The sequence below is a fragment of the Brachypodium distachyon genome, chromosome 2 (genome assembly GCF_000005505.3).
Source record: "Brachypodium distachyon strain Bd21 chromosome 2, Brachypodium_distachyon_v3.0, whole genome shotgun sequence".
Taxonomy (NCBI): domain Eukaryota; kingdom Viridiplantae; phylum Streptophyta; class Magnoliopsida; order Poales; family Poaceae; genus Brachypodium; species Brachypodium distachyon.
Window position 1 is genome coordinate 24,850,968 of NC_016132.3, and position 142,445 is coordinate 24,993,412.

Consider the following 142,445-nt stretch of genomic DNA (forward strand, 5'->3'; position numbering starts at 1 on the left):
GTGCCGCCCTGAGCCCCTGACGTGGTGGCGCGCTCTTTGCTTCTCCCTCCCGTGCTTGCGCGTGATGTTGCGCCCCGGCGGTAGGTCGAAGACGGGAGACTGGAGGATCGACGTAGGAGACCAAACGAAGTCGAATAGACGTAATCCTGGAAATCAGGTACGCTCGGCGGCCTGGACAATCGATTAGTTACGCGATCGGATCGAGACGAGGGAGGGACAGAGTTGATGTTGAGGCTTGGGCTGAGACCAGTGGGCTTGTGGGCCAGAAATTAGATGTGGCGGCGGCCGCACCATGCCGTATCGGTGTGATCCGCCCCTTTTTGCATCCCGTCACATATTGTATTTAGCCTGACGGGCCTTATACTATTATCAGCGCCGAGCCACCGCAGATGCCTGACGGGTCAAACTAGTCAATATACGGTATTGATTTCTTAGCTCCTGCGATCCATTGCAACCAAGTCGCCAAAGGCTCGTCAAGGATAAGGCAAAGGATGAAAACATTACTCGTTTAACATACAGAATAATCAATCTTTTGATATCCTACATTGTGTGAGGTCAGCTGAGATAGACAACCGTATTCTATGTGGAGAAATTTTCTTTCACGTTTTAATGCTGATAAACAAGATCGACCAACTTGAACTATAACTTGATAGTTTTCATCCTTTTTTATTTGATATTCTTTGATTGTGTTTATGCATATTAAAGAGTAGTATGAACTACCGAAATTTTTAGTTTTTACTTTCTAGTTTTTTTAGCTTTAATCGGATATTCAGAATTTATAAAAAGAAAAATTACTTTCTCTTTTATTTTTATTTTTTTGAAAAGGAGGTTGAACTCCCCCACCTCTGCATCAAAATGATGCACATAACCACATTTTATTAATTTATTAGCAAGCCTGACAAAAAAAATACATCGATCAAACAAACTAAACCACCAAACTATGCCTACAAGCGTGATAAAGGGGGTGACCATACCAGGCCGTATTCCCTGACCGCATATCACCGCCTAGCATCCAAAACCGGAGGCCACACTGGGCGCAACAGGTCCAACGAATTCTCAGCGTGTGTCCTCCTCTCACGCTTTAGAATCTGCTGCCACCGTCTTCCGCTAACCCATCTTCAGGATAGCAATCGAAGTATTACAACTTGCAAGGCCTGGCATCCATGACGCAAGCCATAGCCACCGACCAGCCGGCAATAGCCCACCGACCCCCTCACCCGCAGATCTAGCATTCCCTCGACGGCGCCCTCAAGGGAGCAACGATGCCATTAGCTCCGCAGCCACTCAGTCCGAGGACTTTGGGTTTTCACCCAGGAACTTGGTTCGGGGGTGGTGAGAAAGTACCTCGACAATGCCTCAGGGAAAGGGAAAGACGTCTACGAACATCATCGTCGTCGTGACCGGACAAGCCGGCCAATGGTTTCCCCCCATACCAACACCATGTCTCCGGAGCTGCTGATACAACGACCGTAGATGCGAGAGTAGCCATCACCACCAAGGTGCCATGGGGAGGCCGTCACTTGGGGAGGACAACGTGAGGGGGCCTCATGGCTTCTAGTGCCTCACGGATCCGCGCGGACTGCCTCCGGATCCTCATGGACACAGGGCCTGGTCATGCCGCCATGGCCGCGGTCGCCTCACAGACCTCGTCACCGTCGCCAGGGGCCGCCACGGGCGAGACCGCTGCCTAGGGATGGCCGACCGTGCCGCCGATGCAGTAAACGCTGAAGCCGAACGAGTAGGAGCTGCCGCCGCCGTCGCCGTGCGGGCTTTGCTCGGCGGCTCGTGTCGACGGCGGCAAGGGAGGGTGGAGTTGCGGCGCTCTAGGGTTTCAGGGGGTTGGGGTGATTTTTTTTTTACCCGAGCTAGCCCCTTTCCTTTTATTTCCACTTGTCTAGGCCGCAGCCTACCTTTTCTCTCTTCCTTGGCGAAAAATACAGGTCCATCCAGCATTACTCTCTTCCAGCCGCCCTGGCCCGCTTATCATTCTCTATCTACTTTTCTTCATGGGCCGCATCTCTTTGCCATCTCCTATTCTCCTGGCCGATCACGTCCCCCCCCCCCCACCCCCCCCCCACCCCCCCCCCCCCCCAGCCCAGCCCAGCCTGAGCACCCTTTGTGATGCACACGAGTTTTAGAAGGAATTCCTATGTCATCTAAATATGCTACTTCCTCCGACGGAAATTACTTGTCACCGATTTAATACATAATTTATGTGACAAGTAATTCCGGCCAGAGAGTAATTAAATTTTGCAGAGTGTCAAAACCCTAGCAAATCTTTGTGGGCGGGCGGGACATGGCTGGTGAGAGTTAGAAAACCAAAACAAGGCATATTCTGTTCCATCACTGCACCATACAGGGTCCCCATGCCATCGCTTTCGTTTGTTCGTGCAAAAAGAAATCATGGTCACCACTTATCCACCCCTGATGCTTCACGGCCATCCGCCATTCGTTTGTGTATAAAAGAGAAACAACGCGACGAGCCAGTGCAAAGCATGCTGCTTCGCGCGCCCCGACAAATGCTAATACAACACGACCTCACGACCTCTTGGGCACTTGGCCGCATTGCTTGACAGGGTAGCACTGACAGCGACGCCCGGGAATCGTCATTATCCGTTCCGGCCGTGAGGTAAAACCTCGTGTTTTTGGTGACTTGGTGAGTACGTAGCTTAGACCACTCATCCTTTATGATTGCACGGCAACCAAAATAAAACCTGCACGTACTCCCGAAGAAGAAAGAGGGTTTGGCATTGAGATGATAATCCATTCAATCTGTTTTAAACTATTTTTTTTTGGCTAACCAACTTATTTCTGTTATTATGTGTATTTTTAATAGCAGATCATAAAATAATCTGCTATTATTTTTTTAGAAGATTTCAGAGTGCACACATCAGAGCAGATGTGAGTTTTAGTACTCCCTCCATTCCAAAATATACCTCATATGAATTTGTGCACTTGTATCAAGACAGCTCTCATTTCTAATGCCTAACCACTCATATTAGATTAATAATAAATGGATGTGAGTATTATTGGCCGGTTGTGGGTACCAAGAGAAAAATGAGATGTATTATGAAATTTTCTAAAAAAAATCTATATACGTTGTATTTTGGAATGGAGGGAGTACTGACTTTGATTTATCATACTCCCTCCATTTCACAAAGAATGGCACGCACGCATTTCAAGATTTGGGTTTGACCAATAATTAGACTAATAATTTAAGACTTATGTGTTACAAAAATTATATCATTGGATTCGTATTTCCAAAACCTTTCCAATGATATAAAATTTGTAACATATAATTTACATACAATTGGTCAAAGTTTGATCTCGAAAAGCGTGGGCGCCATTCTAGTAAGTGCCACTGATTAAATACAAAGTTGTATTAATAGTTTATTTTTGCTTTTTTACAAATCACCTTTATTTATATAGCCCAATCACCGAGAGGAACGAAATTATTAATATTAAAATGGAGACTTGTCTGCCAATCCATTAAAGTCGATAATCACCATCATTGCGTGGAAGCTAACGACTGATTGTTTGTTGTCCATTCAATTAATTTTTCTTGGCTTGTGTTCCCAAAGGGAAAAAAGAGGCGAGCTTGCAGAGGGGATAAACTCCAAGGAATATCCCTCTCAATCCCACTGTTCTTCCATGGATTCTTCCAGGTGAGAACTAAGGAAAGGAATCGCATCCCTCCCGCGCATCTCGCGTGTGTGATGCACGCAGCCTCGCCTGCGGCGCGGCGGCGATGGATTTTCCGTGGCTGGACCTGCCCTTCACCTTCCTGACGCTGCTCCTCGCGACCCGGCTCGCCTACGACTACTACGGCGTCGTCGCCGCGACCTTCGCCGGCAGCTTCTCCCTCCAGATCTTCCTCTTCTACTGCTTCGCCCGCTGGTACCGCCACACCATGGACGCGCGCGCCGACCTGCAGGCCCCATCGACGTCGTCGCGGCAGCATGACGACGACGACCCGCCCGTCCTGACGCCTCTGGTGGAGACGACGGCTGCGGCAGGAGCTGGCGCGGCCGCTGCCGCGGGCGCCTTGCTTGCCAACCGGTGCCTGGCCTTCGTGTTCATGGTATTCGTCCCGCTGATCATCGTCGTCTTCGAGCGGAGCCAGGCGGACGTCGTGGCCTACGCGCTCTGCCTGGCCAACATCGTCGTCATGGTCGTCTGGCTCTCGCCGGACTCGGCGAGCAGCTCGATGTCGGCCGCCAAGTCGTTCCTGAGGCTCAGCGACGACGAGGACGACGACAGCGGCAGCGGCGGGGCCGGCGCCGAGGACGACAAGTGCTGCGTCTGCCTCGGCAGCCTGCGGGAAGAGCAGGCGCTCCGGGACCTGCCGCGGTGCGGGCACCGGTTCCACGACAAGTGCATCGGCAAGTGGCTCAAGGGGCACCCGACGTGCCCGGTGTGCCGGGCGTTCGCCGTGCCGCCGCCGGTCGGGTACGCCGACGACTCTGTTAGCCCTGTCTAGCTTTGTTACTGTCCGGCATCCACAGTTTAACCAGAGAAAATCAAACGGTGGTAATGGTTAATAGTTGGGGAATTTCTTGATGATGTGATTTTGTGACGAATTGTTTGTGTCTACCGGAAATGTTAGTTGTACCAAAAAAGTAGTAACCTGTAAAAAGGATTGTCCTCCAAAAAGAAAAATATAGAAATGGTTGCAACTTTTTCTCCCGCTGAAGATTGTGATAACCAAGCCTTGCTTCCTTTTTTACATGAACTCTTCCTTGTTTAGTCCTCAAAAGACAAAGAAAATAGAATGTTGTGGATACAGCATACAGGGCGCTCCGATTTTTACATGATATCATGCAGAACATTACTCAATGCTTTGTTACTTTTTTGGGGAGAAGATCAAACTTTATTGCTCAATGAAACCAACTACATCACATGGAATAAATTAAAGAATGAAAAAACGAACAACAGTTCTTCGACATTGTTCTCTAGCTCCACCTTTGGCATCATGAAATTTCCCTCAAAAGTTCTGTGTTGCTGCATGAGCCGCCCACTCTAAGATGTGAGAACATAAATGTGGGTATCCTAACAATGGGACTTGTTGACCCGAGTAATCAGCGGCCTACCAAAAAACGTGAGTTTGGGCCTGCGCTGCGAGTCCCAAAGCGGAAGGAAACTTGGCAGATTTGCCATACACCTACCTATCCATCTAAGATACGAACACAATTTGTAACCTTGTCTGGCTGTCTATATAAAGACCGGTGAGTGACTCCGGACAAGGTAAGACACATTATAACCTCTATGTTCAGATTAATACAATCAAGGTAAGACGTAGGTCTATAACTCCACACGAGGGGCCGAGTTCCAACCTGGGGAAAAATCTCTCTTGCCGTCTCCTACCTGTGAAAGATCTCTCGCAGCACGTTCCTATCCTCGACTTGAATTACCATCCATGATGGTACCTACTTGACAATACGTTAACAATAAGATCGCTGGATGCATTGTGACCAGGGACCACCGCTTCCAAGACATGTTAAACCACTGCATACTACAAATATTGAGTAAGAAGACCAAGAGCATAGTAGAACCAAATGAGAGAAAGACAAACCAAACACACGTGGCACCACCACCTTCGCTGGATTGGAGCGGTCAATCCATGAGACTTCAATTTCATGCTTCGTGTTGTCAGCATCGTCGAGACATAACCGATAAGGACACACAAAACTAACAAAAACTAACTTGAACTTCACTCTGATCCATATGTTGACCCGTGGGCTATGGTCCCCTGCTTCCCAGAGCCAGATAGGTCACGAGAGGTGAGGGAGTCGGTGGAGAACACAGGAGCAAAGGTGGGGTTCTTCTCTTTCACACCTATGCTTTATTACCTACTCCTGTTGCAAAGTAGTACCCAATATACACTATAACAAAACAATACGCCTTTTTATCTCTGAGCCAAGCCCATCTCCCTCTTCTCTTCTCCCCTTTCGTTTCCCCCCACCCATCTCATGGACAACCACATCTCCCTCTTCTCTTCTCCCCTTTCGTTCGGTGGGTGGTGGCATGGAAAAGCAGGTTGCGAAAGTATGTGGAATTGTCTACAACCAAAGCTGAATTGAATTTATTGCAGCAATAGAGGCAATCAAATAGCTATTGTGGTTGAAACGGCAAGTGTTGTGTTGTCAAACAAAGTACCCACCTGAGTAAGAACACATGTTTTCATTCAAGGTCAAAGCATACTGACGTTCGGTATCAATATCATTGTTTTGCAAGTTGCAATGGGTGCTGATATGTTGACAAACTTGCTAACTATAAGGAAACTCGAAATATGCCACCAACTTGCTAGCATCACTGCAGCAGGTAGTAAGACCCTCCATGATGTTGGGAGAGGGAGTTTGTTGAGACTTCTCTTCCTTCCACATGGAGGCGCGGCTATGGCCCAGCAAAGACGCCACAAGTCCAGTGCTTGTGAACCGTTGATCTTAGTCACATTCAACGGTGAGATTGCTCACCCGTTGAAAACGGGAGAAGAGAGAAAACCTAGCCACCGAGCAATGGGTTGACAAAACAACATTACAACCTATTGGAAGAGAGAAAGAAGAAGAAAAGGCGATTTCAATATCTCTCTAGATTTGGTGGCCTGACATCGGTTGTCTTCAAGTTATTGATTGGAGGCTCACGTGTTTGGATATACTTCAAACTTGGTGAGCTTGTTACTTGCTTTGAGAAATTTGATCTAGTTATCTTGTTTGAGTTTTGTTCAGTGGAACATCAGATTTGAGAGGAGATCCGAATCCAACCATTCTCATTTTCACCTAGATTACTCGTTTAACCCTTGAAATTAACATAAAACTCCACCTCCACTATAACACTTTGTTAATTAAGACCGCATACATTTCTAGTTTGGAGTCATAGACAGCTGACAATCAGCAAAATACTTCTTTTTGTTCGTTTGAACTAGTGTGCAGGTAGTTAATTAACCAAGTCTAACCTTCTACACTATCTAAACTACAAATAAATACTAATGTCATTTTCGTGGCGGTAAACGCTCCTGATGCATGTATACCCCATCCGAAGCTACTACAAGTCAACGCCAAATTGCTGAGAGCTTCGACTAAAAATTGTCGCAGCGGAACGCTAAAAAATGCACAAACTAAGTCACTGCAGACGTAGCATCGATCTACTCATATCCCTCTTCGCATTCTCTACCTACGCTACGGGCGAATCGCTTGAAGCAGAAGCAGCTAGCATCACTGCCATGGCTTCTTTCGGGCCGACGAGTTTGCCAGGTTCAGAGCATCAGCACCACACAAACAAAGCGACGGTGATCTTCAGCTACACCTGCGTCGCTCTCACGAGCACGGCGCTCTTCTCCGTCCTCTTCTTCTTCTGCTACCAAGTCCGCAACCGAGCGCCGGTCGCCGCGGCCGGTGCGGGGACCGGCCCTGGCCAGGGGCCTCGCCGTCGCAGCGTGGACCTCGCCAGGCTGCCGGAGTTCGCATATACCCCGTCCGCGAGGCACAGCGCTAGAGGAGGGAGCAGCGGCGACGGCGCCCAGTGCTCCGTGTGCCTCGGCACGGTGCAGGCAAGCGAGATGGTGCGGCTGCTGCCCTTGTGCAAGCACCTGTACCACGTAGAATGCATCGATATGTGGCTGGCGTCGCATGACACTTGCCCCGTTTGCCGCTCGGAGGTTGAGCCGCCAGGGGACGGAGAGCCCGCAATGACGGCGGAGCAGCTGCCGGTGTAGCGAGCTGACCGGCCGGTCGTGGTAGTGGTTCTCCGGCAAGGTGCATGCTAATTAATTTATGCTTGCTGCTTCCCAAAAAAGAAGAAGATTAGTTTTTACTTTGCAGCTTGTCAACTGTATGTTAGTTCTTCTTATCCGCTAATACAACTTGCAGTTGCAACTTGTAAATAACATTGTACACGAAAGAATTGTTTTTGAGTCCAACAGATGCTTCAAGATCACAACTTATGTAGTACAGTACATTAATGTTATCTGCCCAAGTGTTTGCAAGTTATCGATTAATCAACAGAACACTGATATTTTTATTTCATCTGCTGGTAGTTGTTGTCAGCAGCAGCTCCATTATTCATCATCTGATTGCGTTTGAGTCACCAGATCAATCTTTTACTTCTAGAAGAGAACGTACTAGACCAACCCCCGAGACTGTGCGAGCTACCATTTTTGAAAAATGCGTTATCATTCATTATATGAACCTTATGAAATAAGTTTACTGCCATACAATTTTAAAATAATCAACCATACATTCACATACACATTTGAATATTTTTTGCACTGGTAAAGATTGGGCTCTTTAAAGCCACAACCCCCACCAATCGCACACCATTGCATGCCTCAACTATCTTCCACCGTCATAAGCACCTTCCTCTTCCTCAACAAGTAGAAGCATCAGGTACTCTTGTTGTACTTGCTGTGCTTGTCTTCCTCATCGTCGTTCATCGACCTACGTGATGTCTCCATGATGCACTCCTTGGCTCCTTGCAGTGGCCTGATCTTTCGATGAGAAGAATAACTACGATTTGGGTGGGGTAGACTCTCACAACCCGACTACGTCATGCACAAGTCGATGCACCTTAACAATCTCTGAACCAACTCCCTGTAGTTATTGACTGAACCGATGGCTCCGTCAACCTAAACACGAAAAGTTAATATCCCTACTAGCAATCGAGAACAAGCAAGAATCACGATAAGGCAATATGAAATTGCAAATATAGATGAAATACAATAGTTTCAAGGAGACTAGTAAAAAGGTGGGGTTCCGATAGCGGTTCTTCCCTAGGTCGATTTGGCACTACCGTGAATCTCGAAGTTGCAACAATGGCTAATTTATCTAAACAAAACCCAACCAGCCCAGGGGTGGTGGCTGCGAGAGTTCACATAATAGTAGTATAGATCATTACCATAAGGTATGCATGTATCGGTATGCCCACCGTAGTACCCACGCCTAATATGGAGTGGGAGGTGGAAGAAAGCTAGGATTTCTTGATCATAAGATGGGCTAGGTTGTTACATGGACTTGGGCCCATACGAAGTGAAAGTGGTAGTCCAAGCATCTCTTCTCTTCCCACAACTTAAGTGACTGCAGCTTCTCGTATTCTCGTTGTAGTTGTTGCACCGTTTCCTTTCGTATGCGTGCCGTCATCCTCGAAGTTTGACTCACTCCAATCACTTGTGTCATGGCTTGGTCCTTCATTCGTAATCAACATAAGAGCATCTGATTTAGGCATCATCATATTCTCATTTAGATTATTCATAGCACCAAGAAACAAAAGTATCTGATAATTGAGTTGGCAGGCACGAGCTCTCGTAACTGGTCCATGTATCTCCGATTCTTGAGGTGTATGTGCTGTATTGGCTATGGTTGTATCATTGGTTAGGATGTCCTCATCACTCCATGATATTACCGACATCACGTGTTTTGTACATTTCATTATGTTGTTCGATCTTGTAGATAACGTTATGCAATATGTACCATTTTGTGTGAAATGTGTCTGATCGTGTATGCAATATAATGTGTCTAATATGCAATGTAGTGTGTTCTATCATTTATGTAAAGCAATTAAATTCATATTGGTGCAATGTTTTTGTACGATTTAAATTCCTGTTTTTTTTAAGGAGACTGTAAGGGAAACCATTACAGTATGAATAAGAACCAAAATTTGCACTTGTGAGGACTTCAACCCATGTGGTGGGATGTAAATCCACTCACGCAACCAAGTAACCTAGGCCCACTTCCTTAATTTCAGTTGGTTTACATAATCGCCGTTGAAGTTGGGCGAAAACAAACGTTAGCGGTGACTAGACTAATTGTTTTACTGCGGACAGCATGTCATAGAACGGGGCTGAGACCACGTAGCATGTTGAAGAGCATGGACTGGTCGGACACCTGAACTCCGATGCCGCATAGGCCATTGACGAGGACCTTGATGCGCGAGCAGTAGTCCAAGACAGAGAAATCACCCTGCTGGAGACTGCGGAACTCTTCCTCCATGTAGACGGTCTGGGTCATCATATTTTCCAGAATGAGGCTACAGGACTTCAACTAGTGGCGGACCCAGGAACGAATAAAAGAGGGGGCTAACTTATGATACACTAAAATTTTTGCTAGACGATAATAAAATTATACTCTGGTTAATCAACGGACCACACACTTCAACGTCTCTACAGCAATAAAAGATAATCTAAGGACATGAAAGTGCACTCCTTTTAGATAAATATTCCCTTCGTTCAAAATTGGTGTCATGGTTTAGTGCAAATTTGAACTAAACCATGACAAGAATTTGGGGACGGACTGAGTACCAATTAGGGAAGCAGTGGATTGAGATCGAGCACACCAAATTTTAGATAAAAATGCTCTCCTAGCTTCATCTCTAATTTCAGGACCAAATTTTTTAATTGGCTTTCGAAGCCAGGATCACGCTCAATATCATCCAAATTAAGCTCAACGTGTGCTCTTTTATGCTCTGCACTACAGCTACCGGAGCTAATCTTGGATAGAATCTCTCTATCTAAATTAAACATAATCTAGTTAGACCTCAAACAACAACTACCGATGGTGGATCTTGAGTCAATCAAAAGTTCGGATTCAAGAAGAAACACAAACCTGTGACACTGGCTGCCGTGCCGTTTCGCTCGTGCTACGCCTTGGACAGTTGAGTTGAGTTGCAGACTATCGCAGACTCATTGTGCGGCCTCGTCGCGTGATGTGCAGACTGCTGCCGGGCGCCGATCGCGCTGCAGCATGCCAGCCGGCTAGCTTAGGGTTGGGGGACTTGGGGTGGTTTCGTTAATTGGAAATTTGGGGAATCGCCTGGGGCAGATGAAGAGTCGTGGGAGTAGATCGATCAAGCGCATCGAGGGACACAATGGCGTGGTGCCTGCGCTGCTGTGGGCTGTGGTGTGTGCGGTGTGGGCCAATAAAGTGTTGGGCTGGGGAGATTGGGGTGCTATGCTGGGCTGGATAGAGGGGATAATCAATTACATGGGTTAGAAAAGTCCTATATCCTGTATACAGTACCTGGGCTAGACTCGTGCTACCCACAGCCCGGGTAGCACGGGCCGTAGGCCCGCCCCTGGCTTCAACCATACCACAAAGGCGGGATCGTGAGGCATGAGGACCATGTCAAGGTCTCAAGGATCTCGCTGATGGTGCTGTAGTGTCATGATAGAATGGTGAAATCGACCTCTAGCAGAGATCCTTGTGGTCTCGAGGCCGTTCTTCATGAAGACCTTGTATAAGAAGGTGCTCCACCAGCCGTTGTTCGTGCTCCACCAGCCGTAGTTGGAGCACTTGAGGTCGAGGATGACCGGGACGTGCTCCGTGATGCATATGGGCCAAAGAGAGGCAGCCGTCACCTTGGAAGGTCCCGCATCATGGACGACGAGCGTTGAGGCGAAAGCAGAGTCAAGACACCTGGCTACAGTGGGGAGATGTGTCATAGGCATGCCCAATGAGAAGTCAGGGCCAGTGCCGATGCCCAAGGTGGCGGCGTGTAACAGCCCAAGACCAGCACCTTTCCTTTTAAACCCTTTTGGACTGTTTTATAATTTAATTATTGTCATGATCGTGTCATGCTCATGCCATCATCTGCATATATGCCATGTCATTAGCACCATGTCACATGAAACCATATCATTTGCACGAAGCTGCTTTAATGTGCTTGACTTTTCGCGTGTTCACGAAAGCCTAAAATTATTTTTATAGAAATTCTATTTTGGTTTGACAAATTACTTCCGGGTTTAATTAGACCTAGCCTCTCGTCTCTTAATTTGTCACTAAAATATAAATTGGTAAAACCCGTATTTTTGTTTGAGACTTTTGTTGACACAAAACCTCCTTAAGCCAAACCCTGCTAATCCCTAGTTTTTCTTTTCTTTCTCTCCCTAATTTTTCCTCCTCCGCCACCAGCTCTTCTTCTCCCCTTCTTCTTCCTTCACCCAGGCACCTCCCTCTCTGCCCACTGCTCCATCTCCATGGCCGGCGCCCCCCCTCTTCTCCTCTCTCCCCGTGCGCCCCTCTTCTCCTCTCTCCCCGGCCTCACGCACCTGCTGCCTCTGCGCCCGAGCCGCCTCTCCCTGGTCGCCCCTCTCCGCGGGCGCCCTCCTCCCTCGGGCTCCTCACCCCGTCGCCCGCGCCTTCGAGCTCCTCACCGGCCGCCTCCACCACGCCGGCGTCGCCCCTCGTCTGCCTCCTCGCCCGAGCTGCCCGACGCCCTCGCCTCCACCGCGCCTCCCCGCCTCCGCCTGGCCGCCCGCACGCCTCCTCTCCTGCCGAGCACGCCAAGCCGCCTCCCAGTCGCCCGCGCGCCTCCCCTTCCCCGTCGCCGAATGCCCTGCTCCGCCCTCCACCGCGTGCGTCGACCGTGCCGCCCAAGCTCCGCCGACCTCCTGCTCCTCCTCCCCTTCCCCGGTGTCGATTCTCTGCCTCCGCCGAGCGCTGCTCCTCGTTCCAGCCTCCTCTGCCTCCAGCCTGCAGGCCCAGCCGAGCCCTCTTGGCCCGTCTCCCAGCCCAGGCCCGTGGCCTTCTTCCTTTTTCCTGTTTTTTCTGTTTTTCTAAAATTGATGCCTGACGTGTGGGCCCTGCTGGTCAGCGCCTCCGTGTCCTTGCTGTTTGCTTGTCGTTGCTCCACGTCGAGTCGCCTCGCTGCTGCGTCTACCTGTTGCTGCTGCCGCACTTCGTCAACACCGTGGAGACCAACACCACCTCGAACCACGAAGATGGAGCCATGAACGACTACGACCGCGACGATTGAACCACTACTTCACCTACGTCGACTACTTTCTCTACTTCGCGACGCTGCACGTATCCAAGGTATAATGTGCGATCGTCCCGTGAGACCACCGTTCTTCGGCGTAGACCCATAGGTTGCGATTGTCGTTATGCATGTGTTGCATGAGATGCCCGTGTTTGTATCGATAGCACTTGCTGCAGGTACGTCGTTGCCACCGGCGTGTGCAACCCCGACCGAGTTGTTTGTTTGGTGTGTCGTTCTTATTTTAAAGCATGCATCGCATCTATTCATGTCATGGTCATGCATCCTAATACAACTATAATATTATTGTGTGTAATTAATCAATTAAACTCTATTTCCTGCATATGGAGTTGTATAGATGCTATGTGTAGAGTATTCGGACTCCATTTAACTTGTTAAATTGTAAATCGGATTTACTATCGGAATACTTAATATGCCATGTATCATCCCTATGTCACGCATCATCCTTTGATTGCGCATATTAATTACCATGTGTATCTTGTATGCTTATACCTTCCCTTCTATGTGGTGCATTTGCTTCTTCCTCGATAGTCCAGTTCCTACGATGACGACTACACTTGTGTTTTTCGTCCAGGATTCTTGCTCAATTTCGGGCAATTGAGTACTCCAGGCAAGTGCCCTTCCTGACCATGTTAATTATACCTATTGCTTCTCCCTCAGTTTTGCATTAAGTTACGATCTCAGTCTTGTCACGATGCCTCTAGGTTGCATAGTTTTAATCAGCTCTACTCAAATGCCTGTTGTCTTGTTCCTTATCCTATTACCATGTCACATATTTGTTTTTGCCCTAGTTGGTCATTAGAAGTTTGCTTAGATTGCTAGTTTAGTGTCCTTACTTGGGGTTATACAATTGCTACATCCACCACATGCTACTATCTGTATTTAATTGCAATTATTAAATTGTGATATGATATTAAACTGTAACAAGGCAACGATGGGAGGCCGTGCTCTAACGCATTGGTGTTTTGTTCCATTGCCGCCGACCTAAGGACTGAGTTCTCGTTTTTGCCGACCCAAGAAACTTCGCGCTAACCGCTCGTGGGAGAATATATGGGTTCCCCCTCGGCTTAGTACTCGTTTCATAACTCTTCCAGGGGCCACATAGTTCGGGCGTTCCATTTGGCATATCGCATATACACTGGTGTTGTGTTTGGAGATTTGTTGGTACTTTGCATACATATAGGATTGCGGCACTAGTCTGGAGTGGTCATTCTGCGGACACTAAACCACTACCAGCTGTCCACGCAACTCTTGAGTCCGTACGACACTTCGGCCGGCTCTCGTTTCAGATTAGATTTAGTTGAGTGGTTCCCTGGATTAGTTGTGGGGCTTGGAAACGTCGTGTCGCCCAATCCTGCTGACACACGTCTTTGTATGTTCCTACTCGAGTGGCAATAAGGGTTGGACGAACGTGTACGGGTAAATTGGCATACCCTGCAGGGATAAATCTTTTGGAAAGCCGTGTCCGCGGTCATGGATGACTTGGTTGGTCATTACTTGATCATAGAGAACTCAATCAATTTAATTAACTTAATCTCTTAAACTTGGAGTAGTAATTAGCCTTTAATCATGGATATGCTTAAAACTGCTAAGTGTGAGTGTCCTTTGGATTGCTTCCTCACAGGATGTTGAGGGGGTGATATGAGTATTGCGTTGTTTGGTGTTTAGTAATAGGTTAATCACTTTCACCTGGTAGACGCTTCTCATCCTCTCATTAGACGTTGTCATTAGAGTGTCTCTCCAGATATTGTTGCTGCTGCATAACCCCACCATATTATCCATCCTTTGAGACTTGTTGCATAATTAGTTTAGTTCTCCTCGTAAGTCTTGCGAGTAATTTGTACTCGGTTGCTTTGCAACGTTGTTTTCTTCAGAGATTCCAGCAGAGCAGGTGAGCCGCTAGCTTCTTCGGGGAGCACGACGTTGGATTCGATGTTTAGCCAGGAGATCCAGATCAGGGTTCTGAGACTCGTGGCGGGTTTCCTTCCAGCTTCCAGCCTCTTCAGGCCATGCTGTATTCTTGTCCGTACTCGGACATAGTTCGACTTCCGCTGATGTAATGATGTAATGTTGGGACATGTGTCCTTTCTTTGTAATAATTACTCTCTTCTGTAGAGTTTGGTAATGATATTCATGTTGCAAAATCCTGTGGTGAGCACATCAATGCATGTATGTATTGAAGTGTTTATCTTAGGTTAAGAACCTGAGGCTTGAATTATGCAAAGGTCAGCAAATTTGGGACTAAATTGCATAATTCCGGTCCCGGTGTCTTACACGGCGATGCCGACAGGGAGGGGAGAGGAGGAGCTCGGCGTGGTGACAGGGGAGGCCCGGAGCGTGCGCCGATCACCATCGATGTCACGGGCCGGGAGGTAGGTGTCAGAAGACGACATGGGGAGCATCAGAATTGAGGGCGCACGGAATCTCATAAACTTGGAGCGTATGATACCATGTAAGCCATGAGAGAGATGGAGTGACTCAACACATGATTTGTATTGATTAACAAATGTGTGCCTTTGGACTAACAAACCCCAACAAGCTAGCCAAGGAACTATAGATGAGATAGCCATTGGCTCACTAAGTCAGCTAATCCTTTCAAAAAAAAACTAAGTCAGCTAACGAACTCCACACGTGTACAGGACTAAGTCATTTATCTTTTTGCGGATAGGACTAAGTCATGTCACTGACAGTATGTTCCCGCTATTGATTGTTCCATTCAATACTCCAACTCGAGCTTGAACCGTCATCAATCCTTTGTAGAATTTGTTCCACACTAGTAGCCGCAGTGTTTACTGCTAACAACATGCTAACTTGTCTATTGTTTGGCTCTTGGGCTAATTATTGATCTGTCATCCCAAATTCTGCGAGGGTCTTGATATTAGTTTTTTTTAAGTTAGGCATGATACTAGTCCAATCATACATGAAAAAACCCCAACCTTTCACTCACCTGTAGTGTTGTTTTCTTTTTTCTTTTAAACGCACTGTAGTAGGGGCTTAAACGGATTTAACTCCTGCCTGTGAAGTTTTTGTTTTCTAAAACAGGAGATTTATTCCTTAACAACTTAGTGCAGAGATAAGTGTTGACCCGTTGGGGCTTTGAATATTACAGATCTGCCATAGGTCAAGTAGCACTTCTATGATCATCCATGATCCCTATTGATACAGGTTAGAACAGGGATACATCCTGAAATCCGCGAGCTTTGATGCCCACCGAATTGTTATCTCCAGGAGTGAAGATCATCTTGGATTTCGTCCTAGACAGAAAGGAGATAATCTGAAGAATCTGCTGCCTGATGGACCAATGTCCAGGATGATCGAGCACATGATTATGCTGGCAAGCCAACGGGATACTTTGGTTATGACCGATCTGCTTCGCTTCCTTGAGGCCTAGGTACCGAATTGCCTAGCCATCGATCTAAGTGCTCAGGCAGTCAGGCCTACTGTCGCTGCCCATTGGAATTCGCTGATCATTCAGCTGCCGCGGCTTTGGGCCAGCCGGCTTGGCCGATAGGCGCCACCGTACAGAGCACCCAGAAGTCCAGAACCAGGGCTGCTGATCACACATACTGTTGGAATTTTGAGTTAGTCCCAAGACTTAATGTGAAATTAATTTTTGAAAAATCTCAAAATCCCATTTATGGAGTGGGACGAGGAAGTGGGAATAGTCTCACCTTACTAGTTTAAGGAGAGTTGGACCAATATATAAGGTACGTTGGTTCTCACCTCTTAAGCAAGTGAGTAAGGAAAATCTCCACGCGCGCTCCTCCTCCTCCTCCTCCTCCTCGTCACGACGCACGCTCGCCGCGTTTTGTGGATCGATTTCGAGTTCGGGTCGGGGCGGGGTCGGGCTTATCTTTCTGGTAGTCGGAATCCGTTGCGGACGTGTAACAAATCCCGATGATTGCAGACTCGGTTGTGTGCCTATATAATAAGACGACCGCGGCCTCCGGACGTACCAAGCCACAACCCTAGCCGTCACGCTCACGATCCAATCTCATTGTTCGCCGCCAACTGCTACTCCATCCCGTCGACTGCGTGCACAGATCGTCAGGAATAGTCTCTAAAGAACACACCTATATGAGCCTGATTGTTGGTCGCAGCCTATGAGATTTGGATGGTCTGTAGTAAGCTCATGAAAAAGCCTGGAGAATGACTTATATGCTCCACACCGCGGGGTAGCATTCGGCAGCCCAGTACCAGACAACAATTTAGTGAAGTTCTAACACAAAAAACTGACAATTCAATGTTTGTCCATTGTTCAGTTGAGCGTGAGTGAAGCTATTTGTTTAGATGGATGTTCAACCTTAACCGGTCTCCACTGAAATGCTGGTATATCAAAAATAGAGTTTTGGATCAATGGCAATTTTATGTATGAGATATTGTGGGGGATTGTTAAAATTTTGGGTTAGGCCCAAAGCCCAATCTGAAATTAATTTCTGGAAAATCTCAAAAGCCCATTCATGGAGTGGGATGAGAAAGTAGGAATAGTCACACCTTGCTAGTTTAGAGTGAGTTGGACCAATATATAAGGTATGTTGGTTCTCACCTCTTGAGCAAGTGAGTAAGGGAAATCCCCACGCGCGCTCCTCCTCCTCCTCCTCCGCTAGCCTCGCCTCGTCACGACGCGCGCGCCGCGTTTCGTGTATCGATTTTGATTTCGAGCTGTGCCGGGCGGGGCCGGTGCGGGGCCGTGCTTATCTTTTTTGCAGTCGGAATCCGTCCGCCTGCGTGCCTATATAATAAGACGACCGCGGCCTCCGGACGTACCACGCCACAACCCTAACCGTCATGCCCACGATCCAATCTCGTTGTTCGCCGCCAACTGCTACTTCATCCCGTCGACTGCGTGCACAGATCGCTGGGAGAGCAGGCCTCCGGAACTCTGACCTTCGAGATCCTGCCCGGGTGACGGTCGATAAGGTTTTTGGGGAGCGTTCTCACGCGACTGCTCGCTTTTTCACGTCCCTGTTTCGTCGGCATCTTCATCACCAATGGCCGACGGCCTCGGAGATCCCGCGGCTCAGGCTGCCGCTCTAGCTCAATAGCAGCAGGCTGCCCAACTCCAATCACAGTAGCAAGCTGCCCAACTCGAAGCCCAGACAATTGCTGTTGCACAGGCGCTGGCCGCTGCCCAGGAGGTAGACAAGGCTGCTGCTGCTGCCGGCGTGAACATCGACGCCGCCGGACTCGTCACCGACCTCAACAAACAAACACAAGAAAAGAGTGCAACATCGTACGTAATCTGCTCTTTCTTGTTGATTTTTATTAATAGTTCTATTATTCATGCCGTGAAATTAGATGAGTTTTATTGCTGTGCATTGCTATTTAATTTGTCTAATTTGCATGATATAATATGCTACATGTTTTACACATTGTTTTTCTGAATTAAATATTCATCGAAATTACCTAATTATTCAACACATACTCATGGCGGTGTTATACTTGGGGAGCCCCTTGGTTTGATGGGCCCTGTGTAGTGTAATCTGTCTTAGTTACACATTGTACGCACGATCATTAGTTAATTTTACCCATCACATCTAGACGTACGACGACCATGGCAACGTTACCGTACCGTAGCCGGCAGCGCACAAACAAACGAATGAAACCCTGCCAAAGAAGTCTGTCTGTCATTTTCCCTTCCTTAAACATGCATTTGGCAATGGTTCGGCAATTAGCCCCCTTGACCCCAGCCTGTCAAAAAAATAAGCTAAATTTACAGATTCGGTCAGGGTATCTTTGATTTAAGACTCGTATTATAAAACCATGGATGCCGCGAACGACAGTCGCTCAAAACTGCCAGAATGGCTCAAGTGCCCCCGGGCTTCCCATACATTTTTGGTCCACCACCGTCATGGCATCCACCGCCGGCGCCGCGGCCATATCGTACGCCGCCGTCGCGAACGTCAAGAGATGAGGGGTCCTCTCAAGGTGGCATCATCGCTGGCCTCGTCATCGGCTTCATCGCCTCCTTGTTCCTCTTCGCTATAGTTTGCAGCATCTGCAAGGGGCAACGCAGCAGCCGCGCTCGGGCTCGCACCGTGGCAGCAGCGGCAGCCGCTGCCGCCACGGTCCCTCGTCCGTGGCCAACGATTGAACAAAGCAGGGACGACGACGACGATGACGAACGGCAGCGCCGCAGGGACAGCACAGTGGCCCGGCTGCCGGCGTTCACGTACAGCCCGTCCGTGAAGCACAACGTGACAGGCGCCGGTGAGGAGGCCGCGACATGCTCCGTGTGCCTGGGCGCGTTCCAGCTCGAGGAGACGGTGCGGCTGCTTCCCGTGTGCCTGCACCTGTACCACGTGGAGTGCATCGACCCGTGGCTGGACGCGCACTCGACGTGCCCGCTTTGCCGTTCGGACACCGACCCGGCCATGGACGTCCCGGGCCGGCTGCCGCCTGTTTAGGCTTTTTTTTTGTCCCTGCGAGACAGCCAGACAGGAGAGAAACCGGGATCTTTCCGACCTGGTATCTTGGGATACCCTGGAGGTGGGTAAATAGGGCGGCATAGCTTTGGCATAGTATCACCGTAGAGATTTTCTTTTTCTTTTGCGCAAATCACCGTAGAGATTCCGCAAGTGTAGCTGCAGAGGATTCACACAAAAAAAACCTGAGTAAATTTTATGCATCTGTATTACTGGAGATGGATTACGAATGATGTACCTTGTGTGCATGTCACAATACATGTTGTTTGAAGTTAACACGATCTACAAGGTTAAGTTTTACCATCGGTGCAAATAAAATAATAAAGTATACATAATGAGATTCTTTAATTTACAGACCTAGTATTATCAATTTGGTGGTTGGAAATAGAGGTGGTGCCAAACCGTAAGGTTCCAATTGGATTGCCGGAATCTGCCTGCCACGAATGTAATCTCAGTGGAAAAACATCTCCTAAAGAGGGCCAAAAACCTCCTTGGATCATTGCCTTTTCTTTTCATTTTCTTCTTTCCTGTAATCAGCCTGTTACAAGTGGAAATTGTTAGAGCGCTCATCGCAAAACAGACAAAAAAAAAACTGTCATCACGTCTTGCCGTTGATGTGGCTGCCAAGTGCCATGTCGTACACAATTTATTGCCTGGCCAGGTGCGAGGTGGTCTACATGGCCCACGGTTATTGTGCAGCAACGGTGTGCGATGTGGCCACAACACCCAGGGTTGCTGGGTACGTAGCAACCGTGTGCGTTGTGCGTTTTAACAAACTTAGTTTTCTTGATCTCACATTGTGTTATGTTGGCAGGTGAAGTTTAAATTGCGGTATTCGGTTTCAAAAGCAAAATAGGATACACTCACATAATTAAGTACTTCGGTTCGATTCAAGGCAAATTATCACAAAGTCGCAAAAGTAGTACACGCGGTGACATTACTATCATTTCAATTTCATCCAAAGCAAATTATTACAGTTACAGGTGCTTTGGTATGCATTCATGTACTTATATAGCCGGTGGTGTACATGACTTAATAGGCGATCTAAAGCAGTAGAAGAGAGGAGGGAGTGGGGTGAGAAGCCTGACCGAACTACTAAGACTCGTTCAACACCACAAACCACGCGCGGTTTATGCGTTGAGAGGACCGATTTACGGGCTGGACGTGAATTAATTATCATGCTGTGGGTTGATTGCTGTGAAGCAGGCACATGCATCACGCGCAGATGACCAAGTGCAACCTTCTCGCGCACGAAATGGATGTCGAGCTCGTTGTGCTTGGTCCGGCGATGGTTTACGGGATTGGCACGACCGAGATGTTGTCGCAGCAGAAACACCTAGCTGTATAGCTACTTCGTCGGCGCCACCATGGCTAGTTCCATGGCCGCCGGATTGAGAAAATCTAGCTATAGCTACTTACTGGCATCACCAAAAATTAACACAGCATGAACAATCGGACAATGCATATACCTGAATGGCGATGTCTTCATCGTCTTCTCCTTGCGCATGAGCTGATCTGTGGCGTCGACGGAACACGTCGTGATCGCCCTTCCGCCATCGAGGATGGAGCCTCGGGCAGTCAACGTCGTCTTGCTTGTAGACGATGTGTGGGAGCCGCGTAGACACCTCCTGGGCCAGGCCACTCAACGTCTTAATTAAGGCGTCGATCTGAAGTCTGAAATTTTCTGGAGAGTCGAGCAAGGGCCGCAGTCACATGCACTCTGCTAGCCGTGTCAATTTAGAATATATTTAGGGTGTGGCTATTTCTATTCGCCAGATTTTATTAAGAAATGGGCCTTAACTCTCAGTCGATGTTTCAGAACCGTTTGATTTAGATCTGATGGTCATCTCATTCTCTCATATCTCATTTTAGATTAAGATTTGATGGCTAATATGTCGACTGATCTCTAACTAAAAAACAGACGATTTCTCAATAACAAAACCGGTATATTTTACTCCTGATGTTTTTCCCATGTGATCATTTTTTGGTTCACTGGCTTGTAATTTATTTATTTTCACCCGACCATTATTTTGTTTCTACTAGTTGGAACTATCTATTTGTTCCAGTGTCCCATTCTTCTAATTTCTTAGGTCAACAGATCACAGTTTCTGTTGTTGCCATTTTTGTCCCATTCTTGATGAAACTTCCAGGTAGTTTCATTTTTTGTTCTATATAAACATAGACCAGATTAGCATAGCTGAGTATGTAGTAATCAACCTAAGTGGATTGGTTTCAGTAATTTCTTTAGATTTCGATAGTTTCTTGGTTCCAAAGCACCCGCGCCGATGTGTCTCCTGGAGTCAACGTGGCAGAGGTGACTTTACTGATGCAAATAAATCCAAGGCGTGGTAGCGCAGACGATCGTCGATCGTACATATTCCGTATCTCCCAAGGCGGCCGGTGTCTCGGAGGCTATCACGTTAACAGCTACTAGATCGTGCTAGTTGTTCTAAAGCTTTTGTTTACTTAGGAGCTGCCATGAGTACGTCCATGAAGTCACATTCGCACGAACGACCCTGATGATGTAATTAAGCGCAGTACTGCTGGCTGACGGTTTTTATGGAAGGATAAACAAACAACGGAACCGCGCAAGGTCCGTCACTACTTTGTCTTGATTATGTGGGCGCTTGATAAGAAATCACAGCAATTTAACCCCCACGCACGCAGGATGGTTCTCTTGGCAGTTTCCATTGATCCACGCACACAACGCAGCAAACAACAACGCCTACTAGATAGCTTTGTTTGCACCTGCACCAATGCCTCTTCCTCCGCCGTCTGTCCCGACGGACCCTCCTCCGCAGTTTCAGTTGGCATCGCCGCCCCCACCGCCATGGCATCTGGCCCCGCCTCCGGCTGATGAAAGAGGGATCATCGTCGTCCGCCTGATAATCGGCTTCGCGGCCACGCTGCTCGCGATCTTCTCGTGCACCTTCTGCAAGGGGTACCGGAACAGCCGAGAAGCTCGCGCCGCAACTCCGCAGGCTCACTCAGGAACTGCCACCGGGACGTGCCGCCGGAACGAGCCCGGCGGCACGGCTGCCCGCGTTCACGTACAGCCGGTCGGTGAAGCACAACGTGACGGGCGCAGGGGATCAGGAGGCGGCGACTTGTTCCGTTGTTCGGTGTGCTTCGGCGTGTTCCAGCTCGGCGAGAAGGTGCGGCTGCTGCCGGTGTGCCTGCACCTGTACCACGTGGAGTGCATCGACCCGTGGCTGGACACGCACTCGACGTGCCCGCTCTGCCGCTCGGACACCGATGCCACGGCGGAGCTCGGCCGGCTGCCGCCTGTTTAGGTTGGTTCGCTTGCGGGGTCAGAGGCCGGCGGGACGTTTTGTAATTGCATGATTTCTCGTGCCAGGCTGCGTGAAAGCGTTGGTTTCGGCTGCATCTACGAAGTAAGAGGCAGCAATATGTAAAAAATAGAGTCGCGCTCGCACTTAATTTGCTGCGAGAGGAGAAAATATTACGACTTGTATTCCTTCAGTCTTATAAATCTTGTCGTTGTTTTAATACAATTTGAACTAAAACGGTGACAAGAATTATGGGACAGAAGGAGTAACATTTAACACATGGCAAAAGCGAGTGGATTTTCTACACCTGTCCGCACGACACCCACTGTCCTATCCGTCCATCGTGCATCCAGATCCGCGCCACATCAATAACATATAAATATCTCTCCCCGAACCTCTAGCGGGTCTCCTCCTTTCCCCGGCGGCGGCGGCACGTGAGGCAGGCATGTCTCCTCACTTCCCCCCGGTGGCAACGGCGTACCAGAAAAATATCCTCCCTTCTCTCGGTGGCGGCGGCACAACAGGCAATATGCAGCGGGGCATGGCAGCCCACAGCGGCCTCCTCTGATACATGGCTGATACATGGTGTCATTGGCGGCTCCATATGGCTGCTAGCTCCGTGTGGAGGCGGCGCGTCAAAATCCATGCGATCGATTCCAGGTGATCGAGGTGGCGGCGTGATAAAGGTATGGCCACGACAGCTTGTGACGCGGTATCTCTCCGTGACGTTCTGCACAGATCTCCAGCGCGTGCGAGGGGTGGAGATGGGAGGCGCATCACGAAATGGTGTAGATTTATCTTTCCGCTGGCAAAAGTGTGCAGAATTAACTCAACGATGTCCTCGGTTAACGATCTATCTTCATGGTTAGTTTTGTCTCCAAGATATCTTTGAAACAAAATCTCATGTTGGTAAGTTAAGATAACTTTTTTCTTCTTCTTAAAAGTTACCACCTAATGATATATCTATTATAATATAATAAAATCCTTACATGGGCCGGGCCATAATTCTACGTGGCGACGACCAAGTCAACAAACTTCAAAGATCGATCAATTTGCCAACAAGGCATAGTCATGCCAACTAGACGCCGATCAAAAGAGTCAACGAGTCAAGCCTCTCATGCCGTGGTCAAAGGGGGAAGAGGAGCTTGAGTAGGGGCAAGAAAAGTGTAAGGATGAGGCTTTTGGTCCATGGTCAACCACTATTTTTCCCACTTGGTGCACACAAAAGTTATGAACCAAAAAGCACTTTTTACTACTTTGCTCTCATTTTTCGCTCCCCCTCAAGGATAATCATGATCATTTGTCATGGACCCCTAGGCTATAAATACCCCTCTCCATGAGGCATGTATCATTCACTCTCAAGTTGAATAAGATCAAAGGGGGTAAGGCTAGAGTAACCTAAGGAACCCACTCTCGAGTGCTTGGGTCGAGCCTAGTCTCGACTCGACCTCGGAGACGAACCTTAGGAAGCCTAGTTTTGAGGTTTCAGGTCGTCTAGTATGGCCTCGACTCGAAGTAGATGGATCGGGTTAGAGTCTCAAGGGTATCCTAACCTTGCTACTTGGGAAGACAAGTTCGGCCCAAGTCCGAGGCGGCCCCGAGAGATCTCTTGCCATAGGTGACTTGGGAAGACGAGTTCGGCCCAAGCACTTGGATAACGACCCCCTCGAAGCCTCTCCTAACATAGGACCAAGTCGTCCCGCAGGGTTGATCGTACCTTTAAAAAAACATCGACGTGTCAACTTGTCCAAGTGTACGGCGACCTTCGCTATAATGCTGGCGTACACGCGCTACATACTATTCTCGCACTTGTGCCATCGAGCATTGGCACCCTTTACTCTTGTTGCTTTCTAGAACAACAACAATATCAACTTGTCACCGTGTTAGTAAAGAATTGTCACGTGGTAACTTCATACAAAATAGAATGGCGATTTCATGCGTAAAAGTAAATCCGATAATATAGGAAGTTACCGTCGTATTAGTAATAAGTTACCACGTGCTAACTTCTTTCAAATTAGAAATAAAAATTATGCATTATCGCCGGGTAATAAGAGGCCTATTGTTTCGTGGAACATATCTGAGTCGGATCTAGTTTTAAAGCACTCGTCGACATGAAGCCAATAGTGTTTTTTTCTAGAATATACCTCGACGAGTATATCATGCATTAAAGAAGAAGGCCGCGACGCGGCAATTACAAAGATACAATTACAACTACTCACGCAAGATCCACCGAACATCCACTATACCAAAATCGGAAAAAAGAAGAGACCCATCGAACAATCCCGCGCGTCACCAAGCATCCCCCTCACGACCGATCTCCCTAATGATGTGAGTAACACTTGGCGTCACCCCATCAAAGACCACCGCGTTCCTATGTTTCCAAATACACCAGTAGACAAGGTTAACGGCAGTATGCAGGTTCCTCCGGTCCTTCCTAGCCACAACAACCCGACCCGGCCACCAAGTCTCCAAACGGTCGAGCACGCCAGGTAACCAATCCTGCCTCTGCCAACGCCCAAGAACAATGAGCCACACCTGCCAGGCGACCACACACCCCAAAAGGAGGTGATTGATGTTCTCCTCCACCTGATCGCACAAAGGACAACAAGGAGGGTGAGGCATCTTGCGACGACGAAGACGGTCCACTGCCCAACAACGCTCCTTAAGCGCAAGCCAGAGAAAGAATTTGCATCTACTCGGAGCCCTAAAGCCCCACACCTCAGCGGCTCCTGGCATGCAAGTGCGCCCCCCAAAAAAGGCCGCATACGACGATGCCGTTGAATACATACCGCTCCCTTCCCACTTCCAACGAAGCACATCGTCCTCGTCCGAAAGGGCCCAACCCTCGACGATGTCCCAAATGAGCAGGAACTCGTCAATGGCCAAGGAAGACAAATCCGGTTTGACCCACTTGACCCAAGCCCGGTCAACCAAAGCCTCTGCAACAAAGATTTGCCGACCCCGTCCAGCGACCTTCATGAAGAGGTTTGGCGCTAGGTCACACGGGGCCACACCATCCATCCACGCATTCGTCCAGAATCTCACGCGCCGACCATTCCCCACAATGATGGAGGTGGCCGCCTTGCACAGCTCACGGGAGGCAGGAGGGATCTGAAGATCGAACTCCGCCCACGGCCTAGATGACTCCGTTTGTTGAAGCCAGCCCCACCTAGCTTGCAACGCCACATTGAGTACCCTGAGACCGCTTGCCATGAGACAAGATAATGGCCACCGCGGACCTCCTTCCTCCCCTTCCACAGAAATCCACGGCAAAGCTTTTCAATAGTTGAAACAGTCTTCACCGGGAGATCAAGCGACATCATCGCATAGATCGGCATGGCAGAAAGTGTATACCGAACCATCGTTAGCCACCCACCTGAGGATAGCATGGGCGCAGGCCACATTTGGAGCCATCTCTCAACCTTCTCCACAATCGGCGGAAGCTTCCCAGCCGAAGGTTTCGGCAAACCAAGCGGCAAGCCAAGGTAGGTGCACGGAAATGGACAAACCACACAACCAAGAGCACGGTGGACAAGCCCAATCTGCTCCTCCATACATCGGATAGGGTGAGCCAAGGTCTTGAGGAAGTTAACCCTCAATCCTGAGGCCACCGCGAAGTCCTTTCGACCGGTTGCATAACCACGACGGCGTCATCCGCGAAAAAGGACGCCCTTTGCGATAGACCACGCGAGGCCAACCGGCCAAATAACCTGGCCTCCTCCGCCTTCCGAAGGAGCGAATTAAGAACATCCATAGCGAGGATAAAAAGAAAGGGGGACAACGGGTCACCCTGCCTCAGCCCACGTTGATTCAAGATGGTCTCCCCCGGGATGCCATTAACAAGAATCCGGGTGGAGGCGGAACCCAACAGAGCTCCAATCCATCCCAACCACTTATCGCCGAAACCTAGCCATCTCAACGTGTCGAAGAGGAACGACCAGTGCAGAGAGTCAAAAGCATTGGCAATATCCAACTTGAGCAAGACCGTCGGGCGTCTGAGACTGAACAATCTCCTTGCCGAGCCCTGAACAAGCATGAAATTATCATGCAAGCAGCGGCCCCTGATGAAGGCCCCCTGGTGCGGGCCCACCAACCTTGGCAGCTTCGGGCCCAACCGCTTAGCCAAAGCCTTCGAGAACAACCGGCCCACTGCGTGAATCAGGCTTATGGGCCTAAAATCCCCAATAGAAGCCGCTCCCTGCCTTTTTGGCAGAAGGCAAATGTACGCTTGGTTCACAGCCTCCAAACCACGACAATCCAACTGGGAAAATGCCCGAAAGCAATCCACTATGTCATTTTTGATGACATTCCAACACGAAGTGAAAAAACGTCCCGTGAATCCATCAGGGCCAGGACATTTATCAGGCGGCAACTCCTGGATCACGGACCAAATCTCATCCTCGGAGAAATCCGCCTCCAAGCCCAACGGGCCGGGCCTCTCACCACCTATGTAGTTCAGGTTAAGACCATAAGTCCTATCCACCCCTGAATCCAGCAGCGCCAAGAAAAATGAGTCAGCCACACCGGCCATCTCATCATGCCCAGACGTTCGCACACCATCCACCTCGAGCGCCGCTATGAAGTTTTTCTGCTTGCGGTTACTCGCACTCAAGTGGAAGAACCTAGTATTGGCGTCACCCTCCTTCAACCACAGCAAGCGAGATCTCTGTCCGCTCAAGCGAAGACAGTCCCAACAGCTTGTGCTTCAACATCGACCGTAACCGGCGCTCATCAGTCGAAAGGCGACGCCCCTCCATGGCCACATCCAAACGAAGGATCACCTCCGTGGTGACCAGAATCTGCAACTTCACATTGCCAATAAACTTATCACTCCAACTTTTGAGACGCCGAGCGGTGAACCGTAAGCGAGCCGCCACTTGCAGGAAGGGGTTGACAACCCGGTCAAAGTCTCCAACCCACGCCGCCTCAACCACCGGGAAAAACCCCGGCGCCTTCAGCCAGAAAGCCTCAAAGTGAAATCGCCTACCAATCCGGAGATCAGCTGCCAGATCCAACAACAGAGGACAGTGATCGGAGACCGCAGTGCTCAAAGCAGAGAGGAGGTAAGCATTTGGGAGCATCGCCTCCCAATCCAGAGTGGAGAAGACACGATCAATCCTCTCGAGCGTAGAGTCCAACCTCTGATTAGACCAAGTGAACCGCCGATCCGCAAGGTAAAGCTCCTTCAACTCCAAATCCGCAAGCAACCTCCGAAAACGGCACATCATACGACGGTGCACCCGAGAGTTGCTTTTATCCTCCGAGTTAACGATAAGGTTAAAGTCACCGGCCACCAACCACAGCCCCGCATGCAAGTCGCGAACATCCCTCAATTCCAGAAGGAAGTTCAGTTTATCCACCTCACGATGCGGCCCATACACACCCGTCAACCACCAGCAACCGTCAGGAGAGTTAGCCTGAGCGGTGAGAGTATGATCAGTGTAATGTGGGTGAGACAACACCATTTTACATAACTCGCCTTCCACGCGAGAATAATACCCCCACAAGTGCCCGTCGCTGGCAAGAAAAAGAAATTGCCAGCAAAAGCCTGGCCCAGACACTGAGCGGCAAGATCGGCCGTGACCACCTGCAATTTAGACTCCTACAAACAAACCACAAAGGCCCCCGAACTGACCACGACTTGATAAACAGCAGTACGCTTGGCCAAAGAGTTAAGCCCACGCGTATTCCACACCAGAATTTTCGGGTTAGACGACGATGGTATTGTTGAAGACAGATTGTTGAAAACAGATTGTTGAATCGGACATGAAGCCAATAGTGAAAACAGATTGTTGAATCAGACAAACAATTTGAGATACATGTTGGTGTTTTGTACCGACAATATATGATTCGAGGTAGCACACGATTAAAGATCACTGATGGTAGCACCTAAAACAGAGATTTATATAGGTTCGGGCACTCGATATGAGGTAATACCGTACTCATGTTTGAGCTAGTTGATATTGATCTGGCGTTGGAGGGTACTCGAGCAACTCGAGGATGGTGTCCATCGAGGTTGTTCGGATCTGTGAGCACAAAGGTGGATTGTTGAGATTTATTTTTCCCTATCGATATCCTAGATTCGAGGAGAGGATTGGGGAAGAAATCTCCGGTGCTCGGGGTGTTTTCCTCACCCGACTTATATATTCTGATCCAGGTGATGGTTACAGCCGTGCGAGCGGTTACAACTTGCAAGGAGAGATTTCTTAGGGTATAGTCCTTTAGCCCAAGAAATCTCTCCTTACAAGTTGTAAGGACAAGCGTGACATCGACAAGTTCATTGACCTGGGAGGTTGGTGGTCCTGTCTACGGAGCCTTCTCCGTCTCCATCTCCGTCGCACCGCCTCGGTCCGTCTCCACCCGTCCGGCACCAGCCGTCTCAATCACCACTTGGCGCCTCACCCGGTCTTGGAGACAACGAACCCGCTCCTTGAGACTAGGCACCGGCATTGGACTGCAGCGACCACAATGCAGAACTAGATCTTTTGTCACCATCCAGTCCCCAAGCCTCGAAGCCAGCCATACCCCGACCCGTCCCTCGGAGACCCGCAGCAACGGCCTCGATGGAGCGCCTTCCAAGTGCCCAATCTGGCATGCAGGCCCCCAATAAAGCGGATAATTCTGATTTCCTGAGACGCAGGGGTATGAAGAGGGGGAGAGGTGGCAAGGCAAGCAAGGACTCCTCCAAGGCGAAAGAGTCGTCATCAACGGGCAGGAAAGTGCCGAACGTGAAACCGATCCAAGGGAATTGGGAAGAGCGACCAGACATTCTGAAGATGGCTAAGCACCCAGTAGCTGGAGATCGATTGCCTAACGGATCTAATTTCATCCTAAGGCGATTCTCCAAGATTTTGTTGTTCCACCCTGGAGAACCGCTGGTGCTCGAGGAAGACCTGTATGGCCTGCCACAGTAGATGCAAGAGCTACATGAATTCTATGTGAATATAGCATCACGTGGTACCAACCTAACAGATCTATAAATTAGGGTTAACATGCAGGCCAAAGTATTTTGGCTTCTTTGACTCCAATGCGGGGGCCATCCAGGAGAAGGAAGACATTCGCTTCGGCGTTGACTTGCTTGACTTGCTTCACCTCTTCAATTGCCAGTGCCCTGACAACACCATATTAAGATTGTGGTGTATATTCTACACGAGGGAGGCCTAGAGACTGAAGGAATTTGGCACGGCCATCGCCGAACCCCTTCTATTCAACGTCACTTTGCTTGGTCCAGACCCATTGTTGGACGAAAGTAGAAGGTTGGCGATAGAATACCTCACCCAATTCATGCGGAAGCACAAAAACTGTCGTTACATATTGCGATTTTACCATCTGCAGTAAATTGTTTTCAATTCACGTGAATACATACCTCTATTTCCGTCAGGAGACTTACTTGTTATAGTTTTTGGCTCATAAAGTGTGTGTGCCTTTTGTGAAACAGCGGGCATTGTGTGACAATCGCCATCTGCCTCGATCTTCAGTCCGTAAAATATTTTGATCCAGTCCAACGCATTGATGAACCACAGCGCGACTGGATGCTGATCAAATACGTCATCGAGACAGCCTGTCACGACGCTGTGAAATTTTGCGGGTTGCATTGTTTCAGCTGCAAGAGCCAGGCTAAGCTCCAACACGATCACAAGTTGCTCGCCCAAACCCCCGAGAGCTCTCTGGCTATGGCGGCTCCTTGACCTAGCCCACCGCCTTTCCCTCCGGTGAGTTGCTCTCCCTCCTCTCCTCCTTCCTTGGTGTTTCCATGGCGGTCTGGCAGCTCTCTCCCTCGGCTTGGATTTTTCGCCCAGGCTCTCCTTTCGGCAAAAGGTCAGGCATCATTTTGGCTCCACGGTTCATCCTCTAGGCAAGTCCAACCATTTTCTTTTGGTGGTATCCTTCGGGCGAGCACGTTTCCGTATTGATGAGGACTCAGTTAGTTTAGCCCTTGAAGCGTGCATTGGTGGCCTGTGTGATGATTTATCTGTCCAGCTCTTGCATGATCGTGTGTTGTTATTTTCAGTGGCCTCCAAGTTTGTGGTTTTTTTTTGTTTATGCTCTCAGACACTACTCTTGCCCTCAGTTTAAATGCTATTTTCATATTTGGGGTGGTGAGGGTCCTAATTGGTCTGCGGAGTTCAGGCATTGGTACCGTGAGTCTGATCAAGAATGGGTTCTTGTTAGCCCTACCAAGAAGCTCACCTTTGAAAGCTCTTCAGGGTCCGCGTCCACGCCCGATCCTGAAGCTTGGCCATTCTGCTGTTTGTAAGAAGCTCACCTTTGGTACGGTTCTTGCTTATGAAGCATGTAAAGGCTACAGGTATGCTCTCTCTGATTAGGAACGGGAATATTTCAGTGATGCAGGTTACCCTGTCTCGCCGCCGGCAACCTCTCAGCCGTCACCGGCGGTGGCTTTTCGTTTTGGCAGTTTCGACCCTATCATGGCAAGTTCGGGGCCGGCCCACAATCCGCGTGCTCGAAATCAGGGCTCATTTCAGGGAGGTGATCCTCGGTGCCAGGTTTCTTGCCATACCCAAGCTCCTTTCCTTGCAGAGCAACCGGGCTTTCCAATTTCGGAGGAGAATCAATCGGCGGTTGATCCGCCTATGGATCAATGGGATCCTGATGGGCTTGCGGATGTGGTGGATGATATCGTGGCTCGTATCTGGGATTGCCAACATTGCCTGCATATGGGCCACAGTCAGGAATTTTTTCGTCGGCCTATTCGCTGCAAGAGGTGTTTTAAGAATGGACATATTGCAAAATTTTGCAACTCTGTTTCCTCCCCTGTCCTAAAGTGGGTCCCTAAAAGGCCCGACGGTTCGCCTGCCTTGGCTACAGTTGCCCCTCCCACCTCGAGCTCACCGGCTTTGCCACCTGTGGTTCCTCCCGCCATCCCCAATGAAGCCATGGCGGTCTTCCACCTGGATCCACTCGATTTCCTGCCGTCCGGGCATGAGATCATTGACGGGGGTGCTACTCGCCTTCCTCGCTCTTTCGTCACGCCATTGCAGCCCCTGGTCCGTCAGCATGAATCTTTTCTGCTGGCCATTGTCGAGCCGCCGCTGCCGGCAGACGAGGTACCTATCCACCGACACATGGTAGAGCACTTCATCATCCATCAGCTTCATCGTCAGGTGCATGAGTCCCAAGTCTCCTGCCTTGGTGTCGGTATGTATAGGGTTGGGTCTGTTGTTACTCGCGATGCTTTGGTTCAGCGCCCGCCTGAGGAATATGCTGTTGGTTTCTTTGTTCGTTTTATCCGCCATGATACGGGGCCCAACTTTCGCGTAGTGCTTGGTACTAGAACTGGTTGGCTGATGTTTGTTGGGGTTCCTTTAGATTTCCGTAATACTCCTTGTATTTCTGAAGCTGTCAATACTTTTGGTGAGTTCCTTTATTGGCAAGAACAAGATCCTATGAAGGCTCGGGTTCTAGTCCGAGCCACCTTTCCCTCGCCGGCATTAGTCCCTCGCGATGTGGTTTTCAGGAAGTTTACTGAATTTGGGGGTGTTCGCATGTCGTAGACTGCTGCTGTTTACATTCTTTTTGCTGAATTTGCTGAACCATTACCTGAGGATGAAGATCCTATGCCGGTGGATGGTAACCCCCACCCCTGCCGGGGATTCCAGTGCCTGATGCTGGTGGGTTTGTGCTTCCTGAGTTCCCTGAAATCGGTTGGAATGATGTGCAACATCCGGTGCAACATGATGGTCCTCATGCTGGAACAGACCACTTGGGTGATGTTGAACACCATGCTAGCCCTTAGGAGCCTGTAGAGATACTGATTTCCATGTCAGGTGATTCAACGCTTTCGATTGCTCCCCCAGGCCCTTCGATCTCTGTCAGCTCCGATTCTCCAGATAGGCGTTGCTGTTCAGCTGGTGGAGTATCCCTGTCGTGCTCTTGTTCCTTTTATGCCACTGCAGGCGCCTATGTTGGGGGCTGGCCTCAAGCTTCCTTTGGGACCTGCACTGCCACCTAAGATGATTTGGCAGTGTACTTTTGCCAGCGTTCTACCTGAGCTCCTCTCTAACTCTGTCCCTGCCAGCCTCAGATTGCCTCTGCCTCCAGTGACTATGAAACGGAATTGGTGTTTGGCTTTTGATGATGTTGCAGTTCAGGTGTGTGTGGTTTGGCTGGAGGTGCAACCTGTGGAGATGTCTGGTCGTCGTATGATCTCCCCCAGGAGGATTGCTCACTCTCTTTTCACTGAGGAGGAGGTGCCGGTGCCTTCTGAGCCTCCTGTTTTTACTGCTTCTCCTGTGGTTTCTCCTGTCAGACGCAAGAAAACTCACAAGCCCAGTACTCCAGTTGTTGATTCTGGTCTGAGACGTCTCACTCGTCTTTGTGCTCAACGTGCAGGTTTCCATGTCCCAGTGATACAAGATATCAAGCCTACTCCCTGCAAACGTGCTCGTAGTGCCCCTCTACCTGATGATGGTTTTGGTCAAGGCAATACTGGTGCTGACAAGATGACGTCGGCGCCTATCCCCATCTCAGTGCTTCAACAAATTGGGGATGTGTTGGGAATTGAGAGCTCTCTGGTGACCAAGGACAAGCTTATGGCTGCTCCTACTACTGATCCCTCTGCTAGTTTCTCCAATATGTAGTCTGTTTAGTTGGTTGGTCAGGTTAAGCGTCCTTTTGGTCAGATTAGGGAAGGTCCTTTTGTGCTACAGTTTTTTAATGTGTCAGTCTTTACTGTTAGCTTCTCTGTGTGCCTGTTCTAGTGATCTGTGTGGAACTGGTTATGCCTCTTCCTTTTGGTGCTACCTTTATTTGTGGTTTAATGGATAGTCAATCTTCATGTTCTCATAAGTGGAATGTCCTTTCTTGGAATGTTCGGGGCTTGAATTCTGAAGAAAGGCGTCGTGCTGTGCGTGAGAAAGTGGAGGAAAGCCACTGCTCTGTGATCTGTTTACAAGAAACAAAGTGTGAACAGTTTGATCATCGTTTCCTCCGTTCCTTCTGCCCCAAGCGTTTTGATAATTTTGCTTTTGTTCCCTCGGTGGGCGCCTCTGGAGGTCTTGTTGTGATCTGGTGTTCCTCAGTTCTCTCGAGTCAGCTCCTTGACTCTCAGCATTTTGGGTTATCTATTCAGTTTGATTCTGCTCACACTCAGCTGCCGTGGAACCTGGTGGTTGTTTATGGTCCTTGTCAAGGGGAACAGAGAGATTGTTTTGTGGATTGGCTTTTTCATCTCCCCATTCTGCCTGAGCAAAATTGGTAATTTTATTCGTTCGGTAGATAATCGTAACAGGACAGGGGGGACCTGAATGATATGTTTATTTTCAATGAGATCATTGCTCATTTGGGTTTGCTTGAACTCCCCCTTAAAGGCCGCTCTTTCACTTGGTCTAACATGCAAGATAATCCTCTTTTAAAGCAACTTGACTGGTTTTTAACTTCTAGTGATTGGATCACTCATTTTCCCAACACTATGGTGCACCCCTTAGCTCGTACTGCGTCTGACCATGTCCCGTGTGTGGTTCAAATTGACACTGTGATCCCCAAAGCAAAGATCTTTAGGTTTGAGAATTTTTGGGTTGAGCAGCCTAGTTTTCTTGAGTGTGTAGCTACAGCTTGCAGAGGGGGGGGGGGGGGGGGGGTCTTGGGTCTCTCGTTGTCTCGTGCTCTGTCCACCAAAGTTCAAGGCCACTCGACAGCATTTGAAGAAATGGCGTCTACACTCAAGCTGTTGATTGACATGTGCAACATGGTCATCCTATTTTTTGATCAGCTTGAGGAACTTCGTCCTCTGACTGTGCCTGAATCAAATTTTCGTAAAATTGTTAAACTACACCGTGAGGGGTTCCTACGTACTCAGTGCTTATATTGGCGCAAGCGTTGCACCATTCGCTGGTTTCAGTTGAAGATGAAAATACCAGATATTTCCATGCTAAAGCTACTGAATGTTTTCGTCGCAATACCATCTCTCGCCTTACTCTGTCTGATGGTAGGATTATCTCTGATCATGGGGAGATGGCAACTACCTTCCTTTTGGATTTCAAGTCACGTATGGGCACGTCTGTGGGAATTGAGATGCAGTTTGACTTGGCTAGTTTGATTTCGCCAATTCCGAATCTGGAGTCCCTTGCCTATCTTTTTTCTCGGGAGGAAACAAATCTTGTCATTCAGAAAATGCCTTCGGATCATGCTCCGGGGCCAGATGGTTTTAATGAGGCTTTTGTTAAGTGGTGTTGGCCTTTGATCGCTGAGGATTTTTATTGGCTTGCGGATGATTTTGCTCTTGGATCTGTCTCCCTTCAAAGTCTTAATGGCTCTTACATTACTTTGGTGCCAAAGAAGCAATCTCCTGAAACGGTCAATGACTTCGCCCCATATCTCTTACCAATATGTGTCTCAAGTTCTTGACCAAGATGATGGCTAATCGGCTGCAGGATGTGATCTTGGACTGCATACACAAAAAACAATGTGGTTTCCTCAGGTCTAGGTCAATTCAGGATTGTATTGCTTGGACTTTTGAGTACCTTCATCAGTGTAAGGCGTCCCATAGTCCTATTGTTCTCTTGAAGCTGGATTTTGCCAGCGTTTGATACCGTGGAGCATGAGGTTATTCTGCTCATTCTGAGGCATAAAGGATTCCCTGGCCGTTGGATTGATTGGGTTGCTAAGCTTCTTCGCTCTGGTTCTTCTTCGGTCATGTTGAATGGGGTTCTGGGGAAGATGTTTCCTTGTCGCTGGGGAGTGCGACAAGGGGATCCTCTCTCCCCTCTCCTCTTTGTTTTAGCAGCTGATCTGTTGCAATCTGTTATCAATGATCTTCTCCGCCGTGATTGCATTTCCCTGCCGATACCTTGTCATGACCAGGATTTTCCAGTCGTCCAATATGCGGATGATACTTTGATTATCATGTCTGCCGATTGTTCTCAATTGCGTACCCTCAAATCTACCATTGAGGATTTTTGCCTTTCTACGGGATTTCGAGTTAATTTTTAGAAATCTATTCTGATTCCGATTTATGTTCCAGAGGATCAGGTTTCACCTCTGGCTGCTGTTCTAGGCTGCTCGATTGGATCGATGCCTTTCACCTATCTTGGGCTTGCTCTGGGCACTACTCGCCCTCGGTTGCAGGATTTTGCCCCTCTTATTGATCGTATGGAACGCAGACTGTTGGCTAGTTCTGGTTTCCTCTCTTATGGCGGGCGTCTTCAACTCGGCAATTCGGTTTTGTCCTCGCTTCCTACTTATTTTATGTGCTCGTTGGTTCTTCCCCCGGGGGTGATCAAGCAGATGGATAGAATTCGTCGGCAGTGTCTTTGGCGTGGGAATAATAAGGGTTCCACAAGGCAGTCCCTTGTGGCCTCGGACAGAGTTTGTCAGCCGAAGATCAAGGGTGGTCTCGGTGTTGTCAACCTTCAACGACAAAATGTGGGTCTTCTTCTCAAGCAGCTTCACAAATTTTATAACAATGATCCTACGCCCTCAGTTCGGCTTATTTGGTCTTCCAATTACCATGGAGTGGTGCCCCATGCTACTCAGTTTTGTGGCTCCTTTTGGTGGAAGGACATTATGAAGCTTGTTGATACTTTCATAGACATAACCTCGGTGACTGTTGGTTCTGGCCGTTCTGTTCTGTTTTGGTCTGACAAGTGGAGTGGTCGTGTTCTTAAGGATGATTGGCCTCACCTATTCTCCTTTGATGTTGACTGTTTCTTATCTGTGGAGGATGTTGCGACGGCACGGGATCTTCCTTCTTTATTCAAGTTGCCTTTGTCCCAGGAGGCTTTCGAGGAGTTGGGTCATTTGACCACTTTGGTGCAATCTTTGCAGCTACATTCGGATTCAGACTGCTGGGGATTTTCTTGGGGTGCAAGATACTCTTCCAGCAAATTTTATGCGTTGGGTTTCACTCAGGTGATGGCTCCTAGGGCACCCCCCGCATTAAGGTTTTTGCCTGGCTGTTACTTGTGGATCGTCTTAATACGAGGGATATGATGCGTCGACGACACTGGAGGATGGATGATGATGACCATTGTGTTCGTTGCCGTGGTTGTTTCCTTGAAGATTGGCAGCATCTCTTTCTTCTCGTGCACCTTCAGCCAAAGAGTTTGGTCTTTTCTCCAAATTGATTGGCGATCTGGTTCTTCCTTGGATGCGGTTGTTCGACAGGCGGGGAACTCCTTTGGACATCCATTCTTGATTGAGGTTGCGGCCTTTGCTTGCTGGCACATTTGGAAACAACGCAATGGTTTGATCTTTTCTGGGATTATGCCTTCGTTCAGCTCCTGGCGTGCCAATTTTCTTCATGACCTTCATCTCTTGAGACATAGATTCAAGCCGGGGCTGGTTCCTCGGTTTGTGGCTTGGCTAGATTCTTTGTTGTATACTAGTAACAATAGGTAGTTAGGTAAGTTTTTGTCTTCCTTTGTCCCTTGTACAGTGTTGTTCCTTTTATTAATAAAGTTGCTGTAGGGGCTTCCCCTACAGTTTTCGGTCAAAAACAAACAGTCACAAGTTCCCCTGCGAGCAACAACTTCAAGGATTCGTCTACTGTGATTAGTACTGCACGCACTACATTTAGCAGTGGATAAACGACTTCAAGCCGAAGGGGAAGAAGACCTTCTAAGATGTGAGAATCTTTTTCTGGGCACCGCCGAAGTAGGACACAACTCAGAAATTCTCGTGTACGAGATCCAGAAGGACATCGCCGGAATCTTCAACAAGGAGGTCCTCAATTTGACCGTTGATTTCTACGGCGGTGGGGTTGTCACAAAAACATTGTAATCTCATTTTGAAACACTTTGTATGCATGTGACTTGAATGTTTAATTCATGTGGAACTTGTTAATATATTGTTGCTATAATGTTGTTTCTATATTGTTTGTTTGCTGTTATATACTGTCTATATATACTGATGCTATAATGTGCTACAAGAATATTAAATAATTTATGTATTTGTGTTATTTTTTCACTAGAAAAACGTACCCGTGGCGGTTCACAACCACCGCCACTAGTACGAACACGAAGCTTCCACTGGAAATCACCAGTGCCGGGTCTGCAGTCCGCCACTGGTGTCCTCTACGCACCTTTCAGAAAGTGCTGAAGGCATCACCTGTGACGGGGATTTGGACCCCATTGGTGCCCTATGACCACCGGTGGCGAGTATTTTGCCTGCCACTGGAGGTCAAATCTCAGTGGCGAAGAGTTGATGGCGGGCCTGACCACCGCCACTGTAGGGTTTTTCTGCAGCAGTGCTAGCCTACCCCTAAAGAACTTGCATGAGCGAGTCGTGACTGAGCTTGAAGAAACGCTGATCCAGCGGCTCAGCCCGTGCGTTTAGATTAACATCTACCGTCCTCGTCTAACCTCGGCAACAACAGTACGACCGGGCTCCCTCGCCTTTATTGGGAATTCAGAAGATAAATTAGAGTTTTTTTAAGATGCAAATTGAGAGAGAATTCAGAGTGAGGAAAGCAAGGGGAGGGAGCTGAGTTTAGTTTTTCTCAACAATCAACTGTAAAATATTCTCAAAATAATTACATGCGTTGGAGAAATGATGTTTTATATGTGTGTAAAACTTCAAGTTCAAACTCAATTGCATTTAGTAGTAGAAAAAAACAAATTCAGCACCAATAGTGGATCTTCACTGTTTGGCACTGTTTATTTGTTTTCCCCAGTCCCATATTAATTGACTTTCTATTACATGTATCTAAACACTTTTTAAGCATAGATACATCCATATTTGGCAAATTTGAGTCACTTAATATGGGACTGAGGGAGTATTTTCTTTAATTTCTTCCAATGTAGGTTATTTTTAAGAACTTTTTAAAACTTATGAACATGATTTTTATGAAGTTTGCATTGTTTGCATTGAAAGATGGTTTTCACCGGATATGTGGAGCCAGATGCCCCCTCAGTCCCTAGCTAACTGGACACGGCCGGTGCTTCAGGCAACTTCATTTCCCTCGGGCCTGATCCTAGGCAGGGGCAGAGCTGGCATGTAGCTATTGGGTTCGAATGAAACCAATAAAATTAGGCTAATCCCTTTATATTCATTGGTTCTTTACTCTTTATAACTACTTGAAAAAAAAATCACAGCAAAAGACCTCTTTAATAAACAACTAGTTATGTCGTGTGACATATTGGCCTATGGATTAACAGGATTGATAGAATACTCATATCAACAAGGTATACTTATTTTTTCGGGAGCTCATCCGAAAGAACCTCAAAGTTAAGTTTCTTCCAGGAGCGCATGAGTAAGCACAAAATGTGCTGGAAAGACATGTGTTGGTCTGTGTGGCCAGTCTTAAAGCCTTGAAAGCTGCCAGTGGTGACGTTGGAGCGTTACAGATTGGTATTAGAGCCGACCCATGCGGTTAGCGACATGTGCGGGTCTGGTGTTTAGACATTTTTCTTTCTGGAATACGTCAGGATCGACATATCTTCATTTATAGAAAGAGAACTGCTAGAGAGCAGTTAGTTCAGTACATAAGCAGCTACCCCATATCGCGCCACATGTTTCCTATTCCTACGTCAGGCAAGGAAGGCCGAAGAAATACAGAATTACATGTAAAAAGTTTAGCTGTGGACCAATTTCTCCATTCTTTGACGATCTCAGAGAGAAGGCTGCGCAGGCTGGGGCGTTTGTGGTCGAAGACAATGCCGTTCCAGTGTTTCCATAGCATCCAGCAAACGAGACTCACCACAGTAGCGCACTCCTTTCTGTCTTTTCCTTCAGTATGATTCTCAGTCCACCAAGTCGTCGGCTGGGCATCCGGAGAAGGAGTCCAATTTCCCCTGTCCCAGCAGGAGAAGAGCTTGAACCAGACCTCGCGTGCAAAAGAGCAACCTATTAACATGTGATTGATTGTTTCTGGGGCTTGGTCGCAGAACGGGCATGACGCCGGGTGATTCAATCCCCGTTTCGCGAGTCTATCGGCAATCCAACAACGATCTCTTCTGGCAAGCCACATGAAGAATTTGCACTTGGTAGGAGCCTTAGATTTCCAAATAAGGTCGAATCCAGGCGAGTAGGTTCTCCCCCTAGGAGCGCTCGATAAGCAGATTTCGAGGAGAACTTTCCCGATGGCTCCCAACTCCATCAGAATGAGTCTTCACCTTCGGATGGGAGATGGATTCCCACGAAATTCCAAAGGGGCACAAACCTGCCAGTGTGCAGCCACTGCATTGAGATTGAGGGATCTCGCCCATCTATGGTTTAGCAGGGCCTCTGCAATAGTGAGTTGGAGATCTCCCCTAGGAGCCGCCGCGCAGATATTAGGGGCAACATTTTTGAGGCGGATGGCGAACACCCAAGGGTCTGTCCAGAAGAAAGTGGACAAGCCATTGGCGGCGTGGGCAGAAGTGGCGGCCTCAAACAAGTCGAGAGAAGGCCTCGGGATACGCAAGTGCAATTGGTGCCATGGCCTGTGAGGCTCAGTGCGTTGGAGCCATGGCCATTTAGACTGAAGCGCCACGTTGAGCATCTTGAGGTTGGGGATGCCGGGCTTAATAGGATTATAGGATTGATAGAATACTCATATCAACAAAGTATACCTTTTTTTCTGGGAGCCCATCCGAAAAGAATCTCAAAGTTAAGCGTGCTTGGCTCTTTGATAGTGGTCTGACGATGAAAGACGAGAGACTACGAATCAACGTCTCGGCAGTGGCATCTTGATGGTGGAATGACGTCGTCTAGCACACCCTCTATCATCAGCTTGGTATGGACGTTTGTTCGATGGTGTGGCTCAGTGGGCTATCAGGATTATTCAACCGATTGGAAGGGGGGGTTTGACTTGGTGCGTTTTTCAAGATTAGTAGGTTTTGTACTATGTCATAGAGTGTAAGCGCATAATTGATCTAAGGGTATATAATTGTGTTGCGGTATTCTTCTTCAACATATGACACACCTTCTTAGATGTATTTTAGAAAAAGAAAATGTGGCCAGGGCTGCCTGATGAGAGACAGCCAGTGATGGCAAACACATGTTCATGGTTGCCGAGAGCAGAGAGGATGGATTTGCAAAGACGACATCAATGACACACCTCCATGGCTCTAGCCCATCAGGGAAACAGAAGGGATTGAGTGGTATACTGGTATCGAAGACTAGAAGGAGATGTGGGCGAGACCATAAAAGATCGAGGAGATGTGAACAGATACAAAGCATCCGATCCTGATCGGACAGACCAAGGAGTGAGTGCGCCAGAAGACAGAAAGACAAAATAGTGCTCACAGAAATAGGAATCGCGTTAGTTTATTATAAAAATGGTTATTTAAGTAATTAAGTTTTTTGTTTTTTGACAGCTTAAGTCCCTCTTTTTTAAGTCTTTGAAACAAGAGTTACATCATTGATAATTAGAGGAACAATGCTAGGGGCTGGGGAATCTACCGAGGAACAAGCAGCAGAGAATTTTGGTAGCTGTGCAACTTCGTGAGCCACTTCATTCGCCTCACGACAACAATGCTGGACTTGCAGTTTAACGAGCTCTGTCATAAGCACAAAGCAGTCATCAAAGATGGCGGCAGCCGGGCTGTAGTTTGCCTCTTTGCCGGAAAGAGTTTCGACGACTTGCATGTTATCAGAGTTCAACACAGCCCTACTGCACCCCAAAGAAATGGCCAGCTCCAAACCAAGCCGAACAGCCATGGCCTCGGCCGTCACCACATCTGAAACGAGCTCGATTTTTTCATTAATCGATGCAACAAAAGCTCCCGACGCATCGCGAATAACAACGCCAGCTGAACCTTAAAGATTATCAATGTCAAAAGATGCTTCGACATTAATTTTGACACAATCCTGAGATGGCTTTGTCCAACCTTGCTTCTTGATCTCCGCCCTATGATACGATGCAATTGAGAAGTTTGAGACCATGGCCGAGATGGAGAAAGCGGCTCGCTGAGGGGACATCTGCGGATCATTGTGCATGAATTGTCTCCTTTGCCACCACAAATGCCACACAGTAACAACGACCACCTCGCAGAGTCGGTCGACCGGAACAGCCGAACGGAGAGGCGAACAGAGAAGAAATTCTAGCACCGCCGGGCCGGCTCTATCCTGCAAGCATGCTTTCTTCACAAAGCTGATGTGATCGTTTGCCAAATATTTATGCATGATATTCGTAGAAAAATGTATGCCTGGGCTTCTGTTCAGTGCCTAGTCTCTGTCAATGACAAATTAGAATGACACATTATCATAACCCAGATTATTTATTTAATCTTATAAAACATATGGAATGTGCCAGGTCCATTCGTTAGGAAAGCGAACTACTGAGCCGTTCAAATCAGTGGAACGAGTAGTCGCAATCGAAGCTACGTTAACCACCTGAGAAGCGTTTGTTGAGGATTGAACAACAATTCACACAACACCAACCTAATCACTTGAGCTTAAAAAACTGCGAAACCGGAGGCAGTGCAGGAGTGCACGCAACAAAAGAAACATAAATTGAATCATGTGGACTTCAGCCTAGCTAGCTTGGTCCAAAGCAGTGCCCATTCCCAGCTCCTACCGCTATGCACTTCGTAATATCACCCGACAACCTCCTCTTCTTCTGCTCCGTTACGGCGTCGGTCACTGCCGTCTTCGGCCTCTTCTCGCTGTACAAGCGCCTCGCACGCCATGAACAACGACATCAACCCTCTTCTATTCCAGCCGGAGTTTCAGAGGAGGAAGAAGCACTCACGGCGGCTTCGAGCCTTCTTCCCCCGTTCATGTACAACCGCCTCGTCCGGCACAGCGGCAAGGATAATATGAAGGCCTCGACAGAGTGCGCGATCTGCCTCGGCATGATCCAGGTCGGCGACATGGTGAAGCTGCTGCCGGCATGCACCCACATCGATCTCTGGCTTGCTTCGCATTCGACATGCCCGCTTTGCCGGTTCAGGGTCAGCGATCACTCGGCAGCCATTCAGAAAACGGCTCATGTTTCCTTTGCATAGATCATCAGGCTCATCTTTCCCCTGCATAGATCATCACCATCTGCAGGGAATGTCTGCACAGGGTTATTTTTTCCCTTATTTTTTTGAATTTCAAGATAAACATGAATGTGTATGGCAGTGCTGAATCGTAATGTACATACTGTATTTTACTGGAATCGCAATCGAATTGACATTTCATCCACCGGGGTTCCATAAATAACCCCCAACTTAGATTACAGATAGCTTTTCACTGTCAACATGTTAAGGCAGAGGAAATTCAGGGTGTTGAAGCATTCACGGAGGGGAATGCAGGATATAATACACTTAAAACCGAAGCAAAGTTGAATAAGTGCATGGGACCGAAGAGGGCAAGGACAAAGGACCCCTCTGAAAGTCTGAATGCTCATTTAAAATAATGCACATTTGAAAGAACAGAAGGAAAAATGGGGAAGCATCAGAGGGGGATTTTCTTTCTCTCCATACTCATCTACCTCCTGAAGAAATTCTTCAACCACTTAGGGAACACACTGCATTGCTGCAGATCAACATTTTATCATATACATGCAGAAAGGAGTTCAAGAAAATTCCTCAGAAATGCAACACGACCAAAATTGTTACAGATATAGACATGCATAAAACCACAGGTTGAGTTGCCAGGAAGAACTTTCGCTTAAATCTGCAGCGTTCTGACCATAGCTTGTTGTTCCTGTGAAGCTGCCGTTTTTGGGGGATGCACTGCAGTGGTACAACTATGATAAGGCAGAGGAAATTCAGGGTGTTGCAGCATTCACGGAGGGGAATGCAGGATATAATACACATAAAACATTAAAACCGAAGCAAAACTGACATATTGATACAGCATAGCATGAAAGAAGAGTTCCGCTTGGCAAGTTTAACATGGGAAGATTTTTCTAAGAACTGAAAATTGGTGAAGTGGCAGGATTTAAAATGTTAGGGCTCCTTTTGGAAAGTTGGGGTATAATAATTTTATTCGGTTAAGCTGTTTTTAGATATTTGGGTGTTTGCCTAACTTTTTTTCATCATTAAGTTGCAAAAAGAGATACATTATTACTTCCTAGAACATATATGTTGAAATCTTGAGATGACAACAACTGGATAACTTGTGTCTAACTTTTAATCCAATATATCAAAACAGAGAAATGCACTTTTGAGAACTTCCTTTCCTTGGTAGCTTCAAAAGTAAGCACAACACGTTAACCGTAAACTGCAAGGGATAAAATTGGTAATTTTTGGGTTTCCCCTACTGTTTCCCGGTGAAATAAAAAAGGTTCTTTGTTGAAAAACCTCCCAAATAAAATTTGCTTCTTTCATGCAACAAGATGCTATTCACTTCGAAAGAATTTCCAAAAGTTTGACTCAGTGTTTGGCTACAGAACTACAGCTAGCCTCACCTTAGTAGATGCCTATCACTCTGTAAAATTCATCTGATGGTTAATTGTGTATACAGATATATGTTGACATGCATTCTCATCTTGGATCATTTTCAACCATTTAATAATATCAAAACCATATTTGAAGGATGTCGATTTATCAAACTGCAACTATCTACACGTGAATCTTGAAAAAATTGACCTACAAATCAGTGGCGGACCCAGGATAAATTTGAAGGTGTGGCGAGTTTACACAGTAAGAAATCTTGTGCGATGTTACTATGCAAAAGCCCATTGAAATACTGGAAATATATTAATGTGAAGGTACCGGCACTCAAAATACCTAAACAACAAATATATATTACTTTGAAGGTACTGGCGCTCAAAATTCCTCAACGGATGAAAATAACATGAACATGGACTTCACAATATATAATCTACTTCCTCCGATCCATAATAACTGTTGTTACTACTCACTCCGATCCATAATCTGAAACACAACAGTTATTACTCACTCCGATCCATAATAAGTATCTCAGATTTAGTACAACTATGTACTAAGTTAATTCCAAATCTGAAACACAACAGTTATTATGGATCGGAGGAAGTAGATTATATATTGTGAAGTCCATGTTCATGTTATTTTCATCCGTTGAGGAATTTTGAGAGCCAGTACCTTCAAAGTAATATATATTTGTTGTTTAGGTATTTTGAGTGCCGGTACCTTCACATTAATATATTTCCAGTATTTCAATGGGCTTTTGCATAGTAACATCGCACAAGATTTCTTGCTGTGTAAACTCACCACACCTTCAAATTTATCCTGGGTCCGCCACTGGATACAAGGATGGAGGAGGAAACTCTTGCAAATCTGCATCACATCTATACTGCTTTTCTAGCACTGTATCCTCGAAGGGGGTTACCAAAATTGTATAGAACTCTTGTAAATAGCTAATCCACCCAATTTGGACTTACTTGAAAGTTTTGAACACGTGCAACATGAACTATTTCGAGTCTTCCTCTTGTACACAACCAAGTCAGACTTCTCACACAACACCAGTAAGAGGTCAGAAGAAGAGTGACAGAGCAACCAAAGCATGGATAGCTCATCTATGGAAGAGGTCGAAGATAGGCTGCCGGATATCGGGCTTGGCTATTGGCTCACCGTATCATGCCAGCACAACACGGCATGCTCATCGGGCCTAATATCTTCCATCAAGGTATGGACCATAAACAAAGTCACAAGGAGAATTTAGAGACTTGATAAATAGATTGCAATTAGTTGATGCTTGCAAAACAGAAAGTGATAAAGTAGATTTGAGATCCATCTGGGAGGTGCTCTTCTGAAGAGATATGCTACCGAATACAATATTTATGTGTAGCCGAATTAAGCACCGGATATATTTTTGAAGATTTTCGTGTTCATTCTCTAAGAGTGAGTTCAAGGTGTTTGACACAATGATGCGTGCTTATACTACTCCAGTACTTGCCATGCAAACATCCCCCGCCCCAACACACACAACGACATATCTAAAATATAGGCATGAAACCAGAAGAAGTAACTGATACTATGCAGAGATACCAATAAGAATGAAAACCGAACTTGGATTGCACCTGACCTGGAAGGAAACACGCAGTTCCCATGACCTGCAAAAAAAAACAAGTTGCCGCGCCGAGACGCCAACGCCACAGCGTTAAAGCTGCATCTCATGAATCCAGCATCCAACGAAGCAAAACAATGCTTTTCATTTTTTTGCAAGGGAAGCAAAATAATGCTTGATAAATGTGAAATCCAAGGATGCTCGTTCATGATGCGCGAAATCACGAGAGGAGCCGGCGTGGGTGCTTACTGGGGTTCAGGCCGATGAGCTCGGCGGCGCCGGAGAAATCACAGGAGGCGGGGTTGGCGGCGCCACCGGATCGGAGGAAGTAGTCGTTGAACGCGTAGGACGCGTGCGCCAGGAGGTCGGGCGGCTCGTAGCAGGCGCCGCCCAGCTGGATGGCGCGGCAGTCGGCGCCGCCGTTGGGGCCGCAAGCCCAGTCGATAGCCGACTGCAGCGCGCCATCCTCGGCGTTATTCTTCGCGACGCACCAGAGCTGACCGCCACTGCTCACCGCGACGGCCCCTGCGGCGCTGCCGACAGCCGCGTGGGCGGCGAAGAGGAGGAGGGGGAGGGCAAGGTGGAGAGGGGGAGGCGAGGCCGCCACCACCATTGGGGCTCGGACGATCTGGGAGTAGCTGATTGGAGGATGTGAATCCTACCGTTGCGGGTGAAGGAGAGGAGGGGCGAAGCAGAGCAGATCAGCAGAGTGTGAAGCGGAGTGCTGTTGTGGACTTGTGGGGACGTGTGACGGCGCGTCTTCAGATACTTTCGCCCTCGCTTTCCAGTCCGCAGTGGACCAAGGATGAACCTGCGCCCTTTGTTCCCTGGACGGCGCTAACGCACAGGGCAGAGACAGATGAAGAAAAGTAATTGGAAAACCACACGAGTCTATTGTAGACATAAACCTTACTTTCCGAGTACATCCATTATTCCTTCTCCCAATATTTTATCAAATGTAGAGTCCAGGTGCTGGGAGGACAGAAAGATCTGGTCGTTCAATATCATGATCCAACAGCCTCAATTCAATGGTGGTTCTCAGGTAGCTAGCTCCATTCTAGGGTCTCTTAATTTTACGAAGTCCAATACTCCCTCGGATATAAAAGTCCTTTGAATATCCCAAGGTCAGTAACTCAACCAATATCATTGAAAAATAGAACATCTGAAGATATAATTTTGTGATATAAAACTCCTGCCACATTAGTTAAATCACCGACCTAGAAAATACACATGAACCCTTTATGCCGAAATGGAGGTAGTATGAAGAATGTGACAGCGAAGCTCTGATGTATGCTCTAATATGTGACAGCCAAGCTCTCATGTATGCTCTAATATGTGACAGCCAAGCTCTCATGTATGCTCTATTGTACCGAAACGGAGTACCTCACATCAAGAAATCTCGTTCAGATGCATCGACAACCTCTTTTACTAGACAGGCAGAACGGACGTCATGTAAAAATGGAATAGATTACACGTTCTGACTGCGAAGCGAGGAACCATCAATCAAATATCGAACTGCCATGACCGAGCCTGAAAATACAGTCTGATAGAGGATTGGCATCTCAATAAGGCACTGGCCACAGATCGTTGAAGCGTCCTTGTGTGACGATACCCTTCAGTCACAGGTGGATAGTAAAGTAATGTATACTAAAGTCTAGAGTCTACAATGCACATGAGGTTGCCACGATTGCTGATTCGCGCTCACTGTTGACATGAAGACGTCCAAAGGATGTGTGCGTTTATCCAAAAGAGCTCCCCACCTTGCCATAAACATCCCCACCTTGCCATCAGAACTTGCCATAAGCATCCCCACCTTGCCATGAGAATCTTGCCATAAACATCCCCACCTTGCCATCAGAACCTGCCATAAACATCCCAATTGTCAATTCCTGGGCATGCGGAACATGCAAAGCAATTCAACCAAAAAAAAAGGCTAAAGCCACCCTTCAATATCGAAAATAACGTGGATAGTCACGGTCCTGAAAAATGGAGCCGACAAGGTCACTTCATAAGACCTGCCAGCTAAGCCCTACTTATTGGCATAATTTGAGTTCCAGTAAAGGCCAGAAAAAAATCAAGCTCAAAATCATGGAAAATCTTTAATTACTAGTCTATCGTGATGTGTGTCTAGACAATTACCATTTTTAGCAGTCACAAAGTAAGACCCTGGAACAAAAAAACTCTAGTCAATATGAATGAAAATAGAGTGGCCAATGTTTGGCTTCTAAAATGCTGGACATATTTCACCAGTTGCTGTGCTAAAAAAACCACCCAACTCCACCAAAAGCAAGCCCCTAGTAAGCTAGACCTGCACCGGTACTCATGTTTCAAAATATAAAATACCTAGGAAAAGAATGTGGCGACTAGCAAAATGAAAAGCACCAGGTCATTTTCGACTAGTCCTTGCTTTGTGTGCTCAAAGCTAAATGGGCATATATTTGCAATCAGAGGAAGCAATCAATGATATAGGAGAGAGACCTCATGCAAGAACTGGGGTACAAGAATGGTATGATTGTAAACTCCCAAACATAAACCATTCTGATCTGATTAAAGTGTCGAAGCATGAAGGGTAGGGTTTACATACTATGCAAGGAGCAATCATTTTCACATACAATCCTTAGTTTTTTGTAGCTTACAAGTGTTTTAGGACGAAGGAAGGGGTTTTAATATTATGCAACAAACTGAACTTCACTTGCAATTATGAGTTTTTTTGTACATTATGCAAGTGTTCAAAATATAGTGTATATGAACTTGTTAAGATATCCTATCCATCTTGAAGCATATGGGCCATAGCCCATCAAGGTAGTGTCATGAATATCTCACTACCACTAGAAGCTTCTCATAACCTCATACCAAGAATACACATATGTTGCCTTGCTAAAAATATAGCCATGCCTGAATTTATATTCCATACTCGATATTCCCCCCTGAGCTGATCTCCACTAACCCAGAAATGTTACTCCCTCCGCTTCTTTTTACAGGGTGTTTGATTGGTCCAGACAAGCCTTTGACCAAATTTGCTTTTTTAAGAAAAAGTGACCAACAATTACATTATGCAATAAGTGACATAAATTTGATGTCGTAGATTTTTTGTATTAAAAAATGCTTATGATTATGATTTTGTATCGCATAAACCTCATATTAATGGGGTAATCTGTGTTCAAAGGCTTGTCTTAAACAATCAAAATACAGCCTAGAAAAAGAAACAGAGGGGGTATTTGATTACTAACAAATCACAATAACTGTAACATAATTTGCTCAAGCAAGCAGACCTGTAGACCATGAAACCAATTCACACACTATTTAGAAAGGACAGCTGATGTATTTAAAATAAAATAAAAACTGATGACTCCAAGTCATGACAATTCAGTACGAAAAAATAATAGCAAAGTAAACTAAAGTAGGTCATGCAGGTTCTTTCATTCTTGATCCTATTAATTTAACTAATTACTTTAGTAGTTCACTTAAGATACCAGATAAACATGCATTACTTCAACAAAGATATTGCATATGCATAGACCATAAAAATAGAGTGAATTAGAATCCCCAACCATACAGAAACCAGGAAGATCTCCTAACCACCATTGGATTCTAACAAAATACATGAAACTAGTTTATCTTCTAACAATTCAATTCCTCCACAGTACATGAACGCAAGAACTTAGCGTATATGCTAATCCATGTACCTTTAACTATAGAGAAGTCATTCTTCTGTAGCCGGGGTTGCAACCTTTGCTTTTCTTTTTTCCTTGAGAAAATGAATATCCCTAGCGAGTCCTTCCATTTTGCTGCACAGAAGATTGAGACGCTCTGTCCACTTATCAATCTTTGAAAACCATTCGAGCTCAAAAAAATGTATCATCTCATTTGCTGCAGCAAGGTTTCGCTCCTCTTCCTTCAACCGGTTCCTCTCCAACTCCTTGACACCAAGAACAAGGCCACCGCCACCAGCAACATCGTGATAACGGAACTTGTTACAAGGGAACTTCTTCCTGTACTCAAAGAAAGAGGCAGCGGTATGTTTCAAAGCTGCCTTATAGCCACTGACCAACTTGCCCATCTCATTCAGATCATGCTCAAAGCGCCTAAGATCTTCTTTCCGCTTATTCTCTTGCTCAAACCTGGCTGAGTCCATGGAATGGATAATTGCGTCCTTCTCATCTAGCAAGTTAACCAAGTGTTGCTTCTCTAATAGCACATCTTGAAGCGCTCTATCTTTCTGTTCATAGAGCATGCTAGCCTCTAGCATCAAGTTCTGTATGGGTCCTGCAATATTTGTATTGAAGACTGATGATCCAGGTGGTACACTACTATCGTTGCAGTTCTGCATCCGCTTCTGCTGACTGCCCAATGAAAACTGCGGTTGTTCTTGCATATGGTCATTGCACCCATCAATTTCCCCGATGTGCCTCTTCCCATTATTCCCACCAAAAATTGAGCTCCCGGGACCCATGTCCATTCCATTCTTATGTGCATCAGCACCCATAGCCAAGAATTCTCCAGAGGACAGGTCATACGTATTTTCCATACCTTGTACGTCGAGGGAATTGAGTTCATCGCATGAAGGAGGTCTGTTGATTGCATCCCATTTAAGGATCCCATTTTCACAGAGAATCCATCATCAAAGCTTACCTCATTCCTCATCCCAATATCCCCTTTATTCAAATTCTCGAACTCCATCCGAAATGTGTGCTGGTCATATTGCTGTGAAAACTGTGTTGTTCCCTCGTCCCCCTTATCATCCCCAATCGCCAAATCCATGTCCACTCCACCCCGATACCCCACGAATGCATCATCCTCCGACTCCTTCGCCTCCTCATTATCACTATCGTCCACATCCAGATTTTCCACAGATGCATTCTCTTCCGCATCCCTACTGTCATAATCATTGACAGAGCTAATCCCCAAGCTCAACCCAGTCGTGTCCTTCTCTTCTTCCCCATCTGACTTCTCATCCTCTTTCATCTCCGCTAATGGGCTTGCGTCCTTCTCTGCTGCGCCACGAGATGCATCTTCATCTCCCTCCCACTCTGCTGAAACCTCATCATTAGAAGTCAGCATCTGATGCGTAACAGTTACTGCTTCCAATGAAACAAGCCCCAGCTCCAACTCATCCCCCGCCTTTGAGTCATCGAAGCTCGTGCCATTATTCGGTGTCTCCAATGATATCTTACTCCTCGCATTAGCGGCCACATCCACAACTCCCAACTCCAGTTCCTCCATGCTCTTGCTCCTAACATCAACATCCCCTTCCTCCAACTCCTCCAAGTTATTGCTCGCCAAAGCTGCACCCTCTATCTCTGGTTCCTCCAAGATTTTGTCCCTCGCAACTTCATCCACCAACTCAAATCCTGATTCCTCCATTATCTTGCTCCTCACATCAGCATCAGCATCCATTAGGCCCAACTCCAAGTTCTTGCTCATGGCATCCGCATCACCATCCTCCTCATCCATCTCCGTGTCCGCAGACACCTCCAGGGCAACCTCCCCTCTCTCTTCTTCCTTCACCACTTGGAATAGATTGGGCTTCTGTGTCGAAATGAGCCTTTGAAGATATGGCCAGTAGTAGCACACCCCATCATCCCTCTTGGGCACCTCCAGAATCTCCTTCTCAACGAGTCCCCAGATCAGCCCGGCCCAGTCAACCCTATGCGCCGACCCATCCTTGACCGCCTGTTCCGCTGAGGCCACCTCCTGCAGCAGTATGCACATGTCATCGCCCTGGAACGGGGGAAGGATATACGACTGCATGAACTCCAGGACGGCGGAGATCACCGCGGCCGGGTCCACGTCGGGAGGGGGAGCCGTGGAGGCCGGCTTGGGTGGGAGGGAGAGCGCGCGGACCAAGTCCGTACGGCTGATACCGAGGCGGACGTTCCCCAAGACGAAGCTGCGGTGCTGCGACGGGTCGTAATAGGCGATGAGCTGCGCGACGAGATCGGGGCGCGGGGGCTGTGATTCGAGGTCGAGCCGCGCGAAGTCGAGGAGACCGAGGGAACGGAGGGCGGCCTCGTGAGGCGAGGCGGCGGCCGAGAGGGAGCAGGGCGGGGGATCCAGCGGGTGGAGACGGAGGTGGGCGCGGAGGTTCGCGAGGCGCTCGGCGGCGGCGCGGAGCTTTCCGGTGAGGGGCTTCTTGAGTTTGCTGCCGCCGTGGGATCTCCGAGGAGGCATGTCCGGATCGGGGTTGACGGAGGCGGTAGAGGCTTCCTGCGGGGGCTGGGAGGTTTGGGAGGGCAGGAGATCGGCGGAATCGGGCATGACTCTCGCTTCCGGGGGATTGGATTTGGTGAGGGTTTCTTGCTCCTCAGTTGGGCTTTGCGTTTGGGTATATATCGATTAGAGGGGAGAAGTTCGAGGGGGTTCCAACTCATCTAATCGGCACGTGACAGAATGCGCAAAGAATGCAAGTGTAACAACAACGTTCATCTTTGAAAAAAAAATGGTTGAATCACTCTCTTCAGATTAGTACCTAGCTCATGTTGGTTGTCAGTGAAATATCGCACATCGATTGCAAACAATCCGAAATAACAATGCAGACACTGGTTTTATTATAGGACCCTTGAATCACTCTCTTCAGATTAGTAAGTCAAATCGGTAAATACGAGCGGAGAAGAGAATAGGAGCATGAATTAATGAGATAGTATCGGTTCCATGATGATACTGTATCTAAGATACAAGATTCCTCACTTTCCTCATTAATTCAACGCCACCTCATAGAGACTCGTATCGTGAGCCGAATAAATGATACAAGGTGGAATGCCGAGAGAGGTATGAATAGAACTTTGTTTAAGAGATTTATTTTGCTGGTGGACCCTATGTGTTGATAAAGAGTATTACTTATCATCACGTTGGCAAGAGTAAGTGTCGCTCTCACGCGTGTCAAAGTGAGTATGTATGATTAATAGTATTAACGGTAATTGACAGTAGCATTAACATACATTCCTCCTTCCACGTATGAAAGGCCCAATTTCCAATTTGGTTTCTCCAAAATTTTAATGGCATTTTCTAATTTTTCTCTCTCAAACCATGCGTCACTTGATTGTAATTCTCTTGGTGTAAGATCTACATTAAGTGCGACCTATCACCTTACTCACTAACTATGCATAAGTTTCAAGTCTCTAGGGTTCCAAATCTATTGGTCAAAACATGAAAAAACTTATTCGAAACGCACCCTCTTCGCCTTGATACTAGATATTTTCAAATGGGGCCTTACATATATGGAAGGAGGAAGTGCTAGTAATTAAGAATTTCTGCTTCAAAGGTGGGAACTTGGCCCAATTATGGGCTTGCGAGAAGGGTGCAACTGCGTCAAGAAAAAGAGTGCGGCCACATCGATGGATATCGCGGGAACTGGTGGAAAACCGATGACGTGGCATCACGAGGAGTCAGGAAATTCATGTAGTGGGGCTCCCCTACTTAGATATAGAAGATAACCTATTAACAAGAAAATCAATTATGGAAACTAATTTGTCAAGAAAACCAACTTTTAAACATAGATGCATAACCATATATCTCTCCAGGAGACGAGAATTTTTCTCTAGTTACGGAACATGAAGATACGTGACACCATGAACTTTTATTTTTATTTTGATAGACTTGACACCATGAATTCAAAATTACTAATTAATGTGGTGGCTCACGAGTTAGCTAAGTGGGGTCTGACGAGGGTGTACCTCGGCAATGCCCAAGTTTAGGGCTTTGTGTTTATGGAGAGCACGGGGTGTAACGGCGATCTCGTCGACTAACAAGGACTAGGGGACACAAGTTTACCCAGGTTTAGGGCCCTCCGGGACGTAATACCCCCACGTCCTACTCTATGTGTTTGTATTGATGGTGATTACAAAGAGATCGATGGGGCTATGGTGCGCAGATTGGATCTGGGGAGTGCGTATCAGATGGCTTGTCCTTCCTGGGTCCCCTCCTAGTCCTTTATATGTAGGAGGCTATGTCTCGCGTATGGAGTCCGGGTCTGTTACAGTAGATCAACATAATTAAGAATCTCTAGATTATATTCCTTGTCTTGAGCCGCAATTATAGGTACTCAGGCTTCATGAACCCCAGTGGGCCTTCGGATGGGCTTCATGCTGGGCCGCACAGGGTATATGAAGGATGAGGACCCGGCGGGTCATTCCCTCGTCAGGGTCGTAGCGTGTTGTGTACAGGTGTTTTGCATCACTCTGTGCCATCCCGCGTGATGAGCCAGGTTATGTGTGATTGTAATCCAAACTTTATCTATGATTAATACACAACCCACTTTAAAAAATAAAATCAAGATTATGTTGCCAAATTTACGATTCACAAATTTGCAAAAAATAGTGTATTTCGAAGCTTAAATATTTACGAGAAAATGGATTGTTGTCTTCGACGTACAAAATGAATTATGGGTGTCAATGGATTAGTTGTAACAGTAAGCTGGGTGTGTACGTCTCCCTTATGAGGAAAAGACGTCATACACTTGACAAAAGAGACACGCCGATGCTTTTTGAGTAGGTTATATATGTCGCTTTATAGCATTGAAAGAACATCTTGCCCTTAGCTATTGGTGTAAATGACATCATGATTAGAGAGCTAACCATCCGGACTAGCATCAGAGTGAACACAACACCTTCTATGTTCACCCAGAGGCTGCTCCGCAATCCAAGCACCCGAAGGCGGGAGGCCAATCCGAAGCCTTTAGTTTCAAACACTGGTGGTGTAGTAGAATCCGGACCACCTTTCGGGCTAGCCTACGAGTGACTCCCAAAACTATTAGAATCACCCGAAGGGTAGGTTGGAATAACGGGTGCACTGGTTTCCTTCCACTCGGTGGTTTTGACATCAAATGCCCCAATGGGCATATTTCTGGGGGATCTATAAAATCCACTATTTTGTTCCCCAAGGGCAACCTTTCTCCCTCACTCCATTGTTGCAAGCTCCTAAAGCTCAAATAGCTCATCCTCCTTTGATCGATTCAACCCCATCCTCCGAGGGAAAAGTGAGAGGAGCCCCAGCTAGATCTACATCTCCACCAAATGGATGTGTTCATCTTTGAGTTCACCAAGTGATTTATTACTCTTGGAGTTGTGAAGACTCCTAGACGGTTGGAGCCTATTTCGAGAGCATCCATGGTGTGGATTTGCCCTGGAAAACTTTGTGAGGGTTTGGAGGTCACCTCAAGGCCTACCACTGTTTATTGAGCTCCTACTTTGTGGAGGAGTCTTAAGGAGAAGAAGGTGTGCATTTGGTAGCGTTAGGGGTCCTTCATGGTAACCGACACCTCTCTAGCCGTGACTAACTCTCCCAAGAGAGTGAACATCGGGATACACCTTCGTATCCGCGTACTTCAGTTATTTCTAGCCAAGCCCTTTCATTAGTGTTGTTTATCTTTATGTCAACCTTCGTGCTTGAGGTTGTATTTAATCATGTAGGGTGCTCGGGCCGTATGGAAGTTCCCAAGTCAACTACAAGACTCCCCGACACTTTGTGGTCGACCTCGGGCCACACGCGACTTCCTGGTCTCGACCCTAGAGCTCCCCGAGTAGTCAATCTCTTGTCTTCCCTAGATCTCTTCCCCTTGAGTTTATTCGAGTAAAGATTGAGTGAGGGTACATCACCATGGGGGTATTTATAGGGCTAGGCATCCATGGCAACGACCATGACTACCCTAAGTTGTAGAGAGAAATGAGGGGTAAAGAAGTAGAACTTGTCGAGGCTTTGCCATCGACCAAATGGCTTATACACTCCCACTTTTTTCTCTAAGGCCCCTTTCTACTTCTCCCCTAGGTTCTTATACCTTTGCGCTTTGGCCCTTCTTTCCTGTCGTTGGATCATTTTGCTTCATGTGTACAATATATGGGATGTAACTAGGCTTACCAGGATGATGAGTACAGATGCTCTAAGCGGGGTCCATACAGAGACATACCAACTCAAGTGGAGGTAGCTCGGAGTCTCAAAGAAAACCCTTGAGGCTTGTTTGGTGTTAGTGTATTTTTTTAGTTACTAGTGTTTTGATATTTGAGGGTTTTGGGTGTGCACCCAAAACTCCCAAAAACCCAAAATGAGAAGTGTTTTAATTTAGTACAAAAATAGAGTGTTTTGTGGGGAAAAACTAGGAATAATTCGTTCCGAGACCTTCCTACCAAACAATCATTTGGGTTTTTAGTGTTTTTCAGTTTGGAGTGGATAATACCCTAGAAAACAACCAAAAACACTAGTGGCAAATAAGGCCCGAGGAATTCTATGGTACCGTAGTCACGTGATTTGTACTTACACAATGAGAAGTATTCTGAGAGGAACACATAAATTTACCCAGGTCCGAACCTTATGGATGAATAATAATCCTAGTAGTCTTAATTTAATTACATGGAAACACTAACGGGGACATCATTCGATTACTCTTCTGGTCTTCTCTTCTTGCAGACGTCTAGCTACCCTCACGGTTACTCATTCGTAGTCTGTTATAACTCCATGTCACGTCGGGCATGTTTCCTATTATTGTATGAAAGGAACTCTTTTTACATGATCACATCCCTCTAGCAGGCACCAGGCGGGGTCGAAGTTCTTTGTTGTTCCCCGGCTGGTTTCTGGTCTCCAGTTTATTCGCCCCTCGTTTCTTTCTGTCTCTTTTGAAACTGTTTGAATTTTACTTTCAGCATATTCAGTCAGTACAACAAGCGAGTATGCAGTTCCCTCAAAAAGAACAAGCGAGTATGCAGTTATGCACGGCGAAGATTTCTGAACATCGGTTTCTGTTCAGAAAGAAAAACTTGTGATAGACATCCCATCAAGACCCTAAAAAGTTACCCGTGGACTGAAATACATGGCGTTCCCATACCTACAGAATATTCACGGAAAACGTTTCACAAATGTGAATATTGACATGCGGGGCTGAAATATATAAGATTTGTAAAAATAATCATTTAGGCCTTATTTGGTACTAGACTTTTTAGGGTATTATCCATTCCAAATGAAAAAACACTGAATCTCAAATGGTTGTTTGGTAGGAAAGATTTATAGGAAATTATCTCTAGTTTTTCCGCACAAAACACTCCATTTTTGTACCAAATCAAAACACTAGTGAACACCCAAACCCTTCAAATACCAAAAACACCAATGACTAAAAATTACGCTAACGCCAAACAAGGCACATTAAGATTCTCAATTACTAGTCACGCTAACAGGAAATCTAAGTTAATGGTCACAGCTCAAACATTACCTGGATCGGCACTTAGAAATGGTCTGGCTAAGTGAATGGATAATACGGAGTATTTGTCTGCGTATAAGCTAGTCGTAACTCATAAAGTTCAGCTTAATCGAAATTCTGATGTTCGAAAACAAAACGAACAGCAGCCAATCCTGCAAAACCTCGGATCCCAAAATGCTGATACAATACACAGACTCATGCCCCTCATCCGAACATACAGAAAAGCTACAAACCCATGCTAATACTAGACAATCCAGCTGGCCTGGCCACGAACAAACATTCAAGAGATGCAACCAGGCGACATCAATTCACATGTTACTAAAACATTCTGCTGCATTGGCACTACTCTGGCTTTAGTTCACCGTGCAGGCTCGCTCCAACAGCATAGTAGTTCTACTCTGGGAACATTTGTTCAGTGTCTGCATCACCCTCCTGTTCGATCTGAGGTTGCTTAGGAGCACCAGCTCCAGGAGCCTGCTTCTTCTTGATACCACTGACAATGTCATCAATCCGTAGAAGCATGCAAGCTGCCTCAATAGCTGTCTTGAACGTCTGTGCCTTCACACTGTAAGAAACCCAGATCTACAACACAAATATCGTGGTGCTTAGATTCACCACTCGCATGTAAATTACAGGGACATGGTAGATTCACGCAGACAAAAACCTACCTTCCGCTCTTTCATGTCCACAATATCACCACAACTTCCATCAATGCCAACCCAGGCGTTTTCACCATTCGCATGCTGAAGCAACAAAATGCATTTAAGAAGCAAGCAGAGGCAGTAATACAGGTGTCATCAACTTTGCAATGGTTTTTAACTGGAAACGAAGCATTACACATATGGTTTAATTTGGTTTCGGGTGGGGGGCTAATGTCTTAACAAGAATTCCTATTATGGCTCAAAAAATGATGGTATGAAGACCAGAAGTACTGTTGGAAAGCCATCTCAGTGCAAGTTATAGTCCTTTCAACTAGCTCTGTTTTTAAGGGTGGTTTCTACAAAAAGCTGAAACCTATAGCTAGAAACTTAGAGCAATCCTCCCCAGCTTACTTCAATGCTCAACCACTTCTATCTATATAAGGTAAAATATGTTACACAGAATCTGCAGCTGAAACCTTGAGTCCTCTTCCTGAACATTTTGTCGAGGCAGCTAGAGAGTTACATGTCAATAAAAAGCAGTGGCGGACCTACCTCTTCAATATTGGGTGGTACAAACACTATTTTAAATATTGGGTGGGACAAATACACTGCGATTCTATTTTTCTTTTAGTTTTTTAATAATTTTTACTAATGGAAGGAGATCTAAAAAATTATTGGCCCCACCCAGCTGGGTCCGTCCCTGATAAAAAAGATATAGTTATTACCTTTCCCTGGAGTTGTGTCATTGTCCTAATAACATTCAAACCACAATTTTGAAGCAAAGTTCTTGGGATTGCTTCAAATGCTAACGCAGCAGCTTCGTACGGCCACTGACAAAGCAAACAGAAAGTAATTAGATACTCAAATCATAACGTAAGCTGCTATCAGAGAAAGAACCATATTCTATGGGATGTCCAAACCACAACAAAACATAGATATTATATTCGGCTATGCTGTATTAGTTCATACTTTATGTGCATATACAGTAGGCCTCCACATAAATGGCTTCGTTACTCATAAAATGCCAACATTAATACTTCTGAAGCAATACCTTTTCCACGCCTTCAACTGAAGAACTCTTTTGCTTCAGTGTTGCTGATACAGTCAATTCAGTACCACCACCTCCAGGTAGAAGTTTTGGGTTTTTCAGAATGTTCCTTGCAACAGACATGGCATCCTGTGAATGAAAAAGGTTAAAGGTCAAGACAGTTCGTACAACGAAAATAACAAGGACTAACAAGGTAGAACAAACACCTGAAGGTTCCTCTCCACCTCGTTCAAGACGTCCTTGCTTGCTCCCCTCAACAAAACAGTGCATGCCTTAGGATCTTTGCAGTCGACAATGAAGGAAAAGAATTCATCACCAATCTTCTTGACCTCAAAGAGGCCAGCCCGTGTTCCCACATCTGATTCTTGAAGCTCCTCTGGTCTGTTCACTATAACTGCACCACAAGCCTTAGCAATCCTGTTGTTGTCAGTCTTCCGAAGTCGACGGATCGCACTAACACCCGCCTTGCTTAAATAATGGATAGCAAGATCACTGAGACCTTTCTCTGTGACAACCAAATCAGGCTTGAATTTTAAAATTTGCGCACAGAGGTTCTTTATGTATTCTTCCTCCAGCTCTAGCAGAACCTGCCTGCAGTAGCATATTTACCAAATCACTACTGACCCATAGCAACTAAATAGTGCTATTGCAATTCATAATACATATGGGCAGGAGATTCTGAATCTACTGCCTCCGTCCAGGTTTATATGGCCTGCACGTGTTCCTAGATCACCAATTTAACTAACGAAATAAAATTATATGACAAGAGAAAGTATATCGCTGAAAAGTTCTTTCGATATGAATCTAATGGTATACTTTTTGTGCAATATAATGCATATATAGTTGACGAAATTGGTGATCGGAACCAGCAAAGGACTTATAAACTTGGATAGAGGGAGTACACTTCACTTACCAATCTTCTTCCTTCATCAACTCAGCATTTGTCTGATTTTCTCCTTTCTTGTACTCAACAGGGCAATCCAGAAGAATGATACGCGGATTAACTATCTTCCTTTTCATTTTTCCAGGAGCCACAACATCTTTATTGAACATGACTCCTTTAAGAACCCTTGAATCCTCCAACTGGCCACCAGGAATCTTCTCTACTTTGATGTATTTCTTGATATCGACTTCACACATGCCTTGACCTAGGTCAACACCTGCTGTTGTAGTAGCATCTATAGCAAGGTCCTGACGATAGCAACACAAGATATCAAATAAACCATAAGCTTAACCAATGGAAAAGTGAACTTTGCTGGTAGCCAACTTGACATAAAAGGACGATACTTACAGCAATAAGGTCACCGAACTGACCAGTGAATTTTGTACCAATGGAACTCTTCACCAGCCCTAGCATTGCCCCGCCTACATTATGTAGGTCTCAGTTGCATCAGTTTACCAAATAGTACATGAGAACCAATGTATTTGGAAGAACTCTAATACAAAAATTGTAGCATGCTGGATTCAGACTTACGGTCATTCACATCAACAGGCATCGCAATTTTGTCAAGGACAGCTAAAGCATCCTCGAGAGCTTTGGTGTAGGCTAAAAAGTAGAAACACAAAAGCTTCAGAACAGATTAAAAATCAAGGAATATAGACAGAGTGCAGTTTTCTTAGGCCGTCAGAACCATGCAACAATTACCTCGTCAAATAACAGTTGGGTGGTAGTTCTTTTCAATAAACGCTTCTGCAACATGGAGCATCTCACCAGCTAGAGAAACAGAAGTTAGTACAGAAGAATAAAAGTTGCCTTAAACTTTGAAGTGCAAATCTTTCTAGTGTAATTAGTTACAAAGAGATTGATTTTTTTGGCAGCTCATGCTAATAGCCATATGCTTAGTTTCCCAAGAATAATATTGGAGAGTTAGACCATAGTTAGATGATCTCAGATGGCATGCTTGTAAGACTAATAAAAATGGGTCACAAGTAAGAAAAAAATAGGTCCTGTTATTACTCATCAAAGTAATTACCAAAACAGAATGTATCACAGACAACATGCATACCTAGAACAATGACAGATGTTGTGCCATCACCTACTTCTTCATCTTGAGTGCGGCTTAGCTCAATCATAGACTGAGTAAAATGAAAATGTAGAGTTAAATTCAATATGACTTCATCCACTTATGAGAAATAGTTAAGAGACTGACTGACAGCCCGTTATAAACATCATCAGCAATGTGTGTGTGTGTGTGTGTGTGAGAGAGAGAGAGAGAGAGCATTCTACATACCTTGGCAGCAGGATGAGCACTGTCTATTTCCCGCAATATAGCATTGCCATCATTAGTGACCACAATACCTGCAAAAGCAGAACTCAGATAAATAAAATAAAAGTATAAAACCTTGTAAAGACAGGTTATTTCACATGTGAAGTTATAAGCAGAAGATGGCACAAGGTGCAAATAATATTTGACATGGGTAAGACAAAAGTCAAGCAAACAGCCTAATGAAGAGCCATCTGGTTATCCAGTTCAGCCCTCCTATGGAATACTGTCCCTTATTACTTATGATCTTGATATGGCCAACATGACATAATTTTATAATATCCTTGTAAACTACAGGCTCCCTAACCGTCCCAAATGCATAAAAGATAGTTGTGCAATTAACACAGGAAAGTAAAAATGCAATCAGTTGAAACTGTTGATAAGAGTAATATCCAAAGAAAATTAAGATCATCAGTACTCTCCGTGCCTATTTTTCTATGGCACAATTCCTTCTTGAACAAAAACTAATGCGCGTCACTAATCCACTCGCATCTCTAATTTTTGCACCTCACTGGACATATTTACCCCCGTCTGTTTGCGATTATCACGATGGTGGAAATCACACGAAACCACCATGCCCACCCATGAAGATTGCTGCTCTCCCACAATCAACGAGATTAAGCATTCTCTGTTGTCACGTGGGGCTTAACAGACAGGTACTCTAAGTCCATGGTATGAGGAGGCAGCAAATGAGCAAAAGATCGGAAGGGGAAGAGGAAACATATATATCAACATAACAAAAAAAAAAGGAAAATAGCGAGGCAGAGTACTACACCGCTCAGAAGTACGTGAGGCGTAAAAAATGGAAACGCAAGACCAAGATAAGTACAAGAGACAATCCATGTCCTAAGTTCATAATGAGGGGACTCCATTGAAAACATTAAGACAGTACAGCGTGTCAAACAAGTGGAATTATGCCATGGACCCATGTATAAATAGAATGAAGGATGAACTAGCGCCAACAGAGTTCTGCACCTCATATGATTAATATGATTTGTAGCAATTTAATGACCTAATACAAAAGTGTAATAGCACAGTGTAAAGGCAACATTAGAGCATGTGTAGGTACCTCCACTAGCATCCAGAATCATCTTCAACATTGACTTAGGACCCAAAGTAGTGCGAATGATATCTGCCACAGCCTGCACAGCAAGCAACTACATTTACCTAACAGTAAAAGAAAATACTGATAACTGCATTAACTATGTCGTAACACGTAAAAGACATTAAAGCTGGATATTGCTTCGTTGAGCTAAAATAGTTGCAAGTCAGAATCGACTTCGTTAACCTCAGATTAAGCTCATAAGAAACCTAAGACATCTAGCCTATCTGATTCCAGAGGAAGAAGAAAACCAAATACTTTGACATCTTGAGTAGCACCACTTGTGCAACCTATTCCATTAATAGCGAAATGTAATGCCCACAGTGAGTTAAATTTGACTGCGATGCATAGAGCCTGCTAGGCATCAACGACGCACGAGCAGCACAAGGTGCTCGTGGGACAGAGCTTTTTTGAGCTGGTAGTGGGACAGAACTTGAAAGGACAGACCTTTGCGGCCCGAATGTTGGCATGGTGAACCTTGGCGCCGGATTCCCTCTTCAATGAGTCCTCTGCTCAAATCGATACAAGAAATGCACAAAAAAATTAAAGAAAGTATCGAGAAAAAGAAACATTGGAGATCAGATCAGAATAAAAACAACAACAAAATTGAATAAATAAAACCGAATCACGGTTACATATCATGGGATCAAGTAAATTTCGACACAAAGAGGTCAACACATGTCCTATAGCAAAACCTAGAAGCGAGAAAACAACATTTATATCAGAAAATACGGGGGAGGGAGGGCAGGCGAGGAAACCCTAGGACGCATGGAGGAGGGGGTGATTGAGGAGAGGCGAGGGGCTAGGGGAACTTACTGAGCACGAGTACGGGGGCGTGCAATGCCATGGCGATCTAGAGAGAGACGAGTGGGCGAGGCGGCGGCGAGGGGAAAGGAAGGGGGAGGAAAGGAGAGCTGGAGAGGGCTCTGCTGCTGAGCCGCGCGATCTTTCGAAGTCGAGGGTTTGTTCTGGGTTTGGGTTTTGAAACGAAACCCTGGTCGCAACTCGCAATTTCGCAAACGCAACCAGAGAGGGTCCGGTGCTCACGTGCTACCAGCGTGCGTCCGAGGGTGACCGCTGATCGGGGCACTGTTTCTTTTCTGGCTGAGGGAATTTAGATTGACAAAATTTAGAGAACCTTGAAATTGTGAAGTTCAACTGAAAATATTTAGGCAAAACTTGTGGTAGTATTTTCGTCCAAAACTTCAAATTGTGTATTACACCCACAGTATAATTATGGACTGTGTGGCAACATAAAGTGTTATAGCATGGAAGTCATCTATCAAATGGAGGTGAATACGAGATAACAATTTTTTTTAACCAAATTTAACTACTTACGGAATTTGGTATAAGTTCTCTAGGGAATCTTGTTAGTTTCGTACCGTATTTGTTCCAAGTTCTCTAGGGAATCTTTTGTGAGTCTTGAGATTATATTGAACAATACTTCAAAAAGATAAGTGTGAAAGAGAATAGAAGATAGGATGTGGGATGAGCAATATCTAGGCCTGGACAAAAGGATCGAAGCGCGATAATCTTATTGAATGCTCGCTAACTCGGTTCGTTAACTAAAGAACCAAACAGGACTTTCTTTTCAGACCGTTAAGCTTAACAATCAGTGAGCGCTCGTTAGCGAGTTCATCTCGTACATCACTTGTGAGTGACTAGTGGTACTAATTTTGCTGTTGGAATTGTGTTGTTATTTCTCTTTTGTTGTGTATTTCCAATCTTTAGCGTTGTTTAGCTTTGATATATTTTGTTTGCTGCCAAAATTTATCCCAAGAAAATAGGTAATGTCAACATGCCATCTATTTATCTTAACGAGTTTTTAACGAGCTTAACGAGCGCTCGCGAGCTCTTAACGAACCGAGCCGAATAATGGTCTCAGATCGTTAACAATAACGATCTTAACGATCCGAGCTCTTAACGAACCAAGCTTAACGAATCGAGCTCTTAACGAACCGAGCATGCTCGTTAGCCAGCCCTGGCAATATCGTGATGAGTTCTTCAAGATTGAATAATTTCATAATACAAAAATAACCTCCAAGGGTGTATTCTGTCTAGCATACACATGTATAATGTCAGGACCCCCTTCGAGTAATCAAACTATTTGAGTAACACTACAAAACCGTTTTGCAATCAGCCAACCACATCATAGTTGTGAGACGTTCTACTTTTGAATCTCTCATGTCACATGACACTACTACAAAACGGTCTATATGCAACGGAACATCAGTAATGGATCCGGCGCGACCGTTACTGATGAACAACATCAGTGTCGATCGCGGCCGCGACCGTTACTAATGAACCGAGTGGGCTCTGCCCGTCCCCGCCCAGCCACACATCAATGGCGGTCGCGCGAGGCGACCGCCACTGATGAATAATCATAGCTCGCGAGTTACATCAGTGGCGGTCAACTAAGAAGCGACCGCCACTGATGAACAATTCATCAGTAACGGTCGGCCTAGCGCGACCGTTACTGATGTGCCAACGATTATCAGTAACGGTCGCGCAAACCCCGACCGACACTGATAATCGTCGCGGTTTAAATACGCCGGGCACAGACACAGCTGGTCGCGCCGCGCGTCGTAACGGACAAGCTGCGGCCCCTTCACTTCTGGCGACGGCGAGGTGCTGCCCGACGGCGCCATGGCCGCCGGTGAGCCCCCCAGGTAGCCCCTCCTCCCTCCCCCTTCCTCCTCTCCCCCCCCCCCCCCGCGCTGGCGGCGCCGCCTCCATGGCCGCCGAGCTCCATTTTCCGAGCTCCGATTCTCGACCCCGAAGCTTCCCTCTCCCTCCCGATCTATCTCGCCGGCCTCCAATTTCTCTCCGAAGTTCCCCAATTTCAAATTTTTGAGCTCCGCGGTCGCCGGCCAAAATGCGGCGCATCCTCATCGTCGCCCGAAGGGAACTCTCTCCCTCCCGATCTTTCTCGCCGGCCTCCAATTTCTCTCTGAGTGTCTATAATTTTAAATTATTAGTTAGCTTCGGTTAATTAACACCTTAATCCCCTTGTCAATGATTAGGCTAACTATTTTGTTTTGTTTGTTTTCTTGTGTATTGTGTTTTAGATTCAAGGACCATTCTTGGATGTACGCCAAGGAAAAAATCAATGCTCGATGGATAACCGAATGGACGGTCTTTTTTGGAGTCGCGAAGGTGATATGGAACGAAAAGGACTTTTGATGATTCGTTGTCCATGTCACAAATGTGAAAACACATGCATGATGAAGCCTGAAGATGTTCAGATGCACGTGCTGGCATCGGGTTTTGTGGAAGGCTATTCTCGCTAGACTTGTCACGAGGAGGATGCGGTTGATGCCGGTAGCGGTAGCGAAGATGATGATGTCCTGCAGTATGATCTGGCGAATGATTCCGAGGACGAAAGAAGGGTCGATGAGGAGGCTAATGTGGAAGGTGAAGGAGCTCCACGTGGCAGGATTGCCGAAATGCTAGATGACCCGTACCTACGGGAGCAGCTGGAGGACCCCGAAGATGAGGCAGAGTCTACTCAGTTCAAAAAGTTGTTGGAGGACGCAAACACACCCTTGTATGATGGAGCTGGCGAAAAAAACAGCGTGCTCGAAGTGACGCTCGAACTTTTGAGGGTGAAGATAGCATCATGCTGGTCAGACAAGGGCTTCACGAACTTGTTGAGTTACCTTGCTTCGGTTTTTTCACAGCCAAACAAGTTGCCCAAGAGTACATACGAGGCGAAGAAGATTACATGCCCGCTCGGATTAGATTGCGTGAAACATCATTCATGTCCAAACGACTGCATGGTATACATTGGAGAGTACGAGAACCATGAGAGCTGCCACATATGCGGTGCATCGAGATACAAGAAGAAAAACGCCAGAGCTGGCGAAGACGATGGGGAAGAAGTGATGAAGGGCAGGCCGGCAAAGACTGTCTGGTATCTTACGGCAGGTGGCCGAGTTGAACGTTGGATGCAGAACGTTAAGGACGCGAGGTATCTCGTTCATCACGATCCGGCGCAGGCTGCATTTGATCCTGATGGGCACTACCGTGTGGAGGAACCTGGGGTCCTAAGACACCCTGCCGATGGGACTCAGTGGAGGAACTTTGACATGACATTTCCGGATTTTGGGGCAGAGCCTTGAAACCTGAGGTTCGGTCTCAGCACTGACGGGATAAATCCGTTCGCAAACATGAACAACAAGCACAGCATATGGCCAGTGATCTTGTTTGTCTACAACCTTCCTCCATGGTTAATCACGAAGAGAAAGTACATCCACATGTGCATGCTCATACAGGGTCCAAAGCAGCCGGGAGCTGATCTAAATGTGTATCTGCAGCTAGTAAAGGATGAGCTGAAGCAGCTTTGGATCCCTGGCAAAGTGGTTTGGGATGCAAACAGGAGGGAGTACTTCATGATGAGAGCAGCGCTTCTGACCTGCGTGCATGACTACCCCGCGAATGGAAATCTTGCTGCGAAGAAATATAAGGAACCTAAAGGCGTTGTGTGGAAAAGGAGGTTCTTATTCTGGGACCTGGAGTACTGGGCACATTTAGAATGCCGCCACAGCATAGATGTCATGCACGTGGAGAAAAATGTATGCGACAGCATGCTGGGGTTGCTGATGAACATTCCAGAGAACACGAAAGATAGACCCAATGCACGGAAGGACCTAGAACTCATGTCTATCAGGAAAGAGTTGTGGGGCAAAGATCAAGTGTTGGCAGCCGACAAGAATCGTTTCGTGATGGTGACCATGCGGTGTCGTCTTGCATGTTACAACCTGTACAAAGACGAGTTGCATAGGATGTGCCAGTGCCTGCAGGGCATTAAAGTCCCATCGAACTACTCGTTGAGCATCAAGCATCTAATTGACATGAAGAGTCACAAGCTATCTGGCATGAAGTCTCACGACAACTATGTCATACTCACTCAGTTACTTCCAGTCGCAATCAGAGGTATCATGGAGCCGCACGTAAGGGAGACAATCATGAAGCTTTCTGACTTCTTTGACAGCATCTCAAAGAAGTCAATCACCGTTAGATGATGCCAGATACTGAAGGATAGTATGATACAGATTCTGTGCGAGCTCGAGATGTTCTTCCCTCCATCATTCTTCGATATCATGGTCCATTTAATGATCCACATATGCGATGAGATCTTGTCCCTAGGGCCCTCCTTCCTGCATAACATGTATGGCCCTGAACGATACAACGAGGTTCTGAAGCGGTACGTTCATAATGGACTTGCTAATTGGAAAATCACCGCTAGAAAGTGGATGGACAAACCGTACGAGATCATCAAGAAGAAATGGCCGTCGGTAACTGATGAGGCCGAATGGGAAAAGTTCAAGAAGGAATCGTCTGACCCTGCCTTCATTGCGAAGAGTGAACGCATGAGGGCGTTGCGCTTGAGGAAGCCCTTGAACCACAGGCTAGGGAGTGTAGGGAAAGAGGGGAAGAAGAAGGTCTGGCACAAGCAGGACCGAATTCTTGAGGCGGCAGGCAGGGTGCCTCCAGTGCATGACATGCTGGAGGACCAACGTGCTAGAGAATATGCATGTTAGCACATGACATCCGAGGAGTGGGCGGGCATTGAGCCAATGCAGCCGCCTGTTAAATTTTTTACAGTAAGGGTTCACGTGCATTTAGTTATTTTTGGCGTTAATTATGACACTCCTGATCCATATAGACTCATGTCCTGTCTTATATGATAACAGGAAAATGCCCACAAATGGGAGGAGAGCAAGAGGTCAGAAACCTCTGACAACTCCGTGCAAAGCAAGAGGTGGGAGTCGGCTGTGACTGCCGACTTGCAAAAGGCGGAGCACACGGGCCGTGTTCTAAGAGAAGGCGAAGGGGCCTGCTGGGATGATTATTTCCCGCCTGCTCCGAAGCGAAGCAGGGTCTAGAAAAAGCTCCCCGCTTCTTCAGAGATAATAGAACAAGCTAAGGTAGAGGCGCGAGAGCAGGCATCTATCGTGTCTCAAGAGGTGCCGCGGGAATATGCAGTGCAAGCCGTTCATCATTTGGTGTCAGCATTGGCCAAAGACCACCCCGCCCTTGGCGCCATACTCGGGGGAGGAGTGGAAGGTTTGAGGAACCTCCTTCCTCCTCTTCCTCCTCTTCCCCCGCGAAAGAGCACCCCACTGAAGAGCCGCGCCGCCTCCGACACACGTATGGAGGATGAAGACACCTACACCCCAGGTTACAGCCCGGCTCCTAGCATGGACAACCCCCCCGCTAGCCAACCTTCCCCAAGCAAGGGCAACCGGGATAACGATCCGGGTCTGAGCGACAACATTCTTGTAAGCAATCTTTTCAAACTCTTTTTCACTCCTTACCTTCATGAATAAAGATCTTACACACATATGCCTTCTTCTTGTTACGCGCAGGCACCGGTGAAGTGTCGTATCCACGTTGACAAGCCTGTAGGCGCCATTGGCCGCCTGATGCCCAGACAATCACCGCCACTGGTGCACGGCATTCTCATGAACGACACACAAGTGAGTGTGATGGTGGACTCCGTCGTCGAGGAGCATCGGGATTATGCTATCCCGCTACCTCCGGAGGAAGGCGTGGATATCCTAGGCGGTTGTCCAAACTACCGAATTATGTGGCCTAGGAGTTTGGTATCTCCCTACAACTAGCGCCGGCCTTCTATGACTCCATCTCCCTCCGCCCACAAAGGTACTTCTCATTCACCGCTCGGCCTTTCCCCTAGGATACTTCCTCCTGTCGATGCCAACGGAGATGAAGAGCGGGCAATGTCGATGCCTGCACAGCTCAAAAATAGCCAGACCACAGGGTCGGCACAGGCTGGAAGCGTCCCTCCCACCTTCTCTCTCTTACGTGCCACATGGACTTTGGGTGCCGCTGAGTCCATGGGTGGCCACAAGATCGATGACAAGTACAAGACAGAGGAGCAGAAGGCATGGGACAGTAAGAGGAGGCATAAAAAGAGGGGGCGCGGCAGCAAGACCATCAAGGAGTCCTCCAATGTCACTCAAGATGAGATGCACCATGTGCCTGACATAACTAGAGTCTGGGACGACAATAGGCCTGACATTCTCATCAAGAACGCATATCAAGGCCAGAGATTCGAAGACGGATCCTATTTCGTGGCTAGGGAGTTCGACCGGGTGCTTATTTACTATCCTGGAAGATCGATGGTCACCGAAGATTCCCTGCGTGCCGTGTCCAGAGAGATGCAAGAGCTTCATCAGTTCTACATGCAAGCATCAACTGGTTCTCAACAGCATGCCCAACAGATCAATGTTAGAATCCCAAAAGATTATGGCTTCTTTGACCAAGAAACCGGGAACATTCAGGAACGTCCTATCACCTTTGGTGTGGAGTTCAACGAACTGTTCCACCTCTTCAACCGCCAAAAGCTTGATATCAACCTCTTAAAGCTGTGGTCTGCCTACCAAATAAGAGAACTGCGGCGATTGGAGGTCAAAAAAGTAGCCATTCTAGACCCCACGATGTTCAACTACGGTGACATCGGTCTTGAGCCTGAAAAGGATGCCTCAAGAACCATGGCATCTAAATACTTGGTGGCATGTCTCGAGAAATATGCAGACCACGACTTCATCCTCTTCTTCCTTAATTTGGAGTAAGTTGAATTTTATATATGGAACCGTTTGTTTTTTGTAAATCAGTCTTTCTTATACACCCTTAGATACTAAAGTTTCTTTCTTTTGAAAACAGAGACCACTGGGTGACAGTACTCATTTGTTTTCCTTGGTCCGCGGTGTACTACTTCGATTCATTGCTTCCGAAGAAGGGTGTTCGAGGTAGGTTCTGGAAACCCATCAAATCACTCATTAACACTGCCTGGAAAGTGGCGACCAAGGGAAAACTAGCTGGTAAAGGTTATAAAAACGAGCCTCACCACAACCACAGGTTCCCTTGCCAGCAACAGCCGACAGACAGTGTGTTCTGTGGCTACTACTACTGTCACATCCTTATGGAGAATGCCAGCATGTTCAAGCCTGAGTGGAAGGGGTCAGTCGCGGCGATGGAAGAGTACTGGCGGCCCCGAATGACAATGGGACACCGACCTAAATGGGTCGCCTATAACATTCAAAGGGAGTTCGCCCATCTCATAAACAATGAGGTCATCAAGCCTAGTGGGGACTTCTTCGAACGCATGGAACAAGTCGTGTCTAGGGTTCACCCACGACAATAGATTCAACGTTGAAATGAGATACATTTGTATTCTTTATATGCTTCCATGAAATTTTGACACTTTGGAATTATGCTTCTATGGAATTTTGACACTTTGTAATCAATGTCGTGAAGTGAGATACATTTGTATTCTTTATATGTTTTATATGATGCGGCTTATATACATTTGTATGCTTTAAGTGATGTGATGTGATGTGATGCGGCTTTATATGTATTTTTCTGTGATGAGATACATTCTGTGCTGTGCTGTGCTGTATATAATTTTCTGTGTATTTCCTGTGTATTTACTGTGGTTTTAATTATTTTTTAAATACCGAAAATGTATCAGTGTCGGTCACTCGACCGACACTGATGTGGCAACGTGACCGTTAATGATGATATATACATCTGTAATGGTCGGGAAAGATCGACCGCCACTGATGTATATGCGACCGTTACTGATGATGGGTATCATCAGTAACACGAAGTGAGTAACGGCGGCCCCGACCGTTACTGATGTTGTTTTTCGACCGTTACTGATAAACCTTTCTGTAGTAGTGTGATTCTAACACAATTTAAGCAAAGTGCAGAACCTCCTATATAAACTCATAGATTTAAAATTTTAAATACCATCCGCTGATATCAGCACACCATTGACTAATCAATCATATGTTCGAGGAAGTTGTTGTACCACTAAGAACACACGTCTTACAACTTGCGCATGTGGAAGGATGGATGGGGGGTGTGCACGTATCACCCGAGTCACCAAATCCACTTTGATTTGTATGATATGTGAGACAAACTAATTTTCTCATCTTATGTATCTGACATGTCTATCTTTTAATAGACGACCCTAATGGCTCAAGCATTTATGCCTTATCTTAGGCCTTTCATAGTGTAGGTGAAGCAAACGTTTGCACCGGTGCTTGTTTTGTCATTTCGCTGCAACGGCATGCACCTACTTTTTGGTACCTAGTGGGACCTACATGTTAGCAAAAGTATCAATTGATTTACTCAATCACATACTCTCACCACTTCCCTTTTTTCAATGACATGTGGGGCCTTCCAACAACTTTATTTCTTGGATCGGTTCATGTATATGAACCGGTGCATGCAAAACCTGAATTTGGACTGCCTACTTTTTGTTGCTCTAATGGCATGCTCCAATGCATACTCTAAAAAGTGAAGTATGCACCGATACATTGGAGAAGGCCTTAGGCCTTGCATAGTGGTGCATCGACTCAAAGAATAAAACGTAGGACCCAACATTGTTTAGATCGATTCAGAAAAATTGCCCCAGTGTTATGGCCCGGTGCAAGATATCCTGATAGGACCCTCTATATAATAAATTAACTACCACCAGTAAGACCATCTTAGCTCATCTGTTGCAGCAGTGGGGCTGTTTCCTTTCTCTCCCTCTCTCTTACTTTTCATCAGACTAGCATAGTTTGCTTCAGTTCATGTACATGGATCGGTTGATGTAAATTTTTCCATACACCGGCTACCATGTGTACATCAGCTTTATGAACCAACAAAATTCAACACTTTGGAGGGCCTTATAGTGACTTATTAATAATGGTACTCGATTGCTGAAAATGGACGCTCCATTGGCTCGATTCCTGCCTCGCCACCAAGAATTTTGAGGAAGTTTTGCTTGCGTTGGTTGGTTTAGTGCGAGATGTAAAACCGTAACATACGTGCATTTTTTAGATGGAGCGATCAATCTAGGTAAAACCAGTGGAGCGATCAAGAGAGTAAAAACTAGCATGCGTGCATGTGTTTTTTCGGTGAAATTATTGATCTTGATAAAAACAGGCGTAGTGGCCGATCTAGATAAAAACCGACCTAGTGTGTGTGGCATGCAAGAGAGACCTATGAACAAGATAAACGCAATGGTATCAGGAGCAATGAGTGTTCTGCAAGGGTTCTTTTTTTGTGTGGGGGGTGAAAGGATGGAGCTCAGAGGATGGTACCTCGATCGTAAAATGTTTACACCTATATATAAAGAGACTCTATTGGTGGCTGCGATCCTTTGCTTTTAAATTGTGCCAATTGATTATTATTATTTTCATCAGTTGTTGTGGCAAAGATCATTGGGATAAAAAAACATATATATTATATAATCTTAAATAATCGATAATTACTACTCCAGCAATTGTTAGTGGAGTGTAACATTTTTTATATATGTTAATTTTAAGGGTGTCAGCAAAGATTACTCACTCACACACGTGACGGGCAGGCTCACCTGCCAAAAAATAGGAAAATATATTTGCGACACGGATTTAAACTCAATACCAACTAATTGCATAGATCTTTCCTACTTCTATTGGAATGGTGCTCTGGAGGTCTGGAGTTGTTCTTAAGTTATTCAAGATTAACATGATAATATGTTTCTGAACATAAACTAGACTGTTTCATAATTAAGGTTTTGCTATATCTAAGTTGTCCAATTTTTAGTTAGAGATAAGTTGATTCCCCTACGGTTGGCTATGGCTATGATTTGTGTTTTAATAATTGTAATGATGATAAAGAAAGAAGAATAAAACGAGATCTACAAGTTAATTCAAGGGCTCTGATTCATCAACTTATATTTAAAGCTTTTGGTTAAAAATCAGTCAACTTAAATATAGCAGCACCCATCTTGGGTTCGCTGGTATTGGTCGTGTTTAACTTTATCGGATTATCAATTTCCCTCCGATGTCGATCTGGAACACTTTTTGAGAGACAGATCGATCTGGAAGTCTCGACTGGTCCATACGACTACGCAAAACACGCAGATCCAATCCTGAACACGTTATGAAGTTCAATACAACCAGCTAACAGTAACAGATAGATCAAATGCGTAAGCAAACGCATCAAACTGAAACAAGAATACTACTCCGTACTACTAGAACACATCAACAGCTCGAAATTTAGTTCATAATACAAGCACCGCTTATCTCAGCACCATCCACTCGACATCACACTGGCAACACAGGAAAGGGAAAGGTCACGGACTCACTGATTACCACCGGATCTCGCAAACGAAATTAACTGCTTACCGCTGCTAAGGCACACGCCGTTCATTGACTTTTACTTGCTTTGCTGGTAGATCAGTTGGTGGCGGCGGCGGCGGCGGCGTCCTCCTCGGAGACCTTGGCCTCGCCCTCCGGCGCCGGCGGGTTGAGCTGGAAGGCGGAGACGGGGAAGGCGCGGCCGAGCCCCGCGGGGGTGCGGAAGACGATCTTGGTGCCGGAGGGGCTGACCACGATCTCGGAGATGGTGACCCAGATGAGCATCTCCTTGCTCTTGACCCCGTTCATGCTGTGCATCCGGCCGCGCTCCACCATGGCCGTCACCTCGGTGGCGTACCACACCTGCTTGCCGATGGCGTCGAAGGTGTGGGTCAGCCCGCCGGACTGGCCCTGCCGGAGCCACACGAACCCGGTGGCGCGGTTGTACCCGACCTCCACGAGGGAAGGCAGCGGGAGGAGCCCGTCGGGGAGGCCGAGCTCCACCAGGAACTCGCGGGCCTTGACCTCGCAGAGCTCGGTGAACACCTCCGCGCCCGACCGGTGCTCCTCGATCAACTGCGAAGCCATAGAGCCGGATGTCGGGGTGTTCGCTTCTTCTCTCTCGACGGTTGGGTTTTCCTGGTTTCTTCTGCTTTTGGGCGAGTTCTGGGCTCCGGGGGAGACCGAGATCTGTTTTTATCTACGCGTTTGGTCCGTCTGGTGGAGAAAAGGATTGATTCCCGTTCTCCGCATTGTCACTGGGACTTGTTTGGGGACTCAAAAAAAAAAAAAAAGAGTCACGGGTAAAAGTACACCGGGAGTTTCGCTCGTTAGATAACAGGTTCGTTAGAACAAAACATAAGACATTCACTAGTCAACATTTACAAAATGCAAAGAGATTAAGAGAAACGTCCATCGTGGTAGTTGCGGTAGGTGCACGGAAATGGGGTCGTCCCTCTAGCCGGTACCGGCACTGGCCGATTACCGGAGCTGTCGTCATCGACGGTAGCTGCCTTCCCGCACACTTCAGCGCTCCCCTATATCGGTAGGGTCGTTAGAGGTGTGTCGGGGGTTGGCGAGTTCTCACGTGAACGTGGTCACGTGAGACAGTCGGCCTATCTATATATAAAACACGGTCCTTAGATTAAGGACGTTGATTAGTTTCCCAAAACACAGCCCTTTAATTAAGGACTTGATTTTAGGCATTTGTTACCTGTTAAAACAGATCAACCAACATTCTCCCCTTTGATCGTTAGGTTTGACACATCTGTCTTTTTCCGCAGGAATAATATACCAAAGTAAGTAAGGTGTTACAGTGACGGGCGAAATGCCTCTGAAACTCAATACCTATAGTATATCAGCCTGTTTCAAAAAGATAACATTTTTTTATTGGGAGTGATTCCTTTTAGCGGTCCCCAAAAGTAGTCCCATGCCGGCAACATGCTCACGAAAAATACTGGGTGGTAAGCCTTTAGTTAGCGGATCCGCAAGCATATGCGTCGTACTTATATGCTTGGCGTTAATAGTTTGATCCTGGATTTTATCTTTCACAACATGATAGTTGATGTCAATGTGCTTGGCAGCAGCACTTTACTTGTTGTTACTTGTATAGAAAACTGCTGGTTCATTATCGCAGTATAATATCGGTGGTTTCGAAATGCTGTCAACCACTTTAAGTCCGGGAATAAAATTCTTTAGCCATACAGCCTGCCCAGTGGCCCTGCTTGCATCGTAGATGAAGCAGTCAACGTTTGTTTGGAGCTTTTCCACGATATGGCTCCCCCGGCGAGTGTGAATATATACCTGACGTGGATTTCTTACTATCCACACACCCGGCAAAATCGGCATCTGAATAACCAATAACTTCCAGGTTATCAGACTTCCGATATGTTAGCATGTAATCTTTAGTACCTTGCATATAACGCAAGACTTTTTTTGCGGCCTTCCAGTGGTTTGGTCCTGGATTTGATTGGTATCTGCCAAGCATCCCGGTTACAAATGATAAGTCAGGGCGTGTACATACTTGTGCATACATGATGCTTCCGACAGCTGAAGCATAAGGAACCGACTTCATCTGATCAGTTTCAATTTGGTTCCTCGGACATTGAAATGTTGCAAACTTATCCCCCTTGACTATAGGAGCAGGTGAGGGAGAGCACTTATGCATATTGTATTTCTTCAGTACCCTCTCAAAGTATGCTTTCTGTGATAGTTCTAATGTGCCTTTAGACCTACCTCGATGAATCTCAATGCCAAGGACATATGAGGCTTCACCGAGATCTTTCATATCAAAATTAGATGACAAAAAATTCTTGGTCTCATGTAGCATATCCTTAGCGCTACATGCCAACAATATGTCATCCACATACAGGACTAAAATTGTGAAACAACTGCCTTTAAATTTTACGTATATGTAGTTGTCCACAACATTTTCCGTAAAACCAAAGTTTATGATAATCTTATCAAACTTGAGGTACCATTGTTGTGAAGCCTGCTTCAAGTCATCGATGGATTTCTTTAGACGGCATTCTAAATGTTCCTTACCTTCCACCACAAAACCTTCCGGTTGAGTCATGTAAACATTTTCATTTAAGTCGCCATTTAGGAATGCCGTTTTAACATCCATTTGATGTAGCTCTAAATCATAATGAGCTACTAATGCCATAGCGATTTGTCGCACCAGTGGCACCCGGGGTACCACCGCTGCCTAACGCGTGGGTCGTTCGACGTGCTTCTCGCAAGGATAGCACCCTGGGTAGCACCGCCCGAGCTGCCCAGGAAGTCACCGGCCCAGCGGGACTAGCTGGGCTACGGGGGTTACCCCGGAAGGCAGCAAGGGAATCTTGGTCAGAACGCCCCCCGGGAAGGTCACTTGCCGGGAGGGTGTTCCCGAGCGCTGGTGCCTACGACAGGGCCGGTGCCCAGCAGGCAGAGCGTCTGCGCCACGTGGCCGCCCCGGTAGGCTACCTGTGCGCGGGACTCGTGAGGGCGAGGAGTGTGGCACAAGCAAGCATTAAATGCTCCGACATAAGGATGGTTCCTTGTCAAGTTAGCCCACAGTGAGTGGATCTCAGTGAATCCAAGGCACATACCGCCCCAGGTGCAGTGCTTTGGACCGTGCATCCATGCCAGCGCAGCAAGGGCAAGCTGCCTAAGGTCTAAGCTCGACACTTGTCACCCATGCATCGAGGCACCTGTGGTATCCCCTTGAGTATAAAAGGAGGACCATCACCAACGGTCAGGGGGTTCGGTTTGGTGCTTACTAGTTTTAGCCCAGAAATAGCAAGTAGCACTTAGCAGGAAAGGAGAGAGCGCTCGGGGACTCCCCCGGCAACTTGTAAACCCTAGTTCATTGGTTAATACAAGCTCAGAAGCAGGACGTAGCGTTTTACACCTCAGGGTGGCTTGAACCTGGGTAAAACGATATTGTGCATCTTTACGCTTGCCATTGGCCTCACCGGCGATCGCCGTAGCGATCCGCGACGCCCACTGCCGAACCAAGAAAGGGGGTGCCTCGCATCCCCGGTGTCTAAGCCCCGGGCTACGACATCAGAACTGATACGATCGACGTGAGAACAGACAGCTAAGTGCATGATCCTAGCCGCTTAGCTTTCTAGTACTCAACGCTGGCTTGTTGGCGTGGGTCTGGTCTTGCGTGTGGCTCGAGTGTTAGAAGGAGGCTTGCGGGGGGAGTACGCTCCTCATGCGGCTTGCGGGTCCATCCCGTGGGCGCGTGCTTGGGAGTAGCTAACCCGCAAGTGGAGTGGCGCGCCGCTGCTACTTGGCCCCAGGTTGGCACTGCGGGTCCGTCCCGGGTCCCTGGTCCGGTTAAGCCGGTAGTGTGCGAGTCCCCGGCAACACAACGTGCAACACACGGGGACAAGAAGATCCACCTCGCGAGTCAGTTTCAGGAACAAGAACCAAGTAGAACCAGAAAACAAATTCATAAAAGTAGCGAATGATTACACGGGCTAATAAAACATTAATTGTTCAATGGCGCCGAGCGCAACACTTGCAGGAAACAAAAAAGGAAAAAATGAAAGCTTGCAGGGGACTAAGACGGCTGGTTGCCGGGGGCTTCCGCTGAGGGCTCCGGCTCCGGCTTCCTCTGCATCCGGTCAGCCACTTCGTCGACGAACCGGCTTACCGCCCTGGTGTGGGAGGGGCCGTCCTCGCTGTCTGACCACGCGTCCAGCAGCGTCTCAAAGGGGAAGTCGGGGTGGTGGTAGTGCACCCGGGGGAGGATCGTCTCAGCGATCTCCCTGGCGCACGACGCTATCTCCCCGTCGCAGAAGTTGGAGATCCACACGTCCAGCGCCCCGAGCTTCCCCACCATGTCAGAGAAGAACGGGATGAGTGTGCTGATGTCCATGCCGTCCACCTTCGCGGCCTGCAGCTCGAACCTTAGCAGCAACTCACGCACGGCCTGGGCGATCTCGCACAACCTCTCGGTCTCCCTCTGCTGCTGCTCCGCCAGCTTGTCGTGGTTGCTGCGTGCCAGCCGCACCGGGTGCTTGGCCTTGCGGACGAGCTCCGTGAGCCGCATGATCTCCTTGGCCTTGGCCACATTGTCCTCACCCATCTTGACGAGCTCGCCCCGGGCGGTGGACAATTCCGACTCGAGATGGGCGCTCCGTTCCTTGGCGGAAGTGAGCTCCTTCTCTCGCCGCACCAACGCCGCTGCCGCGTCCTCCGCGGCCTTGGCCTGCTCCTCCAGCTTCGTGCGCAGTGCCTGGAGCTGGGAGGAGTAGCTGCTGACCGGCTCGCTCTTCTCGTTGAGGCGAGCTTGGGCCGTAGCAAGCACCTCCTCGTGCTCATTGTTGGCCTTCTCCCGTGTCGCGGCCAGTGAGTCCAGCGCTTGCTGGTGCTCGGCGCGTTGGGCCTCCAGTTGCCGATGGAGCTCTGCCTCAGGGACCACCCCGCGTTGCGGCCTCGTCCCTGGCCTGCCGAGCCAGGCGCGTCTCCTCCCGTAGCGGGGAGAGCTCCAGCCGCTCCCTCTTGACATCTTGCCGCACCTCGCCGAGTTGGCCCTTCGCGAGCTTGTGGTGCTCCCTCACCTTGTTGAATGAGGTGACGAATGCCAGCTGTTGCTCCTTGATGGCATCGAGGAATTGGTGCCCCTGGTCGTAGATGCTTGGGTCCCAGGTGATTGGGTCCCAAGTCGCCCCGGCAAGTATGCCGAGGTCTGGGCTGGAGGTGGCGGCGAACGATGACGAGGCCCCTGCCGCCAAGGTCTGGCCGGGGGGAGCATCGTACGCTTGCAGGGGAGCCGCCTGCTGCACCCCTGCCATTTCTTCCCCCGCACCCGCGCCCGTGGGTTGCGGGTCTGGCGGGAGGGCCGTGACCCCGGCAGGAGTCGTCTTCTGCTGGGCGGCTGCGGGGCCCACGCCTCGGGCCTGCAAGGCCGGGGACGCGCTGCTGAGCTCCGTCCCGGTGGTGATGGCGGGCGCCGCCGCCGTTGTGTCCGGCGCGACGGAGCTTGGCGCAGGAGCTGCCTCCGGCTTCTCCCTCAACCCTGCGTCCTCAACGTCAGAGGTGAGGTCGATCACTTCTGCGTCCGCCCTTGTTGTGGGCGCAATAGGGCCTGCGACAAAGAGCAAAATGAGTACTTCAAGCTGAGCCGGGGTACCCGGCGACGAACGCAAGGAAGCTCCGGACGGGTACCTTGCGGGGTCGCCAAGATTGTGGTGGGAGCCTTGTCCCCCTCTGTCCCGGCTCCTGCTGCCGGGCTGTCCGCTGCGGGTTGGATTTCGCCTGCGAGACAAGGTAATGGCACGGTTATGGGCCAATGAGCAGAAGGAGCATGCGCAATGGAATCGAGGGAGGGGCCTGTACCTGCTGCGGGCTCCTCCTCCACAAGGATCGGGTCGGCGGCAAGCGTGGTGGCAGCGCCGCTGACCCCCGTGCCAGTCTGACTGGCACTGGCACTGGCCCGGGTGCGCGGCTTCTTGCTTGATGCGGCGGGTGCAGTGTACGTCCTCCCCCTCTTGCCGGCTCCGGCCGGGGTGTTGTCCCTGCAAAGCGCCAACAAAGGAGTAAGGAAACCAAAGCTGGTGCAAAACTTGTAGGAAGAAGGGGGGAGAGACGTCGGCTTACCTCGGGGGGTTGATCTTGAGCGAGTAGCCCCCGAAGATTCCCTGATTGGGCGGAGCCACAGACCCTCGTGGGGTTACCGCAGCCCCGGTTGCCGTGGAAGCTGCCACAGCGCTTGCGTCCGCTTCGGAGGCGGCCGCTGCCACGGGCGCCCTTGGTCTCCGCACCAGGGGCGCGTCGTCCTCCTCCTCCGTCGCAGAGAGGGCGGTCTAGGCCCCGGCAACGTGGCCAACCTCGTTGCCGGAGGCCTCGACGTCGGGCCAGCTGAGTTTCGATTCCCCGCCACTCTCCTCGGCCACTCACTTCCCACGGGCTGCGGGTGGCGGAGGTTGCGAGGCTCAAGTAGGGGAATCAGATATTAGCCCCCACCGTTGCAGGGCGGGTACCTGCTGACGATGTCGTGCAGCCCCGCGACGCCGGCGTGGAGGGATGGAGCCCCCAGGGGCAGATCCGTGAATGGGGCATCCTCGCCGGTGATCCCCTTCACCCACGCCCAGATCGCATCCGGGGTCACGCCCGCGCTCTAGAGGCGCGTGTTGTCCTCGGGCCCTGTGTACATCCACGCGGGGCGAGACCGCAGCTACAGCGGCGCGATGCGCCGGCTGATGTAGGTGCGCGCCACGTCAAGATCAGTGAGCCCTGCTAGTCGCAGGGCCTGTTGGGGAACGCGGTATGCTACGCTAGCCCAAAATAAAATTTTCTACCGCTTCCACCCGGATCAATGCTGTAGATAATGGATCACGAGATTACCACTAGAGGCGCAGACCCGTAGTGGAAGTAGAGTCGATGTAGCACATCGATGCCGAGTAGTCGAACAGCCTGCTCCTCCTCGCCGATCCCACGAACAGTTCGTCCAAGCGCCTACGAGGTATCCACACGTAGAGGGAGGAACTCCGTGCGGCGGACTGCTAGATCTGATCGCAAGGCTTTGGGCGTGGAGGTGTGACGACCGAGTCTAACTCACGTTTGTATTGGTGTAACCCTAGACGGGTTGGTCTCCTCCACTTATATAGACGTTCCTAGTGGGCTCAACACTTGAGGCCCGTTAGGAGTCTAAGCCCGATACGAGTTGGATCCGATCCAACTCGGTTCCCACCCCTTAAGCGTGTGACCCTTCAGGTTCGCGGTCAGTCGGACACGACTACGAGCTCGGACTGCGGGCCCGAGTAACACCTTACTCGTCCACTGGCACCGACTCAAGTCGATAGTTGGTAGCGGTGCCTAGCAGCACGTGCCAACTCCCGAGTAACCACAAGTTATATTGACGAACCATACAATGTGTCATATGCAACATTCCTTTTGCCTCACAATATGTGTGTCGAGTTCAAGGTGAGCGCTTGTCATCCTTGTGGATAGCTCGACTCTTTCTCGTTCCTGTGATACAGATTCCTGAACGGGTTAACACTTAACCCAAGTCGCATGGCCATGCTTTTCCGAATCTGATCACTCGAGAGGGCCCAGATATATCTCTCCGAACAGGAGGGGCCAATCCCATCTTGATCAACCATGACTCACAGCATGCTTCGCAGCAAACCCAAAAGCTACCTTTATAACCACCCAGTTACAGAGTAGCGTTTGACAACCCCTAAGTAGGCCAATTCACATCCCAAGCTCATGCGATGACCTCAGGTCTAGGACTGGCATATACATCATACTTGAGACTAACAAATGACAATCTCGTTGTGTCTCAGTGCGGGTCTGTCTGACTCAACAATCTCATTGTCGAGTCCATGCTATCAGTCGGCAACACCTTGCTCTATGACTTGTGAAACATAGTCATCATACTGATTCACATTGCTAGTCTAGGTTATGTGTCCGCATAACCTCAATGACCAGGGACCATTAGAACAACATCATAGAATACATAGTCTCACAAACAAATCACGTATTTATTGATACATTTTAGTGATGATGTTCAAGGACAATAACAATAACTCATGAATACATAGGAAATAACATCATCACATGATTTGCCTCCAGGGCATATCTCCAACAGGGCCTTGATGGGGAGGAGCTCCGCGTCGCGGCCGTAGCGGTCCCGCCAACTGTCGTCGCTCACCGGCAGCTCGGTGGGCGCATAGATGAACTCATCAGGTTCCTCCACGCGAACCCAACACCAATCCGCGCGCCACTCCTTCTCGATCTTCTTCTCCGTCCGCACGATGAACTCCGACTTCATCTTGTCGCGGGCACGGAACACTACCCCCGACGACATCGCCTCCGATTGCTCGACGCGCGGGTAAAAGTAGTGGCGGAACAACGCCACTGACGGCATCACCCCAACGAACCCCTCGCAGAGGAATTGGGAGACGGCGAGAAGGAAGAGGGAGGTGGGGTGGAGCTGCGCAACCCGGAGCTGGTACGCCGCCATGAGTGCGTGGAGGAAGAGGGAGTTTGGAGGCACCAGTCCGTCAAGGATGAAGCGGGCGAACACCCGGAAGTCGTTGTCCTGGTGGTCGGCGCCGGCGGGGAAGACGAGCGTCTCGCCGTACTCGTTGAACCGGGAGGCGACGGCGTGCCGGATCTTGTCAAGCCCCTCGCCGTTGTAGTCGGGCCTGAAGAAGGCCTGTGTGGCCCTCAACTCCCGTTTCTTCTGGTCCTTCTCCGAGAGAGGCTTCTTGGGAGCCTTCTCGCCTTTCTCGGCCGCTTAACTCTTGGAGCCTTTCCCTCTCTTGGGGGCTGCGGGTGCCATGGGGAATGTGGGCGGAGATTAGCAGGATTTAGGGGCGCAAGGAAGAATGGGGATGAGGAAGCAGTGCTGGGGGCTAAGTGTTTGCCCCTCAGCACAGCGGTGGGGTTTTATAGCACCGCGGTGATAAGCAACGGTCGCATCCGCACCCTACGGGTGCGTTGGGGATAACTACGCTTAAAGAGGGGGAATGCGGGACGTGGCCTTAACCACCCGCGATTAAGGGGAGGTTAGGTGGAAATCTTGCCCCCACCACTCTGCCCGTAACGGCGGAGTCCTTGGAGTAACGCATAAACGGGCACCTGAAGCGGCACGAGACCCACACGTCGGTTAAGGGCGTAGCCCGGCAACTGACCAAGGATGAGTTTGCCCGGGAGCAGGCGTTGCCGGCCCACGCCCGGGGGCTACTGCCGCACCAGTGGCACCCGGGGTATCTCCACTGCCTAACGTGTGGGTGCTTCCACGTGCTTCCCGCAAGGACAACACCCTGGGGAGCACCGCTCGAGCTGCCCGGGAAGTCACCGGCCCAGCGGGACTAGCCGGGCTGCGGGGGTTACCCAGGAAGGCGGCAAGGGAATCTTGGTCAGAACGCCCCCCGGAAAGGTCACTTGCCGGGAGGGTGTTCCCGGGCGCTGGCGCCTACGACAGGGCCGGTGCCTAGCAGGCAGAGCGTCTGCGCCAGGTGGCCACCCCGGCAGGCTACCTGTGCGCGGGACTCGTGAGGGCGAGAAGTGTGGCACGAGCAAGCATTAAATGCTCCGACAGAAGGGTGGTTCCTTGTCAAGTCAGCCCACAGTGAGTGGCTCTCATTGAATTCAAGGCACATACCGCCCTGGGTACAGTGATTTGGACCGTGCATGCATGCCAGCGCAGCAAGGGGAAGCTGCCTAAGGTCTAAGCTCGACACTGGTCACCCATGCATCGAGGCACCTGTGGTATCCCCTTGAGTATAAAAGGAGGACCATCGCCAACGGTCAGGGGGTTCGGTTCCGTTCTTACTAATTTTAGCCCAGAAATAGCAAGTAGCACTTAGCAGGAAAGGAGAGAGCGCACGGGGACTCCCCCGGCAACTTGTAAACCCTAGTTCATTGGTTAATACAAGCTCAGAAGCAGGACGTAGGGTTTTACACCTGAGGGTGGCCCGAACCTGGGTAAAACGATCTTGTGCATCTTTACGCTTGACATTGGCCTCGCCGGCGATCGCCTGAGCGATCCCCAACGCCCACTGCCGAACCAAAAAATGGGGGGCCTCGCATCCCCGGTGTATAAGCCCCGGGCTACGACATCTGGCGCACTAGGTAGGAGGCGCGTGTGGAGAGCTCGCCGGTGACCGCCGGCGCTGTCACCTGCAGCTACGCCAGCTTCGTCTTCTCCGACGACAGAACCCGTCGCCATGCCTCCCAAGCGGGCTGGCGACTCTCGGATCGACCCGCGTGGTGCCCCAGCGACGCACACGCGGTCACATGACGTGCAACCCGCGTCGCACGGTCAGGAGAACCCTGAGCCTTCTCAGGTGCAGCAGCAGCAGTCGCAGCTGCCTCCCCCACCCCCTCGGCCGTCGACGGACAACTGGCTGAGGGGGCCAGTGGCTCCCCGCGCCAGAGCTAGTTGCGCGAGCGGCCACAACGCCGCCCGTGCCGGCTAGCGAGTCCACTCGCGGGCCGAAAACGCGAAGCGGCATCTGTGCCACGAGGCAGCTGCGTTGGGATCTCGCCCTACTCACCCAGGGTCACCTGGGGACAGGGCGGAGGGCAGCCGGTCGGAGAATCGGCAGCCTCCCGCTCAAACCCCGGCGGAGGCCATCATCGCGTCGTGTGTCATGGTGCGCTACGAGCCACCGCAAGGCACGCTGGCGCACGAGGCATGGAGGGCAGAGTTAGACGCACTCCTTGCGCTCGCCGCCCAGCAGCCGCAAGGCGAGGGCGCCCCAGCCGGTTCAGGCCGTGGGCAGAACCCGAGACACGGAGACGCGTCCCGCGCCTCGGGGCAGGGAGAAACCCTCCCCGCAGGGAGGGCAAGGAGACGAGGATCCTGAGGGGTCCTCGGATTCGTCACCGACTGTCACACGGGGTGATGCGCGGGCCATCTTGAACGCCCGCCAGCAAGAGGACCTCCGCCAATGCTTGGAGCACGGGCGCTGGCGTGAGGCAGAGCGCCAACGCCCAGAGGAGCAGGAGGGTGCTCCCATCTGCGCCGAGGACGGCTGCACTGCGTTCACCCCCGAGCTGCGCCGGGTAACATGGCCCCGCAAGTTCCGAGCGCTAGCGCTTGGAACGTACGACGGGACCGTGAACCCGAAAGATTTCCTCCTGACCTACACGTTGGGGATGCACGCCATCAGCGCCGACGACAAGGTCAGGGTCAACTGGTTCCCGATGGTTCTCAAAGGATCAGCGAGGACCTGGTTGGTCAACCTGCCTGCCGGGTCCATAGCTACTTGGGCTGACCTATGCAAGCAGTTTGTGAGCGCTTTCCTGGGTGGCTACAAGTGCCCGGGAACCATGGCGGAGCTGCACTCCAGTCTCTCCTACTCCAGTCTCTCCTACTCCATTCCCGAGGCAGAGGCTGCCGCCATCATCAATACCTTCACCATCAACGTCCCTGATCCCAAGATGCGGGAGAAGCTGAGCACGCACCGGATCCGGACGACGCAAGAGCTCTACACCCTGGCGCACAAGTGTGCCATGGCTGAGGAATGGCGCCTGGCGCCCGAGCTTGCAGCTAAGGCTGTTGCGAGTCCCGCTGAGGGCTCGTAGAAGAAGGGCTCCCGGAAGCGCAGCGGGAAGCAAGTGCTTGCCGCGGAACCGGGGGCTACCTCGAGGCCAGCGAAAAAGGCCTCGTCCGCTGGCGGGTCTGGCGGCAAGGCGGGCGACGCGTCCCGCTGCCCCATCCACGCTAACGCCACCCATGACGCGCAGGATTGCCACATCCTGCAGAGGCGCGAGCAGCGCTGACCAGCCGGCGCCAACTTCAACTGTGGGGATATCGGGCATCTCTCCCGGGATTTCCCGAATGACCCCAGAGCTGGGGCGAAGCCTGCCGGCGGAGATGCCGGCAGAGAAGAAGCCCAGGGGGGATGCGGCCCAGCCCAAGCCGGCAGGGAGCGGCCTTCCCGGGGGCGAGACAAGGCGTGTGTTGAGGAGCAGCGCGGGTCCGACTATAGTGAGGGTGACTAGCCTGGCTTCCAGGAGCCTCGCGATGTCGCCTGCATCCATGGGGGAGCTTATGCTCTCTCATCCCATATCGCGGTGAAGCGCCTCACCCGGGAAGTGTGTGCGCTGTTGCCGGACATGGAGCCGCAGTAGCCGCTGAAGTGGTCGCACGTGCCGATCACTTTCAGCCCTGCCGATCACCCAGCCGGTAGCTGGGGTTAGGGTTTTGCCCTTCGTGGTCTCGCCGATCATCAGCAACATGACGGTGACTAAGGTGCTGGTGGACAATGGAGCAGGGTTGAACCTCCTCTCCGCCAGGTTGGTGGAGAAGCTTCAGCTGCCGCTAGAGCAGATGAAGCCCACCGACCCGTTCCGGGGAGTGAACCCTGGGATCGTGCGCCCCCTGGGGCGTATCACGCTGCCGGTTACCTTCGGGTCCCGAGAAGCGTTTCGGCCTGAGCACCTCATGTCCGACGTGGCTCATACCCCGTTGCCGTACAACGGGATCCTTGGTCGGCCGGCGCTGATCAAGTTCATGGCGGCAACTTATGGCGCCTACGGTGTGATGAAGATGCCGTCCACGTATGGAGTTCTCTCCATCAAGTGCAACCTCAAGGACGCGGCTTGGTGTGTTGTCGAGGTCGTCAAGGCCGCCGCCGTAGCCGATTTCGGTGACGAAGGCGTCGCCGGAAGCGAAGGCTCGCTGCCGGGCGACTCCCCGCGGCGAAGAAGGTTCGTGTTACCCTGCAGCAGCTTGCCGGGGGAAGCACCAGCTTGAGCTCGCGCCCCGGCAAGGGCCAGAAGCTCAGGGAGGAGGCCGCCAAGGTGAAGAAGGAGCCCCTCCAGGCCGGCAACGAGGAGCGCACCGTCACCATCGGTACGAACCTCGATGCCAAATAGGAAAGCACCCTCATCACTTTCCTCCGGGAGAAAGCCGACGTGTTCGCTTGGGAACCGTCGGATCTTCCCGGAGTCCCTAGGGAGGTGATCGAGCATCGACTTGTGGTGCATCCAGACGCCCGCCCCGTCAAGCAGAAGATCCGCCGGCAAGCACAGAAGCACAAAGAATTCATCAAGCAAGAAGTCGACAAGCTGAAGGCTGCGGGGGCTATCAGGGAAGTACTGTACCCCACTTGGTTAGCAAATCCAGTTGTAGTGTCCAAGGGGGAGAATAAATTACGCATGTGTGTAGACTTTACCGATCTTAATCGTGCATGTCCAAAAGACCCTTTCCCTGTACCTCGCATTGATCAAATAGTAGATTCCACTGCCGGTTGCGATTTGTTGTGATTTTTGGGTGCTTTTTCCGGTTACCATCAGATCAAGATGGCAGTCGAGGACGAGAAAAAAATGGCGTTCATCACCCCGGTTGGCTATTACTGCTACACATGCATGCCTTTCGGGTTGAAAAACGCGGGCTCAACATTCCAGCGTGCATTGCACGAGTGTTTGGGACCCTAGCTCGGCCGGAACATTGAGGACTACATGGATGCTATCGTCATCAAGTCAAAGCACGGGGACTCGCTTATTGATGACTTGCAGGAGACATTTGATAATCTCCGCAGGATCAAGCTCAAATTGAACCCTGAGAAATGCATTTTTGGTGTAGACTCGGGGCAACTTCTGGGCTTCTTGGTTTCTCACAGGGGGATTCAGGCCAACCCAAAGAAGATAGAAGCTATCGAGAAGATGGAGGCTCCCCGGCTACGTAGCTGCGCTGGGGCGTTTCTTCTCAAGGCTGGGCGAACGTGCCCTGCCTTTCTTCAAGGTGATGAAGAAGAAGGGCCCAATCGACTGGACCCCCGAGGCTGAGGAGGCGTTTCAGGATCTCAAGCAGTACCTGAAGTCATCGCCAATCCTCGTCGCACCCAAGCGGGGCGAGCCGCTGCTACTCTACCTAGCGGCGACGGACCAAGTGGTCAGCTCGGTGCTTGTTGCCGAGAGAGAAGAAGATCTCCCGGTGGCTAAGCTTGCGGGGCAGGGGTCTGGGTCAGCCCCGGCAACCGCCTTGGACTCGGGAACCGTCGTCGATCCGGTGGCGCTAACACCGCGCAAGCGGCTCGTGCAGCACATGGTGTACTTCGTCAGCACGGTGCTGCGCGACGCCCGCACGCGGTACCCGCAAGTGCAGAAGCTCTTGCTGGGGATTCAAGGGTTTACGATTCGAGAACGTCAAGCTAGAACGCAAGTTCAAGGGTTTACGATTCGAGCACGTCAAGCGTAAGGATAACTTCGCGGCGGACAAACTATCTAAGTGGGCAGCGGAGCGCCGGAAGGTCCCGGCGGGGGTGTTCTGGCACAGGCAGACTGCGCCTTCAGTCACTCCCAAGCCGGTTGCTGGGGAAGCCCTCCCGGCAACCGAAGGAAACCCCGTAGCAGCAGCAGAGGTCCATGCCGCTGATGTGGCGGTATACATGAGCAGGGAAACCCCTCCTTGGGCGGTGGACATCGCTCGCTACCTCAAGGGGGAAGCCCTTCCGGAAGACAACGTTGCCACGGAGCGTGTAGCCCGGCAAGCCAATATGTACACTCTGGTAGACGGGGATCTCTACCGGAGGCGTGCAAATGGAGTGAAGCTCCTCTGCGTGCCCCAAGACGAAGGACATGCGCTTCTGGAGGACATACACCGAGGCACATGCTCGCACCATGTGGTCTCCCAGGCTCTAGCCGGCAAGGGCTTCCGGCACGGCTTCTCCTGGCCTACAGTGTTAGCCGATGCCAAGCAGCTAGTCAAAATGTGCGAGGCATGCCAGTTCCATGCGAAGAAGAATAACCAGCCGGCGCAGGCCCTGCAAGTCATTCCATCCTCCTGGCCATTCGCGGTCTGGGGGCTTGACATCGTCGGCAAGTTGTCGAGAGCGCTTGGTGGCTACGAGTATTTGCTCGTGGCCATCGACAAGTTCTCCAAGTGGGTGGAGGTGGAGCCAGTAAGGAAGGTGACCGCTCAAGCGGCCATCAAATTCTTGAAGAGCATTGTGTGCCGGTTCAGTGTGCCCAACAGCATCATCACCAAAAACGGCACGCAATTCACGAGCACGGTGTTCCAAGCCTACTGTGAGGGCATGGGCACCAAGATCCACTTCGCCTCGGTTGCTCACCCGAGGAGCAACGGACTGGCGGAGCGAGCTAACGCAGAGGTGCTGCAGGGGCTCAAGATGAGAACCTTTGACAAGCTCAAAGGCCATGGGAAGCACGTGGAACGACCCACGCGTTAGGCAGCGGTGGTACCCCGGGTGCCACTGGTGCGACACGATTCTAAAAGAATTTTTGGATGACACAGGAGAGAAAGTTTTCATTATAACCGATTCCTTCCCTCTGTGTGAACCCCTTTGCGACGAGCCTTGCCTTAAATCTTTCAACATTCCCTTTGGAGTCATATTTTGTTTTGTAGACCCATTTGCAGCCTACCCTCTTAGCTCCATCGGGAATTTCTACCAAGTCCCAAACGTTATTCGTGTCCATAGATGTTAACTCGTCTTCCATGGCAGTTACCCATTCGGACGAGTTTTCACTTTTAATGGCTTCCTTATATGAGGATGGATCCTCCACCTTTCCTACATTATTTACATCCTCACTCATATAAGTGACAAAGTCTTGTCGGATGACTTTCTTTCTTTCACGTTGTGATCTTCTCAAAAGAGGTGGTGGTGAAGGAGGACCATTTTCTGCTTGAGGATTATTTTCTACTTTGGGATCCTCATTTGCTTCTTCTTGGTCTTCATTTGGGTGTGGACCTTCTTGGTGTCCATTTGGGTGTGGACCTTCCTCCGTTTCAGGATCTCCATGAGGTTGATGAAGGGGCGCGTAGAGATAAACAAAAACTTTTCCTACGTGAACTCCCAAGATCTAGCCGAGGTAGAAGGCCACGAGGATTACCACTAGACGCGCAGTTGCGGATTATCGATGCGTCGCCTTGATGCAGTGCAGTCCCTCGATCCGATCCAGCCGATCCAATCCCGCGATCGTCGAAGTGTTGAACGTACAGCACCTCTGCCGGTATCCACACGTGCGAGGAGGAGCTCCGGCGGCGGACTGCTAGGTCCGGTGCGACAGTTGAACTGAATGGGGCTAGGGTTCTCAACGCATGAGAGTGAAAAATACCGTGCCCCTTAGGCATCCCACGCCCCTGCTTATATACCGAGTGGAAGTGGGCTCCAGCACTTGTGGCCCATCCACTCTGCGAGTCCAACTCGCATTGTCAGCCCAATTCCAGTTCGGGTCCAACCCGACCAAATATTTGCTCCCGCTCTTAAGTGTGTGACCCCGCAGGCTCATGGCGACTTGGACACGATTGGAGTCCGACTCTCAATCGATTAATCGGTAGCGGCTCCTAGCAAAACGTGCCGACTCCCAAGTACCATCGACTCATGACCACGTACCTTCCAATGTGACATACGTCTTAGTCCCTTTTGCCTCACGATATACCTTGTCAAACTATAGGCGATTAATCGTCATCCCTTTAATAGTTCAACTCTCTTCTCGATCTGTGATATACGATTCATCCGACTAACTCTTAGTCGATCGATCCGGTTAACAGTTAACCAAGTCGCGCATGGCCATGCTTCCCGAATCATATCACTCGAGAGGGCCCAGAGAATATCTCTCCAGTTGGAGGGGCAAAATCCCATCTTGGTTATCCACATCACACAGCTTGATTCTCAGTCAACCCGAACTCTGCCTTTATAACTGCCCTGTTACAGAACAATGTTTGATAGAACCTAAGTTGGTGATCCACAACTCGGATTGTGCGATAACCTTAAGTCTAAGGATTACATTGATTGAGACATGCAAATGACGACTTACTCGTTGCATCTCAATATGGGTCAGTCCGACTCGCTAAACTCTTTAGCCGAGTCCGTGTAAGCTGGAATGACATCACCATGCCCATGACAAGTGGAACCGAGTCATCAGCCAACTTTCACATTAGTCTAGGTTATGTGTCCAGCACAACCTCAATGACTAAGGACAATTTAGTTTGAACAACATGAATACATAGTTCCACAATCAAATCACATATTCAATGATACATATCAGATGTTCAAACAAGGACAACTTAATAATATTTATGAATACATTGGGAATTACATCATACATGATTGCCTCTAGGACATATTCCCAACAGTTGAGAGCCTGAGCGATGAACCTCAGGATCATTGCGTGTCACGTTAATATTCCGTATTGGCAAATAAATCTTTTGGACAGCCAGGGATGGGACATATACCCGTTTTTCCTCAAGATTAATTTTCTTTATTTCCGTGACTTCATTATCCTCAAAAAACACCGCTTGTCTAGTCTCCACAAATTTTGTGGTGTGATTCGGACAATAAAAACGGTATCCCTTTCCCCGATGAGGGTATCCCATGAAATGGCATGTTATCGTTTTCGGATCTAATTTCTTGAGTTGTGGATTGAAAATTCTTGCTTCTGCGGGACAGCCCCACACACGTAGGTAATTCAAGCTCGGCTTCTTTCTCGTCCACATCTCGTAAGGTGTGTTGGGTGCCGATTTTGTTGGAGCAAGCTTTAGTACGTGTGCTGCTGTCTTTAAAGCCTCCATCCATAGGCAAACTGGCAAACTTGCATGACTGAGCATACTTCGCACCATGTCCATAAGGGTGCGATTGCGATGCTCAGCCACACCATTTTGCTGAGGTTCACCAGGCATCGAATATTGGGCAATAATCCCATTCTCAGCTAGGAATTTTGCAAAAGGTCCTGGAATTTGCCCATAAGGAGCGTGCCTTCCATAATATTCTCCCCCACGATCAGATCGAACAACTTTGATCTTTTCGTTCAACTGATTTTCAACTTCGGCTTTAAATATCTTAAATTTGTCCAAAGCTTCAGATCGTTCGCTTATGGGGTAAATATATCCGTAACGGGAAAAATCATTCATGAACGTGATGAATGAATCGAAACCGTCCACTGACTTAATATTTAGGGGTCCGCATATGTCAGTGTGAATTAATTCGAGGACCCGTGAGGCTCTTGTTGCTCCCTTCTTAATCGTTTTTGCGTATTTTCCTTCAATGCAGTCAAGACATTTGTCTGCATCTGAGAAGTCTAATGGAAGAAGAATTTCATTTTTAATAAGTCGTTCCATTCTCCCCCTCGAAATGTGGCCCAAGCGACGATGCCACAATTTCGAAGAAGTACTTGTATTTTTCCATTTCTTCTCAACGTTACAATCATCATTCAAAACATTAACATCACTCACATGCATAATAGACGAATTAATCATTAACATATATAATTTGCCTCGTCTGACACCGAGGCCAACGTCATTATTACAATGTTTGATAACACATTGTTGATTCCCAAACAAACATGCAATAGAAATATCGTCCAAGCAAGAAACTGAAATCAAAATCCTACTCAATGTAGGTACGTAAAGGACATTATTCAAATGTAGATGAAAGCCGGTGTGCAGCTCCAATGTGAGAGATCCCACAGCTTCAACATCGGCTTCCTTCCCATTGGCAACTTTAATGCTTCTTGTTCTTGCCTTTATGGTGCGGATCAAACTTAATCCCTGCATGGAGTTTGCAACATGAACGGTTGCACCTGAGTCAATCCACCATGTATTTCGAGAAAAATCAATATACAAAGATTCATCCACGAAAGTAATTTCATCTTTACCTCTTTTGTTCATCCACTTAAGGAAACCGGGGCAGTCCTTCCAGAAATGGCCTATCTCCTTGCAAAAATTGCAAGCATTCTTCTCCACACCAGCAGAGGTGCTGGCATCATGACCTTTTCCTTTAGGAGCCTTTTGACCATCCTTTTGGACAAATGGTTTCTTTTGGGTCCTGGAAGATCCCTGACCACCATCATGATCCCTGACCACCTTCATGCTTCCTTGCTTCATAATTCTCTCTTCTTCCTTGACAACCCTAGGAGTCAGTTCCGCGAGTGTCCATTTTTCTTTTAGAGAATTATAATTGATCTTAAACTGATCAAATTCTCGAGGAAGGGACTCCAAAATCAAGAGGATTAGGATATTTTCATTAAGGACAAACTGCAAAGCCTTAAGCTTTGAAGTTGCATTCACCATCCTCAAGATGTGACCCCTCACATTACCTTCAATCACATACTTCTCAAGAAGCTTGCTCAAAAGCTCTCGAGAATAGACCTTTTCAGAACTTTTGAATTGGTCTTCCACTGCTTTAAGAAATTATTTAGCAGTGTCCTTTACAGGAATTGCCCCGATGATATCATGGGAGATTGAAGTTTTCATTACAAGGAAAGCCACATGGTTTGAATTATCCCACTTTTCCAGCTTTATTTCATAAGTTTTCATCAGGTCATCATACCCTGCCACACCTTCAGTTGGTGGTGTAGGTTTATCCTCCCTGAGGGCATAATCGAGTTCTTTGACTCACAAACTCATTTCCAAGTGGGACTTCCAACTTTGGAAGTTGCTCCCCGTCAGTACTTAATGTTGTCATAACCCAATGAGGCAGCGGCTGTGATTATAACATAATAAAACAATAAATTAAAATTGCATGATAAAAATTTACGTTGGTAAATTAATAAACATACAAGAGTATACAATTCTAAGTCATATCACCGTTGGGTAGAAATGACGAAAAGTTGTAACAACATAATAGGAAATGGCTCATAAATTAAAACAACGTTGGTCAGAATTAATTTTACAGCCAAAAATCCCTAATTTAGGCATCAAGTTTGAACATTAGCATTTTAATCATTAATTGATGCCAAAAATGGTAAATAATATGGAACGAATAAAATATTGTACACAAAATATCTCGTTGGTTCAACTTTGTGCAGAATAATTACATGTCCCATCTCAGTCATGAAGAAAAACTTGGGCCATTTTCCATTAATTAACAGTGCAAAACATATTTAAACATCATCCTATACATTAGAAATGCACTGCAATAATGGAGAAACATTAAACTTTGCTTTAGTGGTAAACTGGGCCAATTCTGGGCCAGCCCATCGTCTTCCCGCGCGGGTGCAGCAGAACATTTTTTTTATTAATCAACGCGCGGGCCAACTTAACCTGGGCCGAAGCCCTTCGGATCCCGAGGCCCAACCTCCATCCCGCAGCGCCCCTGGCCGTTGGATCAAATCCGACGGTCAGTAGCCATTCGCGGTCGAACAAAATGGCCCCAACCCTAGCCGTCGCCCGTCAGACTCTCCTTCTCCCCTGTCTCCTTCGGATCCGGCGACAGAGGCAACGGCGCCCACGACGCCCCGACCCCGCGGCCGACGTTCATGGCAGCGCGGCTGCTGCACGCGCCGGAGCAGCGTGCGTCGGGCCGAGCCCCGCGCGCTCCTCCGTCGAGCGTGGCCGCCGGCGCCGTCCCATCCTTCGGGCGGGGAGGCCGCGTGGAGGCCGGCGGTGGCGGACACCGGCGACCGGCCACCCGTTCCACGCGCCATGGAGGCGGTGTAGTGGCGGCGGCCTCCTCACACGTTGATATTGCCGTGTGGCTCCGTCCCGAAGGGCGGATAGGCGTCACCGTGGCTCCTTCTTGGCCGACCGGCGGATCATTTTGAGGCGACGAGCGGCGCACGCGGTGGAGCACCTCGCACGCCGTCGTCCGTTAGGAGTGCATCCGCCAACATGAGGTACTCATTTAACCCGAAAAAACTTTGATTTAACATTTTAGGGTTTGGGTATTTTGGGGAATTTTTCTAAGGATTCGACATTTGGTTCCCCTCCTTCTAAGTGCTTGCCAACAAAATGTGTATAAGCCCATTAAGCCCACGGCAATAACAATCCGATTAACAGTAAACGGATGATTAACAGTGCTAATTCAATCTTAATTAGATCTTAGAGTAAAATACACCGCAGATCCTAAAATTATTCGAGGGGTGCCAAGTGAGTCCTAATCCTTTCAAAGTGCATATTTGGACCCTAATTCTTTGTAAGTTGTTCATGCGTGGTCCTATTCGAGCCCGATCCACTGCTGACCGGCTAGGTGGCAAGTTGACTGCCACACTAGCTAAATGTCGGGTTGTTGGAAATTGCAAATAGGCCCAACCTTTCAATTTTATTCATTCCACGGTCCTTTCCTCGATTCTCCCTAGCCTGCCCGGAGCAGAGGCGACACGGCGGGCGATTTTAGGGTTTCTCCTCCGATGAGCTTTGAAGGGGGCCGGCGGCGCGGGTGGCTCAAGCAATGGGAAGAAGAAAGAGAGAGAATGAGAAAGAATTTGCCAAATGCAGTCTCTATTCTTATAAGGGGTTTCTGCACAATCCCGGGACCACATGAATGGCTGGAAAACTCCCGCCCAACGACCTTGGCTGATGTGACAGTAGTCAACTTGCCACCTGGTCGGTCAGCAACGGCTTGGGCTCAAATAGGACCACGCGTGAACAACTTACAAAGAATTAGGATTCAAATATGCACTTCGATAGAATTAGGACTCATTTGACACACCTCGAATAGTTGACCTATGGTGCATTTTACTCTAGATCTTAAGTAGACAAAATTAACACTAATCCAAAAGTGCTAATTTGATCAACATTGTAATCTAATCAAACAACATTAGCACTAATCCAAAAATGCTAACTAGGCATTAACAGATTCTAATTAGACATCTTTAGCATTAAATAGGTTAAAACCCTAATCTCAAAGAAAAGACTCTAATACGACCAGAATGGCTCCGATACCATTGTTAGATAATAGGTTCCTTAGAACAAAACATAAGAGATTCATTGGTCAACATTAGAGTACAAAATGCAAAGAGATTAGGAGAGATATTCATACGTCCATTGGAGGATGAAGCCATCGCTTCATCGTGGAAGTTGCCGTAGGTGCACGGAGATGGCGTCGTCCCTCTGGCCGGTACCGGCACTGGCCGATTACCGGAGTTGTCGTCGTCGACGATAGCGGCCTTCCCGCAAGCTTTAGCGTTCCCCTAGATCGGTAGGGTCGTTAGAGGTGTGTCGGGGGTTGGCGAGTTCTCACGTGAACGTGGTCACGTGAGACAGCCGGCCTCCCTATTTATATAGCGCTGCGCGACGGGTGGGCCGAAACCATTAGTTGGTAAGTGCCCCCGATCAGGGCGCGATTAATGGAATTAACCATTAACGTTGGTTAATGGATTAATTCCTAAAACACAGTCCTTAGATTAAGGACGTGGATTAGTTTCCCAAAACATAGCCCTCTAATTAAGGACTTGATTTTAGGCATTTGTTACCTGTTAAAACAGATCAACCAAACATCTCTCTCTCTAAAGGAATCGAGAGTTTCTCTCCATAAGTGCTGAGCATTTTGACATTTGACGGGGCTATGTTTTAGATTTCTCATTTTGAAGGAAAAATGTTTAAATTGGAACAGTTAGATTAAAAGATTTGGATGTCACTCTCACTCTCTCTCCTCTCACATCTGTTGTCATTGAATTAAGATACGACGGCTATACGTGGACTGATCACTAATTAAAAATCCGGTGATTTCTCAATATCAAAACCCGTTTAATTTCTTACTTTTATTTTCTCTTTTAAATTTTATTTTTAGCTTTTCATTTATTTTTTAAAAAAACTCAAGGTCTACCATCAACAATGGTCTCTCATACGGTGCCTTCCTCCATGCCATCAAAATCGGCAAGATCCCGGTGGCAACATGTTGTAGCGGATCTCGTCGATGAGCCGTCGCCTGGCTTGGATCCGTCGGACCCGAAATGTGAAGTGCGCTTAACGGGTCGGGTCATGCCTCAAAAACAGTGGTTTTTTGAGACTATTAGTAATAATTGTGACCCGGTGAAACCCTAACTCGAAGAATTGTGGTCTATGAAATTTACTCATTGATGAAATATGTCTCTAATAATTGGAGTTTTTTTGCTAAGACAACCCTTTCTCAACGTAATTGACAAAAATGATATTTTTTGAAACTAATTGACAAAAATGGCCTGACCGAAAGCTCCCAAGCTCCACAAGCACATTTAACAAAAATAACCTTTTTTTAGGGACTTTCACCATCTTTTTTTTAGAGGGACTTTCACCATCTACTTTATGCCAATTGAAATGGTGGAACGCAACTTTGTGCCATCTGATTTAAATTAGATCGGACGGCGCCGTTTGGGTACAGTTACATCCAACCGACGGCCAGAGCACTCCTTTAAATTGTCGATGAGTCCCCAACGCGACACCTGCTGTATTCAGTGTCTCGTTGTTGTACAACAGTTGCGGGTATTATTGTCGTGGTTCTGGGGCACGTGGGTTTGGTTCCTCCTTTCCTCGCTTCTCCGGAATTCTGGACAGGATAAGTTACTCTGGTACAGTAAACTCGCCTGTATCTGTATGTATCGAGTTTCCTTCCATTCGGAAAAGGGAAAATGTAATATGTCCACGCATTGTTTACTGACCACAATTACAAATCAAGAAAAGATGAATCAAATGATAGATAGACTGTCCTCCGCATGCTCTGCTCCTGGACGCTCTGGAAAGAACGCAATAACAGAATCTTCAGCTCGAAGGCCTACCCAGCTTCTGCTCTCATCGACTTGATTTCGGATGAGCTCCAACTCTTGGCGTCTGGCAGTGGCAGGGATGAAAACTACGAGGTCTTTTGATCCTCCGTAACTTGTATAGCTTGTATAGCTTTTCTTCCTTCTCTTTTCCTCCTAATTTCCTTTTTTTTTGTTTTTTTCCCACTGTATACAGTTTACTCCGTACTTCTCTTAATTAATGAAATCAGCTCTGCTGAATTTCGTAAAAAAAGTGACATAAATAAAAGTGGTATCATTGCAAATATTTTAAAATATCGATTACATGATATGTTTATAGTCCACCTACAAACATCCAATTAATCCATCTGAGGGATAGTGCCACCTAGACACCTAGAAGCATTGAACGGTTTACCATATGGTTGGAAATCTGCAATTGAGCGGGTGGAACAATTACTCTTAACCATATAATTAAGTGTTGACGCTGACAATTGAATCACCCTAGTGACTTCCTGGCAACAAACTTAAAAGAGTAGTTGGTAATGTTGATGCCAGCTTTTCTGCTGCTGATCTGAATGGAACTATTGGAGCTGTTATCCAGAACCCTAGGGGTGAGTTTGTTGCTGCGTCGAATGACAGATTGCTAGCTGCGGCAGTGCTTTTAGGACTTGAACTTGCTTCCTCCCAGGGATGCAGGAAAATCATCATTCACTATGATAACAGTTTTGTTACGGGAACTCTGAACATTGTGTTTACTTATTCAAGGGATTTTGCTAGCATAAAAATTGAGCACTGCAGTCGTGAAACAAACGTTGTTGCTCACGAACTTGGTCGTCAAGCCAAATTCTAGCCGGTTGAGTCCTAGGCTTCCTCTCCTCTTCTTGCTTAATCCCCTCCTTTTCAATGATGTAACTCTGTTTACTTATCTTAAGTCTTATAGCTCCTATAAAAGAGGCATTTGGTGGTGATGGTACGTCCGTCCATCCTCCCATCACTTGCAAGTGGGACCCACTTTCCAGCCCCTTCCATCTCCCTCCCACGCCTGATTGATCCGTGAGCCTCCCATTAAAAAATCGATCCAGTTTTTCCCGCGTCGCTGGCCGCTGAGCCAACCTCCACCTCCTTTCTCATCTGTAGGTGCCGGTCACTGCCCTCATCTCGTGACAAAGTCCGGCCGTTGCCATCGCGGAGGATGTGGCAGACTAGCATGAGTAGCAGCGGGCGGGAAGGGGAGAAAGGAGGTCGACGGAGCCGGCGAGTTTCCGGACGGTGTGCACAGACGGATCAGGCCTGGGGCCCCTACCTTTGTCCCCCTCTATTTCTCAATCACGGATGACCACACAACCATGGAGCCTCGGGTCACCTCCATCGCCGGCGCGGCGGCGCCCGAGAGCTCGCCTCCGCCACCATTTAAATCCTGTCCCCCAAACCCACGCCAGTGAATTTGTCGCCGCCACTGATGAAATCTTCTCTACCACCTGCTCCAGTGAGCTCTCCCCCTCCACCACTGCCTTTTTGGGTGAGTTCTCCACCTCCTGCCGCCACAGCCCTGGCCTATACAATTCATCAAAAAGCTCACATAATGGTGTTAAAAGTGGGTTAACATTAGCCATGAGAACTGCAGAAAATGAAGATGTAAAACTTTCTGAAATTTTGTTGTGCTGGTGTCATGAATTGCCTCAATGCTGTTGTTGATCAAGCTGAGAGTGGCTACTTATGCATCGTTGAAGTAGATATGAATGACAGGCAGGACTTAGTTTCAGTTGGGTTGTGCGTTCTGGTTGTGCTTCTTCAAGGAACATATTTGTGCATTCTAAATCTTGGGGATAATCAAGCTGTCCTTGCTTCCATGTCATGTGCAGAAATGGATACAGTGAAAGCTATTCATTTGGCAGAGATCCACTCACTTGAAAATCCATTAGAGTAAACCAAAAACTTTTAGCTCGCTGTCCTACAAATTTATGCCTGCTCTGACCACTTGCTCAAAAGTGGCATGTGAAAGAACATGAATTTAGCTTATCCAATTTTGCCAAGGAATACAAATCAGTTGGGGTGGATTATATTGAAAGCATATTGGTTCTTCCTAAATATTTTTGTATATTTTTCTATGCAAAATAATAGCTATTAAGCTATTCCTATTCTATTACATTTCCAAAATAAAATGTCTACCGATGGATTATGATTGTTTCAAAAATGTTGCACATCTGCAGACTTAGTCACAGGTCAGTTCTTTGATGTATATCAAGCAACCTTGAAACCAATAGTTCTGACATTCTGGCTCAGATTCAGAAGACACAATGCTTTTGGGTTTGGAACTTTTGTTCAGATTCGAAAGATACATATGATACTCTCTCCGATCCATATTAATGGTCTCAAATTTGTCAAAATATGAATGTATCTATGTCTAAAACGCGTCTAGACACATGTAATATTTCAACAACTAATATGGATCGGAGGGAGTAGATCTTTAGTTTGTTTCACTTTGGTTTCAGAGTTACAGACAAGTACCTTCCCTATCTATTGTTCGAGACATCACTTTAGAAGAAATCGACGTATCTTCTCAAATGAGATGAAAGAGCCCGAGGAGGTGGCGCATATCATCCATGAAGATTTTAATATGTTTAGGAGGACAACCTTGCCAAGGTTGCATGTTGTAATTACAGATAGCGAATAATTTTCTTTTGCTGTTATATGGGGGTTTTCTCGCTAACCTTGACCCTTATAACCAAGGTTAGCGGCAGTCTTTCCCTTCTTTAATGAACGGCAGAGCTCCTGCCATCTTTCCTAATAAAACAGAAGTTAATATTTGATGCCTTTCTATAGATTTTACTTGTAGCCCCATATGCTACTTCAGATTCTAAACCGAGGCATTTCAAACATAGATGTTCAAGCTGATGTGTGCACTGTGGTATATGCTGAATGCAACTTTCTCAATTCAAAAACCTGATATTTGTAGAGTGCAAGTATGTTACAAAAATTACATCAAAAAAAGTATGTTGCAAAAAGAAACATATTTAAGGACATGACTTTTTCGTTTGTTTACAAATTTTAGTACGAAAGATTTGGGACGGGAGAAGCTAATATGGTGTTGCGCCATACCGGGAGATTAACCTAATGGGCAGAAACTAATCTGACCGAGGAGCTTCAGCTCAGTGGGTGGGTGAGATCAACCTAAATCCAAATTTCAGGACAGAGAAAGTAGTACATTATATACTAGTAAGTGTGTACGTGCACGTGCACGCACGTCCTAGACTACAGAACATTTATTTCAAATATCAGATCTCTTTAAGTGGGTTGTTTTTTGCTACCATTTTTCTCACTCATCTAACTTAAATAGTGGCATTAAGTAAGTTTTCTTTTGTTGCTTGTTTCAGATTTGATATGTTTTATCATCGACAAATCATCCCTGGTTCAGGCACATTCAAGCGCGATAGAAATGATAAAATTAGTAATGAAGAAAAATAGTATAACAAATTTAGGACATAAAAATGTGTGTTATTTGTCTTTTGTAGACACCACGAAGTCTACTGCCTTCTTAGGTTTGTTTTGCCATCACATAGGTTGGTTGGGTAGACTAGATATGTTACCGTATGTAGGCAGAGATTGATCCGCAGAGGCCACCAGGGACGCAGATATGGAGGACAATAGTGGTTCACTAAAAGTTGCAGCTGATTAGTACACTGAATAAATAATAAGGTAACAAAACATGCAATGTCATCATGCACCTATAAAGAAACTGTCGCACCAGTGGCACCCGGGGTACCACCGCTGCATGACGCGTAGGCCGCCTCACTGGCTCCCCGGAGAGGATCGCACCCCGGGCAGCACCCCGCGAGCTGCCCGGCGAGTCACCAGCACGGCATGGCTAGCCGGGCTGCGGGAGTTGCCCTGGAGGACCGCAAGAGAAATCCCGCCTGGGCGCTTCCCGGGAATAACTTGCCGGGAAGGGCGTTCTCGGGCGCAGGTGTCCCTTACAGGAGTGGGACCGAGCGGGCAGGATGTAAGACCCCGGGATCAGAGTTATGCAATTTAGCCCTAAATTGCTAACCTTTGCATAATTCAAGACTCAGGTTTTTAACCCACGATAAACACTTCAATACATACTTGCATTAATGTGCTCATCGCGGGGTTTTGCAACATGAATATCATTACCAAAACTCTACAGAAGAGTAATGACAAAGCTCATACAAGGAGCAGAATAACAATTATTACAAAGAGAGGTCACATGTCCCAATATTACATCATTACATCAGCGGAAGTCGAATTATGCCCGAGTACGGACAAGATTACAGCATGGCCTGAAAAGGCTGGAAGCTGGAAGGAAGCCCGCCACAAGTCTCAGAACCCTGATCTGGATCTCCTGGCTAAACATCGAATCCAACGTCGTGCTCCACGAAGAAGCTAGCGGCTCACCTGCTCAGCTGGAACCTCTGAAGAAAACAACGTTGCAAAGCAACTGAGTACAAAGTACTCGCAAAACTTGCGGGGAGATCTATGCTAGTATGCAACATGTCTCAAAGGAGGGTAAAGTGGGGTTATGCAGCAGCAGATATCTGGAGAGACACTCTAATAACGACGGCTAATGAGAGGATGAGAAGCGTCTACTAAGTGAGGTGATTAACCTATTTACTAAACACCAAACAACACAATCCTCATATCACCCCCTCAACACCCTGTGAGGAAGCAATCCAAAGAAAACTCACACTTAAGCAGTTTTAGCATATCCATGATTAAGGCTAATTACTACTCAAGTTTTTGAGATTAAGTTGGTTAAGTTCTCTATGATTAAGTAATAACCAACCAAATCGTCCATAACCGCGGACATGGCTTTCCGAAAGATTTATCCCTGCAGGGTGTGCCAATTTACCCGTACACGTTCATCCAACCCTTGTTGCCACTCGGGTAGGAACACACAAAGACGTGTGTCGGCAGGATTGGGCGACACGACGTTTCCAAGCTCCACAACTAATCCAGGGGACCACCCAACTGAGTCTAATCTGAAACAAGAGCCCGGCCGAAGCGTTGTACGGACTCAAGAGTTGCGAGGACGGCTGGTAGTGGTTCAGGGCCCGCAGGATGACCACTCCAGACTAGTTCCGCAATCCTATATGAATGCAAAGTCACCAACAAGTCTCCACAAATCTCTGTGTGCATGCAATGCAAATGCCAAATGGAATGCCTGAACTATGTGGCCCCTGAAAGATCTGAGGATCAAGTACTAAGTCAAGGGGGAACCCATATATTCTCCCACGAGCGGTTAGCACGAAGTTTCTTGGATCGGCGAAAACGAGATCTCAGTCCTTAGGTCGGCGCAAATGGAACAAAACATCAATGCGTTAGAGCACAGCCTCCCATCGTTGCTTTGTTACAGTTTAAGATCATATCATAGTTTAATAATTGCAATTTAAACACAGAAAGTAGCATGTGGATGTAGCAATTGTGTAACCCCAAAGTAAAAACACTAGACTAGCAGTCTAAGCATGACATCTATGAACAAGTAGGGCAACAAACAAACAGGTGACATGGTATTGGGACAAGTAACAAGACATAGGGCAATTAATTAGAGATGACTAAAAGCTATGTAGTCCTAGAGGCATCGTGACAAGACTAAGAACATAACTTAGTGCAAGATTGAGGGAGGGGCAATAGGTATAAACAATATGGTCAAAGAATGGCTGCTTGCCTAGAGTACTCAATTGCCTGGAATTGAGCAAGAATTCCTGAAAGAAGAACACAAGTGTAGTCGTCGTCGTAGGAATCGAAGACTAGTGAGAAAGAAGCAAATACACCACATAAAAGGAAAGTATAAGTATACAAGATACACGTGGTAGTTAATATGCGCAATCAAAGAATGATGCATGACTAGGGATGATGCATGTCATATTAAGGATTTCAAGAGTAAATCCGATATACGATTACCAAGTTAAATGGAGTCCGAATACACTACACATAGCATTTATACAACTCCATATGAAAAGAATAGAGTTTAATGGATTAACTACACACAACTATATTATAGTTGTATTATCATGTATGAGAATGACATGGATAGGTGCGATGCGTGCTTTAAAACAAGAACAACACACCAAACAAACAAGTCAAATAGGGTTGCACATGCCAATGGCAACAAGGTACCTGCATCTATCGATAATATCGATACATACACCGGCATCTCATACAACACATGCAATTCATATATCGCAATCTATGAGTCTACGCCACGGGACGGTCGCTCCAAGATTCTACCTTCTTAGCGTGCCACGGCGTAGTCGATGTAGTCGACGTCGTCGAAGTAGTTGTACATGTAGGCGATGTAGTCGTCGCGGTGAAGGAGTTGTTCATGGGACCGGCTCGAAGGTTCGAGGCGATGTTGGTCTCCACGGTGCCGGTGATGTGTGGCAGCAACATGTGCAGCAGCGAGGCGTCTCGACGCGGAGCAGCGGCAACAGCAAGCGGCTGACAGGCAGGGCCCACACATCAGGCATCAATTTCCAGAAAAAGAAGAAAAACAAAGGAAAAGAGGGCACGGGCCTGGGCTTGCTGGGCTTGGAGATGGGCCAAGGAGGAGGGAGCTGGGCCTGCGCGCGTGGAGGCGGTCGCCGGCGTGGGGAGCGGCAGGACGCGAGCAGGCGCGGGCGACGGGGAGAGGCGGCGCCGGACAGAGAGCGGCACCGGGGCGAGCAGCAGGCCGAGGGCGGCGGAGCTTGACGGCGAGGAGAGCAAGGGAAGCGGCGGTGGAGAACGCGGGTGGAGTAGCAGGGCGCTACCGGCAGCGAGGTGGCTGGGCGCGCGCGAGGGAGAGAGCCGAGGAGAGAGGGAGAGGGCGCCAGGAGAGGAAGCTTGAGGGGGCTTCGTCCATGGAGGAGAAGGAGCAGAGGGGCGCAACAGAGAGAGGCGCAGGGGAGAGGGTGCGCACGGGGAGAGGCGGGGTGCAGCAGGGAGAGAGGCGCGGGGGTGAGGGCGAGCTCGGTGAGGGGGCGCGCGTGGGGAGCGAGGACGGGCGCCGGAGAGGAAGAAGGCGAGGGGGCGTCGCCGGGGAGGTGGGCGGAGCAGGTCGGCGAGAGCAGGGAGGCGAGCTCGGCGGCGCTGGAGCAAGGCAGCGCGGCGGGGAAGCAGAGGGCGGATCGGGAGCTGGGCGGCGCGGGGAGGAGAAGAAATAGGGAGAGAAAGAAAAAGAAAAAGATAGGAGGGGATTAGAATGGTAGGGTTAGGGTTTGGTTTAGTGTGCTTTTGGGCCAACAAAAACGTCAAACAAAAATACGTTTCACAATTTTAGATTTTGAAAATAGACAAGAGACAAGTGGCTGGGTCTAATTAAACCCGAAAATCATTTGTCAAACTCAAATAAGGATTTGTACAAAATTGTTTTAAGCTTTCGCGAACACACGAAAAGGCAAGCACATGGAACGACAGCTTTGATGCAAACGAAAGTAGTTTCATGTGACATGATGCTAATGACATGGCATACATGCAGATGATGGCATGAGCACGACAACATGATGATGATAATTAAATTACAAAACAGTCCAAAAAGGGCTTAAATGGAAAAGGGTTGCTCTCGGGCTGTTACACAGGACAGCGGCGCCACGTGGCCGCTCGGCGGGCTCCCTACGTGCAAGGTTTGTCAGGACAAGGAGTGAACCACAGGCCAGCATTAAATGCCCCGACAGAAAGGGGATTCCCCGTCCAGTCAGCCTACAGTGACTGGCCTGGTGTAAATTTTAGGCACTTAGGGCTCTATTTGCAGGGCTACCCAAGCTGCATGCAAGCCAGCGCAGCGGGGCCGAGCTGCCCTAACTCTTTGTTCGCCATTTGTCACCCATGCACCGAGGCACATGTGGTATCCCCTTCGGTATAAAAGGAGGACCCCCGCTAGTGGTCAAAGGGTTCGGTCCGGTTCGGTTGGAGGATCGGGTTTTCAGTTCACTGCTAGTAGTAGCCAGAAGTGGCAAGTAGCGCTTAGCTAGAAAGAGAGAGCACCCGGGGACTCACCCCGGCAACCTGTAAACCCTAGTTCACTGGCTAATAACAAACTCGGAGGCAGGACGTAGGGTTTTACACCTCAGGGTGGCCCGAACCCGCAAGTTCCGAGCGCCGGCGCTTGGGACGTACGACTGGACCGTGAACCCGAAGGATTTCCTTCTGACTACACGTTGGGGATGCACACCATCGGTGCCGACGACAAGGTCAGGGCTAACTGGTTCCCGATGGTCCTCAAGGGATCAGCGAGAACGTGGCTGCTCAACCTGCCTGCCGGGTCCATACCACTTGGGCGGACCTGCGCGAGAAGTTTGTGAACGCGTTCTAGGGCGGCTACAAGCACCCGGGAACCATGGCAGAGCTGCACACCGTGGTGCAGAAGCCGGGAGAGACGTTGTGGAGCTTCGTCAACCGCTTCTCCAGCCTCTCCTACTCCATCCCGGAGGCGGAGGCTGCCGCCATCGTCAACACCTTCGCCATCAACGTCCGCGACCCCAAGATGCGGGAGAAGCTGAGCACGCATCGGATCCAGACGACGCAGGATCTCTACGCCTTGACGCAGAAGTGTGCCATGGCCGAGGAAGGTCGCTTGGCGCCCGAGCTTGCAGCTAAGGCTGGCGCGAGCCTAGCTGAGGGCTCGCAGAAGAAGAGTTCCCGGAAGCGTAACGGGAAGCAAGTCCTCACCGCGGAGTCGGGGGCTGCCGCGAGGCCTGCGAAGAAGGCCTCGCCCGATGGCGGGTCTGGCGGCAAGCCGGGCGACGCGTCCCGCTGCCCCATCCACGCCAACGCTACCCACGACGCGCAGGATTACCGTGTCCTGCAGGGTATCAAGCAGAGGCACGAGCAGCGTCACGAAGAGCACCGAGCGGCCGGCGCCTGCTTCAACTGCGGCGACATCGGGCATCTCTCCCGAGATTATCCCAACGACCCCATAGCGGTGCCGAAGCCTGCCGGTGGGGATGCCGGCCGAGGAGAAGCCCAGGGAGGGACGTGCCCAGGCCCGTGTCGGCAGGGAGCGCCCTCCCTGAGGACGAGACAAGGCTCGCGTTGAGGAGCAGCGCGAGTCCGATTGTAGCGAGGCAATGAGCCCGGCTTCCAAGAGCCTCGCGGTGTCGCCTGCATCCATGGGGGAGCTTATGCTCTCTCATGCCACGCCGCGGTGAAGCGCCTCACTCGGGAGGTGTGTGCGCTGTTGTCGGACGCGGAGGCGCAGCAGCCGCTGAAGTGGTCGCACGTGCCGATCACCTTCAGCATCGACGATCACCCAGCCCAGCAGCTGGGTTTAGGGGTTTTACCCTTCGTGGTCTCACTGATCATCAACAACATGGTGGTGACCAAGGTACTGGGGGACAACGGAGCGGGGTTGAACCTCCTGTCTGCCAGGTTAGTGGAGAAACTTCAGCTGCCGCTGGAGCAGTTGAAGCCCACTGACCAGTTCCGGGGAGTGAACCCTGGGATCGTGCGCCCCTTGGGGCGCATCACGATGCCGGTTACCTTCGGGTCCCGGGAAGTGTTCAGGACCGAGCACCTAGTGTTCGATGTGGCGCACACCCCGTTGCCCTACAACGGGATCCTTGGTAGGCCGGCGCTGATCAAGTTTATGGCGGCGACTCACTGCGCTTACGGCGTGATGAAGATGCCGTCCACGTATGGAGTTCTCTCCATCAGGTGCGATCTCGAGGACGCGGCCTGGTGTGTGGGCGAGGTCGTCAAGGCCACCGCCGCAGTCGATTCCGGTGATGGGGACGTCGCTGGAAGTGAAGGCTCGTTGCCGGGAGATCAACCCGCAGCGAAGAAGGCCCACGCTACCCCACAAGAGCTTGCCGGGGGAGGCGCAGGCTGGAGCTCGTGCCCCGGCAAGGCCCAGAAACTCAAGGAGGGGCTGCCAAGGTGAAAAAGCTGGCCCTCCAAGCCGGCAGCGAGGAGCGCACGGTCACCATCGGTGCGAACCTCAATGCCGAATAGGAAAGCGCCCTCATCACTTTCCTCCGGGAGAACGCCGACGTGTTCGCTTGGGAACCGTCGGACCTCCCTGGAGTCCCTAGGGAGGTGATCAAGCATCGACTCGCGGTGCGTCCGGATGCCTGCCCCGTCAAGCAGAAGGTCCGCCGGCAAGCACATGAGCGCAAAGATTTCATCAAGCAATAAGTGGACAAGCTTAAAGCTGCGGGGGCTATCAGGGAAGTACTATACCCCACTTGGTTAGCTAACCCTGTAGTAGTAGCCAAGGGGGAGGACAAACTTCGCATGTGTGTAGATTTTACTGATATTAACCGTGCGTGTCCAAAAGACCCTTTCCCTGTACCTCGCATTGATCAAACAGTAGATTCCACTGCCGGTTGTGATTTGTTGTGTTTTTTGGATGCTTTTTCCGGCTACCTTCAAATTAAGATGGCAGTCCAAGACGGAGAAAAAACGGCGTTCATCGCCCCGGTTGGCTGCTACTGCTACACGTGCATGCCTTTCGGGTTGAAGAATGCGAGGTCAACATTCCAGCGTGCGTTACGCGAGTGTTTGGGATCCCAGTTGGGCCGAAACATTGAGGCCTACATGAACGATATCGTCATCAAGTCGAAGCACGGGGACTCGCTGATTGATGACCTGCGGGAAACATTTGACAACCTCCGCAGGATCAAGCTCAAGCTGAATCCTAAGAAATGTACCTTTGGTGTGGACTCGGGGCAGCTTCTGGGCTTCTTGGTTTTTCAAAGGGGATTCAAGCCAACCCAAAAAAGATAGAAGCTATCGAGAGAATGGGGGCTCCCCGCAGGGTGAAGGAAGCGCAGCACCTCAACGGCTGCGTAGCCGCGCTGGGATGCTTCATCTTCAGGCTGGGCGAACGCACCCTGCCTTTCTTCAGGGTAATGAAGAAGAAGGGCCCGGTTGACTGGACCCCCGAGGCTGAGGCGGCGTTTCAGGATCTCAAGCGGTACCTGAAGTCGCCGCCGATCCTCGTCGCTCCCAAGTCGGGCGAGCCGCTGCTACTCTACCTAGCAGCGACTGACCAAGTGGTCAGCTCGGTCCTAGTTGCCGAAAGGGAAGAAGACCCCCCGAGGGCTGAGCTAGCCCCGGCAACCGTCTCGGACCCGGGGACCGCCATTGGACCGGCGGCGTCAACACCGCGCAAACGGCTCGTGCAACATCCTGTGTACTTCGTCAGCACGGTGCAGAAGCTCTTGCTGGGGATTCTGCTTGCATCACGCAAGCTGCGCCATTACTTCCAGGTGCACCGCATCACGGTGGTGTCGGGATTCTACCTCGAGCAGGCCCTCACCAACCGTGAAGCCACCGGAAGGGTGGCCGAGTGGAGGATGGAGTTGTCGGAGTTCGACCTACACTTCACCAACACCAATAGCATCAAGAGTGCGGCTCTGCCCGATTTCGTTGCGAAGTGGACTTCGACGGGCGTAGAAGAAGAAGAGCCGGATACCAGCCTGCCCGGCAGGCTGGACGAAGGCCACTGGATCCTGTACTTTGACGACGCATTCAGCCTGCAGGGAACATGCGCCGGAGTCGTCATCGAGTCGTCCACAGGAGACCAGCTGAAGTTCGCCATCGAGCTCGACTTCCCCAACTCCACCAACAACACGGCCGAGTACGAAGGGTTGCTCGCCTGGTTGCGGGCGGCGATCGCCCTCGATATTAAGCGCCTGGTTGTTCGTGGGGATTCCCAACTCGTGATGAACCAGGTTAACAAGGACTACGACTGCCCGCTAATGGCAGCGTACGTGGATGAGGTCCGCAAGCTGGAACGCGAGTTGAAGGGCTTGCGATTCGAGCATGTCAAACGCAGGGATAACTTCGTGGCTGACGAGCTGTCCAAATTGGCAGTAGAGCGCCGGAAGGTTCCAAGCCGGCTGCCGGGGAAGCCCCCCCCCCCCCCCCCCGGCAACCGAAGGAAACCTCGCAACAGCAGAGGTCCATGCTGCTGACATAGCGGTATGCATGAGCAGGGAAACCCCGCCTTGGGCAGTGGATATCGCTCGCTACCTGGAGGGGGAAGCCCTCCCGGAAGATGACGCTACCGCGGAACGCGTAGCCCGGCAAGCCAAAATGTATGCCCTGGTGGACGGGGACCTCTACCGGAGGCGTGCGAATGGAGTGAAGATCTTCTGTGTGCCCCAGGACGAAGGGCACGCACTCCTGGAAGAGATACACCGAGGCACATGTTCCCACCATGTGGCCTCCCTGGCTCTGGCTGGCAAGGATTTCCGGCACGGCTTCTACTGGACTACGACGCTACTCGATGCTGAGTAGCTAGTCAAGACGTGCGAGGCATGCCAGTTCGACGCAAAGAAGAGTAACCAGCCGGCGCAGGCCCTGCAAGTCATTCCATCCTCCTGGCCGTTCGCGGTCTGGGGGCTGGACATCGTCGGCAAGTTGCCAAGAGCGGTTGGCGGCTACGAGTACTTGCTCGTGGCCATCGACAAGTTCTCCAAGTGGGTGGAAGTGGAGCCAGTGCGGAAGGTGACCACTCAGGCAGCCATCAAATTCTTCAAGGGAATTGTGTGCCGGTTCGGTGTGCCTAACGGCATCATCACCAACAATGGCACACAATTTACGAGCGCTATGTTCCAAGCCTACTGCGAGGACATGGGCACCAAGATCCACTTCGCTTCTGTTGCTCACCCAAGGAGCAACGGACAGGTGGAGCGAGCCAACGCAGAGGTGCTGCGGGGGCTCAAGATGAGAACCTTTGACAAGCTCAAAGGCCACGGGAAGCACTGGGTCAAAGAACTCCAGCCCGTGCTATGGTCGATCAGGTCCACACCTAGCCGGGCAACGGGTGAAACTCCTTTCGCCCTTGTCTACGGGGCAGAAGCGGTGCCGCCCCTCGAGCTCAAGCATGGATCCCCTTGAGTACGCGCGTACGGCAACCATAGCCAACACGAGTAGAGGGTTGACAATCTAAACTTCATCGAAGAACTTCGATGTCGGGCTGCTGTGCGGGCTGCACACTACCAGCAGGGACTCCGCTGTTACCATGACAGGCGGGTCCGTCCCCGAGAGCTCGAGATCGGAGACCTTGTCCTGCGCCGGATACAAGGAACGAAGGCCGGGAACAAAGTGGCTCCGAAATGGGAGGGCCCCTTCCGGGTGGGGCAGGTAAGTAGGCCGGGGGCTGTTCGGCTGGAAACCGAAGAAGGCTTGCTGGTGCAAAATAGTTGGAACCTTGAGCACTTGCGTAAGTTCTACACGTGAAGCGGCGGAGCCCGACCCACAGGTGATGCTCCGGCAGCATGCCTCTGGAACTAGTGTAGCCGGGCAACCCCCGATTGTAAACCACTAGTTTCTATGAATAAAGATAAGTGCTTTCCTCTAGGTTTCGAGTTGTCTCAGTTATTTGCCTGTTTTTTCTTCTCTCTCCTGCTTTAGGTGCACAGAAATCTCGTTCCATCCTTGGTTGTAAGCAGGGGGCTGTCGGAGCCTTGAAAATGAAAACCCGTTGCCGGAACGTTTCGGCACGGGTCCATGCCATTGCCGGGCTCCCCGCAATGCGCATCACGCAGAAGCTGCGTCTTGGATTGAAAGAGTGCTCACAACTCAAGTTTGGCATCGACCCTTCTGTGCCCGGGGGCTGGGAAGCAGGTGGGTTACCTGTGCTCTATCTATGTTGCGTTTTTTTCGTGCGTTTCGAAAAAAAATTGCAGCATCTTGGGCGCGGTAAGAATCTGACATGCCGGACTATTACGGAATCGGGCGCACTGTGGTGCTCGTGGACCGCTCAGGGGCTGTGTCATTTAGCGGTGCCCAGTAGTGCGTGGTGACCGCACTTCAAGGTCCTCACCGCAGTTCGAGGCTCCTGCTGCGGGAGGGAGCCGCCACGTGTGCCGCGGCGACTTGGCGCGCATGGTGGCAAGACCTTGGCCGCACTTCAAGGGGTGTGGCACCACGGGTGCCGCGGTGACTCGGCGCGCATGTTGGCAAGGTTCTTCGCCGCGCCTATAAAAGGGCGTGGTGGCCATGGAGCAACTCAGAGCGAAGCCAAAAGGATAACTTCCAAGGCGAGGGGGGCTGCAGAGGCACGTTGGTGGTGCATGCCATCAGCGCTCAACGCTAATGGGTGCACTGCCGTCGTGCCCTTGCCGCACCCCTCCAACAGGTTGCTCCAAGGCGAGGGCTGCCGCGGAGACGCTGTGGTGGATCCGCCATCAGTGCCTGGTGCCGACGGCTGCCCCGCCACAGCATTCCTGCCGCATCCCTCCAACGAGCGTTCCAAGTGCGAGAACAAACTGGCTCGCTGGTATGGCTCGAGTCCTCCGTGTGGATGGGGTGTTAGAAGGACGCTTGCGGGGGGAGTGCGCCCCTCGTGCGTCTCGCGGATCCGTCCCATGAGCGCATGCTTGGGGGTAGCTATCCCGCAAGTGGAGTGGCTCGCCGCCGCTACTTGACCCCAGGTCGGCACTGCGGGTCCGTCCCGGGTCCCTGGTCCGGTTAAGTGTGTCGCGAGCGAGTTCCCGGCAACACAAGGCATAGCACACGAAGGCCGGTAGATCCGCCCCGCGAGTCAATCCCGGGAACAAGAAACAAGTACCAAGTAGAACCGGAAAACAAAATTCGTAAAAAACAATAAATGATTACACGAGCTAATAAAACGTTAATTGTTCGAACGGCGCCAAGCGCGGTACTTGCAGGAATCAAAAACAAAGACACAAAGATAAAACAAGGATCGACAGGGGGCTGCGGCGACTAGTTGCCGGGGTCTTCGGCTGGGGGATCCGCTTCTGGCTCCGGCTCTGGGTCCGGCTTCCTTTGCATCCGGTCCACCACCTCCTTGACGAACCTGCTCACCGCCTTGCAGTGAGGAGGGCCGTCCTCGCTGTCCGACCAGGCGTCCAGCAGCGTATCGAAGGGGAAGTCCGGGTGGTGGAGGTGCACCCGGGGGAGGATCGTCTCAGCGATCTCCCTGGCGCATGAGGCTATCTCCCCGTCGCAGAACTTGGAGATCCACACGTCGAGCGCCCCGAGCTTCCCCACCATGTTGGAGAAGAAGGGGATCAATGTGCTGACGTCCGTACCGTCCACCTTCGCGGCCTGAATCTCGAACCGCGGCAACAGGTCGTGCACGGCCCGGGAAATCTCGTGGAGCTTCTTGGTCTCCCTCCGCCGCTGCTCCGCCAACTTGTCGTGGTTGCCGCGCGCTAGCACCACCGCTTTCTTGGCCTGCTGGAGGAGTTCTCCTCGCCGCGAGATCTCCATGGCCTTGGCCACGTTGTCCTCACCCATCTTGATGAGCTCGCCCCCGTGGCGGAGTTGAGTTCCTTCTCCCGCCGCTGCCGCGTCCTCTGCAGCCCTGGTCTGCTCCTCCAGCTTGGTGCACAGCCCCTGGAGCTAGGAGAGGTAGCTACAGACCAGCTCACTCTTCTCGTTGAGGCGAGCTTGGGCCGTAGCGAGCACCTCCTCATGCTACTTCTTGGCCTTCTCCTGCGCCGTGGTCAGTGAGTCCAGGGCTCACTGATGCTCGGCGCGCTGGGCCTCCAGTTGCCGGTGGAGCTCCGCCTCGGGGACGACCGGCGCTGCGGCTTCATCCCTGGCTTGCCGGGCCAGGCACGTCTCCTCTCGCAGCCGGGAGAGCTCCTGCCGCTCCCTCTCAACATCTTGCCGCACCTCGCTGAGCTGGGCCTTCGCGAGCTCATGGCGCTCCCTCACCTGGTTGAAGGAGGTGACAAACGCCAGTGGCTGCTCCTTGATGGTGTCAAGGAGCTGGTGCCCCTGGTCGTAGATCCTTGGGTCCTAGGTGATTGGGTTCCAAGTCGGCCCGGCAAGGATGCCGGAATCTGGGCTCCTGGTAGCAGCGGATGACGACGAGGGCCCTGCCGCCACTGTTTGGCCGGGAGGGGCGTCGTCCACTCGCGGCGGAGCCTCCTGTTGCTCCCCTGCCGCAGCCTTCTCCAAACGGACTGGTGGAGTTGCCGCGCCCCAGGCAGGAAGCGCCTCCTGCTTGGAGACGAGACCGCGGGATCCGCGTCATCGGTCTGCACAGCCCGGGACGCGCCGCCGAGCTCCGCCTCGGTAGCGACAGTGGGCGCCGCCACTGTCGTGTCCGGCGCGGTGGAGGTTGGTGCGGGAGCCTCTTCCGGCTCCTCTCTCGCCCCCGCATCTTCGACGTCGGAGCCGAGATCGACCACCGCGTCGCCCGCTCCCGTCGTGGGCGCAGCCGGGACTGCGACAAAGAAAAGAATTAGGATCCAAAAATAAACTAAGTTACCTGGTGGTGAACGTAGGGAAGTTCCGAACGAGTACCTTGCGGTGCCGCCGAGCTTGCGGGAGGAGCCTCCTTCTCCTCCTTCCCAGCCTCTGTTGCCGGGGCGCCAGCCGCGGGCTGGACTTCGCCTGCGAGTCAAGAAAGCAGTATGGTTGCGAATCAACAGGCAGGAGAAGCGTAGACAATGGAACCAGAGGAGTACCTGTTGCCGGCTCCTCCACCGGGATTGGGTCGGCGGCAGGCGCAGTGGTGGTGCCACCGGCCCCCGCGCCGCCCGAGTCGGCGCTGGCGCCGGCCCGGGTGCGCGGCCTCTTGCTCGGCGCGGCAGGTGGCGAATCGGCTCTCCCCCTCTTGTCGGCTCCCGTCGGGGTGACGTCCTTCGGGGGGTTGAGCTTAAACTCGAAACCCCGGAAGAGCCCCCGCTTGGGCGGGGCCGTGGGCGCCCGTGGGGTCGCCGTGCCCCCGGTCGCCGCGGAAGCCGCCGCAGCGCTAGCGGCCCCTGCGGAGGTGGCCGCCGCTGTGGGCGCTCTTGATCTTCGTAGGATCAAGGGCGCGTCGTCCTCGTCCTCCTCCTCCTCCTCCGCTGCGGGGACGACCGCTAGGGTCCCGGCAACTTGACCCGCCTCGTCGCCGGAGGACTCGAGGTCGGGCCAGCTGAGCTCCAACTCTCCAACGCTGTCCTCAACCGCCCGCTTCCCTCAGGTTGCGGGTGGAGGGGGACGCGGGGCCCGGGCGGGGGAGTCGGACATCAGCCCTCACTCGTCGCAGGTCGGGTAGTCGCTGATGATCTTGTGCAGCCCCAGGACGCCGGTAGGGAGGGAGGGAGCCTCCGGCGACAGCTCGGTGACGGGGGCGTCTTTGCCGGTGATCCCCTTCACCCACGCCTGGATTGCTTCCGGAGCCACGCCTCCGTGCTAAAGGCGGGTGGTGTCCCCGGGCCCCGTGTACATCCACGCGGGGCGGGAGCGCAGTTGCAGTGGCGCGATATGCCGGCTGATGTAGGTGCGCGCCACATCAAGGTCGGTGAGCCCCGCTAGCCGCAGGGCCTTGATCCGCTCGACGATGGGGAGGAGTTCGGCGTCGCGACTATAGCGGTTCCGCCAGGTGTCGTTGGGCACCGGCAGCTCGGTGGGCGTGAAGATGAACTCATCGGGTTCCTCCACGCAAACCCAACACCATTCCGCGTGCCACTCCTTCTCGATCTTCTTCTTCGACCGGACAATGAACTCCGATTTCATCCGGCCGCGGGCGCGGAAGACCACCCCCGACGACATCGCCCCTGCCTGCTCGACCAACGGGTAGAAGTAGTGCCGGAATAATGCCACCAACGGCATCACTCCGACGAACCCCTCGTAGAGGAACTGGAAGACGGCGAGGAGGAAGAGGGAGGTGGGGTGGAGCTGCGCCACCCGGAGCTGGTACGCCTCCATGAGCGCGTGGAGGAACAGAGAGTACGGAGGCACCAACCCGGCGAGGATGAAGCGCGCGAACACCCGGAAGTCATTCTCCTGGTGGTCGGCGCCGGTGGGGAAGATGAGAGTCTCCCCGTACTCAAAAGGATAGCACAGGGCGTGGCCTTAACCACCCGTGTTTAAGGGGGAGGTTAGGCGGAAATCTCGCGCCCATTACTCCGCCCGTAATGGCAGAATCCTTGAAGCAGCGCATAGACGAGGACCTGAAGCGGCTTGGGACCCACGCGTCGGCTAAGGGCGTAGCCGGCAACCGACCAGGGAAGAGTCCACCCGGGAACAAGCGTTGCCGGCCCACGCCCGGGGGCTACTGTCGCACCAGTGGCACCCAGGGTACCACCGCTGCATGACGCGTGGGCCGCCTCGCTTGCTCCCCGGAGAGGATCGCACCCCGGGCAGCACCCCGCGAGCTGCCCATCAAGTCACCAGCACGGCAGGGCTAGCCAGGCTGCGGGGGTTGCCCTGGAGGGCAGCAAGAGAAATCCCGCCTGGGCGCTTCCCGGGAAGGTAACTTGCCGGGAAGGGCGTTCCCGGACGCAGGTGTCCGTTATAGGAGCGGGACCGAGCGGGCAGGACAGTGGCGCCATGTGGCCGCTCGGCGGGCTCCCTGCGTGCAGGGTTCGTCAGGACAAGGAGTGAAGCACACGCTAGCATTAAATGCCCCGGCAGAAAGGGGATTCCCCGTCCAGTCAGCCTACATTGACCGGCTTGGTGTAAATTTTAGGCACCTAGGGACCTAGTTGCAAGGCTACCCAACCTGCATGCAAGCCAGCGCAGCGGGGCCGAGCTGCCCTAGCTCTTTGTTCACCATTTGTCACCCATGCACCGAGGCACCTATGGTATCCCCTCGGTATAAAAGGAGGACCCCCGCCAGCGGTCAAAGAGTTCGGTCCGGTTCGGTTGGAGGATCGGGTTTTCAGTTCACTACTAGTAGTAGCCAGAAGTGGCAAGTAGCGCTTAGCTAGAAAGAGAGAGCACCCGGAGACTCCCCCGGCAAACTGTAAACCCTAGTTTGGATTCTGTACAGGGTTGACTGAATACACAATGTGTTGAGAAATTTGGATTTGTATATCGGGAGCTCATATTATCATTTGATTTTTTTTAGAAACAGTGGGTCTCCCCACCGATTTCTATTAAAGAAACCGCCCAGCGTTATTACTGCATTCTAGTTTTTGCAAAACAAAACTAAAACAAGCTGCGATATTTATTTTTCATTTGATTTATATAGCGATCAAACCTGATTTTTTTTATGACACTGATGTAGTAGGACGACCCCGTGGTTAATTGGATATGATTGCCCGCACCTGTCAAACACATTTATCAATCGACCTGGTGCAGCCTGAGGTTCTTCGTATTTAAGTCAAACACACCTATCTTTCTTCGTCGATCGACTCTTACTGCAACAGAAAATCAGCATAATAGTTGTCACTTTTCAGAGAAAATAATGTCTGCAGCTTGTACTAATTACATTTACTTGTGTTCCCCCAAATTGCAGGCACTTATTGGAAATCCAGGATATTGAAATGGAAATGGAAGTTCCCAAAATCACCTATTATTCGGTTGTTTACCATCGTACCGTCCTCTTTTACAGTATGACTTGACTATTACTCCCTCAGTCCCATATTAAGTGACTCAAATTTGTCCAAATATGAATGTATCTATGCCTAAAATACGTCTAGATACATGTAATAGAAATTCACTTAATATGAGACGGAGGGAGTATTTGGTACGGAGTATTTTCCACTGGAATTTGTATACTCAGCACTTCGTATCTTTCAGTCCAAATTGTAGTTTTGAATCTGGCTCCCTTTTAACAAAGTGCAATGGTATTGGGAGATGTTCTGTTTTGCAGGTTATTGCAGGATGCTGGCATAACAGATCTAGAATACAATTCGCCTGATAAACACTAATACTTGAATAGAATGCAGTGTCCAATTGCGATGGAAGGGGGCAGCAGAATTTTGAACTCATAATAAGAAATGTGTATTGCAATTTTGTGAACATGGCTAGGATGTATATGCGTGTAGTAGAATATGCTCTTTTTTGCATCACTGCTCTGGGCCAACGGAAGAGGCCCGGCGGTGGGGCCAGGCCAGAGGCAGAGATCCGCCAGCGGCGGCAGAATGGAACAGAAGACCGCCGACAGCGGCAGGAAAGCGGCGGCGCCCGCAGGCAGAGCAGGCGAGAAGGAAGCCGGCGTGGAAGCGATGCAAGATGGCTGGAGAGGCTAACATCGTGGGTTCTGGGCGCGATCGGTTCGTGTGATTAGCACGCGTGATTAGCGGGGGAGGAGGGGGAGAATAAACGGTTGTGGGCCGTTAGATTAAAATGCATGAACGGTGTAGATTGAATTTTCCTGCCGAGTTCGTGCCTTTAGGAGTAATAGAGATAATAGAGATAGAGATAGAAATATAAATAGAGATGTGTAGTTAGATCAAATGCACGCGTACTGCAAGACACATACGGGACTGGAACTCTGGCGGCTAGGAACCACCGATCGATCCACGTGCGCGTGCTTCAGACGACGGCCTTGCTGTACCTGGTCAACACATCAAAGTACCTGCTCCACAGCATGACCCCCCCGTAGTTCCTAGGCCCCTGCATGATCGGCAGCACCTCGGACACGAGAATCGCCGGTGGCACGTACCCGCTTCCAGCCGCCCAGCGCGACACCGCCGGCAGACCAAGGTAGACCGAGCTCCGGGGCAGGCTCTCCGTCCACTTGTCCCACGCGGCGGTGAAAGCCTCCACGTTCGCTGCCCAGTAGCTGCACACAGGGTTGTTGATGTTGTAGAACTGGACGTGCGCGCGGTCGAAGAGAGCCCCGTCCGGAGCGCCTCCCCGCCCAGCATCTTGTCCGGGAATCGTCACTGCGTCGCCGCCGTGATGAACACCTTCTTCTTCGCGCCATTCCTGTCGCTGTAATCCCTGAGATGCCTTCGATATTTCTCCCGCGCGCACAAGACGGCAGAGGCAGCCAGACGCTACCGTACGACGGTGCCGCTGCCATGTCCTCTGTCGCTTCTACAGACGGAACTGCTCCCACTCCCACCCAATCTCCACCGAAGCCTGTAAAAACAACCGGCTCCTCCTCGCTCCGACCATGGCGTGTGCCACTGTCTCCACCGTGTCCTTCTCCCACCTCACTCCCAGCTCCGTGTTCTCTCTTACAATGCAGGGCTCTCAGTGATAGCATCTGCAATCCCTTTGTCCGACCCGGAGCGTCAGCGCAAAGCACAGGCGGAGGCAGTGGGCGGCCGGGACAACGAAGCCGTGCTTGCCTACTTGAACTCCACGGGCTTCTTGCGTAGGCAAGGACCAGGAGGGATACTTCCTCTCACTACGTTTTTCGCTGCTCTCCTGGTCCTTGTTCTTGTTCTTGTACTGTTTTTTTTAGAGAAAAGGCATTCCATTAGCTCAAAGAGGTAACCTGAGTACAAATATTGTTCTTTTACTGTAGAGAAAGGTAGATTTGGGTGGACATGAGGCCAATTCGAGTTGCTTGTTAATGCGCTGTTTCTTTTTCATGATCTGGGATGACATAAGGTGCTTCTGTACGCTCATGATTTCTTGCTTGTGATGTGGATCCGGATCGATTCCTCACTTGTGGTATGGAGCACCTCATATTACCATGCTTTTTATTATCGGTATCTATTCATGTTGCAAATTTGATCTCTTGGTTTAATTCTTTTGGTGAAATATTGTTGGACCGAATATTGCTTACATATGATGCCTCTGATACAGGAGAGAAGGGGACTGTAGCATCGTTAAGATTTTTAGACTATAGCCGAAATGTCCGTGCGTTGCAACGAGATAACAAATAGACTATTTTGTACTCACAACCAGAAAAACAAAAACAAAATTGCACTACTTAGTCATCTTAAAATTTCACTCTGATTATAAGGCATGATTACAAACAAGTGTGTATTGACCTTGAGTTTTTTCTTCAGGGTTGATAAAGGTTCCAATCCAGTTCAAGTTGTGAAAAAACTTCATAATCGGTTGGACCATCTACAAAGCTATTAACTGTCTGCATCCCTTCTAACGAGGATGGCTTGAAGCAATCACTTCCAGATGGAAGCAACTTATAGAACACTAACAACCCAAGCGTACAAATAGCCTGTAATTTCATAGAATCACCCTGGACTGCAAAGAAGAGCACATTGCAGCAGGGAAGAAGATAACACAAAATTGCATGATGCATAGCACTCTGTCCATCAGCTTCCCATCATTGGCTGCAGGAAATCCTCGAAGGTTCATCAGCCACAATTGGATAACGTGCTGATGTCTGAAAACGATAAACAATGCATGTGTCTTGCATGATCTAGATACATCACCCAGAACTCGAAGCCGCGAGATTTTATCAATTCCGCTGATATGCTCCAGTGCCGACGCACTCGCCCTCGACCACCCGAGATCTGCGCTCGCACACTGCCTGGCAGGGGCCTCCGCTTCTCCGCTGCCGTCCACGGCCGCAGAGACGCCGCCACCACCACGAAGGAGGAGCAGGCCCGAGCCGACGCGGCCCTCCATTCTTCCCGTGACCCATCCACCTCCGCAGAGGAGGTTCGCCGCCTCCAGGTGTTCGGCGAGCTCGGCCGCATCGTCGCCCCCGTCTCTTACTGTGGCAGCGAGCCACAAGCAGTGAAGTTCTAGTAGAGTAGAGGGAGAAGGAGAGGGAGCGGCGGGGGATGCGGCCTGCCGCGAGCGGATGGGAGCTTGCTGTCGGGGAAGGGGAGCAGCCGGCGGCGGGTTCGGGTGGCGGGCTGTGGAGAGGCAAGAGAAGAGAGTAGAGGAATCGGGGTGAGGGTGGGGGCGGAGGGACCATAGAGGGGCAGGGAGGCCACGAGCGCCCCAGGGAGGCAGCAGGCGCGGGGGGTTTGACAGGCGATGAAACCGCGTGGTGAAGGAAACGGTCCATATTTTTTAGATAGGTATAGATTTGTTCTTCTGTGTGCTATAGAGACAGGGAGATTTGGACAAATTTCGAGTTTGCTTGTTGCACATGTAAGGTGTTTGATGTAATGCATCCGTAAACTTTGCAAATGTAAAGAAGTGGTGGCATTGGGCTCGTGCGGCGAGCAGCATTCGGCGCGGAGGCAACACAAGGTGTGTTTTCTCCGCTGGCTGTGCTTGTCGTTTTCTCCACTAGCTGTGCTTGTCGATGGCCTAGGACTTGTAGACGCTGGGACCTAGTGAAAAAATTCGAAACTTAAGTGATTTATTTGTCAATGCAACGAAAAGTTGGTCTTTCCAACAAAACAAAGTGAAACATTAATTCTATTTTTGATGAGATTCTACTCGGCCAATTACACGCACATGACCGTATACCAAACATGTGACAATGAAATATCAATGATACACTATTGACACATAGACGGTATTGAAATAAGTAATATGTTGTTGATACTCTAATAAAATTGTATTGACATTGGAATTTAGGGAATTGCTAGGTGCTAGGTCTGGTAATGAAATGTTAATGATATACTATGCAGTAGAATTTAAAGCAAGCATAGACAGGACTCGTATGAACTACACATGGTTTGAAGAATAATGAAATCCCGGTTAGTACTAAGGTTAATATAAAAGTGATATAGGTCTAATACAAAGATGGCAGACAATAGGTCAATGAAACCATAATCTGCACAGATGTGGTGTTGAAAACGAATATGGTAACAATAAATTAAAATAGAGAAAAATAAGGTTGACCATTCCAATTCAGATTACAAACCTGGCAATGTTCTATAGTTTCTAAATTCTATTAACTGGCATACTGCAAAGGGACAGCAGTAAAACCAAGTGTGAGAACCTACCAGCCTCTTTACGGAGGAAGTTGATCTGTCCTATCTTTGAAAACAAGAAAAATCTTGTGAAGCACATCAGAGGAGGAAGAGTTTCTTTTTCTTCCACGAGAGGAAGTTGGCATCTGAGCTTCATTAATGAAGCATGGGCGCATGCAACATTAGTAATATAAAATACATAGAAGTGTCTTTTTTACAAAACAAATGGTTCAAATAACTTGAGAGCAGCAGCGGTGGCCATTCGGTTCCTCTTCAAGTGCGTCGATGGCTAAGAAGGAATGGTGCGTGCCATAAAATTTTCCACACACAAAATATACCAAAATAAATAATTAAGCCATATATACTGCTATTAATTTTGTAACAGGAACATTAAAATTGGGTTCCCATATGGTTTAGTTTAGTGTTAAAAGTTGAGTGTCAAAAAGTTCAGACGGTCACATGAACATGACCGTTCTTTGCCCACGACGTCCATATGTGATCTTCCATTGCACAGGACATGAACCTCGCTCCACGGTCACATTATAATTTGCACTTCAACAAAATCCTTAATTTCCATTGAAAACCGACCCTCTTGCTCTAAAGTTTCTACCTCAGTTTGCTCTTTCATGAAGAAAAGGATTCATATGGAAAACAAACTGATTCATCTGCCAAAATAACCCTACAAAGGACCTTAACCCTCCACTGCACGAGGAAATGACCAAGAAATCAAGGGTTCACACCTGAAGGATCTTGTGCAGAGCAATCAGACGGAAACCCCACCGACCGTCGGCACCAGATGTGTCCCTTGCCATCGCATCCATTTTCTCCTCCGCTGGCTCCTCAAACCGGGACATAGGTCTCGCGCTAGATTGCAGCCGCAGCACTGCCGCAGCCTCCCGATCGAGAATCCAGCGACAACAGGCAACAGTAGCAGCGGGCCAGCGGCACGGGAGGTCAGCAGTGTGGCGGGATGGGATGGATTTGATCGTCCCGATGTTTCCGTCCGTGCGGGCGCGGGATGAGGGTAGGAAATTGGTCCGTCGTAATTAATCGTTAGACGACACAATTGGAACAATTTCCAGTAGACTTATGTTTCTCCGTTACATAATTTTTTGTCTCAAAGTTGCTCAAATATGAATGTATTTATTTTTTAAAAACATTTAGATACATGTAATATTTCGACAAGAATTAGGGCACGAAGAAATAGTTGTTAAAGTTGATTTAGTGGGCCTAATTGGTGAGATGTGTGTATGTTTTCTGGCTACGTTAATGGGCCTGAGTAGAGATTGAGATGAAAATACAACAAATAAAATGCGTGAATCAAAATGCCGGTAAATTCGCCGCTTTCAACAAATTTCCAGTTATCATCTGCTGACCGTAACTTACCAACCTGTAGTCAATAAAATCTAGCCTCAACAAGCACAACAACAGCAATGTCTTGTTTCAGGTGCTAACATAAACATCCAATCTTCCATCTCCCAAGGTTCCTGTTCCATCCACATCAACCCACCGTGCGCGATGGCAGCGCGGGGGGCGGCGGCGGTACTGGCGGTGGAGCAAGGCGGCTCCGGGACCGCTTGACCGCCCGGTCGTCCGAGGCCATCGAGGCGGGGACTCTGCTCCCCGAGACGAGAACCCGCTGCGGCGCTGCCTCTCGTGGGTGGACCTCGGCTTCGGCTCCGTCGTCGGGTCCGGCGTCTTCGTGCTCACCGGCCAGGAGGCGCGCTTCGACGCCGGCCCGGCCATCCCGCTCGCCTACGCCGCCGCGGGCTTCTCCGCGCTGCTGTCCTTCTTCTGCTACGCCGAGCTCGCGACCGAGATCCCATCTGCAGGGGGTTCCTTCTCCTACCTGCGGGTCGAGCTCGGCGACATGGCGGCTTTCCTCGCCGCGGGGAACATACTACTGGAGGCCGTCGTGGGAGCCGCCGGCCTAGGCCGGTCGTGGACGTCCTACCTCGCCGCGCTCATCGGACGCGACAGCGACGCGCTCCGCATCCACGTCCCGGTGCTCGCCGAGGGGTTTCAATCTGCTGGACCCCATCACCGTCGTCGTCCTCATCTCCACCTCCGCGCTCGCCATGTCCGGGGCGCGCCTCATGTCCACCATCAACTCGCTGGCGTCCGTCGTCGGCATCGTCATCATCGCCTTCGTCATGGGCGTGGGGTTTGCCCACTTCGACAAAGGCAACCTCGAGCCGTCCTTCTTCCCCTTCGGGGCCGCGGCGGTGGTGTACTGGTCCTACACGGGGTTCGACATGGTGGCCACCATGGCCGAGGAGACCAAGAACCCCGACCGGGACGTGCCGCTCGGCCTGCTCTCGTCCATGGACTCGGGGGCTACTCCCGTCATGAGCGCTGATCGCTTTACGAACTCAAGATCTGTTCAAGTCCGTGCGTGGCTCCATGTAGTTAGCCACACACTCGGGGCTACTTCCATCGGGAGCGCTGTCCGCGCACCTGATGAAAAATTCTAATTCAGGATCTGTTCGAGTTCTTTCCTAACTCTACGCAGTTGACTACGCACTCAGGGACTATTGCAAACAGGTAAATCCGCGTACTCGACGGTAATCCACGCAGCGAATATGGACAAGATACACAACATTTGACCATCGATTTATATAACAGATCCATTACAGTGGCCACATACAAGTTGAATATTTCTTTCGAGTCCGTCCCGAACTACAAGCGGTTGGACATGCACTCGGGGGTTACTCCCATCGGGAGCGCTGATCGCGCACCCGATATTTTTCCCCTAGGTACCTACGGTGTGACTTGACTTGCGACCCGGTTCGCCTCAAGCTGTGTTTGCTCCGCCTCTTCACGAAGGAAGATGATCCATCGAGCCGGTTGCAGAGTTCGATCCATTTGGGGTCGAATATCAATCGTCTCCTCGGGCATCACAAGCAGCTCATGGATGTGATCAAGATCCAAACTGGGGTGCTTCACCAGGGAAAACGCCAAAGCGTGTTGAGCGCTCCTGATCATCAAACTCCGGGCAAAATCTTGTATCCCCGTACCGCCACGAAAATTTTGCATCAACGCTTCAAGTCCAGCAGGTGGTCGCGCAGAGGAAACAAGGCTTGGTATACATGCTCCAACGTCGATCGACAGGAGTCGGCAAAACCCCCTATCTGGTCAACACGTTCTTGCATAAATGCCAAAGCTCGGCCCCTGTCTCTATCATGTCAAACGGATGATCGGTTTGACATGTTCAGCCTGCTCAGTCGGGAGTTCACCCTCTCGGCCTCCGATTGGGGGCCAAGTTGAAGACCTGGAGCATCCGAATCAATAACAACCACAGTTGCAAAGGTGATAGTCAATCGAAGGAAAGAAATTCAGTTACCCGCCAATTTCTCGCACATCGTCGACAGCTCCTTCATCAGAAATTCCTCGCGGTCAGTGGCGGATTTGGCTTTGGTCCGTTGCACGGCCACCTCCCCCGTAACCACCCGAAGTTTTTGCCCGAGACCCTTCAGTTGGTCCCTCAATATCGTCGGGTCCATAAGAGAGACGGGGGAAGGCACCGGAGTCGCCACGGTAGCAGGCACTGGCTGCGACTGCACGGGAACGGCCTGGAAAACTGGTGTTTCGTGCGTTTCGTCGTCATCGCTCTACAGCGCCAAGCAAGACAGAAAAGAAAATACATCTTCAAAAGATGGCCAAGAGACTTTCATATTGCATCAAAAGAAGATATTTCAGGCACCGTAGTACAGATTCATCTTAAACGAAAACATGGCGGAGTCAATACTACAAATTATTACAGTAAAGCAAGAATGAACTTCACGACGAAGGACCAGCTCCCACCTCATCCGTAGCCTCCTGCGCGTTCCGGACAGTCGCCGCGTTCAGTTGCTCTATGACGGTGGTGAACTTCTTTGCCAGCTTGCGTCCCCGCTTAACAAAGCGCTTCAACTCGATGACTTGCCCGTCAGGAGTCGTTGGAGCACCATCAGCAACCTTCTGCAGCAGCGCCTGGTCGAGTCCATGCGCGAGCGAGAGGATGAAGGCAGCCTCGGCACCCGCCTGCGTCTACGCCCGAGTGAAGTCTTCGAGTGGATCTTCTCCGTCGAAGAAGCTCAGCAAGCCGTCGATTGAGCTTGGCACCTCGACCTTTGGATACATGCTCGTAAATAATGACCTCAGCGAGGAAGTCACCTTCGCAAGCATGTCACACGCATGACTACACAACTCTCCAACGGAGCCCACCACACCACTCAATTAAGTGATTTGGTGTTTGCCACGAAGAGAGGACAACGAGCCGAGGGAATCTGCACCAAAATCACATCAGTCGAAGAAATCAAAGGGGAAAAGAAACAGCATCAGTTATGATTAAACTCACCGGAGAGCGCGTCGACGACAACCGAAAGTCGCGTCTTCCACTCGTCATCTCGAGAGGCAATCTCCTTCTTCTCGAGTGCAAAGCTCTCCTGCGCCTCCAGCTTGGCCTGCTTGATAGCCGTGTCCACCTCGGCGCGTGCAGCCAACCAATTCTTTGGCAGAACCAGCAAGCAGCTGCTCGTACTTCGACCGCCACTCTTGACTATTACCAACCGCCACGTCGCGTAGTCGGTTGGCATGTTCAGTCAACCCTGCAAATACAGGCAAGGTTAACAGGCACCAAGTCCGTGCAGACAGTATGGACAGGGATTAAATACAGTTAAAGCTCATACCATGGGCGTGAGCAGCGGCCTCTTTCGCTTGGTTCAGTTCCAGGCATAGCTGCTGGTTTTCCTCCTCCACTACTAGGTAGCGGTCGCCAAGATCCACCAACCTTTCAACGAACGGCTGCAATTGACGGAAGCATGAGTGAAAGCTATTAGCACGAAAAATTGTTTCACTCCACTCCCATTGGGAGAACACTCACATGGTTTTCCAGGGCCAAAGCCCCAATACGAAGCTGGGAAGCCGAAATCAACGATTGCGCAATAGTCGGAGTCGGTGCCGTCTCGGGAAGCCTGGCAGGTGAGCTCCTCGCCGACGAAGAATCTCGCACCTCGCACCGAGCCAAAGAGGCACTCGGTTTTGAAGGACTCCGGGCTGGAGAAACGGCGCGAGAATTCTTGGCCACGGTGTCACCATCACTGTGGATTTTGGCTACTCGTTAACTCGGAAAGAAGAATTCTCAACCGACAAAGGAACTGGTTTTTAAATGAAACGTACCTGGAGGAGCCACTCAATGACACATTGAATATGCGAAGACGTCCCTTTGGCTTGACAGTGACCTTGGCTTTCTTGGTCAGGGGAGCCAATGGAGACGGCGACCGGGGCCTCGGTTCATCGGATGCGGCTGTGGCACTCGACAGAATTGTCTCCTCAGGCACCTCGTGCTGATGAGAATCTCCAGTCGACTGCTCTGCTTCACTCAACCAACCACGCTTGCATGACTGATGGTCATCTTCGTCCTCATCCACGTCATCCTCGTAAAGGGCGTTGGAGTTGGAGCAGTCGACCAGTTCGTCGTCGTCGACTAGCACCCCTTCGTCCAGTGGAGGCTGGCTCATAAGCTCCTGGTGGCCTTGCAACAACACTTTTCAATAAAAACTAACTTGGAAGTTGCAGAGTAGTAAATGGCGAGTGAGTAAGGAAAAGTCACCTCTGTACACGATCGGTCGGGTCCGTAAGGCGGCAGAGGCGGCTCCAGATCTTCCAAGGTGATCTCTTTTCGAGTGACCACCCTTACTCGAGTCAGAAGGTCCTCATCCGACAGATCCTACGCATAGACTTGAGTGGAGTCTGACGGCCCCGAGTACTCCCACATGGAATGGACTCGGGCCTGGATCGGCTGAATCCACCTCTTCATGAAAAGAGCGATGAGCTGCAGACCACTCACCTCTTTCTCTGGAGTCTGTTGAAGATCGACCACTTGCTTCAGCAACACAGTAGCCTCTCCATCCTCTTCAGCTGTCAGCTTGTGATTCAAAGACTTCAATTTTCTCACTTGAGCAGAGGCAGAGAACTCGGGCAGGCTGAAGTCCTTGTCGTCGACTGGCTCGTCTTGGAAGTAGAACCATCGACTCCTCCACTGCTGCACCGACTCGATCTGATGAAGGGAGAAGTATTGGACATCTCCGCGGACTTGGATGTTGGCGCCGCCGGTCTTGTAGATCCGGTCGCCCTTGCCCTGCCGCTTGATGATGAACAACTTCTTCCACAAACCCCAGTGCGTCTTGACAGACAGTCGAGTTACTGAAATAAAGAACTCTTGCGTCCCTACCTGAGCCTGCGCCTCGAACAGGGACTCGGGGGCTTACTGACGAGGGAATGACCCTTCGAGTCCTCAACCTTCATATACCCGATACAGCCCAACAGGGGGTCCACTCGAAGGCCCATCAAGTATATGCAGGTCGGGTCCCTCAAAGTGCGGCTCAAGCCAAGGAGCATAATCTTTTTGTACTAGAATAAACTAATTTGATTGTAACCTTTCCGATTATCACATCCTAGACCTAGCCGCCAGTATATAAGGCTAGGAGGGGGAGTCGGGAAGGGGGAACACACACGCACACACCAGATCCATCTGCGCATCATAGCTTCATAGCTTCCCTGTAATCCCGATCAATACAATACACCAAAAGCAGGACGTAGGGGTATTACCTTCCGAGGGCCCTGAACCTAGGTAAACCTTGCGACTCCCCTAGTCTTTGTTAGTCGACGAGATCGCTGGTGCACCCCGTGCTCTCCTTTAGTCGAAAACCCTTGAGTCAGGGTATTGCCGAGGTAGCCCCTCATCAGCGGCGGCGCGAGCAGGTGAGGAGGGCGGCGGCGTGAGCAGAGGGAGAGGGAGGATGGCAGCGCCGGTGCACGCAGATGAAGATTGCGGCGACTGCGTCGAGGGTGAAGGGAGGGCGTAGAAGGTGTCGGGGAAGGATGACGAACGCGTGCCGCGGTCGTGGGATGGGCCAGCGATCAGGATGCGGGTTTTTGTCAGCCCAACCGTGCCAGGGTGCGGGACGAAGAGTTTGACGAACGACGAAAGAAGAGGTGAAGGGAACGGTCCGTATTTTTTAAATAGGTATTGATATTGATTAGCGATGGGATGTCATGACTAAACGTAAGCATCTTTCCGAAAAACAAAATCATTTGAGCCCACGGAGCTGCAAGCGCGAGGCCCACATGCTAGATAAGACGCGCGAATGCACAGGGCGGACATGGGGGGCGCCGCACGATTACGCTAAGGTGCGACGGCACCCCATAGTTCGGTCCATATAATTTTTATGCGCGGCACAAAATATGTCTAATTTAGAACGGAATTTGCACGGTGTTGTGTCGCTCTCCACTGTGATCAGCTAGCAGGGCTTGGGCTGGTTGCATTACGCTTCGGCGACCTGGTGGCGGGGAGATGATGGGCCAGGCTGGACGCACAACACCTGAGGGACGCGGACCTGCGCGAGGGAGGATCACCCTAATTAGCTGGGGCACGGTCGCTCCATAGTTCTGTCCATCAATTTTAAAACTCTTTTGTCATAAGTAAACACTCTAAAACAATTAGAGAAAAAAATAGAGCTGGTGTATTTGCCCCATCAATATTGGAAATACACTGTTTTTTCCACCCAATATTAGAAATCTGGATCCGCCACTGGTAGTAATAAGGTTTATTTACATTTGATCATTTTTCCTTTCTTAAGAGAAACAATTTCGGATTTTTTTCAGGGCATTAAGGTTTATTTACATTTGATCCTTTTTCCTTTCTTAAGAGAAACAATTTTGGATTTTCCTTTCGAACCAGTGGGTCAGCTCTGTCTTCGAGGCCCTTAACTATGATTTCAAACAAGCCGTCGCTGTGCTCGCTGTCCTCTTCATTCTACGCGTTTGTTTCTTGTAGTTTTCAATCGCGTGCCTCTCCGATGTGGTCTCGCCCCTTGAAGATATATTTTTTCAAGATAAAAGCTCTACCATGCAATATTAGAAGGATGAGACCAAATATATGCACAAGAGAACAAGGTCAAAGAAAAAAGAAATACTTCCTCCGTTCAGGATGTTTCAGTTTTAACTAAATTTAAATGCATCTATTGATTAAGTCATGTCTAGATACATCCAAATTTTGACAGACTTAATACATAATACATCTTTTGTTGGACCTAGGGAGTAACTGGAATGTCAATTACAGGACCACACCCTGAAGTCAAAGAGAGAAAAACTCATCAACGTGCGCTGCATTGGAGATCCTGCCCTCAGAGCCGCTTGAAGATAAAAGTGATGAATCAAGCAAACCATGAAGAATTGCATCATCTAGTACTACTATCCGTGCTCGTCTTGCTTATTCCAACAAACTAGTGGTGACATCAAATGTATGTGTCTAGCGCGTGTCATACGCCAACCCGCATTGTTTTCTTACTGTCCAAATGGACGGAGCAGCCATGAGTGTGTGAAATTCTGTCAAGAGCAGTATCATATTCCAAATGTCTCCTAAGCCTAAATAACATCTTACCGTAATTATTAGCTGGTCTAGATTTTCTTTACTCACGGTGTCTCCTAAGCCATGAGAGTAGTTGTTTCCCAAACCTTAGGCGATGTTGGCTTCCATTGCCGAACCTAGGCACCTAGCATTGCTCGCCAGCAATCTCACGGTGTTGCCTTTTATAACTTCCAAGGCCAAGAATGCTGTGCATGTGCGGCAATTGAAGGATCCCGAGTTCAGGTCCGGTAAGCAGCACATGGAGTGTACATACCATGCTTAATAACTGCGCTATGTTCTGACTTATGGCTTTCAAAAAACACGGTTTTGTTATTTCTAAGGTATTTCTCAATCGACGCTAACAACCATCCGATTCAATCACTGAGATTCGTGCAAAATTCATACAAGTATAAAATGATAGGAAAATCTTAAGTGGATGGTTATGATCGTCGACTGAGAAATATACGCTCCCAAACTTCAAAGCATGCGTAGCTGTAGATAGTACTTGAAATGTTCATTGTTCCAACTCATTTTTCCATGACTTGGTTACTCCAGAAGACCAGGACAGAACATTTTTCCTTCATGTTACACAGAGACAGAACTTTGCTGGCTTGCAGTTCGCGTTGCTTGCTCTGAAAGGGCCTCCTGCCTTAGCCGTAATGAGTGCCGCAGCAAGCAGTGCAAATGTAATTAGACTCGGAGCATCCAGTTGCAATCGGTTGAGATTCAGAAAAACGATCAGCTGCATGTAGAACCATTATCAATGGTGCAAATGAACATCGCTATATCTCTCTCCACACATACAAGTGCACAGTATAGCGAAGCAGAATGGCACGACTCTACTCTCGACAGTAACAGTTTCTATACTTAACTAGCAGAAACAAAAAAATCAGCTTGAAGGCGCTATTGCAGCAGTGGAAGCACCAGGCAAGTCGATGGCTTCTAGGTTTTGCACAGAGAACAAAACCATACTCGGACCTCACCATTTCAGGGTGGCTGCCAGCTCCAAGAGTGCTTCCACTTGACGTATGGTCCGCATCTTCTCTTGCTGTTTCAACATGGTTGCAACAGATTCCGGGTCATATCCAGTTTGCAACTTGTTCTTTTCTTGTTCAGCTTGAACTTCTTTCAGCAGCTCATCAACTTCTCTGACAAAGTCAACTCTCAGAAGAACATCATCACTCTGAGGTGGTAGCTTGATCTGCCCTTCATGCTGACAAAATAAGGAAACAGTACCAAAAAGTTCAGAACTTCTCTGAAGCATATGGGGACCGTGATGACAGGAAAGTAAATTGAAAAGGCAGCGGGGAATCCAGAATCAGTTCAAGGACTCATAAGTTCGTCTCAGAAAGATATATGTGAAGTGATTATCTCTGGAGCCAATTAACCATGAGACAACTGCCCTGCAATATGTTCTGTTATTTTTTCATGACAATTTGCTAAGGGGAGTTGTGTTCCTAGGTGTCCAGGTGTTACTAAATGTACAACTAAATCTAAGATGTTCTTCATGACAAAGAGTGTATTATATGGGATGTGTTTACAGAGTATAAGAACTAGGCTAGATCGGCTCAACTAGGTTGATCAGGATCCCAGAGTTTCCTGTCCAAATCTTCCATATAGCCTCTGAGTACCTATCTAACACGACAAAGTTTCACTATGTACCAACAGTAATACTGCCAGTTATAGCAAGAAAACGGGGGCTTGCATTGAAATAACATACTTTCTCCATGTCGAACCCAGCAGGAAAGACCATAGTGAATGGGTCCTCTCTTGGAAAAACTTCAATCATGTGCTTTCTACATGTCTTTAGCCATTTGTCATCATCAGACCCATCATGAATATTCAAAAGTTCATCGAGTAATCTCATGGCAGGAGTTGCTTCACTCCTTAAAATCTCTGTCTGCATTCAGTTTCCGTTTTCTGATTAGTCCATTACGAACTAATGAGATGGTGAAAAAAGAGGATTAACATACATAATCAAAACTTATGGACAGAAGCTTTTAATAATGCTTAATGAACTCATCAAAGTATGATGCAGAAAGGGCAGATATTCCACTTACCTCTACCCTTCTATACAAGAGATCAAGGCTTCTGATGGCATCCTTCTCATCCTGCAGGTAGAATAGAAGATCAAATAGACAAATATAGAAGAAATATATAATAACTTTGGACCACAACTTACAAGCAAGAAAACTTCTCAGTATATTTCTGCTAGGCGGAATGAAAGAAAATGTGTGCGTACTGATTATAACATGAGGTGCAAATGCAATGATAATTTTTTAGCAAGTCAAATACTGAAATATGGATGATACTACCAACATAACGGTAACAAGAATAAATTACATATTATGCTTGAGATAGCAAGATAATATAAGCTCCCCAGGTGTGTGTGTGTGTGTGTGTGCTTTTTTTTGTATGTGTTTTAGAATACTTCAAAAACAAAAGGATGACATTATTGCTTTAGTGTTATGCAGTCTCAAATCAACTTGTATTGAATCAACACAAGCACCTTAAGTTACCAACTTGGACATAATGAACGAATAAAACACCGAGCCAGCATGCTTTTGGTAACAGAAGCTTAAGTATCAACTTACACTATGAACCCATATTAGATACAGAAAATATACATAATACTAGATTTAGCAGATGTTAACTGCAAGAACATGAACATAAATAAAAACAATCGATGGAACCTATAGGTAACATGAATCAAAACAGCACGTTGCATACATCACGCCGAGCAACATCAAGTCGATTCCGAATGACCATGAGAACAAGTTCAGTAAGTTCTCCTCTTTCAGCAGCCTTCTCAATTTCCTGCAAAGAATAGTACAGCACATTGATTAAATCAACTATTCATAAGAGAAGTTTTTCGAAAATTGTCTTCAGTAGCTATACTCAATTTTAGGGAACACTAACCGCCAACTTCCTTTTCCATGATTTGTTTTTACAGTGTACATGTTTAGTATAAGAAAATCTTTCAACAAAACTTGGATGCGTGTGAAACTTGGGTGACAGTCACGGCCAATGACTCTGTCAACTGCAGCAAGTAGGTCAAGGTTGGAGCATGCCGGGTGATGCACATGCTGGTGCTCACAGAGACAGGTGAATAGCAGTGAAAGTTTCAGTCAAAAAAATAGCAGTGAAAGTAAATCCTCAGTGTGTTCATTACAACACAGCTAAGATACCCATGTTATGATTATTTTGAAAATCAAAGTATTTTCTTGGCCATTGAAGTTGCCCAAAAGTACAGACACAAGGATGAGTGCCTCATCATTTTGGATTTTTTTTTTTGTATATGTGCATTTTACTTTCAGACTTACCAATCATAAAGTAATTTCTAGCCATCTAACACTTGGTTAAAAATCCATAAACCATTTCTTTGTGATTATCGGTTCAATTTTTCCTATTCTCGATCTGTTCATGTATCTTCTGTGATTTCCTAAACTTGCAGTTAGCTGTTGTTCCCAAAAGGTAGAGGAAAAACCATGGGGTAGCGGAACGGTTTCATTTTTTTTACCTTTTCAACATCTTCACCGGCTCTTATGAAACTTGAAACTAAAACCCTAGCTTTGCAGACTTCTTCCTGTGGGTAAGCTTTCAAGCGCATCCCAATCTCTCGGTATTCATTTGATTTTATTTCCTCCTCTGCTTCCTCTTTCTGACGATATGCATGCCATTCCTTAGTCCTCTCCCGTTGATTGGCTTGCCACTCCTGCATGTGTATATGGTCATAGAAAATATTTGCTGCTGACGTTATAAAAGCACTGATGCGACAGGTAAGCACACACAGGTATAATTTCTTGACAAAAAGTAACTCATACGAGTTACAAAATGAATTTACTAACGGTGATGATAGATAGCAAGAATATATGCGTTGTATGGATAATTTATGCTCGTAGCAAGATGTCTTCAGGGTATCATACAAAACATAAGTTAAGTAATGGAAGAAAGTAAACAACATAAGTCATGCTCACAGCAGATCAGTAGATGCCCGCAACAGGTTGCAATTTAATGCAGTGAAGGTAGTTGTGAGTTTAACTCTTCCTTTTCAGTGAATGGAGATGTGTGGCACAGACGCAATCACATGCAGATGATAATTTGATGACAGCTCAGAGTGGAGTGAGCAGTGTGTGGGGAAGTCCCCATAACTATTCTACTCCCTCCGTCCCGAATTAACTGACGTGGATTTGTATAAGAATCTATACAAATCCACGTCACTTAATTCATGACGGAGGGAGTATATCTTTACTATTGAAGGGGACTTGGTGATGGTGATGGTGGTGTCACAACCTCCTTCCCCTCTCTATCCCATTCTAGTGCTTATGTACACAAATGAACTCTCATTATTTTCTCACCCACAACAGCTTTGTTAGCTTACATGCATCCCACGTGCCACCAGGTGGGGCTAGATGCACACATCCTTTATCTCATGGCTGATTTACGTTGAGTTAACTCTCTGAGTTTACCCTAACCTCGAACGTGAATGCGTGATTCCCTTCCCGAAACACTCACATCCCATAATTCCATTCTCTTCTCGAAAGGCCGATAGGCGCCTTGGCATTGATTAAAAGCCACCACAGGATGGCAGTGCAAGTGCTTGTCAGTTGTCATCGTCGTCACTCGTCACCAAGTGCCGTTTGCCTCGAGGCTTTAGGGTGTGTTTGGTTCTTGCCTATCCTTGCCCTGCCAATTTTTGCCAACCATTGGCTAGCCAAAAAATTGGCCAAGGATTTGTTGGCCCATGATTTGCCAAAAAGTTGGCAAGGTTTGTGAATAGATGTGCGTGGAGTTAGCAAGATTCCTTTTGACAACCAAAATTTTGGCTACCAACCAAACAAATATATGTTACGAAAATTTTGGTAGGGCAAATTTGGGCATGAACCAAACACACCCTTAGTGCTTGCCTCCACATAAGCTGTCAAGGACCTTCTCCGCCTCCTTTCTCCACTACCTCAGTCCAAGTCTGTACCTGTGTGGTGTTGGTGGAGCCTCAACCTGCCTCTACGATCCAACCTCTTCGGTGGAACCATAAGTGAGAAGCCACTCGTACGAACTGATCATGCAAACCCCAGAAAGCGTCGCAATATCAACAGAAGCGGCATGCCAATGCCAATCATGTTGAAGTTCCCGAGTTTTTGCTATTGTGCTCTTTGTCATTGTAGGAAGTGTTTCTTGAAGTCGATGGCATGGCGAAAGGAAACATCGACAACATAATTTGGTTTTTCCTTTTTACGGATATTTAGCTAGTAAGCTAGGAAATAGCAACAAATGTATGATCAGAATATTATATGATAGAACCATGAAGCGACGATGCATCTTTAGTGCGTCAATTGATCCTGATTTCCATTGTAGTTATTGAGATTTCAGAATGAACAATCAAAGGACATTGTACTTGTCGAAACTATTAGGGTGTGTTTGGTTCCTTCTTCAACAAGGCTTAGCTGAGCTAGGCTAGGTGGTCAGCTCGTATGGGCTAGGCCCGTTTCAGTTATGCGTTTGGTTCGATATGTTTGCCAGCAAGCGGGCGATCGTGGGTGGCGGAAGAATCGGGCGGAATTTCCTTCGCAGCGAGACGATTGCCGTCGAGAGCGAGCCAATCCGGCTCTCCCTCCAGGGCAAGGTTTTTCTGGCCCATCGTGGCTAACTCTCGCTCAAAAGCAAAAAATTAATTAGCATACCAAACATCAAGCCTAGCTTAGCAAGGCTATAACTAATTTTGCTGCGGAACCAAACAGACCCTTAATCTCCAACAGACAGCATCGCTGCCCACTCCCTGAAAGCCCAGATGTGTTAGTCTGTGACCACTTTGCAAAAGGGACTACTAACAGGATTGGCTAATTCCAAGACATCAAATTAGTAATAGATGATTTCAATGTTACTCGATGATAAGATAATCTCCATGTGAAATCGCAAATACAACGAACTAATAGCCTAACCAAAATGTCTATGTAGCTATACGTGAAACATTTCCTAACTCATTAATATGCGTTGTATCGGCACAGCCCAATGAAGAGCAGCTAATGCTTGCATGGAACCTGCACGATGAAATGCCACTGGGAACTACTCACGCAATCCACAGGCACGCGCACAACATACCTCGTCGTAGAACTCCGGCGACATCCCCTCAAGCTCGACCTCATCGGCTGCCACAGCGGCACCCTTCGTCTTATCCACAGCTGCAGCGACAAGTCGCAGAAAGCTAAAGCAAGCTTCGCTAGAGAGGCGGGCCGAGATTAATAACGTTTTTCGCACCTGAGATTGGAGAGAGGGGGGCGGCGGGCTGGACAGGGTGCAGACGAGATGGAGGCGGGTGGCGGCGGTGAAGAAGCGGGATGGACGGGGCGAAGGGCGAGGAAGGACGCGGCCGGAGGAAGGTGGGAAGAGCGGGCGCCGCGGCGGCCATCGCGTGCAAGTCGGGGTTTCTGCGGGATTTTGCGGACCCGAAAATGCAGTAGTGTAAGGTGCAGCAGCACTTCTATCCGTCTCCCTAAGAGCTCAAGGCTCGGCCCTCCAAACCTGGCGCGCACCGGCGCACGTAGGCGCTAGTACAGATCCGGCCGGCCAAAGAGCTCCCTCGGCGCTAGTCTATGTCTATACATATATATATATATATTAAAAAATACGGACTAAAATTTGAGTACCCTCGGGGTTGCACACTTTTTTAAAAAATACGCACGGTTTCACCTTTTTTTCTTCCTTATTTTTGTTAAGCCCTCGAGACCCACCTCGTCCGCCCGCACGCAAACCACTTCTTCGTGCGCTCGAGACGCCGAGCTCCTCCTCCTGAGGCAGCTCAATAGGAGACCCTTTCTAATCCAACATAAAAAATACTTCCCCTGACGCAACGAATAAAACCCAATTAAAAGCCCAAAGGTATCTCTTCGCACCTTCGACCTTACTCCGTCGATTTGCTAATGCTCATTATCTGTAGGTGCAACGGCAGATTGATTCTTACAAAAAATATGGTCCGAGAGCCGGCGGCGCGGGCCTGCAGGCTCCATCTTGTCATACATCGTTTAATTTCAGAGAAAACAGGGGAACATGTTCAGCTGTCATCCCCCGCGTGTTGATCTGGGCCAACGGGAGCCGCTACAACAACGCGCGCTGAGGCGGTTCAGCATCCGTTTAATTCCACAGAAAAGGGAACATGTTCGTTCTCTCTGCCCTCATCCCCGGCGTGTTGATCTGGGCCAACGGGAGCCGCTATGACAACGCGCGCTAAGGTGGTTCAGCCGTGATTATGGGGGATGATTGCGGAGGGGAAAAGGAAGGGAAGGACGGTGGGATACGGTTCAGAGCACCTAGACGGGTTGCGGGTCGAGGAGGCGTCGTTGAGGGTGGAGATTGCGGCGGCCGGCGCGCACGTGTGCTGATTTTGGTGCGAGGAGGAAGACATGCATGAGCACTCGTGCGGACATGGGTGGGGCGCTCTTGAGGAAGCTGGCCTAAGAAGGAGAACGGGTGTGGCCCAAGAGGAAAAAAAGAAAAAAAATAGAAGACCCAAAAGTGACTTTTCTGAACCGTGACAGCGCATGGGCATTCTGCTAGTCTATACCTATCTAAAAAATACGGACCGTTCCCTTCACCGTCGTCTGTCAAACTTTCCAAAAAAATTGTGAGCCCCCAAGATTGCACGTATATTAGGTCTAATAAGCCGGCTGGCCCGTTACCTACACCAAATTGGACTGGAACTACTAAGCTAGCTGGCTCGTTACCTGCACCGAATTGGACTGGAACTTCGCGAGCGAATCCATCGCCAGCGGGATCATTACGAGAGTCGGGCAACAACTCCGAATCTAACGGGAAAATGATCGCTCCGCCGAAACACTACGGGAGTTGGAAGATGAGACCCGATCGGACACCCATCGGGCAAGGAACCGAAGCCACGGCCGTCCCCTATGTCTCCCAGGTGCGGCCACGGCTGGTCCCCTCTTTCGTTTCCCAGTCACGGCCGTCTCCTCCTAGGGATAATTACACGAGGAGATGGCGAATTGTTAGAAGAAGCTAATGAGACAGACTGCGAGAGAGAATGGTGGCAGCACCTAGGGCATAGTAGAGAGAACGTCCAGCTGCCAAAACATAAATTTGTTGCCTCTTCTAACTCTTTGTTTTAACGGGTGAAGTGAAATAGTGGAGAGAACTAAAAAAATTAAGAGATTCCGTCTCAAAACTTCTTTGACCGGGTGATGTTATATAATTTTTAGAAGAAAGTGTATTGTTCTATTTTGAGAGACTAGAGTATAGAGACACAATCTTTGAAAGAAAACTTTTTTAAATGGATACTTGGTGATCGTTAAAGAAGAGAAAAGAGAGGTTTTGATGCATGTTTTTGAATGTATCATTTTATTTTGTTGTTTCGTTGCAACGCACGGGCATATCAGCTATATATTAAAAAATACGGACCGTTCCATTCGACCAGTTTTCATAGTTTGTCACACCCGCGTCGATCGATGGGATCGAACCGCGTGCTAGGCCAGGAGAACAACGCGCGCCTCTGCTGGGCACATACACAACAGGCCCAGCAGCCCGACGAGCAGGCTCAACTCATACACATACCAACGAGATCGATAACGCGCCCATTCGCCCGTCGTCACGCCTCGCGTCTCCTGCCGAGTCCCGAATCCCAATCCCCTTCTCTCTTCCTCCGCCTCTCTCCGACTCTCTTGTGGTCTCACCGCCACCGAGCTTGCCGCTCCGACCGGCATGGCCACCACGGCCGCCGTCCTCCGCTCCCTCTCCGTCCTTGCCTCCCGATCCGCGCGGGCGTGGAGCGCTTCCTCCTTTGCGGATCCAGCCGCCTGAAGCTCGCCGCCCCAACTAGCAGGGCCACCACCAGCCACCGGCGGCCAGCCTGGAAGATCTATTGCTGCCAAGTTTCTCTTACACCATCGAAACTCGGTATAATGTCGAGTGCGTGCACAGGATTCTTGAGTACTTCTTGTCAATGGACCGGGCTAATGGTGGTGCTTCCCCATGCGTGGATGATGTGATATTCTGATGGCATCCTCTGGCTAAATTAATTGATGGCTATCTTGCAGAGGTTACATCGGATGTAAATCTGAAACCTCCAAAATTCCAAGGTCTAGCATCTGCTGTGCTTCAGTATGCACGGCCATTAGATGATGGCCTGTATCGGGCCATTGATATATACTCTTGCTTGAAGGCAGTAGATCTTTCAGTTTTGGTCAGTGCTAAAAGCAGTTAGCTAGGTGCATCTTAGCTGTCCCTGTTGATTTTTTTTTCACGCCTGTTTTGAGGAGCGAAAAGTTTTACAGTGAATCATATTCTTAGTCACCGATGATGGAGGTGATGGTACTGCGTGGTTCGCAATGTGCACTTCTGCTTTCGCTATTATTAGGATCAGTTATGCAGAGTTTACAAATGCCAATTTCATCTCTCCTGAAAATAGGTTTTGAACTTTGTGTTTTTTTGTTGTATCCAGGAATTGAGTTAATTGTGTTGAAATTAATAAACCTCAATTGACCATGTTGTACTGGTCCAGATCAAGTGATACTCCCGCGGGTAGGCCTGAGAGGTAGTGCAGGTTGATTACTTTTCGTATTGCTTGAATTATGAATATATAATGTACAAAAATCTGAATGCAATTGATGTTTGAGTACCACACGAGACAAGTCGGGGGAGGTGGTGTGACGAGAGGAAGAAAAGGAAAAAAAATGTGCCATTGACATGTGGGATCTATCAGAAAATACAGGGAAATCCTAAATCTGTTGATGTTTGGTGGTTGTCAAAAAAGACCAAAGAGAAAAAGTTTTAATGTATATTTTCAAGTATACAATTTTTTTTTTCCCGTAATCCCGTAGCATCGCACGGTCATTTCGGCTAGTAAAATAAATTCTCAAAACAAAATTCCATATGATTTAATATTACTCTAACTTTGTACTAAAATCTAGACACTTGTTATGGATGGCAGGAAGTACAAATCAGATGACCCACCTAGGAAAAATTATTAAGATTTCAACCTTTCAAAATTTCTATAAAAGACCTTTGAATCAAAGTAGACTTTCACCGATGGATGTGAGACTTGTGGAGCTGTTTTACATGTGCATGGATATGGACGGTTCGTGCGATCCAAAGATGATCAAAACCGGTTAAACATGGTTCTACGAATAGGATAGCAAGCGATTCCAAAATAATTCAGGTTTATGATGCATTTTGAGTACGCATTTCCTAAGATAGTACTACCCATTCGTATAAGATGTTCTAAGTTTGTGCTAAGTCAACTCGTTGAAATTTAACCTAGTTTTAGAAAAATATACTGATACCTACAATATTAAATGACTACATTATGAAGATAGGTATCATAACAGAATTAACAAAACTAATTTAAAGTGTCGTAGCCCGGGGCTTAGACACCGGGGATGCGAGGCACCCCCTTTTCGGTTCGGCAGTGGGCGTTGGGGATCGCTCCGGCGATCGCCGGCGAGGCCAATGACAAGCGTACAATGCACAAGCTCGTTTTACCCAGGTTCGGGCCACTCGGGGGTGTAAAACCTTACGTCTTGCTTCTGAGTTTATATTAGACAATGAACAGGTGTTTACAGGTTGCCGGGGGAGCCCCCGGGTGCTCTCTTCCCTTTTCTGCTAAGTGGCTACTTGCTACTTCTGAACTAAAATCTTTCCCTCAAACTTCACTAGAGTGTAACCTAGAAAAGAACCCCCCCCCCGACCGATGGCACTGGTCCTCCTGTTATACTCAAGGGGAGATACCACAGGTGCCTCGGTGCATGGGGGACAAGTGTTGAGCAAAGACCCTAGGCAGCTTGCCCTCGCTGCGCTGGCATGCATGCATGGTGCAAAGTGCTGTAGCTGGGGCGGTACGAGCCTTAGATTCACTGTGAGCCGCTCACTGTAGGCTGACTAGACAGGGAACCACCCTTCTGTCGGAGCATTTAATGCTTGCTTGTGCCATACTCCACGCTCTGACCAGCCCTGCACAAGAGGAGCCTACCGGGCGGCCACGTGGCGCCAATACTCTGCTTGCATTGGTCGCCGGTCCTGTTGTAAGCGCCTGCGCCAGGGAACACCCTCCCCGGCAAGTGACCTTCCCGGGGGGCACCCTGACGGGAACCTCCACGCTGCCACCCAGAGCAACCCCCGCAGCTCGGCTAGTCCTGCCGGGCTGGTGGCTGCCCAGGCAGCTTGCACCGCGCTGTCCGGAGTGCCGTCCTTGCGGGGAGCAAGCGAGGCGACCCACGCGTTGGGCAACGGTGGTACCCCGGGTGCCACTGGTGCGACAGTAGCCCCCGGGCGTGGGCCGGCAACGCGTGTTCCCGGGCAAAATCTTCCTTGGTCGGTTGCCGGGCTACGCCCTAACTGACGCGTGGGTCCCGGGTCGTTTCGGGCTTCCGTCCATGTGCTGCTCCAGGGACTCCGCCGTTACGGGCAAAGCGGTGGGGGCGAGATTTCTGCCCTAACCTTGCCCTTAATCGTGAGTAGTTAAGGCCATGTCTCGCATTCCCCTCTTAAAACGTAGTTATCCCTAGCGCACCCGTAGGGTGCGGATGTAACCGTCGCTCAGCGCAGTTGGTGCTATAAAACTCCATCGCTGCATTGAGGGGCAATCACTTAGCCCCGAGTTCATCCTCCTCATCCCCATCCCTCCTTGCGCACCTAATCTTGTTCATCGCCACCCACACTCTCCATGGCGCCCAAGGCCCCCAAGAGAGGGAAGGGTTTCACGAGCTCTGCGGTCGATAAGGGCGAGAAAGCCCCCAAGAAGCCCTTGTCGGAGAAAGACCAGAAGAACCGAGAGATGAGGGCCGCGCGGGCTTTCTTCAAGCCCGGCTACAACGGCGAGGGGGTCGACAAGCTCCGGCACGCCATCGCCTCCTCGTTCAAGGAGTACGGCGAGACGCTCATCTTCCCCGCCGGCGGCGACCACCAGGACAACGACTTCCGGGTGTTCGGCCGCTTCATCCTTGCCGGGTTCGTACCTCCGTACTCCCTCTTTGTTCAGGCTCTCATGGCAGCGTACCAGCTGAAGGTTGCGCAGCTCCACCCCACTTCCCTCTTCCTTCTCGCCGTCTTCCAATTCCTCTGTGAGGGGTTCGTCGGGGTGATGCCCTCGGTGGCGTTGTTCCGCCATTACTTCTACCCGCGCGTCGAGCAGTCGGGAGCGATGTCGTCGGGGGTCTCGCTCCACGCCCGCCCGGCAACGCCTGCTCCCGGGCAAACTAATCCTTGGTCGGTTGCCGGGCTACGCACTTAACCGACGCGTGGGACCAGAGCCGCTTCAGGTGCCTGTTTATGCGTTACTCCAAGGACTCCGCCGTTACAGGCAGAGTGGTGGGGGCGAGATTTCTGCCCTGACCTCCCCTTAATCACGGGTGGTTAAGGCCACGTCCCGCATTCCCCCTCTTTAAGCATAGTTATCCCCAGCGCACCCGTAGGGTGCGGATGCGACCGTTGCTTAGCGCCGGGGTGCTATAAAACCCCACCGCTCGGCACCCGTGGGGAAGCCCTCCTGCGGTAAGAACCTTGATGCGGTCGCCATGCACCAGTGGCTGCCAACTAGACGACACGGTCCGTGAGTACTCCACGAGTATCACAGTTTGTATGGCGCCCATTTTTATCCTGCATGTCAGATTCGTACCAAGCCCGAGATGCTGCAATTTTTTTCGAAATGCACGAAAAAAGGTACAGCATAGATAGCCCTCCAGCTTCCCAGCCCCCGGACACAGAAGGGTCGATACTAAACTTGGGTGTGAGCACTCTCCTACTCCCAAGACGCAGCTGCTGCGTGGTGCGCATTGCGGGGAACCAGCAACGGCACGACCCCGTTGCGGAGTGATCCGGCAACGGGATTTTTGTTTTCGAGGCTCCTGCAGCCCCCTGCTCACAGCCAAGGATGGAAAGAGACTTCTGTGCACCTAGAGCAGGAGACAGAAGAAAAAACACGCAATAAACGAATCAACTTGAAATTCTTGAAATTCAGAGGAAAACACTTATCTTTATTCACAGAAACTAGCGGATTACAATCGGGGGTTGCCCGGCTACACTAGTTCGAGAGGCATGCTGCAGGAGCATCACCCGTGGGTCAGGCTCCGCCGCTTCACGGGTAGAACTTGCACAAGTGTTCAAGGTTCCAACTATTTTGCACCGGCAAGCCTTCTTCAGTTTCCGGCCGGACAGCCCCGGGCCTGGTCACCTGCACTACCCGGAAGGGGCCTTCCCATTTCAGGGCGAGCTTGTTCCCGGCCTTCGTTCCTTGTATCCGGCGCAGGGTAAGGTCTCCGACCTCGAGCTCCCGGGGACGGACCCGCCTGTCATGATAACGGCGGAGACCCTGCTGATAGCGTGCAGCTCGTACAGCAGCCCGGCATCGAAGTTCTTCAATGAAGTTCAGATCGTCAACCCTCTGCTCGTGTTGGCTATGGGTGCCGTACGCGCGTACCCTAGGGGATCCATGCTTGAGTTCGAGGGGCAGCACCGCTTCTGCCCCGTAGACAAGGGCGAAAGGAGTTTCGCCCGTTGCCCAGCGAGGTGTGGTCCTGATTGACCACATCACGGGCTGGAGTTCTTCGACCCAGTGCTTCCCGTGGCCTTTGAGTTTGTCAAAGGTTCTTGTCTTGAGCCCCCGCAGCACCTCTGCGTTGGCTTGCTCCGCCTGTCCATTGCTCCACGGGTGAGCAACAGAGGCGAAGTGGATCTTGGTGCCCATGCCCACGCAGTAGGCTTGGAACACCGCGCTCGTGAATTGCGTGCCGTTGTCGGTGATGATGCCGTTGGGCACACCGAACCGGCTGAAGAATTTGATGGCCGCCTGAGCGGTCACCTTCCTTACTGGCTCCACCTCCACCCACTTGGAGAACTTGTCGATGGCCACGAGCAAATACTCATAGCCACCAAACGCTCTCCGCAACTTGCCAACGATGTCCAGCCCCCAGACCGCGAATGGCCAAGCGGATGGAATGACTTGCAGGGCTTGCGCTGGCTGGTTACTCTTCTTCGCATGGAACTGACACGGCTCGCACGTTTTGACTAGCTGCTCAGCATCGACTAGCGGTGTAGGCCAGTAGAAGCCATGCCGGAAGGCCTTGCCGGCTAGAGCCCGGGAGGCCACATGGTGCGAGCATGTGCCTCGGTATATGTCCTCCAGAAATGCACGCCCTTCGTCTTGGGGCACGCAGAGGAGCTTCACTTCATTTGCACGCCTCCGATAGAGATCCCCTTCTACCAGAGCATACATCTTGGCTTGCCGGGCTACGCGATCCGCGGCAACGTCGTCTTCAGGGAGGGATCCCTCCTTGAGGTAGCGGGCGATGTCCACCGCCCAAGGCGGGGTTTCCCTTCTCATGCATGCCGCCACATCAGCGGCATGGACCTCAGCTATTGCGGGGTTTCCTTCGGTTGCCGGGAGGGCTTCCCCGGCAGCCGGCTTGGGAGTGACTGAAGGCGCAGTCTGCCTGTGCCAGAACACCCCCGCGGGGACCTTCCGGCGCTCCGCTGCCCACTTGGATAGTTCGTCATCCGGGAAGTCGAGCTGGATGGCGAATTTTAGCTGGTCTCCCGTGGGCGACTCGAT

At 49.3% G+C, this 142,445-nt stretch overlaps 9 protein-coding genes, 1 long non-coding RNA gene and 2 pseudogenes across 14 annotated transcripts; 7 read left to right on the forward strand and 5 right to left on the reverse strand.

Moving 5' to 3' along the window:
- The first annotated feature begins 2,480 nt into the window (after nucleotides 1–2,480).
- LOC100830510 (E3 ubiquitin-protein ligase Os06g0535400) lies at nucleotides 2,481–4,693 on the forward strand. 4 transcript variants are annotated; one of them, XM_010233128.3, is made up of 2 exons: nucleotides 2,481–2,629; nucleotides 3,666–4,693. In XM_010233128.3, the coding sequence occupies exon 2, from the start codon at nucleotides 3,749–3,751 to the stop codon at nucleotides 4,478–4,480; it is 732 nt and encodes a 243-aa protein (XP_010231430.1). In that variant the 5' UTR covers nucleotides 2,481–2,629; nucleotides 3,666–3,748; the 3' UTR covers nucleotides 4,481–4,693. The 4 variants fall into 4 exon arrangements, with proteins under 4 accessions (XP_010231430.1, XP_003568521.1, XP_010231429.1 ...); XM_003568473.4 differs by having other exon boundaries at nucleotides 2,483–2,629; nucleotides 3,582–4,693; XM_010233127.3 differs by having other exon boundaries at nucleotides 2,492–2,656.
- A 2,526-nt stretch (nucleotides 4,694–7,219) lies between these two features.
- On the forward strand, nucleotides 7,220–7,711 carry LOC100829692 (RING-H2 finger protein ATL39). The gene has a single exon (XM_003566232.4). The coding sequence runs from the start codon at nucleotides 7,220–7,222 to the stop codon at nucleotides 7,709–7,711; it is 492 nt and encodes a 163-aa protein (XP_003566280.3).
- A 10,852-nt stretch (nucleotides 7,712–18,563) lies between these two features.
- On the forward strand, nucleotides 18,564–19,381 carry LOC104583171 (RING-H2 finger protein ATL43). The gene has a single exon (XM_010234937.2). The coding sequence runs from the start codon at nucleotides 18,564–18,566 to the stop codon at nucleotides 19,167–19,169; it is 606 nt and encodes a 201-aa protein (XP_010233239.1). The 3' UTR covers nucleotides 19,170–19,381.
- A 2,454-nt stretch (nucleotides 19,382–21,835) lies between these two features.
- LOC104583172 (RING-H2 finger protein ATL32) lies at nucleotides 21,836–22,617 on the forward strand. The gene is given in 3 exon segments (XM_010234938.2): nucleotides 21,836–22,171; nucleotides 22,173–22,292; nucleotides 22,295–22,617. Coding segments are annotated over 3 exon segments (534 nt in total). The 5' UTR covers nucleotides 21,836–21,943; the 3' UTR covers nucleotides 22,481–22,617.
- Nucleotides 22,618–41,843: 19,226 nt separating this feature from the next.
- Nucleotides 41,844–42,547, forward strand: LOC112270664 (RING-H2 finger protein ATL73-like). The gene has a single exon (XM_024458615.1). It carries the CDS (start codon nucleotides 41,941–41,943, stop codon nucleotides 42,364–42,366), a length of 426 nt encoding a protein of 141 aa, XP_024314383.1. The 5' UTR covers nucleotides 41,844–41,940; the 3' UTR covers nucleotides 42,367–42,547.
- A 3,010-nt stretch (nucleotides 42,548–45,557) lies between these two features.
- LOC100830614 (PLASMODESMATA CALLOSE-BINDING PROTEIN 5) lies at nucleotides 45,558–45,950 on the reverse strand. The gene has a single exon (XM_024458793.1). It carries the CDS (start codon nucleotides 45,948–45,950, stop codon nucleotides 45,558–45,560), a length of 393 nt encoding a protein of 130 aa, XP_024314561.1.
- A 561-nt stretch (nucleotides 45,951–46,511) lies between these two features.
- On the reverse strand, nucleotides 46,512–51,649 carry LOC100830923 (annotated as a pseudogene). The gene is made up of 2 exons (XR_138007.4): nucleotides 49,024–51,649; nucleotides 46,512–47,198 (listed from the first exon to the last, which is right to left on the reverse strand). The product of XR_138007.4 is annotated as an uncharacterized LOC100830923 (transcript).
- Nucleotides 51,650–56,624: 4,975 nt separating this feature from the next.
- Nucleotides 56,625–62,544, reverse strand: LOC100830817 (annotated as a pseudogene).
- Nucleotides 62,545–72,489: 9,945 nt separating this feature from the next.
- On the reverse strand, nucleotides 72,490–73,443 carry LOC100831124. The gene has a single exon (XM_003568475.4). It carries the CDS (start codon nucleotides 73,301–73,303, stop codon nucleotides 72,815–72,817), a length of 489 nt encoding a protein of 162 aa, XP_003568523.1. The 5' UTR covers nucleotides 73,304–73,443; the 3' UTR covers nucleotides 72,490–72,814.
- Nucleotides 73,444–92,817: 19,374 nt separating this feature from the next.
- On the forward strand, nucleotides 92,818–98,951 carry LOC112270966. Its single transcript, XR_002963694.1, has 2 exons — nucleotides 92,818–93,247; nucleotides 98,281–98,951. It is a non-coding gene; the product is annotated as an uncharacterized LOC112270966 (long non-coding RNA).
- A 21,879-nt stretch (nucleotides 98,952–120,830) lies between these two features.
- On the forward strand, nucleotides 120,831–121,979 carry LOC100831830 (cationic amino acid transporter 8, vacuolar-like). Its single transcript, XM_010234939.1, has 3 exons — nucleotides 120,831–120,836; nucleotides 120,989–121,439; nucleotides 121,486–121,979. Exons 1-3 carry the CDS (start codon nucleotides 120,831–120,833, stop codon nucleotides 121,977–121,979), a joined length of 951 nt encoding a protein of 316 aa, XP_010233241.1.
- A 6,637-nt stretch (nucleotides 121,980–128,616) lies between these two features.
- On the reverse strand, nucleotides 128,617–134,422 carry LOC100831844 (protein PALE CRESS, chloroplastic). Its single transcript, XM_003568478.4, has 7 exons — nucleotides 134,153–134,422; nucleotides 133,997–134,076; nucleotides 131,418–131,612; nucleotides 130,628–130,714; nucleotides 129,958–130,008; nucleotides 129,618–129,797; nucleotides 128,617–129,110 (listed from the first exon to the last, which is right to left on the reverse strand). The coding sequence occupies exons 1-7, from the start codon at nucleotides 134,301–134,303 to the stop codon at nucleotides 128,877–128,879; spliced, it is 978 nt and encodes a 325-aa protein (XP_003568526.1). The 5' UTR covers nucleotides 134,304–134,422; the 3' UTR covers nucleotides 128,617–128,876.
- Between the last annotated feature and the right edge of the window lie 8,023 nt (nucleotides 134,423–142,445).

What these genes read in the sequence shown, in the direction of transcription:
- LOC100829692 (XM_003566232.4), top strand. Translation starts at nt 7,220, where the DNA reads ATGGCTTCTTTCGGGCCGACGAGTTTGCCAGGTTCAGAGCATCAGCAC.
- LOC100831844 (XM_003568478.4), bottom strand. Translation starts at nt 134,303, where the DNA reads ATGGCCGCCGCGGCGCCCGCTCTTCCCACCTTCCTCCGGCCGCGTCCT. An exon ending in CCGGTGAAGATGTTGAAAAG is followed by an intron (nt 130,715 to 131,417) that starts GTAAAAAAAATG and finishes TATTCTTTGCAG; the next exon opens with GAAATTGAGAAGGCTGCTGA. An exon ending in TTGATGTTGCTCGGCGTGAT is followed by an intron (nt 130,009 to 130,627) that starts GTATGCAACGTG and finishes TTCTACCTGCAG; the next exon opens with GATGAGAAGGATGCCATCAG.
- LOC104583171 (XM_010234937.2), top strand. Translation starts at nt 18,564, where the DNA reads ATGGCTCAAGTGCCCCCGGGCTTCCCATACATTTTTGGTCCACCACCG.
- LOC100830614 (XM_024458793.1), bottom strand. Translation starts at nt 45,950, where the DNA reads ATGGTGGTGGCGGCCTCGCCTCCCCCTCTCCACCTTGCCCTCCCCCTC.
- LOC100831124 (XM_003568475.4), bottom strand. Translation starts at nt 73,303, where the DNA reads ATGGCTTCGCAGTTGATCGAGGAGCACCGGTCGGGCGCGGAGGTGTTC.
- LOC100831830 (XM_010234939.1), top strand. An exon ending in CGTGGGAGCCGCCGGCCTAG is followed by an intron (nt 121,440 to 121,485) that starts GCCGGTCGTGGA and finishes CGGACGCGACAG; the next exon opens with CGACGCGCTCCGCATCCACG.
- LOC112270664 (XM_024458615.1), top strand. Translation starts at nt 41,941, where the DNA reads ATGCACTTCGTAATATCACCCGACAACCTCCTCTTCTTCTGCTCCGTT.
- LOC100830510 (XM_010233128.3), top strand. Translation starts at nt 3,749, where the DNA reads ATGGATTTTCCGTGGCTGGACCTGCCCTTCACCTTCCTGACGCTGCTC.